This window comes from Apostichopus japonicus, chromosome 10, assembly GCF_037975245.1.
Source record: "Apostichopus japonicus isolate 1M-3 chromosome 10, ASM3797524v1, whole genome shotgun sequence".
Taxonomy (NCBI): Eukaryota; Metazoa; Echinodermata; class Holothuroidea; order Aspidochirotida; family Stichopodidae; genus Apostichopus; species Apostichopus japonicus.
Genome location: NC_092570.1, coordinates 12,859,233 through 13,003,411, shown reverse-complemented (window position 1 = coordinate 13,003,411; position 144,179 = coordinate 12,859,233). Strand labels below are relative to the sequence as shown.

The 144,179-nt window shown below is 38.0% G+C and overlaps 3 protein-coding genes across 5 annotated transcripts; 2 read left to right on the top strand and 1 right to left on the bottom strand.

The window, feature by feature from the left end:
• Window positions 1-2,693: 2,693 nt before the first annotated feature.
• On the top strand, window positions 2,694-4,025 carry LOC139975446 (uncharacterized). The gene has a single exon (XM_071983438.1). It carries the CDS (start codon window positions 2,694-2,696, stop codon window positions 4,023-4,025), a length of 1,332 nt encoding a protein of 443 aa, XP_071839539.1.
• A 39,796-nt stretch (window positions 4,026-43,821) lies between these two features.
• On the top strand, window positions 43,822-117,271 carry LOC139974706 (ATP-binding cassette sub-family C member 5-like). 3 transcript variants are annotated; one of them, XM_071982039.1, is made up of 26 exons: window positions 43,822-44,322; window positions 62,226-62,706; window positions 74,539-74,697; window positions 76,215-76,362; window positions 78,295-78,528; window positions 81,263-81,439; window positions 85,622-85,769; window positions 86,614-86,762; window positions 86,992-87,099; window positions 94,162-94,357; window positions 95,072-95,205; window positions 97,405-97,674; window positions 98,817-99,020; window positions 100,262-100,458; window positions 101,065-101,159; window positions 102,734-102,924; window positions 103,676-103,819; window positions 104,739-104,868; window positions 105,861-106,143; window positions 107,363-107,549; window positions 108,040-108,129; window positions 109,289-109,478; window positions 110,953-111,112; window positions 112,991-113,069; window positions 114,100-114,408; window positions 114,801-117,271. In XM_071982039.1, the coding sequence occupies exons 2-26, from the start codon at window positions 62,273-62,275 to the stop codon at window positions 114,903-114,905; spliced, it is 4,521 nt and encodes a 1,506-aa protein (XP_071838140.1). In that variant the 5' UTR covers window positions 43,822-44,322; window positions 62,226-62,272; the 3' UTR covers window positions 114,906-117,271. The 3 variants fall into 3 exon arrangements, with proteins under 3 accessions (XP_071838140.1, XP_071838141.1, XP_071838142.1); XM_071982040.1 differs by having other exon boundaries at window positions 43,823-44,322; window positions 114,100-114,378; XM_071982041.1 differs by lacking the exons at window positions 43,822-44,322; window positions 62,226-62,706; window positions 74,539-74,697; window positions 76,215-76,362 and adding an exon at window positions 77,616-77,730.
• Window positions 117,272-123,787: 6,516 nt separating this feature from the next.
• Window positions 123,788-135,632, bottom strand: LOC139974812 (LHFPL tetraspan subfamily member 6 protein-like). The gene is made up of 4 exons (XM_071982250.1): window positions 134,115-135,632; window positions 131,026-131,525; window positions 130,124-130,222; window positions 123,788-126,879 (listed from the first exon to the last, which is right to left on the bottom strand). The coding sequence occupies exons 1-4, from the start codon at window positions 134,186-134,188 to the stop codon at window positions 126,764-126,766; spliced, it is 789 nt and encodes a 262-aa protein (XP_071838351.1). The 5' UTR covers window positions 134,189-135,632; the 3' UTR covers window positions 123,788-126,763.
• Window positions 135,633-144,179: the final 8,547 nt, after the last annotated feature.

Below are 144,179 nucleotides of genomic sequence, written 5' to 3'. Positions count from 1 at the left end.
ATAAAACATGACAAATGTGTCAATGAAATATTGTGTTGCCTGTCATTCAGAGGCGCTCCGTTACAAGTAAGTGTTACAAGAACCTGTTTTGGTTAAGTTACAAGAACTTATAAACATGATCACTTTACATATAGCCTTGGATAACACTTACACGTCATCGAATTAATTCTTAAATGAATTTTCCAGTGATTAAGCATATGTTGAAGGTGAGTATCTCTTGCAAAGCAAAGTAGCTATAGAAACAATGTAGCACTTTTTTAAAATCCTTTTTGATCATAACTAATTGTCAGTTTTTTCTTTCTTTCAAGTTTATATATGTCATGCTTCGACTGACTTGATACTAGCAGTGAGACAGTGTAATTATCCTGTTTCAGTAACATTAAAGTTAAGAATTGATCATAGTCAGCAGCAGCCTACGAATGACTTGAAGCATGAAACGTGAGGAAGTACAGTAAAGTGTTAGACTATATACATTAGCGTTAGCAAATTGTCACAATGGCCATTAAAAGCCCCATTGACTTACACACTAAATCTCAAAAGTAATGTGGTCTCTAAGTCAAGATAGAGGTTCTCACTTGCTAAACGCTACCCATCACCGGATAGCTGACAAGTTGGCCTTCATGGCACCATCAATTTTCCGTACCATGACAGAGCAGATTTCTTGCTATCAGATCCCTGAAGTTTTCGCCACTTGTAAACAAACCTCTTCACTCAGTAGTAAACAATTTTCTTACGCTGCTCCTGGGATGCCTAATGGGGTCAAAAATTGCCTCAATTGACCCAATTTTTTCACCACATGTTCTTCTATTCATGTTCTTCAACATGCAAGCCACAAAAAAACTAGATCATGATTGATAAAAGGTCAATAAGATGTTCCCCAGCTGCTTTTTGGCACTTTTCTTGAAGGAGAACAATCGTGCGGATGGATATAGACTCCAGTAGGAGTATGCCACTTAACGCAACAAATTGAAAGACAAGAAGCAAGGCTCTTTGAACTTAAGAACACACTAGAACAAAGTACGAAGATCTAGAGAGAACAGAGTAACAGAAAAAATTATTACGTACGTACGTAATAACACTACGCACGTACGTAATATGTATTACGTACGTACGTGATAATTTACGTTCTGTACCGAAGATAGTAAGACGTGGCGGTACACGGTATGTACATACTGTAATATATTTGTTTACATGCAAGATGCGTAAACCACAGAAGTCAAGCTTATAGTTAACTAAAAAATGCCGGAGACAGACAAGGTACGTTCGTTGGACTAACACCACAGATATGCATGTGCTTAGGCTTGCCACAATTTTGTGCTGGAAATCATTCCCGGATCACTAGTCCTAGGCCCAATTAATGCTAGGTTAATATTAGGACAAGCGTAGGTTAGACTAGACCTAGGCCTCACGTTAAGCTTGTGTTCATTGAATCTCACGTGGATAGGTCATGTGCTAGGCCAGTAATAATTTGGCCTGTGTAGTGTCTATGGCCGCTGTCATGATCCAGGGAGTTGTTATGGCAACTCCCTGGTCGATCACTTAAGCTCTCCAGCCTATGCACAGATATAAATGGTAATACTAATAGCTGGGCGAACGATACTATACCAGGGAGTTTTAATAACAACTCCCTGATTAAACTCGCATTGTATAGGTTAGGGTAGGACAGGCCTACCCTTCACTACAGATAACTGTCTGAGTTTTATTTTTAGCCTTGAAATTGATTTTAAAAGTATAAAAGTGGAATTGCATGTTGATAATCATATTGTGTAGCCCTCCTGTATCAACAGCTAGCCCAGTTATGATAATAACTACCACGTCAAATTCAATTCTATTAGCGTCAGTTGCTAATTAGCATTATTGCATCTAAAATCACTTTATGGTATCAGCTATTAGTATAATATTAGCCTACTTTACACACAAACCTAACCTAACAGGTTACTAAAGGGCAAAGGAGCCTAGGGTTAAGAACCACATAAAATGCCCTGTGGAAAACAAACCCAAACAGCAATGAGACTGACCAACCCAGAGAATTATTCCATGAGAACATTTTTTTAAATCCTAATCACTTCACCACTCACCATTGTAATATCCAAGATATACAATGTGCTACCCCTTTGAGTAACTGCAGCTAGGCTCATTTATAATCTGTGGTCTCGTTGCTGTGGCCTTTTGACCTCTCTCCCTCCAGTAGTCGATACTCTTATCTTTATACATAAACAATGTATGATTCACCCTGTTTGTTCCCACTGTATTAAATTCATGTACATATTGTTATTAAGAAGTAGAACTGATTTAGAAATAGAAGCGACAAGTCGAATACAATATATTCTATACTGTCAGTGTATTCTTTGGAGTAGAGAACTTTACAATGGCGACGAGGATGGGATGGATACATTGGGATACATTGTGATCCATTCCTCATTCAGATTATAAAAATCTGCAAAAAAAAAAAATCTGACAACAGTTCTCTGTAGTGAAACCGGATTATAAAAATCTTCAAGTTCTCACTATCTTAAAAGTCCCCAAAGTTTGTATTTTCTGACTGTGAAAATGGCGAATCTTCAGTTTCCGGAATTTGGTTTCGGTAATGGATCTGATCAAGCAGATGTTGGGAGTCGTTGGGAAAAGTGGATTGCTAGACTGGAAAACTTTTCATTGCATTCAACATCAAAGACAATACACGCAAGAGAGCGATGTTGTTACATTTTGCTGGAGAAAGTGTTTTAGATATTTTTCACACTCTCAGTGACACTGGTGAAGCTACTGATTATGTGAAAGCCAAGGAAAGTTTGTCTACTTATTTTCAACCCGCCAAGAATGTTGAGTTTGAAGTATACAAGTTCAGACAGTCCAAACAAGATTCGAGCGAAACTCTGGACATGTTTGCCACTAGACTGAGACAGTTAGCGAAGCACTGTCAATTTTCTGAGCTAGATAAAGAGATCAAATCACAAATTCTGCAAGGTTGTATCTCTTCATCACTACGACGGAACATTCTGAAAGATCACACGATGACATTAACCCAGGTGCTAGACAGTGGCCGCGCTAGTGAAATGTGCGAAAAGGAGGCCAGAGAGATCGAAAGTTCAAGTTATGGACAGGTTCAGTGGGTCAGAGAAAGACAACAAAAACCGAAATGGAAGCCGAATGTGAAGAAACAATCGGAATCACGCTCAAAGAAGAAATGTTACCAGTGTGGACATGATTTTCCTCATCAAGGACTGTGTCCTGTTAAAGGAAAGGTATGTCACAGTTGCGGAAAGATTGGACACTATGCCCGAATGTGTCAATCTACACGGACCAAACCTCAGCAACACAAAATTGACAATCGACGCAAGGGACTTAATAATATTGAGACATCTAAAGAGTCTGAGCAAAGCAAGAGTACTACTTCGCACGACGACGATAACGTAAGTTACACATTTGTTATTAGTCGAATAGGCAGTGCGTCCTCTGGTCCATCCGTAAGTGTTAAAGTGGAACATACGGAAATTACAGCTTTGATCGATTCGGGGGCAAAAGTTAACATTATAGATGAAGAAACATTCATTCGCATGCACCCCAGACCCCAGCTTCAGAAGTCTGACATAAAGTTGTATGGTTATGGCAAGAATTTGCTTATGCTTAAAGGAAAATTTCGTGGTGAAATCCAGACTTCAAGTATGTCAACAACAGCAATGTTTTACGTAGTTCAAGGAAATTGTGGTTGTCTCCTTGGATATGAAACAGCAACCCGGTTAAATGTGCTACATATTAATGTTAACCAGACCGCTTCCCCGACTGTATCGGAATCGATGGAGAAACTGGTCATGGAACATGATAATCTATTCACAGGCATTGGTAAGTTGGCTCATTGCAAAGCCAAATTACATATCGATGAAACCGTAACCCCAGTCACTCAACAACACCGGCGCATACCCTTTCACCTACGAAGAAAAGTTGACAAGAACTCAATGAACTGGAAAGAAGTGATGTCATTGAAAGAGTTAAAGATTGTCCCACCCCATGGGTTTCGCCCATTGTAGTAACACCTAAAGCAAACAGACCTGATGACATCAGAATCTGTGTAGACATGCGCCAGCCGAATAAAGCAATCAAAAGGGAAAGACATCTAATGCCGACAGTCGATGACATCATACATGATATTAATGGTGCAAAGCTCTTTTCGAAACTGGATTTAAACAAAGGCTATCATCAAATCGAACTTCACCCAGATTCTCGGTACATTACAACGTTTACCACACATACAGGCCTTTGGAGGTACAAGCGACTTAGTTTTGGGATAAATTCTGCTGCGGAATTATTTCAAAATATTATTTGTCAAGTGTTGGATGGAATTCCAGGAGTATTGAATGTGAGTGACGACATTCTGGTGTATGGAAAAACACAGAATGATCATGATAAAGCTCTGAAAGAGGTGTTTGAGAGATTGAGCAAAAATAATTTAACGCTCAACCGTGCCAAATGTGAGTTTGAGAAAACCACAATAGATTTCTATGGATACAGATTTAGTGCCGATGGAGTCACTGTCGATCCAAGAAAAGTAAAAGCGATCAATGAGCTGGAACCGCCGTCTAACGCGAGCGAGGTTCGTAGTCTTTTGGGAATGGTCAACTATTGCGCAAGATTCATCCCTAACTTGGCTACTATATCGTTACCATTGAGGAATCTCATCAAGAAAGATGAACAGTGGAACTGGACACCCCGACATCAGCAGGCATTGGATACTATCAAAGAAACTTTGTCTAAGAACACTGTTAATGCTTTTTTTGATGCTAGCAAAGAAACAGAGGTTGTGGTTGATGCAAGCCCAGTAGGATTAGGGGCCATATTAGCACAGGGGTCAAATCCCCAGGCACCTGCTAAAGTGGTTGCGTATGCAAGTAGGTCACTTACGCCCACAGAACAAAAATACTCGCAAACTGAGCGAGAAGCATTGGCGATTGTTTGGGCGTGTGAGCATTTTCATTTGTTTTTGTATGGCAAGGAGTTTGTTTTGGTCACTGATCACAAACCGTTGGAATACATTTTCAACAATCCTGCATCGAAACCGCCAGCGCGCATAGAACGATGGAGTTTGCGACTCCAACCGAATGTCTTTAAGGTAGTTCACAAGGAAGGCAGATCAAATCCGGCTGACTATATGTCACGCCACCCTCTCAATGAGGTGTTGTGTAAGGATGATTGTACTAAAACGGAGCAATATATCAATTTTGTTGCTTTTCATGCTACACCAAAAGCCATGAATATTGATAAAATTAAAGAGGTCACTCAAGCAGACACTCTGTTACAGAAAGTCTCTGATGCAATGCATCATGATAATTGGCATGACGCTAAAAAGCGCTACCCAGAATTGCTGCCATATTTTCATATTCGTGATGAATTGACAATTCATGCTGATCAAAATTTGATATTGAGAGGAACCCGCATTGTAATTCCCAAAGAATTACGGCTCAAGTTCTTCAACTGGCTCATGAAGGACATCAGGGGGTTGTAAAAACCAAACAGTTGTTGAGAGAAAAAGTGTGGTTTCCTTCAATAGATAAGCTAACTGAAGACATGGTGAAGAAATGTCATGCATGTGCAGTAACTGTTCCTAAGAGTTCGTTTGAACCATTGAAAATGTCCGACCTTCCAAGTAATCCTTGGCAAAGTGTAAGTGTTGATTTCTGTGGACCGTTTCCAACAGGGGAGTATTTAATGGTTGTGATTGATGAGTACTCAAGATACCCGGTGGTAGAGATACTCAATTCGAATTCTGCCAATTCAGTGATTCCTAAGTTGGACAAGATATTTTCCACATTTGGAATCCCAGAAAGTGTCAAAACAGATAATGGTCCTCCGTTCTCAGGCGAAATTTTCAAGCAATTTGCTGATTACTTAGACTTTCATCACAGAAAGATCACCCCACTTTGGCCAAAAGCAAACGCTGAAGCAGAACGCTTTATGCAAACTATTCAGAAAACAATTCGTGCTGCTCGAGTTGAAGGCAAAAATTGGCATCAGGAGTTGTACACTTTTCTTAGAAATTATCGAGCAACTCCCCATTCTACAACATCTAAACCCCCGTATGAGTTGTTGTTTGGAAGACCAATTCGTGTAAAACTTCCTCAGCTCACAAGTTCTCAAAATGATGTGAAAATAAGGGAAAGAGATAGACTTAAGAAAGATAATATGAAGTCGTCTGCAGATTGTAAGGACAAGGCCAAACCACATTCGTTTAAATTAGGTGATATTGTCCTAGTATAACAACCTAAGCAAAACAAGTTTTCTACTCCGTTTGATCCGACCCCATACAAGGTTGTTAATGTCAAGGGCTCAATGATAACTGCATGTCGTGATGGACCCAATGGTCACAAAATTACAAGAAATTCATCATTTTTTAAGATGTGTCATTCAAAAGACCTCAGCGATGTTGGTGATTTTAACATCACAACACCCCCCCCCCCAGACCTCAGGTGATGATTAATAACCCTGAAAGACGAGTCTATCCCAGACGGAACAGGGTCTCACCTGACTGGTATAAACCACCTTAAAGTGTTTTTGGAAGTGCAAAGATAGATGTGAGTTTTGTCAAAATGATTCAGCATTCTCACTCATTTCCACCCGTAATAGTTTTGGTATATCATTTAGCGTACATGTAGTAATAATTTTATCATCTTGCAAATGCATTCACAATCACATGATTTACTTTTCGTGTAGTTTGTTAAACGAAGCTTAAGCTAATTACAATATATCTTACCATAGCTTACTGTGTGATGTTTTTCACTTTCACAATCTATGTTTTAATAGAGTGTTTTTATCTAAAGTGAAGGAGGAATGTAATATCCAAGATATACAATGTGCTACCCCTTTAAGTAACTGCAGCTAGGCTCATTTATAATCTGTGGTCTCGTTGCTGTGGCCTTTTGACCTCTCTCCCTCCAGTAGTCGATACTCTTATCTTTATACATAAACAATGTATGATTCACCCTGTTTGTTCCCACTGTATTAAATTCATGTACATATTGTTATTAAGAAGTAGAACTGATTTAGAAATAGAAGCGACAAGTCGAATACAATATATTCTATACTGTCGGTGTATTCTTTGGAGTAGAGAACTTTACAACCATTCACAGATCAAGGGTGTTAGTCCAAGGAGCTACAGTTTTTGATATAATGATTCCAAGCCAGCGCAGCATAATCACGATGAGGCCTAACCATTGAACTGTTTATACAAATTCAGCACGATCTCTTTACTAAGAAAACCAAAGTTTTGTCAATCAAGTGAATATAATACGGCTAGATACAATTCAACCAGAAGTAAATTTGAGCAAAGTACAATTTCACTGAAGTAAAATAGACAAGTATTTCACTTGAATAAAGTACTGGATAACCGATATGGTAGGGTGAATTTGGTTTCTCTGTACATTCTCTGTACATTCTCTGTACATTTGCTTTGTGAGGACCGTGTTGTATATTAAACTTTATGTCTCTTTCTTCCAACTGTTTTAAGAAACCCACTTTTAAACATTTCTGAAGAGATGAATTGTAATGACTGATAAATTGTTTATTTTGCTGACACTGATGTCACAAGCAATTCTGGGGTAAATATCCAAACTGGGAAAAGTTACATATGAATCAAATTTTTGTAGCAATGACTTGGCATACTTGAAATTGAATACTTCACTGACCAAGCTGAATTTTATAATTATAACATTGCTAGATTGCCACATGTATGCAGTTTCCTTTGAAAATACAAATTGCATCTAATACTCTAAAAGGAAGTTAAAGAGGATATGTTTTTGGCAGTATATACCCCCGAATGCAAGTTTCTCATTTCGAAGCAATATGGTTAAATTTGCTCTCAGTTATTTAACTGCCTACTTTCAGGGAGACAGGGCTACAATGAAGGAGGTTAATGCCAGTGAGATGAGGAGAAGGAAGCTATTAGCAAAACTGAAGAGAAAATTTAAAAGGAGCAATAAAGAAGAAACTGACACTGATGAAGAGACTTCAGATGACGAAATACTTGCTCCAGAAAAAAAAAAAGCAAAGCAATGTTTGGGAACAAATTGGGTGCTAATTGGCTGCAATAGGACTAGGGTGGCTCCATGAAGGACAGCAAGTACGTAAGCAGACAGGAGGGGGCACCCGGAAAATATCAGTTGCACAAAATGTTGACCGCAGGGTCATTATCGAGCATTTCCCTGATGGAGACTAGCGGTGGTGTCTCAGATTGACAATGAAGACGTGTCTGTTTATTGGTTCTGCGATAATCAGTCCATTTATTGCGGAGGGTGTCTTCTTAGGGTAGAGAAACCAGGATACTACACTTGCGTACTAAAGTCCTTCTTACAACAAAAATCCTCCGGGGGGGGGGGGGTCAAATACTCTCCGGGCTGTCAAACTCTCTGGAAATTCAAGCTAATGGTTACCAAAATGGCCTTAGAGACTGCAGTCTCCAACATATTCAGCCTTCATATATTTCCTGCGACATTGAAAAAACAAAAAACCATAGCTCCTTCGGTGAAGTTTTTTTCCTTTTAAGGAGGTGATTGTAGCAGTTAAGAGAAGCAAGATAAAGCAAGGAAAACGTCACGAAAAGCTGCTTCTTAACGAAGCCACTATATATATATAGATTGAATTTGTAACATGTTTGCAAGAAGTATATCAACTTTAGGGTAGAAAACGAGACCGTGAGTTCGAAGCAAAAACAAGTCCATAAATTATCTCAGTTTTCTGAAAATTGCAGGAATTGCACGGAAATTTCACCAATTGTATTTTTCATAGCTAGTTTACCCTCACGCATAGGCGTGACAGCCCCCCCCCCCCAACCAATTTTTTGGGTGAAAATTCGGGCAATATGCTTAGAATTTTTCGGGCACCTACTGGAAGAATAATAATTTGCAATGTGTTTATCAATATTTTGGTGAAAATTCGGGCAATATGCTGAGAATTTTTTCGGGCACCTACTGAAAGAATAATAATTTGCATTTCTTTTTCCAATTTTTTTGGGTGAAAATTTAGGCAATATGCTGAGAATTTTGCGTGCACCTACCAGTGGCGGAGCGTCCATACAGTCAAAGGGGCGGATGCACCCCTGACGGACTCAAATGGACTGCTGGCGCCCTTTCAGCTTTTTACCACTTTTTACTTATTCGCGATTATTGACTTTTTTATTGCGTTCTCAAACACCTATTGACATTTGTCACATTTTGTTGGTGCAATTTTCTGACAAATGGCGATGACACCTATTTATTCTTCGTTTATCTGCAAATTAGCAAGGCCCGGAAAGGGTCATTTCCGGCGATCGAGGGAGTAACTTTACTCAAAAAATTTCTGCACGCTCCGCGCCAACCTGTGGTGGCGCTCCGCTTAGATAGTGTCAAAAGTGCCCCTACAGACCATTCTCTCCCCCCCCCCCTGACCAATACCCCATAGCTCCGCCACTGGCACCTTGTGAAAGATGAAGAATTTGCAATGTGTTTTTCAATGGTTAAACTGATATTATTATTATTATCATTATTGTTATAACGACTTCCCCAATAATTCTAACCAATATGGAAGGGTAATAACACGGAAAATGATTTCATGTTATTGGCAGGTGATGTAATAACTGATGGATGCCTATATGATATGCACATTAACATGTGGAACGCGCGCGGAGCGCGCGAAAGAATTTTGGTTATATTTTTCGGGCAAGTCGTTACAGCCCCCCCCCCCCCCCCCAAATCAAATGAGACTCCTACGCCTATGCCCACACGGCCAGGGTTAATTCCCAGAATAGAGGACATTGCCTCAAAAGTTTATGCACATGACCACTGCCTCTCCCCCAGCGGTTTAAAGCACAGAGGCATGACACATAATATGTACCCTGTAAGCTCATGTAAGCTCAACTTCAACAGTACATGACAGAGGTCATACAAATCTATGCAAAGTGACTACATAAGGGTTTAAACTGCTGCAGTTATTCTCACGGTCGGACTAATGTAAAAAAATACGTGTAGACATTGTTGCTAATGCAGCCAAAGCCTGGCAAAGTGATATTTTTGCTTTACCAGATATCGCGTCTGTTTAATGACTGTCAGGAGGAAATATGCCACTTTCCAAGAACTATAGACTAAAAATAATAAAGCGAATAATGCATGACCTATCCAATTTTTGTTAAAGATATGCACATTGCAAACACTATAAAGCCTACTGGATGGTGTCAAGCCTTGAGGAAATGGTACTTGAGTAGCAGTATCAACGGAAAAGACTAGTCTGGTTGGAAGCTGTGCGGGAAATACAAATGAACGTAAAGAGAAATTGTTTTCCAACCGCAAACTAGACTTGTCTCTGAACCATTCATTTATTGTGCAATAGCTTTGGTATATGGGTGATGTTGTTATGTCAGCTGAGCATGTTAAAATGTGTTTCTTTTCATGAATATGCTTTTCTTCTCCATTCTTTTTTCAAACTTTGTCATTGAGAAAACAAAATGTTGTTACTATTATAAGTTGAATTCAAATTCTGTCAGTTAAGGGTACGTGGTGTGAGGGGAAGGAGAGAGCACCCCCCTCCAACCCCAGTGATCGTCAGTCGAGAAGAACATTTCTTCGGGCCAGTAGACCCCTCCATGAAGGTTCATGCATTGAGTTTAGAGACCCTCCTGGGGCTCACTTTAACTGAGTGGTTTTTGGGAGAGACCCATGGAACCTTCAAGACAAGGAGGAAGAACCAATTACGTATTAACAATTACGTTTTAATCTAAAAGTTCTTGCAACCATATGCATTCAATGAGTTAATTACGAGTTAATTATTGCCAGCCTCGGTTTAAATTTTTTCAAACACCTGACAAAAACTAAAAGGTAGTTATTTAAACAACCAAGTTAGCAAAACAATTATTCTGTGGTTACTTTCCAGTATTGTAGAAGGAAAAATCCATTTCAGCGAATGATTCAAAAATGCTTGGCTGGTTATATTCAACACAGTATGAAAACGACACATATTTAGCAATGCAGATTATGTCATTGGGTTTGCAAATAGCTTTGATAATTCTGATGGACTTATGTAACAAGTGACAAGTCTCCACTTTAACGATGAGGCTGTTTCTTGTGAACCCTGTATGGATAACTACAAACAGGTATGTCTATAATGGTGACATCATTCGAGCTGTACGGTTGATGTATAATATATATATATATATATATATATATATATATATATATATATATATATATATATATATATATATATATCTTTTATGTGTAGTAAAATTATTTTTTACCGTAAACTTATATCAGTTTCATGCACTCTCATTGGTCATCTACCGTAATTAACAATGGCAGTATGAGAAACCGCGATTACCAAACAGGGGTGGGGGGAACCATTCCATCTCTCCACTTTGACTACGCCAATGAGAGCATACTTTGTTACTTTAGTATTGTTGTCATTGTTTGGAAATTATTTCTTTTTGGTGTTACTTTGTTATTGCTTGGCTTATAGAATGAGTCTAAGTTAATGAAGGCGTTGTAAAGATGTGATACCGAGGTTCTTACATATGTATACATGGAACGAATTAGTATTAAAGTATCAAAGGGACAGGGATCTCTCTAAAATATAACTTTCATTACATTAGGTCTTTAATTGTAGAATGGGGATTGTAATCAAGAATAATTAGCTTTCCCCCAAATAAAATTTGCGTACCTTAAGCTATGAAAATTCACCTATAACTGGTTTATTTTGTAGCCAGCGAAAGCCCGTGTCATGGTACCATATATGCTGTGGATACATATTGATAGTTTTGATATGTTTTAATTTGGTTATCACCGCAAGTATTCCCCAAACAACTTGTTTTTCTTCAAATTTCGATGGCATCGGCCAGCTGTAACATCAGTTTTATTACCATGAAAATTTCTGTTCTGACCTGTTTATCCTTTTTAGTCGGCCTTTGTTTTCGGTTTTCAAATGATCCATTTCTGCAGCTGTAGTAGGCCTTATTTCTAAAATTCGTTTTATTTTACTTTTTAGGCCTATAGTGTTATTAAATGTTGAAAGATTTGCGAATAAACAACACATGTCAAGTAAAACAACGGTCTTTTTCAGTGTCCAGCTGCTAACAATTCTCTATAAATAGCAGCACGGAGAGTAATGTACAAATAATAGCTTCCTGTGGATTCTGCGGAACGTCCTGGTCATGCTCTACCATCAAGTCACAGCATAACTGAAAGACCGTAGAATGAATGCATGGCTGCCCGTCTTTGAAAACACATTGCCATGCAGACCTCAACCTCAAGAGCATCCACGGAAACTAGTTTGTCCTCAGTATTGTACAGCTCCGGAGATGTGTACATGATAATTGGCTTCCCAGATGGTTCTACCATATTCCGGTGGCGTTGCAACCGATGACAGTCCCATGAGTACACAACATGGTTTCCCTCTGAAAGAGTAAAAACAAATTTTCTAAATACATATCACAAACGTTAATATATTAGACAAATTGGTTCAATTCATAGGTTATGCCGTTGCAAAGATGAAGTCCCGCGCAATAATTTATGTTGCCAATTTTGTTACCATTAGAGTAATATGCGTTTGTTATGCAAATTAAATTGCTTACTTTTCGAACAATGAAAAGGACTGGGGTTTTGGGGGGGCGGGGAGGAGGGGGTGGGCACAACTGTTGGAATTTACTGTGTACATCTACAATACTAAACTGTGCAACTTGAATGTGGAGTGATATGGTAACATTGAAGCACGTTATTGATCTTCATATTTATTAGGCTATCTCAACATGAAGCCTGGTTAGTATGGAAAAAACGTACCTGTATTAATGCCATGATGCAGAACTGGATTAAACTCTTATCCAGGAAATCCCCACTGAACTGATCATTTTCTTTAGATCTGAAAAGGTGTTGATCCAAAATTGCACACTTTCTTTTCTTAAAATGTTACACCAAGCTTCAATGCGTTCTTTGCAATGCGCTTCCCGGTCACAAAGCTTTTTTGATCCTCTAAACTGCCCTGGTGATGCCTTCTCAAGAAAGTTTGTAGGTCTTTTACTGTCCCATTTTCAGTTTCTCTGTCCGCACGTACGAGACGGGGCATCCTGCTTCATTCAACACAGCTTTCATAAAGTATCCCGCCATCAAGTGAGGATCATTGCTTGTATGGTACGCTTCCAGCCATATCATCTTGCTCGTAAATCCATCTATGCATCCGTTAAAACAAATACCATAAGGTTTTAGTTTGTCATACCAGTCATACCATACTATATGCCAGTTAAAATTTGGCCCAACACCACGGTATCGTCTCCTCTGAAGCCTTCGTCGACGTCGCTGGTTTACTGCGTCAGGATCAAGAATTCAATGTAAGAGGCGTACATCATTTCGTGAAACCCTTAGCCCATTAGACACGCAATGCGAAAGAATCTAACGATATCCATACAACTGCGAAGACGTTCACATATTGTCCAATATAAAAATGGCCACATCCACAATATCTGAATGTTTCCAGCGATACAAGAAAGGCTCCTCAGAATGCGTCGGAGATGTCTTTCACTAACTATTATCTGATCCTTCGCTGCGAAGTAATAAAGAATTTCCTTGTGGCTAAACCCTAATTTAAAGTACATACGAACAAGTTCATCCCTCTCCATCTTTGAAATGAAGATGTATCCCGCAGTATATAGCGTAGACTCGCTTACGTTAGACAAGTGTTAACATAGGCTATATCACTTAATAATAACACGTACGTATACTGTAACTGTACATTGTAACTGACCCAAACGGACACGAAAAAAAGCTCAATATTAAAATCATTAGAGATTTGGCTGAACTATAGACTCTCACTGCAAATCCAATATTGATAGCTGAATTTTATGATTCAGTATGACATGTTGTTAACCTTTGCTCATATCTCCTTTTCGTTTTCATGTACTTACCAAAAGATATTTCTCGTTTCTTTTCTTTTCTTCGCAAATCCTATACATTTATTAAACTGACACTTCCCGTTGGGTAGGCTATATCATGGGCGTATCCAGGATTTTCTAACCCGGGGGGCGCGAATTACTATCTAAGGGGAGCGCCACCATCGGTTGGCGCGCAGCGCACAAGAAAATTTCTGGTTTTGATACCCCCAGGCCCCAGATCACCAGAAATGGCACTTCCCGGGCTTGAAATGACCAACCAGAATTTTGCCTGAGAACCAAGAATTTTCCCAATAGTTTTTATTTCATCCATAACCTTTTTGAAAATTGTCACCAATCACACATCATGTTCGACCTCATCGCATCTCCTGTGGATCATTGCTTTTTGTAGGTGATTCTACGTCGCGGCTAAAAATACCCGTAAGCCCCACTTTTCAAGGTTTCAATCCCATTACTTGTTCAGATTTTGAAAGTTCATATTTCTCGTGAATAAATTCACCCCAAACCATACCCATAATGTTGCACAAAATTTCATCTATAGACAACCAATACAGAAAAACCTCCTTCAACCCGAACAGACCGGTCAAAATTGCACGAGTAGAGGGAAGTATGATGAAGAATGTTGGTCAGGGAATTTTCGAAAATTCAGACACAGTTAATTTATTGGTGTACATATTGTATACTGGCTACTATAAAACTTCGTTGAAGGAAATGAAAAAATACCAGATATTTCCGAAACCAAACACTACACACATCTACAGTTTGGAGGCTGTTCATCCCGGAACGCCATTTTCATGCTCACTGATAGGCCTATGATGTGATATCTGCTGTTTGCTTTAAAAATTCGAATAATTGAAATGAGACTGAAAAAAAGTAACTATGATCTGTTTATTGTGCAATGCTCCACCAGTGGCGTAACGATGACCCTTGGGGCTCCTGGCCCAAAGGGGCCCCCTATTAGGAGGTCCAAGCAAGGGCGTCCGCAGAAAAGTCTACAAGGGGGGAGGGTTCAGTAGGTCATAAATATGTAACACACTACTAGATACTATCTAAGCGGAGCGCCACCATCGGTTGGCGCGGAGCGTACGACGATTATTTTTGCCAAAAAATACTCCCAGATCGTCGGAAAAGACACTTCCCGTTCAAGTTGCATTTACACAACGGTTATTTTGAGATCTCATGTCTTAGGATTTTGACTTTCAATAATTTCAGTAATGCATTATGGGTCCGTATGCAATGAACATAACTAGAGAACTGTTGGTTGAGGGAAATTGAAATGTCAAATGCTTAAATTTTTTTTAAATTTTTGATTTTCCAGGGGGGAATGGGCAAGTGCCCCCTCCCCTACTGTATGGAGTATAATGGAGACTACTGTACAAATACAGTAATCAAAATTTAGCATAGGCCTAATTTCGGCTGAAACTTTGTCTCCCTCTAAGCCTAATTTCATGTGCTTTTATACTTACCAGATACACCGAAGGCATCTTTATTCTTACCTTTTATTATTGCATTTATATGAAAGCCCTGCCTTCTTTTCAATGAACGCAGTTTCAAGTCTGTTGGGTGTTGGGTTATTGTTTAAGAATTTTTCATAAAATCATATGTCCCGTTTGGCTGGAATTGGGTTTTAAATTATAAACTTCGTTTTCGATTATAATAATAAATAACACAACTAGCTCGATACAGACATTAATACCCAAAGAGCCCCTGATCATGATGTCCGTATTCCTTATCACGTGAAAATATGTATATTGTCTTGTTCAGTCTTTGCATGAGTTTTTCTTTCCCAGTAAACGGGCCCTCCCTATCCAAAGAGGTTACCCTTTTTCTGTGCATCAGTTTAGCGGGGGCCTATGGCAAGCCGTTTTACTTCTATTCGATATTTGATGATATCAACAATTATTTGGTGATATCAGCAAATAATTGTTGATATCAACAATTAATTGCTGATATCATCAAATAATTGCTGATATCAACAATTATTTGCTGATATCACCAAATAATTGTTGATATCAGCAATTCATTTGCTGATATCACCAATTCATTTGCTGATATCACCAATTCATTTGCTGATATCACCAAATAATTGCTGATATCAGCAAATATTTGTTGATAGCAGCAATTATTTGATGATATCAACAAATGAATTGGTGATATCAGCAAATGAATTGCTGATATCAGCAAGTGAATTGCTGATATCAACAATTATTTGCTGATATCACCAAATAATTGTTGATATCATTAATTATTTGCTGATATCAACAATTCCAACATATCACTAATTCATTTGCTGATATCAACAAATCAATTGGTGATATCAGTAATTGATTTAATGCTATCAGCAAATGAACTGTACATATCACTAATGCATGCTTTTGTTGATATCACCAATTCATTTGATGATATCAACAAATCATTTGCTGATATCAGTAATTCAACCGTGACAGCCCGTCTTACAAGCATGCGCACACGATGTCAGTACATGCAAATGACAGTGGCGAGACAACAGGGTACGGGTAGCGTTACTTTCACCTTGGCGATGGCGGTAAATGATGAAGCACAGATCGTTCTTGACAGAATTTCTCGGATTTTGGGCGAAGTAGAGAGGCTCTTAACTGACAATGACAATACTTCTGAAGCGAAAGAACGTCTTCTCCAAGCAAAGAGAAATTTAGAACGGATTAACGCGAGCATCGATGAGCACGGGTTCAATTTAATAGCAGCTGTGCTAGATCAGCTCCTTTCCATCGCAGACGCACAGGCACAGCCAGACGGAACGTTGCAGCCACCATCGGGGAGCCAGTCTAATGGACACATTTACCAGCCTGTTTCTGTCGCCGACCAGGGTACACTTTTTACATTTTGGTCTTTCATTTTGAACTACTTAACCACCCCGGTATTATTTTTCATAGGTTTTTAGGCCTGGCCTACTCGGTGCTTGCCCAACGTTTGTCCTCCCTGTAACAAGTGCATGAGTAGCTCCGGTACCACTCCCAGTGGCAGTAGTAGTTCTGTGTAACTAAGTCCCCTTTCCCCTCCCGTTGATCGCTATAACCAAGGCTGAAATTAACCGCGCACCAGGCGCCTTTTGGTGCCCGCTTCCTGCCAAACAGCGCCCTTAAGACCCAAAAAGAATGCTACCAGGCGCCACTGTTTTTTACCGTAAGTGGCTCGTGGTTCCACTGAAAGACCAGGGAACCAGGAGTATCTTTTGGACTGAAAGTAGCTGATGGTTCAGCCGACCTTAATTTTATCCTTGGCTGCAACTCTCCAACATCTGCATTTCGCACCTCAGCCGTTTGTAATGTTTAATGTACGGTATATCATTACTCTTTCCAATTCCTTTTTGTAGACGTTGGTTCGATACGCTTGAATTACTGATATCAGCAAATGAATTGTTGATATCAGCAAATGAATTATTGATATCAGCAATTCCAACATATCGCCAATTCAATTGCTTATATCAGCAAATCATTTAATGATATCAACAAATCATTTAATGATATCAGCAATTCGGTACCTCATATTACCAATTAATTAGTGATATGTTGTAATTGTTGATATCAGCAAATGATTTGCTGATATCAACAATTCAATTGCTGATATCACAAATTCATTTACTGATATCAGCAAATATTTGTTGATATCAAAAATTATTTATTGATATCAGCAATTATTTGATGATATCAACAAATGAATTGGTGATATCAGCAAATGATATGTTGATATCAGCAAATTAATTGCTGATATCAACAATTATTTGGTGATATCAGCAAATAATTGTTGATATCAGCAATTATTTCATGATATCTTCAAATGATTTGATGATATCATCAAATATCGAATAAAAAGTAAAACGGCTTGCCATAGGGCCCCCTTTTGGTCGGGCCATAGTAGTTACGCTACTTTGCCCCACATTCTTTTCATTTCGAAAGACGCACAGTTTTAAGTTCATTACACACCGAAGGCTTCGATTCTCTATCTGCCTTCAGTTTAGGGAAGATCTGAGATTTTCATCCCTAGATATCGCTAGATATTGCTAGATATCCATAAAGTACAGTGCCCGTGGGATTTCTTGGATTTTTCTGGGCCCAATATTGGGAAATTGCAAAGTCGGAAGTGGTCACACTCCATGTAGGTCAGTGCACGACCTCTAGACGTCTCTAATAAACCCGATCAATTGTTATCGATGAAGTGGTGTGTTGCCGGATTTTGTCAAGGTCTTGGTACTACGGGCGAAGGTCATTAATTAAGTTTCGTAACTCATCGGGAAGCGATTAGAGGGGTGGGGCGTAGGGTGGTGGGCGCGCGTTTTCATGCAGATGGGAACAGTCTCAAGAAGTGATGGTTGCGTCATGTTCCCGACGACTCGGTCGAGTTCGAGACTAGCCACAGTTGGTTTCATAGCAAAATTGTACAATTTAAGGCGTTCATACACACACACGCGTTATGATAGACCATATATAGTATGAATATATTGTGTATGTATGTATAGTATGTATATATTGTGTATGTATGTATAGTATGTATATATTGTGTATGTATGTATGTATAGTATGTATTTATTGTGCATGTATATATATATATATATATATATATATATATATATATATCTACATTAGTGAGAGAGGAAAAGTGGAAACGTCAATAAAGGAGTTGTCGGTGTAAGGGGTGGGTGAGGCGCACACCCCCTTCGGAATCCTCGATTCGTCACTGGCTACCCTTTGTATATAATAGTGATCAGTGCTGTCATTATATCTGTTCCTCTTCTCTTCCCGGTGTCTTGGCGTTTATCTTCTACTCCCTCCTTTTCTCCTTTTTCTCTCTTTCTTCTTTTTCTTTTCCCTTCCTTCCTCCTCTTTTTTCCCCCTCTTTTCCCTTTTTTCTTCTCTTTTTTTTCTCTCCTCTTTTTCTTACCCGGGGGGCGCGCGCCCCCAACACCCCCCTTATATACGCGCCTGTATATGTACTATTGTTTAAAAGCATGGTGCGGTTACGTAACCGTAAAACTAGAAAACTTCTACAACCAAAATGAATGACATGGATGATGATATTAATACCTCGAATTGTAACTATTATACTGACCAAAGTTTTACTATAATTTCCAAATTTGTTCTAGCAATATCTCTATTCTTCATATACATGTCAGAACTATCATGAAAAATGTTGATCCTTTTATATGATTTTTAGAATCTATTGACAATTATAAATTTACTTCTTAGCAGTAACTGAAACTTGTTTAAATAATTATTGCCCCATTGACTTACTTAAAATAGATGGTTATCAACTTAAAAATATTAATAGAGATAATAGAAGAGGTGGCGGTGTTGCAATTTATGCTAAAGAAAACCTCGTTATTAAATTAAGACATCATTTAATCCATCACTTTAACGACAGTGCGAAAAATGTTTATTGAAATTGAACAATTAAAAAGACTTTCATTGGAGTAATTTATCGACCACCTGAGAATCAATTAAATACTTTCATTGACCACTTAAATGACTACCTCTTCAGCATGCATTTACAAAACAAAAATATATTCCTTACAAGTGAATTTAGCATTGACTTACTAAATGTTAATGAAATATTTGACATACAGAATTTTCTAAATGTACTATCACTGTAGTCACTCTATCCATTTGATTGACAAACCTACTAGGATTACTAGCTCCCCGTCATCCCTGATTGATATCTTTTTTGGTTCCTCGCTTTAGCAAAAGGAACCTATGTAGTCAGGTTGGCGTGTGTGTGTGTGCGTGTGTCTGTGTGTGCATCTGTGACACTTTCTTGGGTACGCTCTATCTCAATAAGGGAAAGTTGGATTGAGGCCAAACTTGGACTATAGATCCGCCATATGGAGAAGGTGTGCCCTATTGTTTTTGGTGCCCACAAAGGTCACCAAAGGTCAGTTATGGTCCAAAAACCGAACATATTAAAACTGCAATAACTCCCAGTGCCAATGTGCGACAAGGTTGATATTTTGGGAAAAGTTGTGAACTGGTTAGGGGAATAACTTAACGGTCATGTGATACAAGGTCACCAAAGGTCATTTAATGATAAAAAACTGGTATTTTTGCGATAACTTGAGAACAAATTGTCTGTTAGGGTTGGGAGTTGCTTCAATGTTATCCAATTGTCGACCCGCATCTGGGTGACCCTTGACCTCAATTTGACCTCTGGTGACCTTTTCGTGTTTTGGGGGATTTTTACAGTTTTGATGCTATTTTCAGATGTCAAAGGTACCTTCTGATCATAAATGTCAATGGGTTGACCCCGTATGACCTTTATGTGCGAAGTTATATGGGGTCAAAGTTTTTCGGTCGGAGTTAGGATGGTTGTACAGACTTGTCGTTTTGTTTTTTGGAATCAGGAGATTAAACTTCATCTGAAACCAAGGTCGAAGGTCACATTAGAAAAAAATGTGCTTATTTTGGGAGGAAACGAGCAAAAAAAGGAAATGTTTGGTCTTGATGCTAGATTTGGATATCAAAGGTACCTTCCGATGAAAAATGTCAATTGGTTGACACCCGTGTGACCTTCGTGTGCGAAGTTATATGAGGTCAAAGTTAATTTTCAGACATTTAATGCAACAACTCCCAGTTCCAATGTGTGACATGGTTGATATTTTTGGACAAGTTGCAAATGGTATAGGTAAATATTTTCAAACTTAACGGCCATGTGATCCGAGGTCACCAAAGGTCAATTAATGTTAAAAACTAGTATTTGGGGGGCAGAAAATGAGCAAAGCAAAAATGTTTCAATTTGTATAGTTTGATGCTCTAATTTAGGTCTCATCAATCAAAAATGTCAATAAGTTGACCCAAGGTGACCTTTGTATGTTAAGTTATATGAGGTCAAAGTTAATTTTCAGACATTTAGTGCAATAACTCCCAGTGCCAAGGTGTTACACGGTTGATATTGTGAGACTAGTATTAGTAACTAGTATTACTAGACTAGTAACTAGTATTTTTGCGATAACTTGAGAACAAATTGTCTGTTAGGGTTGGGAGTTGCTTCAATGTAATCCAATTGTCGACCCGCATCTGGGTGACCCTTGACCTCAATTTGACCTCTGGTGACCTTTCGTGTTTTGTGGATTTTTACAGTTTCGATGCTATTTTCAGATGTTAAAGGTACCTTTTGATCATAAATGGCAATGGGTTGACCCCCATGTGACCTTCGTGTGCGAAGTTATATGAGGTCAAAGTTAATTTTCAGACATTTAATGCAACAACTCCCAGTTCCAATGTGTGACATGGTTGATATTTTTGGACAAGTTGCAAATGGTATAGGTAAATATTTTCAAACTTAACGGCCATGTGATCCGAGGTCACCAAAGGTCAATTAATGTTAAAAACTAGTATTTGGGGGGCAGAAAATGAGCAAAGCAAAAATGTTTCAATTTGTATAGTTTGATGCTCTAATTTAGGTCTCATCAATCAAAAATGTCAATAAGTTGACCCAAGGTGACCTTTGTATGTTAAGTTATATGAGGTCAAAGTTAATTTTCAGACATTTAGTGCAATAACTCCCAGTGCCAAGGTGTTACACGGTTGATATTGTGAGACTAGTATTAGTAACTAGTATTACTAGACTAGTAACTAGTATTTTTGCGATAACTTGAGAACAAATTGTCTGTTAGGGTTGGGAGTTGCTTCAATGTAATCCAATTGTCGACCCGCATCTGGGTGACCCTTGACCTCAATTTGACCTCTGGTGACCTTTTCGTATTTTGTGGATTTTTACAGTTTCGATGCTATTTTCAGATGTTAAAGGTACCTTCTGATGAAAAATGTCAATTGGTTGACACCCGTGTGACCTTCGTGTGCGAAGTTATATGAGGTCAAAGTTAATTTTCAGACATTTAATGCAACAACTCCCAGTTCCAATGTGTGACATGGTTGATATTTTTGGACAAGTTGCAAATGGTATAGGTAAATATTTTCAAACTTAACGGCCATGTGATCCGAGGTCACCAAAGGTCAATTAATGTTAAAAACTAGTATTTGGGGGGCAGAAAATGAGCAAAGCAAAAATGTTTCAATTTGTATAGTTTGATGCTCTAATTTAGGTCTCATCAATCAAAAATGTCAATAAGTTGACCCAAGGTGACCTTTGTATGTTAAGTTATATGAGGTCAAAGTTAATTTTCAGACATTTAGTGCAATAACTCCAAGTGCCAAGGTGATAAACGGTTGATATTGTGAGACTAGTATTAGTAACTAGTATTACTAGACTAGTAACTAGTATTTTTGCGATAACTTGAGAACAAATTGTCTGTTAGGGTTGGGAGTTGCCTCAATGTAATCCAATTGTCGACCCGCATCTGGGTGACCCTTGACCTCAATTTGCGGGTTTAAAGTGGTGTCTTTGTCACTGACATTTTTTATCATTACCCCATCTTTTGCATTTCAAACAATAAAATGGAAAATAGACCTACTACAAATATCTTTAAGCATAATACTTCACCAAAATATAGGCGAATCCTTAAAAATGAACTTAACAGTGTTAACTGGACTATTGTCAATAACGATCATAATCCTGAGACAGCTTTTACTAAATTCTCCGAAATACTTATTCAAAAGTTTAACAACTGTTGTCCCTATACCAAAGTAAAACAGAACATAAAGTAAGAAAAGTCCCCTTGGATGTCCACTGCAATATTGAAATCAATTAGAACTGTACTGTATTCGATCTCCAACACCAACCCATAAAATACTCTACACAAATTGTAAAAAAAAAAAACATGCTCAGCACTATTATAACTCATGCTACGAAAATTACTACCATAATCTTATTAATGAGCATATAAAAACAACTCCAGCCAAATGTGGAAAGCTATCAATAAAATCCTCCACAAAGTCAGAAAAACAACACTTAACCTCTGATGAAAATATAATTGTTAATGGTTCAATAAATATTTTCTACTGTTGCCAAAAATTTAGCAGATAAATAGACCAATGGTCACCACAACCCACTAAGTATTGTAAATAGTAATATTTCGAATTCTTTTGTTATGTTACCTACCAATGTAGATGAGGTACGCCTTGTTATATTAAATTTATAAAACGGTAAAAGTCAAGGTAATGATAACATAACAAATTATGTTCATAAATATACGATGGAAGCTGTAATACAACCGTTAACACATGTAATCAATCTTTCATTTTCAAATGGTGGCAAATTTACAATGTTCTACCCCAACTTAACCATAGTTTACCGCAGTAAGACTAGGGTAAATTTTTTTGCTGGGAGCATATACAAATTGTTTCTTATCTTATATAGGGTGATATATTATTGTATTCATGTGCTTTTTAACTGTTCGAACAAATTTTATCCTGCCAATCCTGGACTTGCCGTCCTACTGCTTTACCTCAAGTCTTTTCATAACGTTTATTTTTTTTATGTAATATGAACAAGGATTAAAGAGACCAAAAAGAATGTGTTGTCATTCTTAAAAAAAAACGAAGTTCACTGACCAAAAGTCCCACAAAGCTGACCTCATCGTGGTGCCAGAGTGTCAGCCACTGTCTTTTCAGAGGGGCAACTAGAGCGCTTTTTGTGGCAATTTTGAAGCCATAATGCTCCCTCATGTGTCATATTTAATTGCCTGTTGTATAATTTGCATGTTTCCACAAAACTAGTTATGCTTGAAAATATACCCAGTAAAAAGGCCCCTGTCTCGATACCATCAAGGCTCCATCGGCTGATTACTAGCAACCCCGTGTACAATTTCAATAGGGAGAATTTGAAGGGGCACTGGCAGGGCTTGCACTCTTTGCATTGGCAGGGCTTGTTCTTGGAAGAGCACCAGCATTGGTCCACCTTCATGAGAGTCTCTAAATAAAATTGTTGCTGTTGATGAATTGAAACCAGTGTTGAGTGCCTGATTTCAGTGAGTAGTGCTAAAAGTAGCGATAGTTACGATATGGCATTGCTTGCATGTATTGTTATGTGTGGATGTACCAAAACGATGTATTGGCAGTGAGTATTTCATGATCTCCAGGCGTCCTTATGACCCTATCCACAGAGAAAAGTCACGTCACGGCCATGAATAGTTCATCCTATCATTCGATGTAAGCAATTCAATTCCATCATCTTCCGCCGCCGCCGCCGCAATAACGGAAAATAGCGGTCACGGCACTCCGAGAGGGTCCTTAATTGTGTAGCGCAAGAGCCATTTTGTATGTGTTTTGACCTGTATGTCATATCAGGCAATCAGACGCAATAATGAAACTAACAGATAGAACTGGCTTATAGGATTCGACATAAACGTAATCATGATAATTAAAAATAAAATGATAAAAGCCTGGATACTCCGATTTTGTGATAACAAGTTACTCTTTCGGTAAAACAAAAATCCCGGCAAACTTTGAGACAAAAGCATAGTCCATCAGACTAAAGGTAAACGCTGATTTACGTTAACATTTAAGGCTAAGGCTGAGGAGCATATATCATGATCTACTTAGTCTTAAAAGAGCATTCCGGACATTTAGCATACTGGATATTTCGAAAAAAATATCTACAGAACATTAATAGCACTCAGATATTTCGTTTATTTTTACTGTATCATCATCATCATCATCATCATCATCATCATCATCATCATCATCATCATCATCATCATCATCATCATCATCATCATCATCATCATCATCATCATCATCATCATCATCATCATCATCATCATCGTTGTGATTTTGTTTGACTAAAGTAAGAGATGAAATTTCCAGTTACATTATCTTTCATTTAACTAGATAGGCATTTGGCATTAATGGTACCGTGGTTAACCCAGCACCAAAAACAGGCCTTTTTCGATAAGTAAAGCAATATTCCGGTGGATGATATGTTCATTACTTAGTACAATGGCTGGAACTTTTCTGCATGTTTATGTTAAAACCACATTCTAACAGTATTTTGTATCGTGTAGATAAACATTTTTCAAATCTGATGAAACTAAATGTAATACATCTGGCAAACAGCAAAGTTTGTGATGTCATCATGACAATTGAGTCTTTGCTGTTATTTTCATGATTTAAAACTAATTTTTCATAATTAAGGAACCTTACAAAGTTGACAAAACTCTATTCTATCAAACGTTGACAAATCAACAAAAACATTTCAATCTCATTTTAAGGACAAATCAACAGCAATGTTATAATGCAGGCTTTAGCAAAAAAAACTTTTGAAGAATATCTAACATGACGACCTTTTGCACCACCAGTATTTCCTGGTACAAGGACGGTTATGCGTCATAATAACACCCTCTTAACCAATCTAATCTTTCCGTACACCCACTCTTGAAACAAACATCGGAAATGTGAATTCGTGACCCTTGAAGTAATGTTTTCATATATCTGACATTAATTACAACCTTAAAACGGGAAGTTCCCTATATGCATATCCTTCCTCGTTAAAATTGCCATACTTGATTTCCGCTAAATGCGTGTGCCAAATGTTCTTTTTTTACTTATGTAATCTGATTTAAATATTAATATTTTACATTAATCTGGGAAATTTGATTGAACATTAAAAATGTTGCTGAGACAAAACACTTTCAAAAGTAGGAAGAAAAACAATCAGGAACAAACAGGAAACTTGTAAATGGAGTCTAGTTTGATATTTAGGATACAAACATAAAATTTTACAAAACATATCAAAATATGGTATTTAAAATACAATCTCTACTTATTAGCACAGCCTTATTAAACAAAAATATCTTTTGTGGTTTCTAATTTACAAGCCTTTCTCAACATTTTTTTTTTATTTTGTGTTTATTTGCTCTCATTTCTTTACTTTTCTTTATAAACATTTACAAAATAACCTCTGCACAAATTGTATTAAGTATAAATTGTTATAATTTACATAGTCGCGTATACTTCATTACACTCGCGTTACATAATAATCGTTTATTTAGAGACGCACACCTCAATTCTTTAATGTAGTTTAACAGATTTACATAACATGGCAGTAATTGCCTGCTTTCTAATATCCTGCTGACAGTATGCGATAAGAAATTTGAGACACCCCTACGGTAAATATTAATGTTATTTTAAAGTTGCAGAATAAATCGTTACACTGAAAAACGCAATAAATAATTAGCGCTATTTTTTCTGTTATGACAAACGTTACAAAGCGCTTGAGTTTGCGCGAAGCGTACAAGAAAATAATGGCCAAATATGCCTCCCAGATCGCTGGAAATGGCACTTCCCATGCCTTGCAAGTTGCATCTAAGCATTTTCTAATTTTAAATTACTAGCGATATCACAAAAACGTACAAGCAAATATGCTCAAGGTGGGAGGGCGGTCACCCCCTTCGCGCCCCACCTTGGCTACGCGCCTGAGGCTAGGGGCGACTTTTAGGTACCACCTGCGATTATTCTTTGTGTGTGCACCGGATGTGCACATAATAGTAAACATAACAGTCGTATTACATGAAGCAAGTCTGTAATCTCTTTACTTCGTGCACCCTATCCCTTATCCACCGAACCCCAATTTTCACCATCCAATTTCCCCTCACCCAAAGGAAGGTTATATCGGTAGTAACAGCTTCCAAAACAGAAACGTTAGACTAAACTTGTCTTTGTGGGAACCTCCGTGAATTCATTATCCCAGTCTGCCTGTTATGTCTAATCAAGTTATGTGCATGATAAAATTACACACATGATCACGTACCTGTACTGCAATAGAAACATGGTGATGATTGATGGGTAGTTTTTAACTTCTCGTCTTGCTCAAATTAATCACATGCTTCATATTAAACGATTATTTTTGAGACCTAATCGATTGTGTTGGAAACTTTATTTCAAATAGACAATAAGTATCAATTTGCTTTCTTGCATGTTTTTGTTATGACCATGCGAACGCGAATATTAAAACAGCATATCTATTCAATAAGCATTTTACTACACTACTTGCTGCCACATTCAAGGCGTTTCCTCACTCTGAAGTTTTCATTAAGCATCTCTCAGTGGTGATATGAGGAATTGAGGGCCGAAAATTACTTGAACTTTGAAAGACTTTGGCAATTAATGCTGCTGAGCATTCATGTCATGTCATGTGTTTGACCTCCATGTTTGACTATACAGTATGTATTAAACTGTCACATCGAATATTTTACTTACAGCTATATACAAGCATGAAGGTATGTCAAAACGAAAGCATTTCTTTCTTTGATAAACATAACTTATTGTCCTTTATTTTTCCATTCTTCTTCTATTTTTTTTGTGTTTTCTTTTTCTTTTTATTAACTCTTTATCAAAATGTATCACCTGGAGCTGGCAGCTGTCGTGCTGTAACATTAATAGTCAAAATAAAACATGTATTTATACGTCCTTGAGAACTGCAAACGTTTTGGGATGGAAACTTCCCTTAAAAGTCATAGCTTACTTTTCGTTTCATTGTGGACAGCTCTGTCAAATCGCTCCATATCTTTTTTAGCAAGTGTTGGCTGAAATCCTAAATATTACCGACCATGGCGGGGTAATGGTGGGTCTCTACTACAAACAAATGTCAACGTAACCAACTTCTTCACCAGACAACTCTCATTGAATGCCAGAAATGTACACAGCCGCCGGTACAAAAGTCAGTCCTAAACAAATGTGACTGCAACATTTATCCTAATTTGAAGTAACATTTTTACTCAAGTCAATTTAAAACCACCGTTTCGAGGCAGCCTTTGAAAGTGTCAGAATATTAGTCATATTGCTGCGCTGATCTTGGAGCTGTCCACCTATGCCTACATAATAAGAATAACAATAACCAATAAAGTCACCTGTTTTCAAATTCTTTGAGAACTGCCCTGACCTGAATCGTTATCACCATTTATCGAATTCTTGGATGTAGTTGATATTGTCACAGGAAAGGTTCGTTTGTGTCCGAGTAAGAGAGAAACACCGGGGTTGTCTTGGAAAACTGTCCCTGTTCCTTCTTGGATGCAGTTGACTTTGTCAAAGGGAAGTTACGTTTGTGTCCGAGTAAGAGAGATACACCGGGGTTGTCTCGGAGATATGTTCCGGTTCCTTCTTGGATGCAGTTGATATTGTCAAAGGGAAGTTACGTTTGTGTCCGAGTAAGAGAGATACACCGGGTTGTCTTGGAGGTCTGTTCCCGAAGGCAACTTGTCATCGTCGTCGGCGTTTCTATCCTTAGACGGTGATCCCAGGGAGACGACCTGCTGCAACTTGATGAACAAATAGACTACTGCGATAATTAGTATGCAGACTATTACTGAAAGGATGGTCATGAGTGTTATTGAAACAACTCCAATCCTGGTTGAGGTCTGAGGGTCATATGACGAAGAAGCGATGACATGTGTCTGTGTATCATAAGTAGCACATATTACTGTGTGCATGCCGTTACTATCAACGAATGGTTCCTGGATTTCCAAAGTGGTCTTTCCTGGTTGCTGTGTTATCTGTATTGTCGGGTTTCCTTCTACCGGGTGGTAGCTGAAATCCAGTACATTACCACTGGTCGCCATTACGGTCCAGTACATCAAACGTGGTGGGTCACTAGTACATACAAACGACAGTTTACCATCGTCCTCACTTGCGAAAGTTGGGGGTGTCAAGGAGACGGTCAATGCCTTTGTAATATTCAGTGTTAAGTTGATTTCTTTGCAACCTTGTATAGGTTCATCTTGATTATCCGGACTACTCTTCCTTTCAGTCCCAAACTGTAATGGACGTAAATCGCAAGTGACATCTAACTGGTTCATTCCGAAAGGAACATGAAAAACAGGATTTGATGGACCCTTTAAGTCAACTTTACATGGGGCTTCTGTAACATCATTATAGCTCGAATAGTCGTATTCCTCTGTGGGTTTTGTACTCCCTGTTTCAACAACGTAATGTCCATCACAAAACATTGCTACTTGCTCCCCTGCATAGACACGAGAACCAACACTCGACGCAATCAGGTAATAATCTTTGCTTTCTTCTTGCATAACCACTTCAGTGATAACATCGATAGTGTACGATCGTTGCCGACCGGATGAGTTGGTAACTGAAAACCGAGCGCGACAAGTATAATTCCCCAGAAAGGATTTGACATCCCCATTCTTTGAGAATGTGTTTGTCCACGTAGTTCCATTATTCGTTACGTTTCCAAGTACTTTTCCATCCTTCAAAATCTTCACGTCTTTTTGTGTTCCTTTAACATTTTTGACGGTACAAATAAAAGATGTAAGTTCTGGAGATTTCTCGTAGAGCGTGTACCGCTGCACTCCCGATTTCGCGACATACGTCCCTTTAACAGTTACATCTATGGCCTTCTCCAGTCTCGCGTTCACAGAAATGTGAAGAAAACTGTAAAACAATATAACAGTGACATGATTCAGAAAAATAGATGATTCCATAGTTGAACTTCTGACGATAAAAATCAACTTTCTTTAACTGTATTTAAGATAGACGTGAGGTTGGGTTGAATCTGTATAACTTTCTACCGACTATCGTTCGCCACACACGAGTTAGTAATGGCAAAACAACTATTAAAAAACAACTGTTAAAAGATCCTTGTGTCAGTTCCTTTTTCCCCCTCATTGTTATTATTAAAGGGATTGTGTGGTAGCATAGTTGATTGTTTGTAGAAAAAAACTCTTTATGTTTCTTTATCACGGTAAGTGAACATCATGGTATGCTAAGTATATATGAATGTTAGACATATTTGAACAGAAAGGTTAACTTGGAAACGATTCCGGATTTCCGTTTGAGTGACAACCTTGACTGTTTCTGTTATTATTATGTATGTATTATTTTCAGTGTAAACTTAAATTGTGACCTGTTCTTACGCTGTAATGCTAGTTATGCCGCGTGCAGAACACCGAATGCTCAAATGCATGAAACGCAAAGTATAGACACGGGAATCTCATTTTCTAATATATACGCTATGGAAATAAATAGCATGATAGACCAATGACTATTGAATTAATAAACGTGTTTAACACTGGATGACAGAGCAGGTTTGTGAGTACACATTTAAGAGAACGAATGCAATTTACAGAGTATCATCGAGCCTGTATGAGTACAAAGCCACGAGTTTGATACGAGTACACAGCAATCTTCGTACGAGTACAGTGTTAGATGTACGACTATGAGAACGCGTGTTTGAGAATCAGCCTTTGAGTACAAAAAGCAACCGGAAATAGGATTATGAGTACGAGTACAAAGCCATTATAATTGCCTTGTACGAGATCGTGAGTACATAAAAGTAAGCGTTTATATGTTCTTACTATATATTTTCACATACATTCTTTAGTTTATGTCGAAGAATGCAGGCTACGTAATTATCGACTTTCAAGTTAAACAGGACGTTATAATTATCGCGTACCTTTTAATTGATAGCATGATTTCTCTATTGAAGTAATACTTACATCATTGTGCTTCTAAAATAACAACATCGCCTTCTTGGTTGTAATAGATCGGTGTAAACTGCAAAGTTCTCCACGCGATCGTTTGCAGAATTTGTTTATTATATTTCAGGGCTGAGGTCGAGTCCAGTAGATTCGGCTCCAGAAACTGAAGAACGGCGAGTCCAGATAATCAGAGTACAACTTTTTTTTCAAATCCAATGCAGGCAAAGTACAAGACATGTCTCAGTCCAGGGCAACCTGTGTCCGTCATGTCTAAGTCCAAGTCTAGACTACGACCTAATACGCTACCACCAATCAACTCATGCACAATCGTCTTGCTCTTTCTTCTAGTAGTTTAAACAATAAACAATAAATTCCACACCTACACTAAGATGCAATGCATCAAAGTGCTCAAAGTATCTGCTATAGAATTGTATAGTATAGTCTAATATAGTATCACTATAGTATATTATATTATAGTATAGTATAGTACAGTACAGTACAGTACAGTATAGTATAGTATAGTATGGAATAATATGGTATTGTATGGTATGGTATGGTATGGTATGGTATGGTATGGTATGGTATGGTATGGTATGGTATGGTATGGTATGGTATGGTATGGTATGGTATGGTATGGTATGGTATGGTATGGTATGGTATGGTATGGTATGGTATGGTATGGTATGGTATGGTATGGTATGGTATGGTATGGTATGGTATGGTATGGTATGGTATGGTATGGTATGGTATGGTATGGTATGGTATGGTATGGTATGGTATGGTATGGTATGGTATGGTATGGTATGGTATGGTATGGTATGGTATGGTATGGTATAGTACAGTACAGTACAGTATAGTATACTATACTATAGTATACTATACTATACTATAATATACTATAGTATTGCTTTAGTATTGTAAATGACTTGCTTCCTTTTCTTCTTTTCTTTCTTTTTTTTTTCTTTGATAATCATATTTATGTAATCGAGAATAAGCACCATCGTAAAACATGTCATTTATCAATTCCATTTTTTTTTAAAACAGTAATTTGCATTTGGATGAAGGATTGGATTCCTAGTGCAGTTTAGGAAATAATAGATAACATGTGTTGTTCAACCACATGTGTTGGATAGGCTATAATTATGTCTTGTCAAATGCATATGGCATACACGTGGTTTGCCACCGCACAGACCCCTTTAAAGTTGTTTTTTTTTTCAGTTTAAATGTATGTTAATTAATTTATCGCTTTCTCGTCAAATTTTGTATGTATATCTTGAGTATTGTTGTTTCTATACCTCGTAGCAATATTATGTTTCTCGACTGTATTTCCTGGTTTCAAAATGTCGCCTACTTACTTCTCAAAATAAACGATATATACATCATTACATTAATATTGATAACAATTAATGATACTTAGAATGGAGAAGAGCGTCGTTGTTAAATTAATAAATCCCCAGAAACGGAAACAGACACCTAACCTGGAACTTCAACTATTGTTCAACAGTACAATTATCTCACCACTATATATATATATATATATATATATATATATATATATATATATATATATATATATATATATAGATAGATAGATATATATATATATATAGATATATATATAGATATATATATATAAATATATATATTTATATAATATATATATATATATATATATATATATATATATATATATATATATATATATATATAAATATATATATATTTATATACATAGAGATGAATTTATCAGAAATTCAACTTCACCACAGGTTTTGTGCTTTTGGGACTAAGGCGATGGTAGGGATTGAACCTCGGACCTTTTTTCGTGTCACAGACCTAAGTCCGTACCACGTGGTTCTACAAGCAGGACTAGCAGTTTTCGATACAGGTTGCCGAAGCCGACAGTGGATTGACGACCTTCCTTACTGGTGTCCATACCCCAGTTGGTTGGGGTGTCCATATAAAGCGGGAGGCCTGGGTTCGAATCCCGGTGGGAGCTGGAAGTTTTTAACTGTTGTTGATAATTCTTCTGAAAGATGTTGTGGACAAATAAAATTCACTGCTACCAGTCCATTATGTATTTCTCTATTCCACCATCATTGTTTCGGGGATGGACCCATTGAATTTGTAACGCTCATCAAATGAAGTGGCTAGACTCCTTAAGCTAACACAGCGAATAATAGGTCATTTCATCGGATCCGACACAATAAAGCTCAACTGGAAAACACTACAACCTCAAATAGAGTGTATTCAACATTACAAATGTGTCAACTTTGTCATATTGTGTTGACTGTCATCCAGAGGCGCTCCGTTGTATGTGTTATAAGGACCTGTTTCGGTTGAGTTACAAGAACTCATAAACATAATCATTTTACATATAGCCTTGGATAACACTAACACGTCATCATCGATTAAATTCTTAAATGAATTTTCCCGTAATTAAGCATATGTTGAAGGTGAGTATCTCTTGCAAAGCAAAGTAGCTATAGAAACAATGTTGCACTTAAATTGTTCTTTTTTTCAAATACTTTTTGATCATAACTAATTGTCAGTTTTTTTCTTCTTTTAAGTTTATATATGTCATGCTTCGACTGACTTGATACTGGCAGTGAGGCAGTGTAAATATCCTGTTTCCGTAACATTAATGGTAAGAATTGATCATAGTCAGCAGCAGCCTACGAGTGACTTGAAGCATGATACGTGAGGAAGTACAGTAAAGTGTTAGACTATATACATTAGCGTTAGCAAATTGTCACAACGGCCATTAAAAGCCCAATTGACTTACACACTAAGTCACAAAAGTAAAGTGGTCTCTAAGTCTAGATAGCGGCTCTCACTTGCTAAACGCTACCCATCACCGGATAGCTGAAAAGTTGGCCTTTCATGGCACTATCAATTTTCCTTACCTGTGTGCAGACGTGTCTTTTTAGTGGTTCTGCGATAGTAAGTACATTTATTGTGGAGGATGTCTTCTTAGGGTAGAGAAACCAGGATACAACACTTGCGTACTAAAGTCCTTCTTACAACAAGTAGATGGTGAACCGCAAGAAATCACTAAGGTGTCAAATACTGTCCAGGCTGTCAAACTCTCTTTAAATGCTACCCAAGTCAAGCTAATGGCTACCAAAAACGGCCTTAGAGACACCAGTCCCCAACAAAATGCAGCATTTGGATATTTCCTGCGACTTTGAAAAAAACAGTAAGCCATGGCTCATTCGGTGAAGTTTTTAGGGGTTCCTTTCAAGGAGGTGACTGTAGCAGTTAATAGTCCATCGGGCAGACTTCAAAAAGTGCTTAAAACGACTTTCGTTGCACATATTTAGTACCAAGGTTAGTTGGTTGGAAGTTGTAGAGGGATGTCCTAGGAACATTTTTCGCGATGTTGGATGGTTGGAGTGGTGTTATTTTTCGAGAATCAAGATAAAACGAGGAAAACGTCCCGAAGAACTGCTTCTTCATGAAGCCACTGTAAACCAGCAGATTGCACACAACAATGTTGTCACATTCATGGGCACGTATATGGATCCATCTTATGTCTTCATTGTAACAGAATTTGTCGCAGGGGAAAACATCTAGGACATGATATATTTGCGTGATGACCAGGTAGATTTGCCACACAAAAAAAGTCCATGTCGCTGTGAGGGTTATGAAGGAGTAGCCTATGGTACCTGCACGAACACGACCCTCAAATTATACATCAGGATATAAAGCCAGCAAATATCATTCTTGACAGATACCTCAACGCAATGCTTTGTGAACTAGGCATTGCTAAAGCGAGATCTTTTTGTGTGGCTTCTACGACTACATGAGTGTTATGGCGGGCCATCAGTCTCAAATCATGGGAGATCGACTTATACCGATTTAAATCGACATATACCAGTTTCATTCTACATATCATCGATTTAAATCGATGATAAGTAAGATAAATCGATGATATGTCGAAGTAAACTGGTATATGTCGATTTACATCGATGATATGTAGAATGAAACTGGTATATATCAATTTAAATCGACATATACCAGTTTCATTTGACTTATACCAGTTTAATTCGACTTATATCAGTTTAAATCGACATATACCGATTTAAATCGATGATATGTAAAATAAATCGATGATATGTCCATTTAAATCGACATCTACCAGTTTAAATCGATGATAGGCCTATGTCGAATTAAATCGGTAGCAGTCAATTTCCGTGGACTTATACCAGTTTGATTTACTTCGACATATCATCGATTTATTTTACTTATCATCGATTTAAATCTATGATAAGTAAAATAAATCGATGATATGTAGAATGAAACTGGTATATGTCGATTTAAATCGATGATATGTAGAATGAAACTGGTATATGTCGATTTAAATCGGTAGAAGTCAATTTCAGCTGCTGGAAACTGGTATAAGTCGAAGGAAACTGGTATATGTCGATTTAAATCGGTATAAGTTGATCTCCCATGATTTGAGACTGATGGCCCGTGTATGCTGCTGGAACCCCAGAGTAAATGTCACATGAAACTCTGCTTGACAACAAAAAAGAGTACATTAGCTTAAGCTGTCTGCTCTCTGGGGCTCACTTTAACTGAGTAGTTTATGGGAGAAACCCATGGAACTTTCAAGACCAGCGGGAAGAACCAATTACGTACATACGAGATTGCATGAGGAAACACGAAATGTCACACGTTCTGAATGTATGCAAATTTCATTTTCTACTTTTGTGCATAAAGTATGATCCAGAAGATCGGCCAATTGCATGTATCGTATTAAGACAATTTCAGTGCCCATCTTGCTGTTACACTATGCTGGTATGAGTGAACTTTCCTAATGAATACAAGCATGTCAGTAACCCATGGTCAGAGTAGAAAACCTGTTACACTACTAGTAGGTCCAGCAACTTTTGAGTTCTTGTTTGTAAGCCTTTGCCTCTTTCAGTTGAGGAATGTAACCAGAAACCACTATTCAAAGTATTCACCCAAACGTGTTGCCATGGTATTGTTCTAACCATGTTTACCAAAATAGTTAAAAAGAATTAAGTTTCATTCTCTGGTGATTTGTTTTTAATCTAAAAGTTCTTGCAACCATATACATCAATGACTAAATTACGAGTTAATTATTGGCAGCCTCGGGTTTAAATCTTTTCAAACACCTGACAAAAACTGAAAAGTGTTATTTAAACAACCTTAGCAAAACAATTATTCTGGGGTTACTTTCAAGTGTTGTGGAAGGAAAAATCCATTTCAGCGAATGATTCAAAAATGCTTGGCTGGTTATAGATGACAGTCCCATGTATACACAACATCGTTTCGTTCCCTCTGAAAGAGTAAAAACAAATTTCCTAAATACATAATCACAAATTGGTTCAATTCATAGGTTATGCCGTTGCAAAGATGAAGTCCCGCTCAATAATTTATGTTGCCATTTTTTTTACCATTAGAATAATATGCGTTTGTTATGCACATTTTATTGCTAACTTTTCGAAAAATGAACGGAACGGGTTTTTTTGGGAGGGGGATGAGGGGGTGGGCACAACTGTTGGAATTTACTATGTACATCTACAATACTAAACTGTGCAACTTGAATGTGGAGTGATATGGTAGCATTGAAGCACGTTATTGATCTTCATATTTATTAGGCTATCTCAACATGAGGCCTGATTAGTATGGAAAAAACGTACGTGTATTAATACCATGAAGCAGAACTGGATAATTAAACTCTTGTCCAGGAAATCCCCTCTGAACTGATCATTTTCTTTAGATCTGAAAAGGTGTTCATTCAAAATTGCATACTTTCTTTTCTTAAGATGTTCTACCAAGCTTCAATGCGTTGGTTTGCAATGCGCTTTCCGGTCACAAAGCTTCTTTGATCCGCTAAAATGTCCTGCAGGGTAATGCCTTCTCATGAAAGTGTGCAGGTCTTTTACGGTCCCATTTTCAGTTCATTAGACACGCAATGCGAATGCATCTAACGATATCCATGTATCTGCGAAGACGTTCGCAATTTGCCCAATATAAAAGTGGCCACATCCACAATTAATGTCTGAATGTTTCCAGCGATACAAGAAAAGGCTCCTCAGATTGCGTCGGAGATATCTTTCACTAACTATTATCCGATCCTTTGCTGCCAAGTACCGTAATAAAGACTTTCCTTCTGGCTAAACCCTAAATTAAAGTACATACGAACAAGTTTATCCCTTTCCATCTTTGAAATGAAGATGTATCCCGCAGTATATAACGTAGACTCATTTACGTTAGACAAGTGTTAACATAGGCTATATCACTAATTAATAACACGTACGTATACGTAGGCCTACGTTCGTTATAAATAATAAATACGTATGTAATAATACTACGTAAGTACGTAGTAATTATTACGTACGTACGTAATTACACTACGTATTTACGTACTAGTCATTATCACGTACGTAATACGTATCACGTACGTACGTGATGTTATTACAAACGTACGTAGTATTATCACGTACGTACGTGATAATTATTACGTACGTACGTAGTATTATTACGTAATAACGTAATACTTTTATTTTTAACCATGACCTCTCTAGAGCTTCGTAACAAAGAGAGGCACAATAAAAGGAAATTCCATAGCGTATATACATCCTCAACGACGTCCAACGATCGCAGTCAATTAGCCTAAATGATCTGGAACAATATTCAAGACGAAATAACGTAAGGATATTTGGCCTACCAGAACCTCAGGGAGGAGACACCAATGAAGTCGTGGAGAAACTAGCCGTGGATAATCGTGAAATTACCATCCCTGTCTGACTCGAGCATTGAGTAATTGACCGATCACACAGAGTAGGACGGCAGAGATCAGAGGTCAACAGCGGAATCTTGGTTAAGTTTCTTTCTTTTCGGACTAAAACTTGGGGTGATGAAAGCGAGACGAAAACTCAATTCCACCGGCATCGTAATAAAAGAAGACCTCACTCAAGAAACCATGGCTCTATTAAAGAAAACCCAGGAGCACAAGAAGGTAAAAGACTGCTGGACTCTGGATGGTAGCCATTGTAACTGACCCAAACGGACACGAAAGAAAGCTCAATATTAAAATCATTAGAGATCTGGCTGAACTATAGACTCTCACTGCAAATCCAATATTGATAGCTGAATTTTATGATTCAATATGACATGTTGTTAACCTTTGCTCATATCTCCTTTTCGTTTTCATGTACTTATCCCCCCAAAAAATTGTTTCTTTTCTTCGCAAATCCTCTACATTTTATTAAACTGACACTTCCCGTTGGGTATATGTACTATTGTTTAAAAGCATGGTGCGGTAACGTAACCGCAAAAATAGAAAACTTCTACAACCAAAATGACTGACATGGATGATGATATTAATACCTCTAACCTGTAATTATTATACTGACCAAAGTTTTACTACAAATCTCAATTCTTCATCTAAATATCAGAAGTATCATGAAAAATTTGGATCTTTTTATATGTTTTTACAATCTACTGACAATTATAAATTTACTTTATTAGCAGAAACTGAAACTTGGTTAATAAATTATTGCCCCATTGACTTACTGCAAATAGGATGGTTATCAACTTATAAATATTAATTATTATTATTATAATTTATCGACCTCGTGAGAATCAATTAAATATATACTTTTATTGACCATTTAAAGGACTATCTCTTCAAAATGCATTTACAAAACAAAAATATATTCCTTACGGGTGATTTTAACATTGACTTACTAATTGTAAATGAAATATTTGACATACAGGATTTTCTAAATGTACTATGATCACTCTATTCACTCTTTCCATTTGATTGACAAACCTACTAGAATTACTAGCTCCCCGTCATTCCTGATTGATTTTTTTTTGTACTTATACTAGTAACCCAATTTAAAGTGGTGTCTTTGTCACTGGCGTTTTTTATCATTACCCCATCTTTTGCATTTCAAACAATAAAATGGAAAATAGACCTACTACAAATATCTTTAAGCATAATACTTCACCAAACAATAGGCGAATCCTTAAAAAAAAATAAAGTAAAACAGAAACTAAAGTCTGAAAAGTCCCGTTGGATGTCCACTGCAATATTGAACTCAATTAGACATGAACTTTAACTGTTCTATATTCGATCTCCAACACCAACCCATAAACTACTCTACACATATTATTTGAAAAAACATGCTTAGCACTATTATAACTCATGCTAAGAAAAATTACTACCGTAGTCTTTGAGCATAAAACAACTCCAGCCAAATGTGGAAAGCTATCAATAAAATCCTCCACAAAGACAGAAAAACTCAGTGTAATAAGTTATTTGTCAATGAACACGACTTAACCTCTGATGAAAATAGAGTTGCTAATGGATTCAATAATTACTCTTCTACTGTTGCCAAAACTTTTGCAGATAAATTAACCAATGGTCACCACAATCCACTAAGTATTGTAAATAGTAATATTTCGAATTCTTTTGTTATGTTCCCTACCAATGTAGATGAGGTACGCCTATATATATATATTAAGTTTAAAAACGGTAAAAGTCCAGGTTATGATAACATCACAAATGATGTTCTTAAATATACGATGAAAGCTATAGTACAACCATTGACACATGTAATCAATCTTTCATTTTCAAATGGTGTATAAATGGTGGCAAATTTACCATGTTTTACCCCACTTTAACCATAGTTTACCGCCGTAAGACTAGGGTACACTTTTGGCTGTAAGCTATAGATTGTTTCTTATATCTTATATAAGGTGATATATTATTGTATTCGTGTACATTTTAAATGTTCGTCCAAATTTTCCTGCCATTCCTGGACTAGCCGTTTTACTGCTTTGTACCTCAAGTCTTTTCATAGAGTTTGAAAAGCTAATGTTTTGTTTTCTTGTTACTATTTTCTTACAGTTTTACGTCTCATATTTTATGCAATATGAACAAGAAATAAAGTGACCAAAAAAATGTGTTGTCATTCTTAAAAAAGATAGTCCTCTGACAAAAAGTCCCATAAAGCTGACCTCATCGTGGTGTCAAAGCGGCAACCACTCTCTTTTCAGTGGGTGAACTAGATGTTTGTCTGACCATTTTTAAGTCAAAATGCACTCTCATGTGTCATATTTAATTGCCTGTTGTATAATCTGTATGTTTCCACAAAACTAGTTATGGTTGAAAATATACCAAGTAAACAGGCCCCTCTCTCGATACATCAAGACTTCATAGACGGATTATACTAGCAAACCCATGCACAATTTCAGGAGAGTAATTTGAAGGGGCACTGACAAGGTTTGCATTCTTTGCATATGCAGGGATTGTACTCGGGAGAGCACCAGCGTTGGCACCATCTTCACGAGAGTCTCTAAATAAAACATTATTGCTGTTGATAAATTGAAACCAGTGTTGAGTGCCTGATTTCAGCGAGTAATACCACAAGTAGCGATTGTTACGATATGGCATTGCTTGCATGTATTGTTATGTGTGGATTTACCAAAACAATGTATGGCAGTGAGTATTTCATGATAGTCAGGTGGCTTAGCAACAATTTTCAGGCTTAACGTTACCGGCCGGACAAAAGTACCAAATTTGGCATGGAGTTTCTTTTCGACCTATCTATCGATTTTATCCGTGGAACCCACTTTATCAGTTCCGATTTTTCAAGATGGCGGCCAAAATCCAAGATGGCCGCCAGAAAAAAAAGGAAATGTCACATATCTGGCTGTAAAAATCGGAGATGAACAAATGAGAGGTCAATTCAGGTGTTTCCGGGGTCACTGAAATAGATGATGACCATGGCATGTTGCTTGAGTAACCCACTTCCAAGATGGCGGCCAAAATCCAAGATGGCCGCCAGAAAAAAAGGAAATGTCATGTATCTGGCTGTAAAAATCGGAGATGAACAAATAAGGGGTCAATTAAGGTGTTTCCGAGCTCACTGAAACAGATGATGGTCATGGTATGTTGCTTGGGCCACCCACTTCCAAGATGGCTGCCAGAATCTAAGATAGCCCCCTGGAAAAAAAAAGAAATTTCATACATATTCATTCCCCAGACCAACGTGTAAATGAAACCGGGCTAGCACCCTGACTATATGTTATAGCTGGTATTCTAATTGTGTCACTTTGGCTCAGGAAGCCACTTAGGACTTATTGGGGAACTTTGAGGTGTGATCGACCGTGGATAGACACTGTCGCAAAGCCCGTTATTATATGGGAGTAACGAGTGTCATGTAAGACTGACTACATTGAGTCAACTATATAATAGGGTAACTTGAGGGAAAACCGACCAGATGTGAATACCGACTCATTGAGGAATTTTGTACGATTGTGCACCCTTCATAAACACAACGTCAATTGTGCGAACAACACACGCTAAGCAGGTCACTAGGCATCTGAGGTATTTAAGTCGTTCTTTTCGAACCTGTACCCCAGGGCTACTGTTAGCGAGGATCTCCAGGAAGACTTGTTGTCTGGTATAGACAAGGCCCCCCCCCCCACTCATAGTAAAACGATAGCTTGGGTTCGAATCTCTCCGTTGGTGAGCTCTGGACAGCGGTAGCAGCGATGAAGAAGGGAAAGTCCCCGGTCCCGATGGCCACCCTGCTGAGTTCTATAGGACCTTCTGGGAGGTTCTCGGTGGGGACTTTAGAGACGTGTTCGCTACCGCTTTCCAGTTGAATTACATGAGCCAAACATAGAGGGCTGGAAATATTGTTCTCCTCCCAAAGTCAGGAGACCCTTTGGACCCTAATAGGCGTACAATAACGCTGTTAAATCTGGACTACAAAATCCTGGCAAAAGCTTTAGGAAATCGCTTAGCGGATGTGATGCCGGATATTGTAGGTCCTCTTCAGACTTGCGCTGTGCGAGTCCTTCGGATTGAAATCAGTGTTTATTCGTTGGGTCTCGTTACTATATAAGGACGTAACGAGCATGGTCACGGATTTACTTCTGGTCCCTTCCCGGTTCGAAGGGGAGTCCGTCAGGATTGTCCCCTCTCCCCGTTGTTGTATGTTCTCTTCAGCGAAAGCTCAGTATCTCGCTGAACAGATGCTTGGGGTTTCGACCTTTCAATGTACCGGGTGGGGCAAGAGTTAAATGCGTGCAAAATGCCGATGACGTCACTTGTATTGTGTCGGACCTCGAAGGTTTTGGCCACCTTCCAAGAGGCTACTGGTGCCAGACTTAACAAGTCCAAGACCAAAGGGCTGCATTCAGGAGGTTGGCGTGGCCAATCCCTCCCGTTCGATGCTACTTGGTCACATGTCATATGATCAGGGTAATCGGCATCTGGCTAGGTTATGGTGCCCCGGAGGCCACCACTTGGGCCGAGAAGTCTGATCAGGTGGAGGCAAGGCTCGACACATTCAATCGGAGGTGACTCTCCCTCCCTGGGAAGGTTACAGTTGTCAATCGTTTTATTGTTCCTCTCCTTTGGTATCCTGGTACGGTGATCGCTGCACCAGATTATGCCTTGGTGCGATTGGAGAGGATCATTTTTTATTTCATTTGGGGAAAGTGCAAACCAAACCTTCTCAAAACGACCGTTCTGTAAAAGACCCCCTTGAGCGGGTGGGCATGGTTTGGTCCACCTACCATCTTAACTGCGCTTTCTCCTTTTGAAAGGTTTTTTCGTTGCGTTTGAGAATAACTCGTTTGCCTTTTTTGTTACGTTCTGGGGTGGTTTTCTTTTTCGCCACTACTGGCCCGGATCCTTTTCCAATAACCAGCCAAAGGCGACACGCCCTTCGGGGGTGTAGACTCAGATTGGTGACTCACTTTGCCATCAAAGAGGAGGGTGGGCCAGATGTTCTGCTGAACGTGGCCCCTCGGCTTGCCAAACCGCCATCTCTCCAGATGTGTGGTGTTCTGTGTGTTGTAATTCACTAGAAAGCCGTCCCCGGGACTTGGCGAGGAGGATTGCACATGGGGTCCTCATCACTAACCATTTTCGCCTAGTCAGGTGGCGATTAGGTTATGGGATTTGTCCCTGTGTGGGCTGTAAAGCCATCAGGACTATGCAACACCTTTTGTTTGAGTGTCCCTTTGTCCGGTTGGTGTGGGAATGATGTTTCACGCCTTAATTATTGGTGTTATTGGTTGTAATTGTTGTTGTTTTGGTTATTACGGTAATACGTTTTGAGGGTGCAGGCTGACCAACCTCCATAGCATTGTTGATTTGGCCTTTGCTGGTAAATTATCTCCTTAAGGGAATAAGAAATAAGGTATTTATAGATAGGGCCAAAAACGTTTGTCAGTCGGCAAAGTCACCTTAAAGGGTGTGAAGACTCGCGCAAAAAGAAACGTCTAATGCCGGTAATCTGACCTAGTTTCGAATAAGGTGTATCAGAAGTGTTAGACACCACCATCGATCCCAGAAAATACGCACACAGCTTGCTACCTCCGGTAATTAGATACGAATGTGGAGTCAGTGCATACAGCTGCGGTCAATAACCATAGCACAGTGTACAAACGATACAGCGATGCATGGACATCTCAGCTCCAGCTTAATTAAAGCAGCATTTTGCGTCCTTTTCTATGATTTTTCTCAACCTCACTGACTCCACTATCCCATAACGACATACATAACTAGCTTATTTATTTAAGTCTTACTTCATATGGTGCCATAAAAGTCGAAAAATGTGCAACTTTTTCTCCAAGATATTTACCATTAGAACCCTATAAACCTCGCCCATAATATGAATATTTAAACACTACGAACGTCATTGACCAATGCAACACCATGCTTGATTTATGTACAGTCTATATTGCAGTTGTACCAGGGAGTTCCATTACATCCGATCCCTGGTTGTACCAACTCAAAGTCTTGAATCTACTTCTAGCAACAACTCATAACTAAACCTGCATCTCTGATTGGTTGAATTCAAACTAGTGGGTTCGGAGGAAATGTATGCCATTAATTTTAACTGTGTAACTTGTCGAGGACACTGTTCTCATTATCTGCAAATATCCTTAATTACACGTCAATTAACATTGTTGGCAGCGAAAAACTTGGCTAATATCTTAGTTTGCTGTTTTGTGATTGATATATGTAAAAAAAATCGATGGACATGTCAAAAAAAGTAGAAAACGGCGACCAAACGCAAAATGCTGTTTTAAGATAACAAGGTATCATGTTTCATTACCGGTAGGCCTACTGTTTGCATTTTGTAGCGACAAACAGAAAACTTCACTTGCAAGCAACGGAAAGTTAACCTTTTCAGAGCGCGGCACGCGGTTTGGGGCGAGTCTTCAATGACTTTAAAGCATTTTAAAGAGATCCCGGACACTTTCAACTGTGGCATAGAAAACAGCATGACTGCCACAACGGCTCTGAGCAATACAACTCAGCGCGCTCTTAAACGTTAAAATGCAGGGTTACCGGTCTCTGCCAGAGTTGTATTTTTATATACGACATGAAGAGATCTCTAGTCTCTGTCAGAGCCGTATATATACCCGGCTCTTGGCTCTGTTCTGTTATAGCGCCACACATACCTTTCTTCACACTTGACTAACATTGTCTGCTAGCTTCTACCAGGTTCTAGTACGCAGTTCCATCGTTCTATGTATACGTACTTCCAACAAGTCCACTGACCGCTGGCTATTTCACCCGTACATCAACGTAAACCGCCTGTCTTTCAGGATATCTCCTGCAAGGTCACGGTGTCTGCTGAAAACAGTGCTATCGTAACCGTACCTAAACACTTATGCAATCGTGACTTGCTGTTTCAAGAATCTTAACACAGCTTTGCAGGCTGGCTTTCCTTGAATCTGAATTAACCCCATCAACCTTTGGGATAGTTTCGAGAATGTGTGTAGCGTGTAGGATTTCTTTTACATACATGAGGATGGACAGAAACTGAGTTTTCACTGCTGGGTTGCAGTAGTTTTGACGAAGTAAGGACTAAACTGTAGTTCATACTTGAAGTTGAAGCTGGCTAGTGGTTGTAGCAGACGGAATGAGAAAGTTGTACCTTTTAGCCTCGATAAACATTGTGCTGGGACTGTCTAACTCTAACATAGTAAGGCGAAAGTGTTTTGTCGTGTATCAGTACCACAGCTATAACATTGCAGCAGGCTGGGAAATAACAGAATTGATATCGTAAGTTCTGTCTTTAGGCTAGTTAAGAAATTCATTTGTGATGTTAGTTATACCTAGTCTAGGCCCTAACTTGAGTCAGTAGGCTTAGGCCTAATGTTAGACCTAGGCCCTAAGCCGAGATTCGTATTGCAGGCCGACAGTGTTTCGGACATGAGATTGGTCTTAGCCTAGCCTTAAACTTAAAGGTCTGCTGTATATGGTCAATTCCATGATAAGGTCAACATCATACCAAAAAATTTTAAATCGTTGTACATTAAAATTGTATAAGTTTCCAATAAATAGAATACTTGTAGTTACTAAAAATATTTTTTTCACCCCCAAAACCTCATTTGTTTGATTATGGGGTCGGTAATAACAAATGGTTCCTGTAGAAACTAAATTATGAAAAAAACAGTGAAATTTCATTTTGTGCAGATTTGTACATAGTAATCATAGGTATCATCAGTTTTTTGGACTAATTATATTTGCTATAGCATAGTGCTCACTTATTAGCTTCAATTTTTTTTCTACATCAAGGCATTAGACAATAGTGGTGAATTGAAAACACCCTCGATTTACTGTCACGCGAGTCACAAAATTTACTGTTTTTATTTTTTTTCTCCTTGCCTGCACAATATTTTTTCTCCAAATAATGAATATCAAGCCTTCACATAGATACCAAAAGGATTACTGAATTTTCCCTTCCAGAAGATATTCAAATTTTGCAGAAAATCACCCTTTATGAATGTCACGCGAGTCACGTCACGCGAGTCACGTCAAATCAAGATAGTGTTTCTACCTATTTACTGTGTGTTGGACTAATTATATTTGCTATAGCATAGTGCTCACTTAATAGCTTCAATTTTATTTTGATATCAAGGCATTAGACAACAGTGGTAAATAGAAAACAGTAAACACCCTCGATTTACTGTCACGCGAGTCACAAAATTTACTGTTTTTGTTTTTTTTCTCCTTGCCTGCACAATAGTATTACTCCAAAATAATGAATATCAAGTCTTCACATAGATACCAAAAGGATTACTGAATTTTCCTTTTCAGAAGATATTCAAATTTTGCAGAAAATCACCCTTTACGAATGTCACGCGAGTCACGTCACGCGAGTCACGTCAAATCAAGATAGTGTTTCTACCTATTTACTGTGTGAAAATTACAGGGATGTTATCTAGTTTGATGAATGAATCACTGATTAAAGATATCATTCCCCTTTAATTAGGCAACTTGAATAATATGGGCACACATAATGCAACTAATCATAATTTCATTTGAAATATCAGAATTTAAAATCATGAATATTTATTCGCAATATAATGCCTATTTTATCACCACATTTGGAAAGTTAGCACATGTCATTGACTTTTTAGTATTATACTAAAACATAATCTATATTTGTATCTGGCAATGCCATGTGCTACATGACAACCTTAAGGTCTAAACTGCTCAATCATTCCCAAAATCCTATGTGCAAATGTATCTTCTCAAATATTACACTTTTGGTTTATTCAAATATGACAAATGAGAATGGTAATTTGAATCACATTTTGATAGATCTGTTTCTTCTATAACTTTCAAATGAGTGACTTCAACAGACTAAATATTGTTATAAATATTAATTGACAAAATATATTGCCTGAACAACTGTACTACCCGTACAGTATATTACCTACTGTCTGCAGTCATGAAGGTAACTCGGGACATTAATATCATCTGGACATTCCCAAGGGAAGTACCTTTTGGACACTTTCTAGACCAATGAATGTTATATTTCACTATGCAAGATCTGTACCTTCAATTCACTACTGCATTTGGTCTAGAACTATCCGAAAAGTGAACTTGTCACGCGAGTCACGTTTTCTTGTCACGCGAGTCACAATACATCTTCATCGTTATTTTCATGCGTTACAACTTTTTTTCAAAGTTGCATAGCAATTGAGGTAGAGGTATTTTTCAACTTCGGTATGATTATAAAAAGTGATTGGAAAAATTTTAATAAGACATAAGAAATCGAACATTTGTGTGTGCATTCTGATTTTTGCTAATAGTAACTGTCACGCGAGTCACGTTTAGTTTTTCGCCAATTTCACCCCCAATACTTGAGGTATAAATATTTTTTCTCTACTGTTGTAAGCATTAAGGCGTACATTCACTGCTACATTAATGCTTTTCTCCCAGGTAATTTCTTTATTTGTTAAATGATATCAAATAGAGAGGAATTTGAGTAAAAATGTCACGCGAGTCACCATGGAATTGACCATATACCCCTAGCATGGTGACTTCGAAGTTCGGACACTTAAGACTTAAAACACCCCAAAACTAAATCTTCTGGTCTAAATCACCAGAAAATATACTTCATATGGTGGGAGAATTGTGTTATAGTACGATACACGGCCAAACTTTCTTTCCTGCAAACTGTTTTCACGTTGTTTTCCAAGAAGATTCTTTGTGATTGTGGAACTGGTATTTCTTTGCTAGAGTATTGCGAAGTTCGGACACGCAACCCACAGTGTGGCGCTGGTGATAAAATTGGTGGCGCAGTTGCTCTTTCAGTAATTATAACAGACTTCATAGATCTTTGTCATTTTATTGACAAATATGTAAGTAATTTCTTGCACACGGGTCACTTTGGAGAGAAAATAACTGTAGCTTCGTACTGTTTGGTGAAATTTGGCTCTTCCTGTAGGTTTTCATGGTGAAATAGTGTATTTCTTAGGGTGTCCGAACTTCGCAGTATGCCGAACTTCGCAATACTGACTTTACCAGAATGGTATAGCACGCTATCTTGAAAAAGTTTCTTGGGATTACGTAATCCACCTGCCTTTGTCGTAAAATGACCTTCTTTTACCAATTAGTCTGCAATGCCTGCCATATAGTTTTTCTTGTATGAGGGTCTTTGTGTTAACATTGTATGATTAACTGAACTGTCGACATGAACATATTTCCACACAGTGTTTACACAAAGAGCCTAATGGTGTTAAGAGGCTTTGAGGCTAATTGTACATGCTGAGGTCGATCAATCACAAAACTTTCCTAGTTATAGTGTGCTATAATTGGAGCCAATAAAGCAGATCTTTAAGTTATAGGGCCTAAGGTATACCCTGCTGGCCACCGTCTGAAAGCAAGGAGGTTCAGATACTGTGAGTGTGAACTAGTTTAGTTAGTCCTTGCCATTATTTTGAGGTTGACGCAATGTTAATCATTGTGTGGAATTAATCATGAAACTGATTACGTCCACTGAGGATCCATTGTCAGGTGGCTGTCCATTCACAGTTGGGGATCAAACATGTTCTGATAATTTAATTTTGATTGCATGTATGGAGAATATAACACAATAATGTCCACTGAGCCTTCATCCTGGTGTGGAAGGTTAGTCACAATACAAAGTTTGTCTAATGAATGAAATAGCGCCTCTAGAGACAAGAAGCATATAAACCAGTGCTTTGAATTGAGAAAGATAAGGACTAGTTCTAGTACATAAGGTTGATGTACGCATTTGTTAGTGTTCGCACAGGGTGTCTGGGTACCCACCTGGCGCGGTTCTACCCAGTTCCTTATTTAGTACCGGAATCCTACGCAATGTGTGATTTTTTTTTTTTTTTTTTGCAAGAGAAGGTTAGGCAAGATTTTCCCATTGACTTAGTGTGGTGTTAGGCTAACATGGGGTTGTATTAAGAGCAATAAACAGGCATGAGACTCTTCCGCGGAAACGCGGATTTCCGATTATTTTTTTTTTCATTTTCGCGTTTTTTCTCGTAATTCGCGTTTTTTATTATTTTTTTTATTTTATTTTTTTTATTTTATTTTTTTTATTTATTTATTTATTTATTTATTTTTTTTTTGCCAAACATGCTGGACTCTGAAGGGAAGGAACACCGAATTTGACCAGTGGTGGAATCAAGTAGCACAAAGCAAGCAAAAAAGCCTTTTTTTGGTTCAAAAAAGCTAATGGAGAAATTATACAAGCAGAAATTCCACACTTTTTTGGCGAGTTACTTGATGTGATAGATTCCATCTAGAGTCCACCATTTTGCATTTAAGCCCTCCTTACCTGACAAAAAAATTCTAAAGGGGAGGGGGTCACCCCCTCCTCTTAAACCCCACCCCCAGGACGGCGATCGATAAATTTCAGATTTTTTTTCCCTGGCTCAGTCTCATCCCTGAATTATAATGAAAGTATTACATACAGTACATTTCTGCAAGCATATAAATTGCATTCAGACTTGTAAAGAAAAAAAAAAACATTTACCTAAAAGTGGATCAAAGAAAACTTGATGAGCACTAACAAACATTTGAATGATATTATTTGTTTTTCACATGTCTACAAGACAAAGAAAACCAGTGAACCAAAAACAAAAGAAGATTGATAAACCAAGAAACTTGTTAGTAATAGCCACATTAAGACACAACTAAAACAACCAAAGAAGAAGCACCCCAATAGAATGGCGCAATGAGCAGTTACTCCAGAAGCCAAAGAATAATAATAATAATAATAATAATAATAATAATCAGCAGTTAACTCAAATTTGGAATCTTTTCAATTAAGAAAGTCATTTCAGATGGGAAAACCTTAGATTGCTCTTGGATGAAAAAACCCACCTATGACTATGACCCGGCCGGGTATCGAGCCTGGAATCTCTCGATTGCTAAGCATCATTGTTTCAAATGCCACTGCCTTTATCAACTCGGCCACAGCCCCGGTTATCAAAAACAATCACGCCATTAAAAACAAAGCCTCTCTAAATAAAGGAATGCTGAACATCGTATATGATTTGATCCCTGATTTTTAAACAATGCCATTGCTTCCCTGCTCACCCTTAATCAGACTCATCCTTAATCAGACTGTAAAAGAGAGACCATGGAGAGAGATAGCTTTGAATTTTTTGCAAAGAGACAGTTTACACCCAACATGTAACTTACTTCCCACATATTTGATTCCTGGTTGAAGGCAACAGCAATCTATGTGAACAGGATATCTCAAGAAGGGTAACCTTGAGGGATCTCTTTAATACTTGGCATGTGGATGCCCCATATTGAGTACAGCAACCCCATTGTTTTTGGTGAAGGTCAGAGGTCATTTGGGGTCACCAGAGGTCAAACTGTAAACCTTGTGAACACAAAATCTCAAGAAAGGAAACAGTTGTAAATCTGCTATTTTTATTGGTAGAGGTCAAAAGTCTGTAAACCTTGTAACCACAATACCGCAAGAAAGGTAGCATTAGAAAGTATTATATTTAGCATGTGGATGCCTTATACCAAGTAGTTGAAGCCTAAATCAGCAAGGAATCACTAACACCTTTGGCTGTGGTTAAATGACAGAGGTTCTGTACAGTATATCCATCAGGACTATAGTTTCTTCACTGTAATTGAATAATTAAGAGGGAATGTTGCAGGAAGAAAATTTAGCTTTAGTGAGCTGCCATTTTCACAGGTCACTGAACATGTGTTCTTGTCTTTGTTGTAGCTTCACAGTGGGGTAGTACTTCCTTTGATTTACCTAAATGTTTGGAACCTTAGGAATTTTTAGCACCTGTTGCATTATTCCATGGGGTGAACAAACTTTTGACCCAAATAAACATGGAACCATTTGTCTGTTGATCAAATTGTTCCACACTGAAGTACCATAGGAATTATGGCAGGGATTCACATAGACTAACCTGTTGAAAGCATTAACCTTTCAACCAGTGCCAGTGTTCATCTAGGAAACTTTTTTTTCCTTTTGACATCGTTACCAAATGTGATCAAAGTTAAGGCCTGGTAGGCTAGGCCTAATATTTTATCAGGGTTGAGGTCCCGCCATTTTCTAGAACAGTGTTGAAGAGGCTGAAGAAACTGAAAAATTGACAACGATGACCGATATCGTTTTCACTTAGTTTGGTAAGTGATGTTCATACCTACTGTGCATAATTAGTCCACTATGTACAGCATTATATGAAAGTAGTCCATGTTGACATAACATTGACATGACATGACCTATAAAGAAGCAGATTACAAATATTACAGAGTGTGAAGAATTGGTAAAAAACATTGGCTATGACCAGGATTGTAAATGCAACAATTATGACTTGAAATGGATGTCATATAAGTATTATGAACAGACGTATTCACTATACAGTACAGTAGCTCAGCATACACCATGTTGCATTCTTAAATGCAACTTGAGAGTTTTGTTCATATCAACAGACTAACAACATCAACAGTTGATGGGCTGTATAAAATGAACCCAATTGTGGTCCACAGTCAAATGCTTCCTGATACAGTTTGCACTAGTTTTCTACATGGTAAAAGTATACATACATACAGTTTTGGGTAAAGCCTCATGATGCATCCAATCTGGACTTTCCAAAGAGATTGTTTTCATACTGTTTATTTTGTAGTGAATATTGCTTCAATCATGGTGGACTGATGAACTTTATTACCAGATTTGTTCAGCCTGTTCAAAGAGTTTGAGGTGTTGCAAAATACAGAGAATAATGTATTGCCTTTGTTGTTCCAAAACATTAATGGAACACATGCATGCTGGGAGGTGTTGACATATTCTGTCTTGAAAATGTCATATTGACTTACATGTCCAGTTACTAGAACTCTTACCCCATACTCTCACAAAAAGTGTAGAGTTAGAGAATTGTTTGTTCCTGTCTAGGTAATGAAATGCATAAAGAGGCATGAACTTTTGAAAGAGGATAATGTGGTAGATATCCTCCTGTACAATATAGTTAAGTATTTGCAGTATGATAAGCATTATTTACATAGTGTCTGGTACAGTTTGCATAAGGGCTGATAGTCGTAATCGATTAATCGCCAGTAGTCGCGATTACACTTGGAAGTTTGATTAAACGCGTTCAAAACCTAAGTTGGGATTAAATACTAGACTACAAACTAGGACTACACATACTGTAAACTGCTTTTGAATATTAGCCGTAGAACCTATCAAAAACAACACTAAAGCAGTTTGTCAGCAAATACTGCAAAAGTACAGGTTCTCACAAGGCTTACACTAGCACTGTGCAATGTTTAAAATCGGCAAGCACCTGCTCCGGTCAGATTCATACTGTAAGTTTTACATGTCAGTAATACACTTGTTCTGCAGTGCAACATTCAGTCCTAGCAATGTCTGATCATTGCGCATAATCACAAATTCGTAAGTTATAAATCTCTTACAATTGCCAAAGTATTTGCCATTTCTTCAAATATGTTTACTTAATTGTTTAATTAATTACTTCATTACTGGCCTGGATCACATTTATCGGGTTTTTTGATCGAGTGTGTCGATTGCGTTGTAGTTTGATTTCAATGTGCCTGCCTTAGCGCTAGGCTAGAGCTAAAGCCTATAATGTTGAACGTCCTTCTACAGAAAACTCTTGCATACCAATTATCACACCGCTACAAGGTGTTACATCTCTTCATTGTTTGCACATTTGCTGTTATTATTGCTAGTAGTTGTAGTAGCCTCGAAGATTCATTCGCAAGTTTTTGATTTACTCAGAACGATTTTAAGAAATGTTATAGATTGAAAGTTGTTCCCAGTATTGTTTGGTAGATGTTTTAACGCGATTTAGACACCACACGTTAAGACACGAAAGAACAAATAAACCAAGTGCACCATGGAAAAAATTTGTTTTGACTGTATTTTTGCAATGTAAAAAATATAGTGATGACCTAATAACTGTAACCGAGTAATCACGAGAAGAGCTATGCGATTAATTGACTACAAAAGGAAGAGTCGACTATCAGCACCAGTTTGCATTACAGTTCTGAACTAGTAGAGTAGATAATTGTTGTATACATGTATGCAACATACTGCATGTACTAAGTATAGTACATACAGTACTTACAGTACTCACTAGTTTGATGCCTGCCAAATTGGCTCATCAACTTTTGTGTGGCTTCTTAATACTCCAGGAATTCTGAATTGGAGGGCAGTAACATTTTAAGGGAGGGCACCAAATATGTATGCAGAGGCACTTTATGATTGCACAGATTTTGGGATTGGGCACAGTAGTTGGCACATGGGGAAGGTGGGGGGGGAGTGGCCCCTCTCCTGTGTGTGTCTCAGCCTGGCTACAGCCTGGGTAAAATGCTACTGTGCGGTACAGTCATCAGGGATGTTACCATGGTTTGGAAGGGATGGGATAGAGGGAGTGGGGAGTATAGCACCCCTGAGATGACTTCCTGTCAGGCTCAGAGTGAAGGGTGTCAGGAATGATTTGTATTTTCCCTAAACTGGAATTGTGTTCAATGAGTTTTTATGTATAGAGACAGGACTGACTATGTACAGTGCAATATGAGTATTGGATGAAATGACAGATAACGGTGCCTAGATCCTTGTTGATGATCATAGTTAGCACCGACTTGTTAGTAGTATTCAGTACATGCTAAAGTACTATGAGATGATGTTTGGCACAAGTCACTTCATATACCACCTCCCCCCCCCCTCCCCGGTTTCCCATACATAAGACAAACCTGATCAGACATAAGGGGAGGGCTCACAAAGTTTGCCAGTGTTGCTGCCACAAGTTTTTATGAAAAGCTTTGTCATCAGTGGGTTATAATATTTGCAGAGCCATCAGCTTGCAGCTGCATGAGCAATTATACGTTTTGTTAAGGCTAGGGAAGGATGAGTGTGAAGCACTTAACAAGAGTTGCCGATTTCCTGCATAGTGTATATAATAATGTACAGCAGTACTTTAGAAGAGTGTAGAGACAATGGGACCTATGTGTGCAGTACGGTAACAGTGATATAGTATGGAAGCACAGTACAGTAAATAACTTACTTACATGCCAGTGGGGAACAATTCGTCAGCGCATTCTGTTTTGTTCTTGATCAAGTTCTCATTTATGTCCCATTCTTTTGTCGGTGATTATTGAACAGTTCGTCTGGTACTATAAAGTGATGTATAGTTTATCATTGTAACAGACCATTAGAATTTTGTTAAGACCATTTACAGTCCTAACAAAATTCCTTAACATTCAGCTTTCACTGTAGTTGCTGTTACAGTACAGTGGTTTTGAATATTGTGTAACATGTATCTATGGGAATTGAATGAAAGGGAAAATGGGTCACAGAGATGCATGGCAAACACTAATAAATTTACTGACATTGGTTATAAACCTGATCCATTCAAAAGTGTTGACTTCACTTTTTGTGAGAGCTATGTATAACTTCATGTGCTACTGAATATGAAAAAGTGAACTTTAAGCAAACAGGTGTTATGTCATATTATAATATGCACTTTGATCAAACATGTTGTTGTTAGTGTGCAAGCTGTGATATCACGCCTGTTTCTGTGTTTGCTTCAAATTCACGTGGTACTCTGCATTACCAAGTGACAATTTTCTATATATCAATGCTTCAAAATGCCATACATGTACATTTGGTGCAATAGGTTTCATATTGCAGATTTCACCCGGATGTTCCTAATTTGTTGGTTCCTTGCTTTTTGCAAAGCAAGGAACCTATGCATTCAACTTGGCGTGTGTGTGTGTATGTGTATGTGTGTGTGTGTGTGTGTGTGTATGTGACGCTTGGCTTGTGTACACGATATCTCAATAAGGAAATGATGTATCATGATGAAACTTGTTGGGTGGATAGCCCTTAGTGAGAGGAAGATCCCTATTTTTTTTTGGTGCCCGCAAAGGTCACCAAAGGTCAGTTAGATGCCAAAAACCAATATATTAAAAACAGCAATAACTCCCATTGACAGGGTCCGACATGGTTGATATTTTGGGAGTAGTTGTGAATAGGGTAAGGGATCGTTTCCAAACATAACAGTAATGTGATCGAAGGTCAACAAAGGTCAATTAATGATAAAAAACTAGTAATTTTGCGATAACTTGAGAACGAAATGTCCGTTAGGGTTGGGAGTTGCTTCAATGTTATCCAATTGTCGACCCGCATCTGGGTGACCCTTGACCTCAATTTGACCTCTGGTGACCTTTACGTGTTTTTGGGGATTTTTACAGTTTTGATGCTATTTTCAGATGTCAAAGGTACCTTCTGATCATAAATATCAATAGGTTGACCCCGTGTGACCTTTATGTGCGAAGTTATATGGGGTCAAAGTTTTTCGGTCGGAGTTAGGATGGTTGTACAGACTTGTCGTTTTGTTTTTTGGAATCAGGAGATTAAACTACATCTGAAACCAAGGTCAAAAGGTCAAAGGTCACATTAGAAAAAATATGCTTATTTTGGGAGGAAACGAGCAAAAAAGAAAATGTTTGGTTTTGATGCTAGATTTGGATATCAAAGGTACCTTCCGATCAAAAATGTCAATTGGTTGACACCTGTGTGACCTTCGTGTGCGAAGTTATACAAGGTCAAAGTTAATTTTCAGGCATTTAATGCAACAACTCCCAGTTCCAAGGTGTGACATGGTTGATATTTTGAGACAAGTTGCAAATGGTATAGGGGAATATTTTCAAACTTAACGGTCATGTGATCCGAGGTCACCAAAGGTCAGTTAATGTTAAAAAACTAGTATTTTGGGGGTAGAAAATGGGCAAAGAAAAAAATGTTAGAATTTGTATAGTTTGATGCTCTATTTAGGTCTCATCAATCAAAAATGTCAATAGGTTGACCCATGGTGACCTTTGTATGTTAAGTTATATGAGGTCAAAGTTAATTTTCAGACATTTAGTGTAATAACTCCCAGTGCCAAGGTGTTACACAGTTGATATTTTGAGACAAGTTGCAAATGGTATAGGGGAATATTTTCAAACTTAACGGTCATGTGATCCGAGGTCACCAAAGGTCAATTAATGACAAAAAACTAGTATTTTTGCGATAACTTGAGAACAAATTGTCCGTTAGGGTTGGGAGTTGCTTCAATGTAATCCAATTGTCGACCCGCATCTGGGTGACCCTTGACCTCAATTTGACCTCTGGTGACCTCTGGTGACCTTTTTGTGTTTTGTGGATTTTTACAGTTTCGATGCTATTTTCAGATGTTAAAGGTACCTTCTGATCATAAATGTCAATGGGTTGACCCCCGTGTGACCTTTGTGTGCGAAGTTATACGAGGTCAAAGTTAATTTTCAGACATTTAATGCAATAACTCCCAGTTCCAAGGTGTGACACGGTTGATATTTTTGGAGTAGTTGCAAATGGTATAGGGTAATATTTTCAAACTTAACGGTCATGTGATCCAAGGTCACCAAAGGTCAATTAATGATAAAAAACTAGTATTTTTGCGATAACTTGAGAACGAATCGTAAGTTAGGGTTGGGAGTTGCTTCTACGTAATCCAATTGTCCACCCGCATCTGGGTGACCCTTGACCTCAATTTGACCTCTGGTGACCTTTTCGTGTTTTGGGGATTTTTACAGTTTCGATGCTATTTTCAGATGTTAAAGGTACCTTCTGATCATAAATGTCAATAGGTTGACCCCTGGATGAGCTTTGTGTGTGAAGTTATAGGAGGTCAAAGTTAATTTTCAGACATTTCATGCAATAACTCCCAGTGCCAAGGTGTGACAAGTTTGATTTTTTTGGACAAGTTGCGAATGGTATAGGTGAATATTTTCAAACTTAGCGGTCATGTGATCCAAGGTCACCAAAGGTCAGCTAATGTTAAAAAACTAGTATTTTGGGGGAGAAAATGGGCAAAGAAAACATGTTTGAATTTTTACAGTTTTGATGCTCCGTTTAGGTCTCACCGATCAAAAATGTCAATTGGTTGACCTACGGGTGACCTTTGTGTGTGAAGTTATGTATACAAGTTCAAATTTAATTTTTAGACATTTAATGCAATTAAATCCCAATGCCAAGGTGTGACACGGTTGATAATTTGGGACAAGTTGTGAATGGGGTGGTGGAACATTTTCAAACTTAAAGGTCATGTCATCTGTGGTCACCAATGTTATCATATCTGTTGACCCACTTGTAGGTGACCTTATACTTCTTACATTTTCGACGCCATATTTAGATCTCAAAAGTGCCTTTTGATCAAAAATCCAAGCAAGGAACCACAGTGCCCTTGGGCTCTTGTTCCTCTTTCATTGTTCAAGGCTAAATTTAGTTAAAATGAACATAAAGTTTCTAGTGGTCCTGTAGGTCATAAAATACTTAAAGCCAGATTTCCTGACATCATCGAACAGTTTTGTACAAATTGGAATCACTATTTCCTTGTGAGCAGGATTCGTTCAGGATGTATACATTGTTTTTATGAAGTTCAACATCTACTGTATATGGTTTTGTAGTTCCAAATCTTGTGATGTTATCATGATTTGGTGTGGGTCAGTCAAATAAATGGGTCAATATACAGTAGGTTTACAGTTAAAGTTCTACTGTACGTACAAGCATACACCTTAATAAGAAAATAACAGCAATAATGAAAGTATTTCATGGATATCTTATAACTGCCTCACAATTTCAGCAAATAAAGAGCTGGTTAGGCTAAATTTCCCCATTGGCTTAGTGTGGTGTTAGGCTACCATGTGGAAGAAATTGAAAGATTTTCACACATTTTATTATTTTTTCATTTGTTAATTTCATACTGTAGAAGGAAAGACTGACAAGCAAATTGATGAGATGTTACTAATGGATTATAGACAGGATAACTAAAAAATAATAATCTCAAGGAGCTCTTTACTATACTTAAACGTTAAATTCCAATTTCGATCAAATTGCGGGAATCGCGCAATCACGCGGCTAATGCGAACCCTGGGCCTGCATTAGATAGTAGTAGTAAAAACTAAATTGGATATGATACATGGTCTAATCCAATAGAGGTGGAGAGCAAACATAAGCAGCGGCGGATGTGCCATGTTTGTACATGTAGTAATGTTAATTAACTAAACAAGTTAATGAAAGAAACAAAAGCAAAAAGAAATTATTGAGGGGAGGTTTTATACTTTATGTTACACCTACTTGAACATAAAAGCATTTTCAGTGGAGGATATAATCATTTAGTATAGCATCCAATATGTAATTTCTTTGAAAGTCCCGATACACGAGGGTAAACAATTTTTTTGGGTACCCGGTTCCCAATTTTTGGACCCGTGTAAACACTAATACAGTATATATGTGTATCATCAGACAACAGAACCAGTTGTCTGATGATGGCTCAACATGTGATACTTGAGTACAATGTAAAGTACAGTATATACTGTACTTGATAGTATATTATAAGTTGGCAACCTTAATATTGAATTTCAGCATACAGTAGAATATATACAGTACTGTTCTGTACTGTATGTACTATGCAGATTCTAATGGTATTGATTCTAAATAGTTACTGCACATGCCTCGTGTAACATTGAGTATTTACTTAAAAACAGGCAGTTTATGCAGCTGGCTAGTATCAAGATCAGAAAACCACTGCATAAAACCAGCGAAAGTAACTAATTAATCAATGTTTTGCAAAACTGATCAGCAAAATTGTGGCACAAGTTGTACTATATCTATGCAAAGTATATTTTAAGTGCATGGTTTCAAAGCTTTCCATATACTGTAACCATTGCTTTTGTGGTGTTTCTTTCTGTCTTGAATAAAGCCGTTTGCCTCTTCAAAGGAATTTGAAGCAGGAATGTGTGTTTTTTTAGCTCATCTATACCAGCATGCTGGTGTGAGCTATTGTTACAGTGCAGCGTCTATCACTCTATCACTCTATCACTCTATCCGTCAACAATTGGTAAAACCGCTCCCACTCGCACAGTGTTTGATGGAATTTCATGAAACTTGGACACAAGGACCATTGGGTATAGGGCCATCAGAGATGGTCCAAAATTTGGGGTCGAAGGTCACCTGTGGGCCGTAATGGGCCATTTTGTGGAAATACGCAAAATGCTTCTTCTCCTACAGATTCCATGGCACAATGTTGAGGGTTTGTCACGATAGTACTATGGTAGTTTTACCTTCAGGGTGTTCATGAATTTGAGATCAAAGATCAACTAGGGGTCTTTTGTGGCCCGGGCCGCAGCCTTATATTTTCAAATTGCTCCTGTTCGTACAGTGTATGGCCAATTATAATGAACTTAGTCACAATGTTCCTCGGGATGAGAGTTACGAGGGGTGTTTGGAAAATTGAGGTCAAAGGTCATTTAGGGGGTCATCGGGGGTCATTCTTTGTAATATTTTCAAATATCTCAATCTCCTCAAGATTTTGATGGATCATATTCAAAGTTGAACTGATGATTGTTGGATTGTGTATGAATAAGGTGATGCCTAAAAATTTTTGGTCAAAAGTTAATTAATTACAATTAATCCCCATTGTTTAAAAAAATCTGAGCCTTCACTTTTTGCCAAAGCTCCTTTAATTTGTCTCCCAGTTTCTGCAGTGTTTGTTTACATTTGTGGTTAAGCTCAGCAGAGGCTGTTAGTGGAATTAAAGCAGGACTGGGAGTTGTTATTAACTGTTGAACTGTAAGCATGAGAGCCCTATAGCCAATCAGCACTTGCCGATTCTTAGAAGTCTTTGAGCCTGAGGTATGTAGGCAGCTTGTGAAGTTATGTCTTGTAGGGAGTGCTTGTTATGTCTGCTAAGGTAGAGGGGGAGAAAGTTTAATAGGGTAGGTCAGTGGTATTGTTTGAGAGAGTGGGTAAAATAAGATTTTCACACATTTTATTATTTTTTCATTTGTTAATTTCATACTGTAGAAGGAAAGACTGACAAGCAAATTGATGAGATGTTACTAATGGATTATAGACAGGATAACTAAAAAATAATAATCTCAAGGAGCTCTTTACTATACTTAAACGTTAAATTCCAATTTCGATCAAATTGCGGGAATCGCGCAATCACGCGGCTAATGCGAACCCTGGGCCTGCATTAGATAGTAGTAGTAAAAACTAAATTGGATATGATACATGGTCTAATCCAATAGAGGTGGAGAGCAAACATAAGCAGCGGCGGATGTGCCATGTTTGTACATGTAGTAATGTTAATTAACTAAACAAGTTAATGAAAGAAACAAAAGCAAAAAGAAATTATTGAGGGGAGGTTTTATACTTTATGTTACACCTACTTGAACATAAAAGCATTTTCAGTGGAGGATATAATCATTTAGTATAGCATCCAATATGTAATTTCTTTGAAAGTCCCGATACACGAGGGTAAACAATTTTTTTGGGTACCCGGTTCCCAATTTTTGGACCCGTGTAAACACTAATACAGTATATATGTGTATCATCAGACAACAGAACCAGTTGTCTGATGATGGCTCAACATGTGATACTTGAGTACAATGTAAAGTACAGTATATACTGTACTTGATAGTATATTATAAGTTGGCAACCTTAATATTGAATTTCAGCATACAGTAGAATATATACAGTACTGTTCTGTACTGTATGTACTATGCAGATTCTAATGGTATTGATTCTAAATAGTTACTGCACATGCCTCGTGTAACATTGAGTATTTACTTAAAAACAGGCAGTTTATGCAGCTGGCTAGTATCAAGATCAGAAAACCACTGCATAAAACCAGCGAAAGTAACTAATTAATCAATGTTTTGCAAAACTGATCAGCAAAATTGTGGCACAAGTTGTACTATATCTATGCAAAGTATATTTTAAGTGCATGGTTTCAAAGCTTTCCATATACTGTAACCATTGCTTTTGTGGTGTTTCTTTCTGTCTTGAATAAAGCCGTTTGCCTCTTCAAAGGAATTTGAAGCAGGAATGTGTGTTTTTTTAGCTCATCTATACCAGCATGCTGGTGTGAGCTATTGTTACAGTGCAGCGTCTATCACTCTATCACTCTATCACTCTATCCGTCAACAATTGGTAAAACCGCTCCCACTCGCACAGTGTTTGATGGAATTTCATGAAACTTGGACACAAGGACCATTGGGTATAGGGCCATCAGAGATGGTCCAAAATTTGGGGTCGAAGGTCACCTGTGGGCCGTAATGGGCCATTTTGTGGAAATACGCAAAATGCTTCTTCTCCTACAGATTCCATGGCACAATGTTGAGGGTTTGTCACGATAGTACTATGGTAGTTTTACCTTCAGGGTGTTCATGAATTTGAGATCAAAGATCAACTAGGGGTCTTTTGTGGCCCGGGCCGCAGCCTTATATTTTCAAATTGCTCCTGTTCGTACAGTGTATGGCCAATTATAATGAACTTAGTCACAATGTTCCTCGGGATGAGAGTTACGAGGGGTGTTTGGAAAATTGAGGTCAAAGGTCATTTAGGGGGTCATCGGGGGTCATTCTTTGTAATATTTTCAAATATCTCAATCTCCTCAAGATTTTGATGGATCATATTCAAAGTTGAACTGATGATTGTTGGATTGTGTATGAATAAGGTGATGCCTAAAAATTTTTGGTCAAAAGTTAATTAATTACAATTAATCCCCATTGTTTAAAAAAATCTGAGCCTTCACTTTTTGCCAAAGCTCCTTTAATTTGTCTCCCAGTTTCTGCAGTGTTTGTTTACATTTGTGGTTAAGCTCAGCAGAGGCTGTTAGTGGAATTAAAGCAGGACTGGGAGTTGTTATTAACTGTTGAACTGTAAGCATGAGAGCCCTATAGCCAATCAGCACTTGCCGATTCTTAGAAGTCTTTGAGCCTGAGGTATGTAGGCAGCTTGTGAAGTTATGTCTTGTAGGGAGTGCTTGTTATGTCTGCTAAGGTAGAGGGGGAGAAAGTTTAATAGGGTAGGTCAGTGGTATTGTTTGAGAGAGTGGGTAAAATAGGATTTAAAGGGGAAAATAGGAATTATAGCCAGTGGTGTGGCCAGGATTCTGCTAACGGAGGGGGGGGGGTATCCCTCATGGGCCCAAAATTGGTTTTGTGGGCCCTACATTTTTCAGCTCGAAAAGGTATGAGCTTCTGCACCATTGGTGCTCTAGTTTAATAAATATTTTCTTTATTATAACTATATATATATTGTATTCATTCTGTTCTTTGGAGTACTTAAAGTACACTACAACAGTTAATTTAAATATACTGAAGAAGGCTGGTTGTATGCAGATAACGTGGTTTACAGTATAATGTACCTTAGAAGTAGATGTACAGTAGTCTAGTAGTACTGTAGGTGGGAAACATGATCAAAGTTAATTAATGATAGAATAATGTCTTTTGTAAACAAAGGTTGTTTTGTACCAGTGAAGATGACATTTTTTTTATTGTTCATAGTACATACTATAAACTGTAAAACTGTAGGTTAAATCAGAAAAAATGCAAGTTTATGGGAGGTGAAAATCACTCCCAACTTTCCTCTCACTTCTGATGTCCTATTTGCTTATTTTAATGCAAAATTTTGCCAATTTGTCATATATATAGTGAAGCTTATCATATCTACTGCATACATGTCTTTTGTTCAAGTTAATGATGAATGCACCTGTAGGACATCAGTTAATACTGTACATTCTCTGGGTAAATTTACTAAAGCATTTTCATGCAAGTGTTGCAACTGTGTAACAAACTTGTTTACATTTTGCCAACGGTGTACATTACGTAATACCCACAATGAATTGCGTCAGTGACTTAATTGCAGCACAATCAATTGTTTCAATTTCCGATCATACAAGTTTTCGACTGACATGTCCATCCGATGCACCGTATGATATTGTAGGTGACGGCTTGAACTAGCAGGACATTAACCAGTTTAACAACTATCATCAACTTATGATTATGAGATAATTAATGTAGAAGAGGGTCAAGTTTAGCATGTATAACTCCCCAACCAATCTGCTAGTTCTTTAGAACTGCAAAATCTTCCTGTTTTACCCAGGAATTTCTGACACATGTATCTTAAATCACATTCAATCTTCCCAATGTTTGGACCACCCATAATTAATTCAATCCCTCTTCTCAACATCTCAGCATAAACAGGTGAGGTTGACGGCGATGAAATGTCATGTCCCGTGAAACACTTCATTATTCTACATTACTAGGTCCATTTACTATGAATGTGAATCATCCATGATATTGATTTCTGTTTCTCTCTCTATATCCATCAGCTGGCGCTCCGATTGATGCTATTAAGTGCCACAGTACTGGCCTCATCATGGCCAGCCCTACAGGAGCTACCGATGACAACAGCATCGAAGTCTCTTTCAAACCAGACCGCTCGTCATCACTAACAACAAATGAAGCAAATCACAAAGACGAAGAAACGGTCGCACTCCAAGATGAAATTAGAGACGATAGATGCACTGAAGACGGAGACTCTCGTCAGACTGAGGAAGACACACGGGAGGTCAAAGGTCAAGAGAACGTGGGCAGTAATGGCGATTTACAAAATCAGGTCACCAAAGAGCACGGTAACATTAATGGTGATGCCAAGGTTGCTTCAGACGGGCATTGTGAAGAAGAAACAGAGATACCGGTATTGCAAGACGAGAAAGAATTGTTTGATTACTCTGATTATGAGAGGAGCGGACCAAGCAGATACCTGAAAAGTCTGTCGATGCTGATTCCATTCCGACCGAAGCCCAAAGAGTAAGTACTGTAGAATCCATAAATTATTAAAAGATGCATGATTGTATTCCCTTAACATACTGTATCACTTCTGAGTGAACATTACTATCTAGGATTTTTTCCTCACTGTTTTCCTCTTTAAGTTTATGGCTTAAATTTGGCACAAGTTAATGGATCTGATTCCTGTTGGTCTTATTACAATTCTGTACACTGCAAAAGGGCATTGCAACAAAGCTTATGGTACACACATGCAGACCGTTTAAGAACTGCAGTTACAGAGTCATGTGATATTTTCCTTACACCAGCTGCGTACGTAGCAGCGTACTCATCAAGCAGTATCAAACAGACGACTGACGTTCCTTTACGACTGTCAAATAACAAAGGTGACATGTAGTTACTATTTCAGTGTGCTTTTTGGCAAGGAACTCGTTCCAAATATTGTCTGAAGAGAGCATGCCAGAGCGTCCATGAAATAACTACAGTAGTACAAGAATTATGAAGTTGACAGTGGAGTAGCTCAGCCTTGTCATGACGATTTACTTCGCTCCTCGCTTACCTGTCTCCTCACAACCTCATTCTACCGTGCCTATAAAGTCCTGGTAAAATAATAACACTGTGCGCCCTCTATGACCGAACCCCCCCCTCGGTCACTCCTCACTACTCATTCTACCATTAAAAGTGTCTTCACGTGAATTTCTTGTGGATATATTTCCCTTGGATTTCGTCTTGGTTTTCTTTAGCGATCTTTGGAAGTTTCTTTCCTCGGATTCTTAGGAGTATTGCAGTCCTTTCCAGCCCGATAAGTATCCTTTTTTGTTGAAAGGGAGGGTTTTGGGGACTGTTTTTATTCCTAGTGCGTTTCCGCCCTTAGGTTTTTTGCGGGGGTAGCAGTTCCGCGAACTGCCTAGGTTTCCCGCCATTTTCCCTTCCCCGCGCTATAGGCGGGTCGTTGTATTTTTATGTTCATAGCATGTCTACATTGTATTTCTATTCACGATTTCTTCTTCTATATTTCGCTCTCTGATGTTCTTTTTCAGCTTGTGTTGATTTTGTTAGGCCACTTCGTAGCGTTTTTCGTATTTTGCCGTTGCTAGGTTACGCTACGTACCTCTACTCACCGTTATGTACCTCCCGTTATCTCCCGTTCTCATGTCAGTTTGCTTTTTTCCGTAAGCTTAAGAGTTAGTCTTTCCTTAATTCGAGCGTTTTAGTTTGTCTCGTAACCAGCTAAAGCTTTTTAACTACTCGATGTTTCGGCCAGGCAGAACCTGGTTCGAACACGATTTGTGTCCTAAGTGTAGAACCTACACCAGACGGGACCCACGCCTGGTCTGCATAAATTTTTCGCCAGCCCAGTGGCACTAGATAGACCAGTGGCTTACGAGTCTAAGAAGCAAGCTTTAGGGCAGGCTGGACTTGATTCCTTAGGCCATCGGTGCCCCAGAAAAAGATATAGGAGAGACAAGAGAGAGAGAGAGAGAGAGAGAGGAGGAGGGAGAAGTGGTGAGAGAGGTGGAGGAAAGTGGCCAGGAGAGGGCCGAAGGAGAGGTGGAGAGAGAGAGAAAGAGTACCCCTAACGGTCCCGGCGACGTCCGGTTGATTACGGCCAGAGGGAAGGGCAGGAGCAAGGCTCCTGCCAAGAAAAGACCTCTTGAGAAGAGGCACGGCTCGGCCGGGCTAGAGGCAACGTCTCAGTCCGGGTCGCAGCAAAGAGTACCCCTAACGGTCCCGGCGACCTCCGGTTGATTACGGCCAGAGGGAAGGGCAGGAGCAAGGCTCCCGCCAAGAAAAGACCTCTTGAGAAGAGGCACGGCTCGGCCGGGCTAGAGGCAACGTCTCAGTCCGGGTCGCAGCAAGAGAGACCCATGGAGCGCGGGCTACAGGCCACGGAGAGCTCGGGTCCGAGAGAGAGAGTACGACCGAGGGGTCGCTGAAACGGAGCCGGTCCCATAGCAGGCTCCGGGAGCCCGGGTCCGGCGAGAAAAAAAAAAAAAAAAAAAAATTTTAAAAAAAAGAAGAAAAAAAAAAAAAAAAATCCCACCGGAAAGGACAGAATGTCCGGGTCGAGGAGTACCGGCGTGGTGGTACCCGGCGTGGTACGCACACAGAGACGGGCTCCGGGAGCCTGGGTCCGGCGAGGCCGCGGGTCCGGCGAGACCCCGGGTCCGGCGAGACTCGAAGGGAAGGCAGAACCGAGGTTTCACTCCAGATCCGAGACCGCCCCCGGAGCCGGGAACCAGAGCTATACAATCGACTGCTGGGTCCTCAGAGATTGGCTCCGGAGGGCCCGGGCCCGACGAGAACGGGGGCGCAGGGGCAGAAGCCCGGTCCGCACATCTCCAAACGGGATCCAAAACTGGTCCCGACGTCGGGAGCCTACGAGAGTAACAACATTTACAACTGCGACATTTACAATAACATTTACAACTACAACAACATTTACAACGAGATTAACAATTGCTAGGCCCCCAGAACGGGGTAGCAGGTGCAGAAGCCCGGCCCGCAGACCCCCTAACCGGAGCCGCGGCCGGTCCTGAGGCCGGGAACCGATGAGATTACCAATGCCGGGCCCCCAGAACGGGGTAGCAGGGCAAGCGCCCAATCCGAAAAGAGAACCAGCCCCGAGCCAGGTTCCCACGACCTGGTTTGCAGAGCGTCGGGCAACCTGTCCGGCCTAGACGACGAGGTCGACCCCTAGATTTCGGGGTTACAGAGGACGGTTACTCCCGCTTCCCAGAACAGGGGGAGTGTCCCCCCCCCCCCCGGAACTAGCAGCTTGAGCGGCGACGACAGGTTCGAATCATTTGCGGGAAAACACCGCTACCACTACACATCCCAAATGTGTGTTTATTTATCGAGTACCTGCAGACACTCAGGGGTCATATTCTCCTCGCTAATTATACTCCTCTCTAATCATAATTCATCGCCATTTGCCTAGGTTAAAATCTTACTTGTGTTTAAAAACACTGTCGTTTAAAACACTGGTGAACCCACTTCCAGAACATGTTAAAATGCGTAAGACTGAGGGGTTTCAAATCGGTTCTCATGACGTACAGTATTCCGTTTACTTTAAAACCTTGGCAAACTGCTAGGAAGAGAAACTTTCTCGAGACTTGGCAAAGTGCCAGGAAACATATCGCTCATAGATCCTTGGCAAACTGCCAGAAAAAAAAGGTACAACGTGGCACATTTGTTAAGAGAGGAGGGGGGGCCAAGCAGCCACCTGGCTTGACACGTGTAAGCTCAACTTTTACCGCAACGAGCTATCGACTACGTGAGCGATCCTATGGAATAAGCCTTTCTTCCTATTTCTTTGGTGAATTACCAAGACAAACGCGTTAGTAAGTTGAAAAAGGGGTAGGATACAACCCCAGCAAGTTACAAGCGCTAACACGCTCCGAACATACAGCATACGCTTCATGAGCAATGTTCGATGTTCCGACATCTTAAGCAGAGTTGCATTTCGTAGCACCTGATGGCCTAGTCTTGACTAGCCTAGGCGCTAGGTGGTTTCAATAGGAAGCTGGAAACCTTTACTGCACTACGAAATGGACACATCTCGACAGGAAGAGATTTGAGAAGTAACGGGTACGTTATCATAACATTCAATACGTGTTTATTACGTTAAATGTGGTGTTGATAAAACGTTGACATAAGATGTCTATGAGATATTACGTTATATTAATGTTATATTAATGTCTTAACGGAAATTGTTTTGAAATAATAGCCCCTAAAGGGTTTCGGTAACATATTTCTTACACCTCTAATAACGCTATCATAGCAAAAGACTAAACATTTAGTAACGCCTTTGTGTTTGCTGAGTAACTCCCTGGACTCCGTTAAACAGCCAGGATTTATGAGGTGAAATTTCTACAAACCCACCCTACACATCCCCTGTTGGGAGTTTGTTCCTGGTGAGTAGGGCTGTAGCTTAGTTAGCTCAGTGGTTAAACCCGGTGCCTTCCAATCAAAAGGTCCCCGGTTCAAGTCACCCCAAGATTAATGTATGTTGTCCAGTTACAGAGCTGTTGACAATTCATAGTCATGGACATTAAATATGAATGTACGAGACTGACTTTGGTCAGCTTGCGGCTTTGATAAGCCAATGAGGCTTCTTCACAAGTTCCTACTTGCAGGATGATCTAAATTACATACACAAATACATACATATACTGTAGTTGTAAAAGCCACATAGCAGCTGTAGCATTGATTAAGACTCTGATGAAGCAAACTATCCATTCAGTTCTCAATTTTTGGAGAGAACTGTGGTCAAGCGGTGTAGGCAGTGTACTGGTGATCTAAGGCTTGCAGGTTTTAGTCCTGGCCAGATCATTCTGTTGTTTCCTTGGGCAAGGCACTTTATCTCCATTGCGTCTTTCCATCCAGGAGGGATTTCTCTCTGTTTAACAGGTTATTTTTGAGAAGGGTAATATTGCTAGCGCCTCTGGCTTCGTTATCGATAGATAGGCCGGCGCAGTTCAACCCTCAATATTATTATTAATATTATTTTTCATGTAAAGAACCTCCATGAAACCTCCCTACAGGGTACAGCTTAGGTCTACATCATCAAGGCAGTACTTTTCTTCAGAGGTTTTCTGATTGCAACTGGTTGATAACTAAAGGGGTCATTAGCGGTACTGTGGTACTGCAAGCAGTACTGCGAGTGCTGCTGTATTGCAGGCGCTAACAAGGTCATCATACAGGCCACTGTCCTTGACTTCTTTAGCAGCATATACAGAGAAACCACTTTCCTGCACCACAGTGGCGTCAGCAGGGCAAAGGATCGGCCCCAACACCCTATTTGCAAAGATAACCAGGTTTCATGTACTTCCGCCTCGCTCTCAGGACTGTGGGGTTGGGGCTCTCTGGAGCCCTCCCAAGCCCAAGTACAGGGCACTTTGATCACCATCCTCTCAGACAACACGATGGTGGTGGCATACTGTACAGTAGCTACATCAATAGACAGGGTGGCACCAGGGCAGAGGGACTGTGCCGTCTGGCATGGGAGACCCTCACCACAGCTGCAGAATCTGGCACGGCCCTATGGGTCTCCCATATAGCCAGAAAGGAGAGTGTGAGGGCCGATGCTCTGCCCAGGGGACAACTCGACCCCGACGAGTGAACCCTTCGCAAGGAATATGCGGTAGGTTTTTCCACATGTTCGGCATACCTCTGATAGACCTGCTTACGACAAAGGGCAACAATGGGCTGCCCATCTTTTGTAACAGGCGGTCCCACCTGCAGCCTTCCACATAGCGCCAGGTCCCTGCCTTGAGATGGACCAGAGGTTTAAATTCTTCCCCCCCTTTGGCATGATCAGCCAGATACTGAGGAAGATTCGCAGCTCCAAGGGTAAATTCATCCTAGTGGCTCCCTCCGGACCCCGGGTCCCAGGCCGCAGGTCCCACACGCAGGCCCCAGACGGGGACGTCTGGTTTTCCAGACGGCTCCACGCTGGGCATTAGCCCAGACATTGACCAGCTCACCAAAGGCATGGCTAATCGCCGTCCACGAGTCAGACAGTTAGCCCCCTCTGCGGGGCTCTCAGCAGTGCTGCATGCCCTGGCAGGGCCGCTGTACGAATCAACGGGGAACGCTTCCCTGGCTGCTCTTACAAAGAAAACACTCTTCGTCATTGCGGTAGCGTCAGCGTCAGCGTGAAGGAGTTACCTCCAAGCCCTAACAACCAAACAGAACCACATCAGATTCGAGGGCCATGGGGCGAGGACGGTTCCAGACCCGTCCCTTATTGCCAAGAACCGGGCCTTGACTTTCTTGCCCGGGGACATTTTCTTTCCGGAAATCAAAACCCTTTCATCAGTGGCTGAGGACAAGCGATGGTGCCCAGTCAGGGCACTGAAGTGGTACTTAAACAGGACAGAGAAGTTGAGACAAACAACCTCCCTTTTCATCCTGCCACGACCACCTTAAACAGCAGCCGCCAAGGATACCCTATCCCGATGGCTAGTAGAGATGATCCACCCGTTCACGATGGGGGGATACCCGGCCAAGAGATCACAACATCAGTGGGGCCTCGGCTTCCACAGCTCTCTCTGCCGGTATCCCGATACAGGACATCCTCAAGGTGGCAGCGTGGAAAACACCAACTACGTTCGTCGCCTGTTACTTACCTGACACTCTACACGCCGAGGCAGCTTTTGGTAGCTCGGCGATGCGAGGTCCGGTTGGTACTTGGTCCCACCCCTCGGGCCTCCCACCACTGGGCAGTGCCACTCGGTGCTAAGGTTGTGAGGAGACAGGTAAGCGAGGAGCGAAGTAAATATTCCAAAACTTACTGGTTTGGATATTTACGAGTGACGAGCTTACCTGTCTCCATTCCCGCCTCCCTCCCCCGAGGGGGTGGGACACAGCCGGACGGGGGAGCAGTCGTTAGACTAGGCTCACGACTCCAAGCACAACACCAGATAGACAGAGCCAACAACTACTAAGAGTCACCGGCCAGGTCTATCGGTGAGGGTAACTTTGCACCCTGTGTTTTTCATATGCGTACTCACCTAAGTTGTCTTAGGGTTAGCAAGTGTTGGGCCTTTACAGGATGAGGCTCCTTGTTAGGAAAAAGGGGTAGTTTCACCTGCAGGGCTCAGGAGAGTGTCCCCCCCCCTTACCCGCTGCGGCGGGGAGGATTACACTCTCCCTGCTAGGAAGGCATCAGTGCCTTTTGTTAAGGGCTCACCTTTGAGAAGTTTAGTCGACGGGAGTCCTTGGGGGTGGCCAGAGGATTCTGGCCACCCCTATTCCGGTGACCGTGAGGCCACTTTTAAGGAGTGGTCTCATGAGTAGTGAGGAGTGACCGAGGGGGGGGTTCGGTCATAGAGGGCGCACAGTGTTATTATTTTACCAGGACTTTATAGGCACGGTAGAATGAGGTTGTGAGGAGACAGGTAAGCTCGTCACTCGTAAATATCCAAACCAGTAAGTTTTGGAATTTATATGCAGGGAAACTTGTTAAAGCAGCATTTTGCGTCCTCGACTATGATATTTCTCAACCTCACTGACTCCACTATGCCATAAGGACATACATAACTAGCTTATCTATTTATATTTTACTTCAAATGGTGGCATAAAAGTCGAAAAAAATTGCAACTTTCAACTTTGTTGTTCTCCAAGATATTTTCCGTTGGGAACCCAATAAACCTCGCCCATAATATGAATATTTAAACACTACGAACGTCATTGACAGATACGTAATATAACACCACGCTTGATTTGTGTACAGTCTATATGGCAGTTGTACCAGGGAGTTGCATAACAACTCCCAACGCAAAGTCTTGAATCTATTTTTAGCAACGGCTCATAACTAAACCTGCATCTCTGATTGGTTGAATTCAAACTAGTGGGTTTGGGAACTGAATGCGATTTAATTTTGGATGTGGAGTACTCGCCAATTAACGTTTTTGGCAGGGAAAAACTTGGCTAATATCTTAATTTGCTGTTTTGTGATTTGATGTATGTAAAAACTCGATGGACATGTCAAAACAGTAGAAAACGGCGACCAAACGCAAAATGCTCATGAATAAACATACTATTCACTGATTGGTGGAATTCAAACTAGTGGATTTGGAGATATGAAAACTTTGTCGAGGACACTTTTACTCGTTATCGATATAAATCGTTAATTACTCGCTAATTAACGCTCTTGGCAGGGTGAAACTTGGATGGTATCTTAGTTTGCTGATTTATGATTGATCCATGTAAAAAAATCGATGCACATGTTAAAAAGGTGGAAAAAAGCGAGCCAACGCAAAATGCTGCTTTAAGGGTTTCTCATTTTGGTTGTCCAAACAGCAAATTTTGTCATCCAAAATAGTGTAGCAAAATAACAGTGACGAGTATGTCACTGTACTCTACACTGTACTGTAGGAGAGATGTGTATGTTTGTAAATAGAATTCCACAGCTTTTCTGGTGATACCACTATATCAGTGACGAGTATGTCACTGTACTCTACACTGTACTGTAGGAGAGATGTGTATGTTTGTAAATAGAATTCCACAGCTTTTCTGGTGATACCACTATATCATTTCCCTTACAGTATTTTGGGGTCATTCAGTTACAATGCAAATTGGATTTGAGGTTACACTGTAACCAATCATCCACTGACAACCGCCACAACTGATTTTGGTCTTCTGAGCAGAAATTTGGTCGGTCTGGGACGACCAGACTTGTGATTAAAATTTGCCCTGCTAACACATTTTGTAGTGAGTTACCACACAAACATGATTGATATCAGGCTGCATTTTGCAACCGTTGATGTCATGTACAGTGATGTACAGTATCGCCATTGCTGCTGGTAGACAATCAGCCACAAACCAGACATCACATGGAGGTGAAAGGGACACATTGGTATACCAATTATGAATATTTACATTGAGCCAGTGCTAAAGAAACCAGCATTGTTTTCTCCAATAGGATTCCCTCTGAAAATGATGAATATATCGCCACTGAAGTGAAGAAATTAATTTATTAAAGCTTGGATAATGTGCCAAGTTGACAAACAAAGCCGAAGGTCAAGAAATGTTTACACAAAAAGAGAATCAGGAAGGTCTTTCAGGAAATTCTCACCTACAGTATTAACATTGAACTTTCTATGCACCCATAGCTGACCAAGATTTAAACCACAGTAAACATGATTCATCTAAGTTCTGACTCCAGACCAAATACTGGCTGTAAGATACTTCAGTACTAAGGTTCTAACACTTTTAAAGAAACTTAGAAATAGATAAACACACAATCTTAGCAATAGTGAATTATTTGTAGTAGTCCCTGAAAACTGCATTCTGTTCACTACCCTTTTAGTTCTTGCAAATTCTCAAAACCCTCCTCTTTGCTTAGTACTTTACTTAGTAGTGGTGTTTCATTGCATTCTTTGTAAAGCGCTTTGAGATATTTGATATGTAAAGCGCTATATAAATGATTATTATTATTATTATTATTATTATCAAAACATGTGGTTACTATGGTAACTAAGATCAAAGACCTACATCAAAGGTAAAAGATCAATGTAGTCAAACAGTGACTTTCCACTATAATTCCAAGGGGAAGCATTGAATTGATTTGCAGTATCACATGTACCTATATGTTCAATAAATATCAAAGCATGTGGTTGCAACATGGTAATAAATGGAATATTCAGAGTTCAAAGGTCAAATTAAGCAAGAAGGGACTTGTTGCTATAGATCATTCCAAGGGTTAAATCAAATGTTTTGTGCAGTGATGAACCCTCAAGATTGCTGACTTCTCTACTTCTTAAACACAAACACAAACAGGTGCAGATACCAATGTTGCATGCCACCCACAGCTGGCATGCACAGTTTGCAGAACAAGATTTCTTGCAGGGCATTGGTACAAGCACTAAATTATGAAGCTGTTTCCACATGTATTCATTTCATATGGGTGATCACTTGGCCGTATTGTAAGATGATTTCTTCAAATTTAGTAGGAAGGTTCCCCAGTTACAATGATGTCCCTGGTCAAGCGTAGAAATCCAAACAGTGTTTTGTTCAGTGAGGCGTTCTTGCAAAGGGGTGTGAATTTTAAAAAAAAATTGTATATTGCCCATTTATAATTATTCATTAAATGGATTTTAAGATGAGATGTGTGCATTGCTGTGGATTGCCCTCTTCTTCTAGTTTTTAACTGGTTAATAGTGTACTGTATGTTCAAAATTGTACACATTGTTGTGTACATTGCAGTAATGTATGTGCAGGGGTGTGAGTTATCACTGTAAAATGGATGGTCAGATCAAGATCAACAGGATGGTGTTGGTGTACTGTACATAGAGTTTGTGTATATTGGGTGTTTGTTTGTATTTAAAGTGACAAGTTTGTATATATATTGGATGCAATTGTTTGTATTTTAAGTTGCAAATTTATGTATATTGGGTGCTTATTTGTATTTATAGTTACAAGTTTGTGTATATTGGCAGCTCGTTTGTATTTAAAGTTACAAATTAATTACCAAAGATTTCATAGTTTTCATTCAGTCAGAAATTCTGACTCAGAATTGCAAAGTACAAGGAAAATAATCAACTTGGGGCACAGAAAAGGAAAAGAAAAAGAAAAAAAAAGAAGGAAATTAAACAAAAATCTTTGAAGAGCCTGTATATAATACTGGACATTAATATTTAGTTTCTATGACTAAGCATCCAAACCTGAGTTTTGCTTTCTTTGACAAAGATTCAAACTTGTACATATTGTAAACTATACGTAAAAAAATACCATACAGTACACTAAACGTTTAATTTCGCAGTCCCATCTGGTAAAATGCATGCACAAAATAAATTCTGTTCAATAAGTTTACCAATTGCTGAAAACGAAAATTCATTTAATACGGTAATTAAGAAATTAAATGGAGTGTGAATTAGTTGTGTAGGTAGAAAGTGGCACACTGTGATTGTAAGTACTATCAAACTTGCTGGGTGACTGTAAAGTGCATTGTAGTACTGTTTATTTATATAAGTATATACCTCTATAAAATAATGTTTATGGTTGAATAACTAGGGCTATACACGTGCAGTGTTAAATTGTACAATAGATGAATGCTGCACTGTACTGTATGTATACTGTACATATATACCAGACCAGTTGGTTGTAACAACTTGTAATGTTCAGTACTTTCTCACTTTCGGTTACAGTACTGTACATGTATATGTTAATTTCTTGTTATTTTCAGATTGAGCTGCACTATCTATGCTGTAGATTACTAGATTGTTAGTATTACGTTGACTGTGCAATGTTTCATTTTAACAGACCATAGTGTACGTAGTTGTCGAATTCGACATTCTAAAGTAAACTACAGGTTGTTTCATCTTTGAGATTTCTTTCCTCTCCCCTTTAAGTGTCATCTCCTCCCATTCCCTTCCCCCCCCCCTTTCACCCTCTACCTCTTTGTTCACATAGAGGCATGGATTTACTTCGCTCCTCGCTTACCTGTCTCCCCACAACCTTAGCACCTCATTCTACCATGTCTAGTATGCCCTGTGCACCCTCAGCGACCGGCTCCTCCGGTCGTTGCCCTTCCTTCTCATTCTACCATCCAAAGTGTTTACACATGCGTTTTCGTAGTGGATACAAATCTTACGGAAATTTACAAGCCACTGATTGCACAATTTTTAGCCACTCAATTGCTAAAAATTATGCCAGTGCCTTAAAAATGTACTTTCTAAAATCAAATTCCCTCTCACCCTCTCGCATTTTCCTCTCAAGTTTCATAATAAATTAGCCACATGTGTATTATCGGATGTCAGACTGAGTTTGTCGAGATTGTGATGAAGTTTTGTGCAAAATATGTGCCTGCTATCGCGCTAGGCTAGAGCCTAGCCTAGAACGTTGAACGTCCTACAGAAAACTCTTACCTGTCCTTCATTGTGCATAATTTATGGGGTGGACATGCACTGTGGTTTATGTAGTATATACTTCCATACATACTGTACAGTATACTTTAGCTCTTAGTCCCAACTATATGTATTTATTGCACTTAACAACTTTTATGCACACTGCTGTCCCCAGTTTATTTCTTTACAATCTCTTCAAACATTTAAAGGGAATCAAGTGATGAGTTAAATACATAGTTAAGAAGTACATGGCGAGACGTACAGTATACTGCACTCCAATTACTTGAACTTCTGAAATTTTTCATCTCTGAGAAATGTATGTCAAGGTGGACCTCCCCTTCCCATCCCCACCTTTTCCCCCCTTCCTCATTTTGTAAAGATTATATTTAAAGTGTAGAAACTGCAAGCCAATTTAGCCTACTTACAGTGGGGAGTTCAGAGTACAATTTTAAGTATCAAGATCTGTTCTAGCGTGCACTTTAATTATTCTTTCCATCATCAGCAAAACAGGTTATGCACCAATGGCTCACACAGGACTACTAGCCTACATTACAATGTCCTGGATGACCCCATTCTTCAGACGGGCCTACAAAAGAGGATTAAATCAGGAGGACTTGAGGAAGATGGCCCCCACAGAAAAAGGATATAATAATGGCAAAAGGTAAGGATAACGTCTGATAAGAGCCACTACGTAACAACGTGATAAAACTGTAGACCAATGAAAGTTAAAAGGAATACCCACTCGTCCACTCTCACCTAAATATATTACAGGGAGTACAATTTATGTACAATTTTAGTAAGTGGGCCTGACTTTTCAATCTTAGGATTTACTTCGCTCCACTCTTACCTGTCTCCCACTCCACAATTGCACTTTCCTATCTACCAAACGACACATTTGGAAATATTTTAGCACTGCGCCCTCGCTCCCCTGGGCAACGCCCACTAACTCCTCCTTCCGTATAGATCTAGCCCCTGGAAGTTACTACACATGTTTTCCGCAAAATTTTCGCTTGTGAGACAGGTTAGTATCGTCGCTCGTAAATCCCAAAACCAGTAAGTTTTGGGGGATCTTCCTGACTGACAATTGTCATTGAGCCTCTGAAGAAGATCCTGCTAGGATCGAAAAGCCAGGCCCACTTACTTGTATGTACATTCTCTTACACAGGCTCTATAGTGGATAAGCAGTTTGCAAAGAGTTTTGTTTTATTAAGTGAATAATTTAAACAGTATCCCATAGCAAAAATGCTATTTAAAATGGGCAGATTGCTATTCAAGTTCAAATTATATCAGTTTGTACATGTACTGTATGGGGACGGCAGCATTTTGTATAAGACACAGAGCTCACATCGGGCCTGTCAAAATTGCTACACGAAATTTTAGCACGTAAATGATTGCCTTAACTACAGTTTATGCTGTATCTAATTTAGATGATAATAGGTTGACATTTGAACAATGCACGTGTGGCAGCAATCTATCGTGGGTTTGTCTACTATTGGTAAAGGGACGATATCTTTGACAGTCAGAGTTGTATAAAGATACTCTTGCCTGGATATTTTGCCAGTAATAACAATAGTAAAATAGATTGTTGAATGCACTTTTGCTGTTTGTGAGCCAGGACCATGCTAACCCACTGTCTCATGTTAAGTTTGGGTTACTTGTTTTTAATTAGTTTGTACGGTCAGCTTTAATAGTTTACTTTGATTCAGTGTGGATATCCAAGGATCATGATGCCAGTAGAACAGTTGAATGGATTAACACTGGTCAGTTGGTTAATTATAGCACACCTTTGCAGTCAATGTTGTATTGTCGCTGCTGTTGCTCTTGCAATGGATGCCCCGCGTGGCCCTGTATTCCAGAGAGGGAGGGGTGTGCTGGGTCTCTAAACACTCAAATATTGATAGCATCAACCTTACTCCTCCCACATACCCCCCCCCCCCGGCCCCTGCCTCTGTGGTAGTGTAGCTGAAAGAAACTACATTGTTTTGAAACCATTCAGAGAACAGAACTACAATTGACTTCCCATATCACTTGTAAATGATCACCAATGTCTGGGAATTGTAGATGAATACGTTACATGGTTGGAATTAGCAAAGTTACACCTCTGCTTTTGTTTCAAGTGTTTTGTGGGGTCCTCTGATTACCTGTACTTGTAACGACCGTGTGTTTATTGTTTTCTAGATTCCATAGACTTTGGGAAGAAGAGGTTGAGAAGAGAGGACGAGACGGGGCATCTCTCGGAAAGACTGCTATTCGATTTGTGGCCACACGACAAACACTATCAGTATTGTTCTTAATGCTCTTCATCATGTGTGCTTTTATTAACTCAGTGAGCAGATCTTTTCACAAATTTAACTTTTTTTTATGAAATGAAAGCAGTGAAACAACTGCTGTTATTGTAGGGTAATAGCCCATTAACACTTCTTTTTGGGGGAAATTTACCAAATATTTGGGGGAAAATTTTATCAAATATTTGGGGAGTCTTTTCAAAAGTGGCAGAAATGCCTAGTCCAGTTCACAGATCTCTATAGGACATCCCTTCAAAAGCAAAATGGAAATGACCAAGATACTGTACAGCTTGAATTGCCTCATTAGGCTGAGAATATAGGCCAATGTTATCATTGAACATGACAGAGTAGGGGCCAATGTAATCATCAACATTTCCTGAAAGAAGCGTCTGTTTCTTGAACATATTTTAAAGATGGATATTTTGAAAACCAAAATAGACATACATTTTGTACTTGTCAATGTACGATTTACACATCTGCTTAATACCCAGTGAATGTGCATTTCAATAATGTAGACACTTTGTAGCAAAAACTTATCTAGAAGGTTCTAACAAATTGCTACCTTATGGACACAATCCCTGGGACATGGAACTACACAAAAAGCCCTCTTCAGGTGCTCTTGGGCTATGACTACAGAATATCCCTGAAATCCAGGGAAATGAAAATGGCTTGTTTCCTGACTATGGGAGTTGTACAATCCATATTTATTGTTGTTTTTAGATGCACAGTAGAAGTTGTGATAATACTACAGTTTTATGAAACACTTTGTTGCTACAAAATGATTGCCATCCATGGGGAAAAAATTAATTATTGTTGCTGTAATATAAATTACTAAATAATGAGAATATTAAAGGATGACTTTAAACAGAAATTTAGTATTGAAATGATATGTCATCTAGTCCAAGAAGAGAGAATAACTAAAAATATTTTAAAATATGAGTGCTACAGTATGTACAGATATCTCTATATGTATTTCAGTTTCTAAGATATAAGATAGAATATTTTAAATTTCTGGGAATGCTCCTTTAAGGCTGAACTGATGAGGTTTTTGGACTCCTCAGTATACCCTTAAATCTAAATATTAATCCATTGTTTTAAAAATCATTATAATTCAACCAAAATAAGTTTTTTATTAACTGTCATATTTACAACAGAACAACCCTTATTGTGAACACCATATGTCCTTGAAATATTTGTAATGTAGAGTATGTCAGGTGAGGCCATCAGTCTTAATGTATTCCCATTGAGATTTGTGTTGTATCCCAGGGACTGACTCTAACGGTCTGCTGATCCCATTCACTCTGAACTGCTGAGCCACAGCTGTTTGAAGGGTGCATTTCTCAGAATTTGCAAGTGACATAGAAATTTGACCTGGACCGATATAGTGCAGCATTTTTTTAAAGAGATCTGTAAGATATCAATGAATTATCCTTTAAGCAGATATTAATATCATGTTTCTTCAATGTGGAGACTCTCACTTAACCTCTGTTTCATAAGTGTCATAACTTCTTACACATTTGACATCTCTACAGCCAGTTTAAATCTGGTAATATTTTCAGTTAGTCTACAAAATAACAGCACTTTTCACACAATGTGCAATAAACTTTTAATGGCACCTGTGTGTTTACTGTTTAGTAGGACTTTTAAGGACCCTTTCAATCGTCATAAAACTCAGTCTTTATCAAAATTGCTTGTACCCGTAGATCATCCCAACCACATATTTCAACACAAGTTTTAATATGTTATATGGTATTATATCTTTGCATAGAATTTTTTCCTGGTACAATTTTAAGAGTTTGGAAAGTGTAAAGCTTTAGTTTCTTATGTAAATAAATGTTGCTGGTATGTCTAACACCAGCATGTATAGAATATGTATGTAACCTACAGAAGTGTGCATATGTGAGAAATCATAACTGAAAGTTAAAACTCACACATGACATTACCTTCATCTACGTACTTCCCTTTCGATCCAGGCGATACTCATCCAGAAGCTGTTACAGTGGGTCGAATCTCCTGTAGTCGAGGTCTGGTACGGTCTCTTGCTAGTGGGGATGATCTGGGTCTTGAACATGGGTCGGATTGCTGGCGATTCCCTCTTTTGGAATTTCAGTAATGTCACAGCCACGAGATTACGATCGGGGACGTTAGCTGCTTGCTTTAATCGTTTGGCCCGATTGCGTAGTCTGCAACAGCACAGCGTTGGAGAGGTAAAGCTCTAACCCATTATTTCTCCCACCAGTTGTTTGATCATTTGAGAGCTGTCCAGGTTGTGTTACAGTTGTAATCTCAGCATGACCGGTACCTCAATTTGATGAATTTTACCTGAATTTGATGAATTTACCTGAATTTGATGACTAGTACCTGAATTTGATGAATTGACTGCCCTCTTCCTCTCTTACCTGTCTCCTCTCTACTATTGCACCTTTCCATCTTCCTAGCCTAGTAGACTGGTAACATTTTAACAATGGACCCTCCCCCCACCCTCCCCCCACCCCCCCCCCCCTGGGTCATCGCCCATCACCTCCTCTTTCTGAATCTACCCAATCCCATAGCTTATAAGAATGACTGATACCTTAGGTTGTTGATTCTATGGATTCAACCTTTGTCTGTGGAGGTTGAGAATAGTGTGACACTGAATAGATCATACTTGGCATGTTTAGACTTGTCAACACTGCTTTCATTAATCATACTTGGTTCGTATCCACATTTGTTCCCTTCAACCAATCATACAGTGATGTCGCCCCAAAAACACAACAAGAAAATTATTCGATGGCCCAAATGACTTAGGCAAAAATGTAGGCAGATACACAACTATTTTGTCGTTAGACTATTTTTTACTCACTTTTACCCCCTCCCCCCCCCAAAAAAATTCTGCTGATTTGATGTTGCTATAAGTTGCTGAAGGTGAAGAAAAACACAAGGCTTTAGAGGGAGAGAATTGTTCCTCTTGACCCCCACCAGGGCCCTTATGGCAGGGACTGGATATCATGCAGTCATGGCTTTGCCCTCTATTTGCATTACCCATATTCTGTGCCCCTCCCCCCCCCTCAATGTTGCTGTCATTTTTCTTCTCCCCCCCCCTCCCACTTCTAAATGTCTGGCAATGTCACTGCAACTTACTACTCACTCTGAACTCCCTGGGAAATTTAATTGCCTAATTACTCTCTTTAATCATATTAGGGAATAAGTGGGAGATTGAGCACTTGCAGTAGAATACAAATTTCAAGCAGTTATCAAGCATGCTTAAAAGGCACTAAGGCTGGCCTTTATGCAACATGTTTTATTTTCAAGCATATGCCACTATAGAGAAGCTAATTTGCAAAGACAACCACCTGTATTTTTTGGCTCTGTTAGTTCTTGTTCTGTAGTAGTCACTTAACATATTGTCAAAGAACTAGCGAGATGCTGTTAAAAAATGAAAACTTTCAAGAGTGTGGAATATTCAGACACCTGCACTTCTTGAAGATTGCATATCTCTCCTATTATGTTACGATATTGACATGGGTAGCTTAGCTGGCCTATTACCCTTACTTTAGTATGTAATGTTCCATATGATATGATAACCTGTCTGCCTTCTGAGCCATAGGTTGAGTTTACCAGACAACAATAAAAAAAAATTATTCAGTACTTACTGTACCTACCATTAGGTTTAACACCATGACATTACAAATACCATTAGAAGCTGTGCAGACTCAGTTACCATGACAACCAATAATTGAAAATGGCCTGAACTTCTTTTGGCCCCATGCTGGTTGTTGGGTTTTTTGTGACACCCGAGTAGCAAAAACTCTTCTCAGGGAAATGAGACTCTATTCAAGTCTCCCTGTAGAGAATTGACTCTGGCATACTTCCTGGTGACCTTTGACATGCTGCTGTTAGGCTTGTTATTCTGTTTTCTTTCTTTTCTTTTCTTCTTTTTTTTTTGTGTTCTGTTATCTGACAAAAAAAATTTAGGGCACAAAAAAATTACATGCCTTTTGGGATTTTTCATGCTTTAAAAAGTGGCCCTGAACTTTGATCTTATCAGTGATCGTGCTCAATGGTTTGAAGCAAGTTTAACTGTTCAAACATATCTGGATTTTTGTCATAAAAAGTAACCCAAGGGTCAGTTACTTTTCTTCCACAATTGAATACCTCCCAATCTACTACAGATCAAATTTCCAAATGTCTAGTCTGGCTAGATTTGTAAAATTTGAACAGAACAGATGGTGGTGGAACATGAGCCAGAGCTCTGATGAGAGGGTCATGCTGAATGCATTTCCAAAGTTGATATAGACTATCAGGTTAAACTAGGTATTTCAGAGCTTTAGGAATGTGTCTTAGAATGGATAATACAGTATAATACAGCATATACAGCATACATAATATATAATACACCATATTACTATAAACACCACTGCTGTAAAATAACATGGAAACTTGTCTTTTCTATTGCACTAACTAGCCACATCTGCCTTTAAGGAAACCAAAAATGGCTTCTTCCACTTACCTGTCTTAACAACACAACTGCACTGTTATTCTGCTGTGTCTATATCTTGTGGTAGTCACTCTAGACAATGTTTGAGCAAGCTTGTACTAGTGAGCATGCCAAGACCCCAGAAAGTGCGACATTTATCTGTTATTTAGAATATATGTACATAGCATTTGACCATGGAATCACCATGCTGAATATCTTTTTGACATATACCGGGATGAGCCTGGTTTTAAACAAAAATCATGGACCTTTGCAAAAATTGCGGTATAGGCTCCAGTTTTTTGCATATGGTACAGTGTGTTAAGATAATAGTTTTTGTCCACGAGGTAGAAAAGAAATCACTGATATTCCGCGAATTCGTGGACAAATCCCATGCCTGTATATAAGAACTAAGTCTATAGACCAACTCTTTCAACAATTTGTAATGCCTCTGATTGGTGGAATCTTGTCTTTACTTCTCCCCTCAGATTGTCAATGTCTGCGCTAACGACAGCCAAAGACTCTACGATGTCTGTATCATCGGTAATTTTGTGATCTCATCTCTGGTCATGTTCATGGCCGGTTGTGTAGCTGCCCTCATCATCATTGGACCTGGTGCACTCTTGGGCACTCTATCAACATTCTTGGTCCTACTTCCAATGCAGGTCAGTCAAAGAACATTCTTAAATGATTCACAATTCCCTCACTCCCCCCCCCCCCTCCCCCCTTCCACTCCCCCAGCTACTTGGATACTAACTATCCATACCAGAACATGACAACTATGTTTCAAACCTCGGCAGCAAATTCAAAGAAACCCTGAAATACATTCTGCTGTAACATTTGCCTAGTTGCACACTAAGTAATTTAATCACATTTGTATTGAATGAAAGCAGACTTCATTGAGCTTGTTAAGTACCAATAATGCAATAAAGCAAACAGCATATTCCTATGCTTCCATCAGGCATGATACAATAACACATTGCCAGTACCCAACCAGCTGCTTTCAGTTTGATCTCTGTTATTAACCAACACAATAAATTTGCCAGTGAGTGTCTAACTCTCTCATTTGAACAGTAGACTATAATAAAACTGGGAGAGAAGAAGCCCTGGATCAGAAGAAACCAATTAACTCTTTAAAGCATGTTTTTCCCAGACTTTTTATACACAGATGGCTAGATTGTAGAGTTAATTTATCTTTTACCCCTTAAACAGATCAAAGTTTGACAAGATGTCTAATACCCAAAGAAATTACTATTAACATACCAATAAACCATAGGTAACAATTGTCAGTGGGTTCCACTGCATGGCTACCATTTGAACAGGTCAAGGTTGTTGCAAAAAAAGTTTACCCACTTTGCTGGTTATGAAAGTCTTGACCCATAAAATGGCATTTAGGTGCTGTGTTTCATAAGGTTATATACAAAAGAAATCGTGACTTGGTTCACCACAGCTGCTACACCCAAAGGGATAGAATCCCATTGATGGTCTGCCAAGTTTAGTTTGTTTGTGAATTATAGCATATAAAATAATCTCAACAAAGTGAAGGGGTATTTATGATATCATTACTTTTACTCATTGTTTGCAAAAACCTGTTGCGTATTGCACAAAGCAAAATGGCCGCCGATCAAATGCTGACCATTGTAGATTTGGTAACCATGTGAATGTTAATGAGTAAATGTGTTATGGATATGATTTGACCCTCAAAACCTTTAACTAATTACACACAAAATGTATCCATGAAAGCTGACATATGTTCTGTTGTCTTCATTATATGAATGAAACTTGGCTCGTCAACCTCATTGACTGCATTTTTGTGAAATTTTATTATATAATAGAGCAAAAATTATTATAATAATCAACTGGATAATTTGCTTTAAACTGCGCTTGAGTAGTGTTGCCCAAAGTTTGGATGGAAGTGTGATTGTCAATGTTCAGTAAAATTTGGCACAGTATAAAGGACAAATTAAGCAATAACTTGACAAACTGAAATGATAACAAATTCCACCAAAAAGTTTGATTGAGTGGAAGTGGAATACAGATTTGACTCATTTTTAAGATTCAATCCAAGGGATGATAAACAACCATAATCTACAGAGACTACCAGAAAAATAAAGTCAGTTTTTTTTTTGGTTTTTAAATTCAGGCAGCACAGTCTGCTTCTATCCTGTAAATTGTTGTTGGGTAGTCAAATTACTTCACAAATCGGTTAAATTCCAATGCTTTTGGTTCCATACTGATTAGATCTCTCATGTAAAATATGACAGATTTAAATGGATATTGATTATCATGATATCAAATGTTATGAATAATGCAGCAAAGCTACAATGTCATGCAAAATTGTAAATCAAACTGATTCCTGGAAAAAGAAATTTGCAAGAGTAAAATATTATTTTTATTCTGCTTCAAATATTGTGTAAATTGGGTGACGTTTATGACCAGAATTATGCTATGATTTCATTGTTTTGTGCAACAATGTCAGTAAATAAGTTGGTGGTTCTTCTTTTCAGTTATATCACAACAAAGTGCCCAAAGTTTTAAGTTCATCCATTTAACTGAAAATCTGGCAAGCTGTATGAATAGTGTTAATTGTCTTTCTTTTCATGTTGTTTTCGTCTTTGAAGCTGGGTATGATTAAAGTTGTATATTAAAACTATGTGTCTAAATTTTAAGTTCACACATTGAATGACGACAGTGATAATATAGTGTTAGATGGCACGCCCTGTTTAGGCCATGTGACCATTTCTCGAGGTCAAAACCGACAGAGAGACCAACCAAACACACAGCACAGCTACACTGTTTGTGGTAAGGATTTTTAGTGATTCATTTGTCTGTGTCATCCTTAAATTTAATTGCCCTCACCAAGATTTGTACAAATTTATTGGGTGCAATATATATAAAAGATAAACTTACATCACCACAAAATGTGCCAAGTCACTGTTTTCTGTTTGTTTGTGTTTTTTGTTTGTTTGTTCGTTGGTTGTTTTATATCAGGATAAAAGGTACCTGTGGGTAGAGAATAAACAGTTTGATATATATATGTACAGGAAAGGTGATGCCAGAGATCGGAGAATGGCTATATGTAGCATACTTGATCCTTTCATGTTGAAGTCCAAGAACAACATTCCTAATACTAACCTATCCAGGTTGAAGCTGTTATGGATCAGTGGCTGTTTCTCTGTGGTTTGGATGAGAATTTATAACATTAGGCAGCGACACATAATGTTAGGATATTTTAGTCTCAATAATTTACTGTGTATTGCCTACTCTAATCTGGCTGACGTCTATGCAGAATATTATCAACATTTGGAAAAGTCGGAATATATTTTAACTTCTCTTTTCTAGGTTTTATTTTATTCTTAGCTCATTCTATCGTTTACCAGATAAAAACCTATGATACCTAAAAAGAAAGACCCTAGTTTAGAATTTGAATTGAAATCATAACGTGTATAGGACCAAGGAATTTTCTGCTGTAGAGTACCAAAAAAAGGGCACAGTTAGGTAGTCTCAAAAAGAAGTTTCCTGAACCCTGCCTTAGTCACGGAACCATAACTGTACAGATTGTTTGAGTAACTGGAAGATAAATCAAATAAGTGAATGTCTATTGGTTGATACACTCCATTAAAGGGTGTGAAGACTCGCGCAAAAAGAAACGTCTAATGCCGGTATTCTGACCTAGTTTTGAATGAGGTGTAACAGAAGTGTAAAACACCACCATCGATCCCAGAAAATACACACACAGCTTGCTACCGTCGGTAATTAGACACTAGCATACAGTCAGTACATACAGCTGCGGTCAATACCCACAGCACAGTGTGCAAATGAAATAGCGATGGACATCTCAGGTCCAGCTAAAGATAACAAGGTATCACGTTTCATTACTGTCTGCATTTTGTAGCGACACAAACAAAACGTCACTTGCAAGCAACGGAAAGTTAACTTTTTCAGATGGCCGCACGCAGTTTGGGGCGAGTCTTCAATGCCTTTAAGGACAACCTGGCTGTAAATGTCCATAGGAAATGTTTATTGTTTTTGAAGATCTATATGGGTTCTTTTGTTCATGCAAAAGCACTTTCTGTAAGTTATTGCCTTACAATTAATGTTAACAGTGATAATTGGGTAGTTGATAGCATCAAGTCATGAAAATTCATTGGCTTCCAGCCTGCTTGATGAATTGCATTGACCAGTAACTCTTCATCAATGGTAAATTATGCAGTATATACTTAAGATACTTAAAGAACACACACTTATGTTGAGTGGAATATGTACTTCAAAACCTGGTGCGAAAGTAGTAACGAGTACCATCGGCAGGCATACCAACCAGCCTACCTAATACTTGACCTGCATATGCCAAATGTTGAGAAAACAATTTCAGGATGTCCTTGAGATCAGCATTTAGCAGGTTTACCAAGCAACAAATTTGCAGCCAGTTCCTAGTCATTCAAATTCCTTATGCTGACATTGCTTAGTGTTAAAGTAAATGTAGAACGAGTCCTTCGGAACAGCCAGTTCTCCTCTGAGGTGTTCAGGGCCAGGACAGGCCCTGGGGACAGTCATATAACCCGGCCCTATCCTTGCACTCTTATATTTGGAGAATAAAGAATACATCTCTTCAGGCCCTCTCCACATTTTCCAGGCCCCACATTTATTTAGTGGCCCTGGGGACTATCCCCTTAATCTCTTCTGACCTGGTTCCTCTCCTCTCCTGCATCACCTCCAGTGCCCCCATCCCCCCCCTCCCTTGCCCATATAGACACTATTAGAAGGTAATTTGTCCTAAGAGAATTGTACAAGTAGTAATTTACAGTTTTTCTACTGTTGTCCATAGTTTTTTTTTGGTCATTTTACAGATGGTGATAGGTAAAGCTACCTCAGTGCTGAGACAGAAAAGCATAAAAATAATCGATGAGCGAGTACAGAAAATGAATGAAATCCTTACTTTCATTAAATTCATTAAAGTGTATGCTTGGGAGAAACCATTCTCCAAGAAAATTGAAGGTACATTGTTGTTTTGGTTGTTATAAATGTAATGTTTTGTTATGCATGGGTGTACATGTCTGTATGTCATTTGATGGTTACATCCATACTTGGAATGCATCCATACTCATACCCCTATGTGATGGTTACAACCATACTTGGAATGCATCTATACTCATACCCCTATTTGATGGTTACATCCATACTTGGAATGCATCCATACTCATACCCCTATGTGATGGTTACAACCATACTTGGAATGCATCTATACTCATACCCCTATTTGATGGTTACAACCATACTTGGAATCCATCCATACTCACACCCGTATGTGATGGTTACAGCCATAATTGAAATGCATCCATACTCATACCCCTATGTGATGGTTACAACTATACTTGGAATGCATCCATACTCATACCCCTATGTGATGGTTACAACCATACTTGGAATGCATCTATACTCATACCCCTATTTGATTTATACTAGTGTTATTATATGCTGTTTTTTACTTTATCATGAGTAGATACTATTAATGGCAGCTATGAAGTTGGAATCCAAGACCAAGCAGTTTTTATATTATGCTCTTTTGATTGAACTATAACAAGGGATTAAAAACAAATATGTAGGGAATAGTACTTGAAAAAAGTAGAAAAAAATATAATGGAGGGAGGTGACTTTTTTTCTCTCCTTCTAACCTTGAATAGTTGTACCAGTGACCGTTACTATGAAATACAGTAGTAGGATGTCAAGGACCACCCTAAGCTATTATAATCATCTATTTTACACTGCAGGCTGGTGGGCTTCAGGAAAGCAAAGGAAGACATTTTCCTTGAAGATTATTATATCTGTTCTTTGATTCCAGATATCAGAGTGAGGGAGAGAGTCTTCTTGAAGAAGGCTGGGATCATGCAGAGTTTCAGTATTTCCATGATGCCCATCGCCCCAAACGTTGCAACCGTCCTGTCCATATTGCTGCACATTGCCTTTGGGAACGGGCTAACGATATCAGAGGTTAGTCAAGTTTCTCTGCCTCACTTCAAAAAACTCTGTCCATCGATCGCTTATAATGGCTTAAGGTTAAACACTCTAGATACTTGTAAAGGATATCCCAAGTTCAGTTCTCATTTCAACTGCTTTGTTTGCATCGGTTTGAGTGAACCGAGAATTCATTGTCATATAGAACGTTTGTCTTTTCTTGCCTTTGACTATTTCTACCGAGCTCTTTTTTTTTCATGAATAGGCTTTCACATTGGTAGCCGTACTAAACACACTGAGAATCGTAGTTGGACCAACTCCGTGGGCGATCCGGTCCATCGCAGAAACAGTCATAGCTCTGAGGAGATTACGGGTATGTATGCATAAACATGAGGTCATTGCCGCATCTTGTTAGTTAATTAACTAGTATATCTTATGAATATTTAATGTTACCACACTCACTGTTGTTGACAATCTCATTGCTGCAATGGGTTCCACCCCCATAAGCAGTCGCTGTTTATCTTTTGAGCAGTAAAAGATAAGAAAACAGCTTTCAGTGTCAATGTTTACAGGTATAAAACAAATATCTGTGGTGCGTGATTAAACTGAATAATTGTTGACGGTTCGTTCCTGTCAGGGTTCCAGTCAAAGTCAAGATGATTTGGGTCGGTATGACTCTGCGTAACCGTGTTAAAAGGGAGGTTCTAGTTAGTTTAGTATTGCGGTTTTGGTTTTACCCTTGCACTGTTAATGAACCCGTAGTCATCGTTTGTGGTCTTTGGATGACACTAGGCCTTCAAGGTTGAGGTTTCTATGGTGGTTTAGTTCAAGAAGCTTAACAAACTTTCCCTGTCAACAACAAGAATATGTATTAGATTCTTCTGATAGAGATATTACAGAAGGAGGCTGAAATAAACTGGAGAAACTGGATGTATGGATGCCCTGTATGTCCATAGTTGTTGGTCTTGGACAACACCACAGCCTCCAAGGTTGTCTCTATGTGTTGTCTAGTTACAGAAGAGAAACCACCCCCCTCCCCCCCCCCCTGTGGTCAACAAGAATATGACTGATGTTACTACTGATAGAGATATTGCAGAAGGAGTTGACAAATCAATGCAAACTCTCAGTTGAAACTTGAAAAGTATTTACTTGCTATTGCAATTTGTAATCTTTCCAAAAAATAAGTATTTCCTTCATTTTACACCAAAAATTAGACCCCTCTAGTGTGCTGCCTAATGTTAGATATATACTATAAAGCTTTGGGAAAAATGATACATGCACACCCTGAATGCTGTTATCAAGAATAAACTATGAACAAGGATTTTTGCTTGAGAATTACTGTAATGTGTCATCCTCGAGCAAGGGGTCTCTGGTTAAGTACTGTGATTGGTATGTGTGTATGTGATTGTGTATGTCTGTGTGTGTGTGTATGTATGTGATTTGTATCGACTGAGGACGACAACATGACTGGAAGATAGGCAAATAAGCCAATTTGAAAAAAAGAGGTCAAGTAGTCGACTTGACCTGGATATGGACCACTAACATGAGGAATCCAGGTCCTGAGCTTTTCCGGTCAGTAAACGAAAAAAAGAGTTAAAAGGATGGACTTGGTGTGAAAACTGTTCCTTTGCCCGTAGAGAGAATTATAAAGTCTCTTCAGTGCTCTGCTGTATAGTTTTCAATACTTTCTTCCATTTCAACCTTATTTTAATATTTCATTTGGTACATTCATTATGTTCACCTAAATCTCTCAATGCGAATAATCGGCAAACCACACCGAATTTTTAAGGTTTTTCCGATAAATTTGGGCAGTTTATTTCGTTTATTGTAAACATCCGAGACAGCTTCGTCCTTTGCAGGGGGAAAAGATTTAACGATGTTTTGACTATAGACCGAGTTGTGTTGAGGCTATAGGATTGTTCCGCAGTGATTGGGGCTGAAAGATTATCTGCGTAGTTAATATTTATGCCAGCTCTTATTCCATCAAATGCAATGTTACCCCGTCTCACTTGTTTTCAGGGGATTGCATTATTAGATTCTCAAATTTCACATGTGAACTCTTTTTCACTTATTATAACAATCCAAGACTCCTAATGTTTTCCTGATGTAGAGGAACTGCATGTGGATAGGAATCCTGTTTTTGTGATCGTAAACTTGTTCACCTTTTGAAGTATAATAATACAATCCAGCTCTAGTTTGGAGTGCCTTCGATGTAGGCTATAAAGTTACATTTAGTTTTTGCTGCAGCTGTTTGGTGGTACCTTACTCAACTGTTATGTGAAAGATAAGGAAACTGAAAACCATCTGGTTTTTTATCTCCCTCAGAATAGAGCTCTCTAGCCACGCCCAAACCTAGAAGAAAGGCACTGAGTAATATCAGTCCTATCTAGTTCTGTGAAACTTAACAACCTGCAGCCTATGACTGTAGCTCGTTACAGTACCATGAGTTGATCACTGGTGGCTTTATTCAACTTTGTTCATAATTGTTACAAAGTTACAAGCCAAACTAACTAAACAAACTAAGCATGTTAACTTTTGGTAAAGTGATTTGTAAAGTATGTTCTTTCCGTTCAGCGAAACAGCACAAGTTTGAACCTTGAAAAAGCTGCGATCACCCTTGACGCCATTATGCAAGATCATCAGGCGTGTATCCCGGTACTTTAATGCTTCAATTAATACTTTATGTTCATACTGTAATTCATTCAACCGGACATATCACACAGTTGAGTACCAACATTGACAGCTCCAACTCTGTTGAAACCCTGGAGAACCCCCATTGTACTGCATGTGATGAAATTAGGTGTAAGCCTCGCAAGCTATATATCCTTCTAGTTTGTTGTTTTAATGTCATAATATAAATTCAATACCTTGAAAGCCTGTTACAGTGTATACTAACACCATTGTCAGCAATCCAGGCAGTCTAGCTAGACTCATGAAGTTATATACCCACATCTTGTGCGCTTGCCACCACAAGATTTGAGCATGGAACATTGCACAAACTACTGAAGTAAATCCAATTGCACAAACTACTGAAGTAAATCCAATAGGAAAACTTGTGAAATACGAGTGACTGCTAATTACTTGAAAAACTAACTGCTATCGTCAAATTGAATATATTGAAATTTTGTTTTTGGCATTGTTGTTTCACTTTGAAGTTAGCTAGTTTACATGTTCCATATCATAAAACAAAGGGACTTGATGATAAATGTTAGTGGGGATGTTTACTCTGAATTTAATCAACTGAATAAATATACACAATTGATAACAAAATCAGTTTGTACACTAGTCTATGGTGATAAGCAGTTGGATTGCCTTTATGTCAATAATGTCGACAGTTGCACTCTGTGTCTAAACAACTACTGCAAGAAAAATGAACGTTTTTGCCTCAGGTATCATATAGTTTGTGTTTGGTTTATTTCATAGGCGAGAATTAGCCCAGATATAGATAGAGAAGTGTTAGCCACCGGTCAGACTCATTTCACAGTTTGTGTCTAAATGCTAAAAACTGTGGAGTGCTAGCTCAGTAGTTAATGCCGGTGCCTTCCAATCATAAGGTGCCCGGTTTGAGTCACTCCAAAATTAATGTATGTCGTCCAGTTACAGAGTTGTTGACAATTGACAATTCATAATCATGAATGTTAAATATGAATGTGAGAGACTGACTTCGGTCAGCGTGCGGCTTTGATAAGCCAATGAGGCTTCTTCACGAGTTCCTGCTTCCAGGAGGATCTAAAATACATACAAATACATACTAAAGCAAAGTATAAATTGTCCTTACTGCCAAGTAGTCTTTAAGTAATCCAAGACTACTTGCACCGTGATACCTAGTTGTAAGGCACACATTGATCTCAATGAACCTTGTGACGTTTAAACAATTACAAAGAAAACACTATCCATTGATCCCCATTTACACAACAACTGCAACAAACAATAGACTTAAACACTTAAAAGCGTAATTAGGGTATGCAATTAGTGTATTTGTAATTTAAAAGCATAATATGAAAAGGAAAAGGTAAGGGAAAAAAACATGATACATATTAAAGTATTCATAACAAGGACACCCAACTATATCAAAGTTTTGTCCCAATCCATGTTCGGACAAGTATTACGGAGAGGGGGGCTCACTCCTTTATCTTGACCGCTCGATCGTTCGGTACGGGACACATCATGGTAGGGAGGGGGCATCTATAACCAGGGCATTTTTCATTCCCACCCAAACCCAAACAAACCCGTATAGAAATTATTAGATAATTTCTAAAGATGATGTCTCCGACATCCTAGATGGCCGAAGGCTGTCAAGTGAGTGTCACAGATCACGGGTAAATTGGACTTCTTCTAGAACCAGGGGAAAGTACCCTAAGATAATGCAACTCATTTGAAAATGCACCCTTTCATACCACTGCCATTACAGTTTACCTGCCTTTTAATAGGCTCTCGCGGGAGATTGCAGGTAATTTGAGCTGTGCAAGTGACTTTTCCACCCTCATTTCCTTTGCTAGGCTTGGCAAATTGATTATGTAACCACAGGCTAACTTTCCAGACTAATAACCTTGAAAGGTGAAGAAGGGGGCAGTGGCGAAAAATGAACGGCAGTCTTACTAAAGGGCGGATTTTCAAACATCCCTGCCCAGCCCAAGGAGATAAATGAAGCAACTGATTAGCTTACTTATTATCAGAAAACATCGATATCACTCAACAACCACTAAGGTACCATGTGGAAACAACTTAGGGAGGTAGTCCCAGAGAATTAACTCGTACACAAAGAGGTGAACATGAGGGTCACCTGTTTATGGAAGATCTCAAATCTCTCGGGGCAGCTTATGAGGTAAAACGTGGTTTACTCTTCTTGGCACACATGGTGTACAAAGCCACGTTATTTCTGGAATAAACATAGTCATGCATAGCTTCCTTCAAGGAAGTAACATGCCATTGACTTCCCTGAGCACCAAGCATTTGTAGGGGCAAACCTATCACAGGGGAGGGGTGCTTACAAGGGGTGCTACAATTGACAACTGATTGATCTTATATATGCTGGTATATTAATAAAGCTGATTATACAGACACAGAAGTACAGACAGGTCACACAAAGGTGACAGTTGATTGTGCTCGTTGCCAGTAGTACAACAGGTTTGCTATGTCTAGTTCAAGAGTGAGCTCTTGCTGATGTTTATAACCTTATATGTAGGGCAGTTTAAACATTTGAAGGTTAAAGTTTCTGTCTAAATGCTATAAGCAAGTGATTCTGATTGTTGCCAGGAGTGTGGAATCTGTATTTTACATGAACTATAGTATCAGTAAAAATGTTAAGCCATTTTATAGATATGTATATATGTACTACATATGTGCTATATGTACTATATATATACTATACATATATGTACTATGTATGTTTGTTCTATATATATATATATATATATATATATAGAGTAGGTTGGCGTCTATCTTGGCGCAGAGTGCTCTATGTCCATTGGACAGAGCGGAATATATGTTGATACTAGATGAGACTAGTGGAACACTAGTAGTTGTAACTCGGAGTTTCACGCGTTATAGCGATCTTCAGACAAGTTGTCGGAGTTTCACGCGTTATAGCGATCTTCAGACAAGTTGTCTGAAGATCGCTATAACGCGTGAAACTCCGAGTTACAACTACTAGTGTTCCACTAGTCTCATCTAATATCAACATATATATATATATATATATATATATTTACTATAGGTATATATACACATGGGTTGTCACCCACATGTTACAGCTGTTGTCTTGATTCTACAGCTTGGTGCTGTGAATATGTTTTCCAGGTATATATAATATAGTAAGATCTGCTGATATTTCAAGGCCTGTTAGACAGATGCAGGTCATATTCAGTTCACAGTCTTCATGGTACAGGAAACTGAATGTGCTCTTTGCAAGTAGTATAGAATTTGGATTGTCTTCCGGGAATGAACTAATTACCAAGCATTTGGTATTTATAGTCATGTCACAGACACAGGTGATGCACAGTTCAAACTTTAATGTCTCTGCTATAACCGGTGATTGCAATCAAATGAAAGAGGCTAGTATGACCCGATGCCACTCTTTATAGATATATGAAAGTGCAGACGTAGGTCATGGTTAGTTCACAGTGGCAGGTTTATGTGTAGAGTAAGTACTAAAAGAGAGTGGGTAAACTCCTGCTGTAAGTGATGTAGATTTGTGGCTTCTCCAATTGATAAGCAAAGACCAGCCTGGTTTTGGGGGGGGGGGGAGTTGTGTGTATAGACACAGAACCCTGAGAATTACAGAGACAGGGTCAAAAGTACAACTGATAGGAAGGTATGAAACTAAAAATCAGGACATTTGTTTGAGCCTCACAGACAGGACCCAGTTTCTACAGAATAGTGTAATAATTGTTTTTGCAAAGAGAAAGATGAACATTTACAAATCTCTAACCAGAACGACTACTTAAAACTGATTTGAATTCAAATATAAGTAAAAAATTTGAAAACTTAAAAGGATGCATTCTAAATTGGCTTCATCGCATGATATTGTTATGAACAATAGAACATGGCGGTATTTGTGGTAATTTAAAAGTTTAATTTGATGTAGACAGGGAACAAAAATGCATATTTACTTCTCAGGGAGGGAGTTGGGGAGGGGGGGGGGAGGGGAGGGAGATGGCATTGAGATTGACATGGCATTGAGTCAGCATACCCGTACAGGATTGAGATGAAGTATTGATCACATCTCGATCTTAATAAAGGCTTATTTGTCTCTTGAACTAAATACACTTACATGGTTCTTCTACATATTGTTTGTTTTATTTATCTTTGTGTTACATCTAGGTTTACCCTCTCCCCTCATCTATCTTTCCTTTCCAGCTATTTATCACAACCATGTGCTTACAAACATAGAAGCTATTTATAGTACGATTTGTTTTTACTTTAGATCTACAGGTGATAGGTAAAGTGATAGAGATAAAGCACAGACATTGAACATATTCAAGAGAAAGTTAAAAAAACTCTATTTTTTCCGGTCGGCTTTCGACTTTTCGTAAAGCGCATAGAGATGCATTTGCATATTGTTGCGTTCTATAAATGAATATATTATCATTATTATTAGAAAGTCCTGCCGTGTTTGTGAATCTTCTTTCAGGCACCAATGAGTGTTGCCTCTATTCCTCCATTCAACTCCCAAGTAACTGCGTCAATGAGGTGGTGTCATGTGATCAATAGATATTGTAATAGAAACTGGAGAGATGGACTAGTCAGAAACTGATCCGTCTGCTCAGTAGCAACAATTGTCAAAACCTTGTCAACATGTACACCCTCACTATACATTATGTCAGATTCATGAAGAAAACTGCTCATGTTACATCATCGAAACCACAATGCATTTTTGCATTCTGGTTAGTTTTACCCTTGTATTTTCTTTCCCCCGATGCTTTTATCTCTACAGGTGATTCTGGTCCTGGATACTGTGGAACCCCTGGATAGGATGCCAGACGACGGTCGGCACGCAGTGATCATTGAAGATGCAACATTCGCTTGGAGTAAAGTAGCCAGCAACACAGAGGAAGATAAAACTGCTGCGAAAGAGGCAGAAAGAGAAGTAGGAGAAGATGGCAAGATTGATGACAAGCCTGCTGGAACCAGTAAATATACATGAACTTAATAATAGTTATTTTTCCTGTCTTACCTGTCTGCTGAGGGGTTGGGTTGTTGCATTCTCACCTAAATATCTTGCCTAGAAATTTCTGAAAAGTCATCAGCTTATCGTTAAGCCCCGTCCTGAACGTTAAAGGGTCAAAAGGTTATCATGAATTTAACATGTTGGCAGCTTTAAGACATGAAAGACCCAGCATTTACAATTCACACATTGTGCAATAAACTTAAGAAGGGAAGTGAATACTAGGTAAGTGAAGTGCATACAGAAGGTAAGTGAATACTAGGTGAGTCATGTGAATAATAGGTAGGTGAATCCTAGGTAAGTAAAGTGAATACAGAAGATAAGTGAATACAATCATGACAATTACTTTTTGTAGAGAAAAAACATGTTTTTGATGGTAACAATCCCACAATTGTATGCTTGGAAACTCACTGCTAAACTTTTTGCAGAATACTGAAGTTTCTCAAAATACTCTAAGCAAACTGCAAAAGAGCGAAGATATTATTGGCTTAGAAATGGAATTTGAACCAGTGACTTCAGGGTTACCATTGTCCTCAGGGTTACAAGTCCAGAGGTCACTGTTTCAAATCACTGTTCTAAGCCAAAAATGTCTTTGCACGTGTCCATATGAAGATAACACTTTTTGCCACCATGAGCTAAATTCCAATTATTTTTCTTGTCATTAACCATTGTGCAACAGAAGACGGTGTTAAAGATGGTACAGAGAAAAGCCCAAGCACAGTATCGATCACACAGCTAGCCAGTCAAGGTAGCCAAATTGAACTCGACGAGATGGTCCCTGCTCTCTTTAACCTCAACTTCAAGTTATACAAGGTAAGTGTTAAACTACATTCCTACTAGTTCACAGGTGACTGGTGAACTCAATATTGTGTGTGTATGTGTCAATGTAGCCATACCATACTTGATGAGGTTGTCCCTCTTGCATACCATCAACTTCAAATAATTTAAACTCAGGTTACATCTGCATACCTAGTTCACAGGAGACGGATGAACTCAGTATAGTGTGTTTAGCATCAGATTATATTAACTTAGGTTACATCTACATACCTAGTTCACATGAGACTGATGAACTCAGTATTGTGTGTGTAACATCAGATTATATTAACTCAGGTTACATCTGCATACCTAGTTCATTAAATTAACTTCTAGTAGATTATATTAACTAACATGAGATTATATTTACTTAGGTTACATCTACATACCTAGTTCACAGGAGACTGATGAACTGAACTCAGTATTGTGTGTGTAACATCAGATTATATTAACTTAGGTTACATATGCATACCTAGTTCACAGGAAACTGATGAACTCAGTATTGTGTGTGTAACATGAGATTATATTAACTTAGGTTACATCTATTTACCTAGTGCAAAGCTCAGTATAGATGTGAGAGCTAAGTGGAAACCGCAGTGTTGTGACACTGCAACTTATAACCTGTACCGAGATCAAATCCCTTCTACCCAGTCCTTCACCCCCCCCCCTCCTCCCAATCAAAACAAAGAGAATGTTTTGCAATTGTTTCAGCTTAGCTCTTTAAGTTTTACAGAAAATCAACCCAGACATCTTGACAAATTTTAGGCTGTGAGCCTATGAATAAATTTTCATGTTTAGACAGACATTTTGCAACTGGCAAATATAAAGCAGGTTTTTGCATTTGGTCAACATTTCCATCAAACCTACGTGTGTTTATTCAAAATAGGAATGCAATTAATGAAACTCAGACATCTTCATAGGGTCTTGACCAATTTGAAGATTGATTAACAGGTTATTAAAGGAATTACAATGTTTCATCAGCCAAATACATTTACATATTAGTGTTAACTTGTATGGGAATAACAACACATGAAACTGAAATTGTTTACTTCGACCTCATAATTTTGAATTGAAACCAGACTAGTCTGCAAGATGTTTTCTATCATACTTGCCCAGCTTTTGCTTTTCAGGTTTCAGCTTGAATTACATACCTTCTGCTGGTTTTGATTCAATTAAATTAGTTTCTTATATCCTACTAATGAGTAATCTGTTGTATCAAATATGCAGCGAACTATTTGCAAAACTATTTTCTGTTAGACAAGTAAGATTTCCATCCATCCATCTTCAAAAACTGAGGAACAGCAATGTTGTCACCAATCTAACACTGTTGAAGCTGTAAGAATAAATGCTGCTGTTGTCATTACAATGTGTGTGATAGTCAAGTGTGGGTTTCTAGTTGTTACGAAAGAGTTGAAATCAGCTCTTGTTCTTTTCCCGTTTTCTTTTTTTGATGGTAGATCTTAAAACTAAAGTCATGCCAAACATAGATTTATATCTGATTTTGTCTATGATATTGTTTTCATCGATTGTAGTTTTCAAGACTCAATCACGAATAAACACACCATGCCAGAAAATGATGACATGAATTAAAGAAGTGAAAGTTATTGCAATTGTTCTTACAAACAAACAAAAATGTCCTGTAATTATCAAGGAAAAGCCTTTAGGTTTGCTCTCCATTTATGTAAGTAAGTACTTCTTAAAGATCTATTTTTGAATTGGAGGACTATGGAGTCATACACTTAAGGCTAAAATTAACTGTCAGTTGTTGACTTGTTCTTTCCCCTATGGTATTCTTCAAAATATCAACATGTTCAGAGCTATAAAGTTATGCAAGAATTCCCCCTTTCGTTTAATAGACATTGTAATGTATCAGCAGCATCTAGGGACTAGTGGAAATATCCATTAAATTAACTCCACAAACTGTTGTTGACCAAAAGTTGAAAAGAACATTTCTATTACAGTGAGCCTTCTCCCCAATGAGGTTACCATAACAACACACAATATAAACATGTTTGTTTTGGGGTTTTTGTTTTCGATTCTCTTCTACTTAACAAAGGTTAAAACTTCTATGTATATTTATGAGTTATCTCAAAAGTTAGTTGAACTTCTATGTTATATTTATGAGTTATCTCAAAAGTTTGTCTCTATTTTGTCGGTGGTGCCGTGTTGTAGAGAGTGTGTCTTTCCTTTCTCTTTCAGGGCCAACTGACAGGGGTCTGCGGCATGGTTGGGAGTGGTAAGAGTTCTTTGTTGTCAGCCATTCTCGGACAGATGCACAAGTTGAGAGGAGTCTGTAAGGTAAATGGCAACTTTGCGTATGCCTCACAAGAAGCTTGGATATTCAACGCCACCCTGAAAGACAACATCCTCTTTGGTAAAGACTTCGACGAGGAGAAATATACGTCGGTCATTGAGGCGTGTTGTCTCACACAAGATTTCGAAATACTGCCCTCCGGAGATAAAACGGAGGTATCTACTCGCTGATTTTTGTTTTAGGAACAGTGATCATTTCCATAGAAACTAGAATTTAGGTTAAAAAATGTCAGAGTTAAATGTTTCCTCTAACTGCTTCTTCTTTCCAATGATATTCTCCTCATGAACTCGACCACAAAGATTTCAATTATAATGGTAGAAAACTTGACCTGTTTCTCACTTTCTTATCCAGCATTTGTAGCTTCAAAGGTATGTAATAATGTTGCTGATATTTAACTGGCCGTATATTCTTTGAAATCGATCATGATTGGTCCGTTGGTTGATTGTTATGAATATTCAAAGGATACAAGCACCTGGAGTTATTAAATCAATTAACAATAGTTTTCACAAATGCATGATTCCAACTGAACTAGTAAACCCAACACAAAGTTGACCTATTATTGCCAAGTGTCACAGATTTGACACATACTTTCATAATGTACTTTCATAATTCTACTTAATATGTCTCTGACATTTCAAAGTGAAACAAAAACAAAGAATAGTTGAACAAAATCCTTTCCTTATTTATTTAAGTAGGTGTTTGGAGGTGTTATTTGCAAATTTATTATGATATTGTGTTTTAGTATAATTTATACTTGTTATGACATAGAATTTACGATAATTCTCACGCACAGTAGAAATTATGAAATCACTTTTTGTCCACAAAATGGTTAAATTCCTGAGTTTTACTGTATTTGCACTATTAACTAATTGTGCTTCCATTTCACTTTGTCCTTTTTTTTGTGGAGTGGGGGGGGGGGGTTAGAACAATGCAGTTGGTGGAAGTTAAGTTCAGTTATGAATAAAAAGCAATTTGCTTAATACGAGCAAACATTTACAATACATAGCTTGACCTGAGAGGAGGTCAAGGAAAGAAAATCTCTTTTGTATTTCTAATTAAGCAAAACAAAACAGTTTGATATTGATAGAGTAAGCAGGTCACAAAAATGTAAAGATTTTAGGGTGCAACAGAAATTAGAACAAGTTAGATAGAAATTAACAAATTGTCACTAATTAAGTTTTATTTCAAGGTACCTTATCATTATTTCATAACCTTTTAGATTTTTTTTTTTATATATCAAACAGTCGGCAACAATTTTTGGATATTTTTATTTTGATATTTCCTATTTTTTGAACAGATTGGTGAAAGAGGTATCAATCTTAGCGGTGGCCAGAAGCAAAGGGTCAGTTTGGCTCGAGCTCTGTATGCTGACCATGATATTTACCTGTTGGATGACCCACTGAGTGCTGTGGACGCCCATGTCGGCCAACATATCTTTGAACAATGTTTGAAAACTGCACTAAAAGATAAAACAGTGCTGTTTGTTACCCATCAACTTCAGGTGAGAAAGGGAGAAAAAAAATTGGAAAATTGTGAGATAAGTATCAAACTGAAAAGAAAGATAAAACAAAAAATGTATGAATCTTCTGAATTCTTTACCCTACTGTTAAAGTGTTGAAATGGAAGGAATAATTTCACTATCTTTCTCATTGTTTAGATTCTATTACAAAAGTTTAGGTTTAGGTATTGACTAGTCCCGATCACAGTGCAATGTGTAAATACTACCGGTAGTGGGAAGACAACCGGTTATTACATTCGTTTCGGTATCATTCCCAGGAATCCCGGACATAATAAAAATATCTACGTGTTACTATTAGAAATAAAGAAAAGGAAACACGGTTATTTCTGGTTTCTGTGTTCTTAGTTTGAATAATGTCTGATCAATGTAAGTACTGGCCTAGACCTTTATATTAACGAATCAACTTTTCACGTAGTAATTTGGACCTAGGCTACACCAAATATCTAGCGTTACTTGGGCTCAGCATGTTGCAGGACCTCAAACTTATTCTAAATTTTCGTTATTTATTCTTCCTTCAAACGATGATTGTGAAGGCTCCCATGTACAAAATCTTACCCTTATGTATTTCACCTCATTTTGATATAATAATTATAACAATTTCATAAATTTTGAGCCAAAACCGCAGGGAGTATATCCAGTTTAAATCCATCTTCGCCTGGAACTGTATATTATTATAGCCTAGGGTGAACTTGAAGGGTTGCCCTATTCCAATATCATGGAATAGTGGGGAACCCCAATTTCTGTTTGTGTACGGATTACAAGTTTAATACGTGTTAATCTAATATCGTACGTCGAGTATGAATGAAGGATGGTGTGTGTTGCTTTTCTTTTTGAAAGTGTAATATAGCGTGTTATTTTTTTATAACCGTGCGTGTAAGAGTATGTACATAGCCTAGGCTATGCATATTGAATGTATGACATTGACAGTCTCGTAACTAATAATAATTTCAGTTCTTATATAGCGCAACTTTCAATAAAGTCTCGCCGCGCTGACAACTTAGCATTGGTAACTTGTCACAACTTGTGTTATACTCCAGACTAAGAACACAGTGTATCCATAGTTGATGCCAAAGCTTCAGAAAAGATATATAAAACCTAAAGCTTGTTTGCATTCAGAGCCATAAAAACTTAGCGAGTGTCTTTGACCGAGCTGTGTAGATTGCTTTCGACATGTCCTAACTGTGAATTAAGATCTCGTGTTCATTCCTTTTGATACTCCTCAGTATTTAAAAGATTGTGATTCCATCATTGTGATTACCAAGGGTAAGATCTCTGAGGAAGGCTGCCACGAAGAGCTGATGAAGGCCAATGGCGTGTACACGAAGCTGATACAGACACACCACAGCAAACCAGACGTACAGAGAGATGAAGAAGAGACGGGAGAAGATATAGAGGGGGGAGGAGGAATGTCCCCTCAGAGGTAACATGTCCAATCTGCAAGTGGTTTTTTTTTTTTTTTTTTGATTTGAGGCTATATTGAAGTAATACTTAAGTGGTTTGTAGGCTGAAACACAAAGAAGGTATAATTAATGTAAAATTCAACTAGTACACTAGTCCAGCTAAAAAAAACAAATGGGATTTTGTTGTCAGAGAGCAATACACAAATTATCAAATCAATTTAAGAAAGCTGCTCCAATTATGTCAGGGAAGTTTATTGCTTTCTCAGCTTTTTGCATCTTAGTAGTTTCACGTAGCTGTTAGATAATGGTTTAGTTTTGGCAAAGATTCTGGTCATTCGAGAATTGTGACAGACCCCAACTGCCATCTAAGCAATTGTTGATTGTCAATCACCAGAAATGTTTTTGTAATATTTCCTAAAACATATTTTTCATCTCAAGATAGAAAGACCATGCTTACTAGGTACTTACAACACACATTTACATAGAATATGAGATAATATAGGGATTGGAAAATATATAATGTAACGAAAGACTCAATACATTTCTGTATTGCACTTGTTAACTTGTGTTCTAGAACTGAATTTGATGTAAATTAATGACAATATTTTATATGTGTTTTTGGTTAGGTCCCTCTCTAGGGGTATGAGTACCAGGAGCACTGCCTCAGTCTCCACAGTCGCATCCATTCATTCAGAAAAAGAAGAAGACAGAAACTTAAATGGTTTGTACTTTCAATCTATTTGAATGGTTTGTACTTTCAATCTGTTGAGCAGTTTTTACTTTCATTCTATTGAGTTGTTTGTACTTTCAATCTATTTGAGTGGTTTTTACTTCAATCTGTTTGAGTTGTTTGTACTTTCAATCTGTTTGAGTGGTTTGTACTTGCAATCTGTTTGAGTGGTTTGTTCTGTTTGAGTGGTTTGTGCTTGCAATCTAATTGAGTGGTTTGTACTTTAAATCTGTTTGAGTGGTTCGTACTTTCAATCTGTTTGAGTGGTTTGTACTTTCAATCCATTTGAGTGGTTTTTACTTTCAATCCGTTTGAGTGGTTTGTACTTTCAATCCGTTTAAGTGGCTTGTACTTTTAATCTGTTTGAGTGGTTTGTACTTTTAATCTGTTTGAGTGGTTTGTACTTTCAATCTGTTTGAGTGGTTTGTACTTTCAAATCTGTATGAGTGGTTTGTACTTTCAATCTGTTTGAATGGTTTTTACTTTCATTCTATTGAGTTGTTTGTACTTGCAATCTATTTGAGTGGTTTGTACTTCAATCTGTTTGAGTTGTTTGTACTTTCAATCTGTTGGAGTGGTTTGTACTTCAATCTATTTGAGCGGTTCGTACTTTTAATCTGTTTGAGTGGTTTGTACTTTCAATCTATTTGAGCGTTTTGTACTTTCAATCTATTTGAGTGGTTTGTACTTTCAATCTGTTTGAGTGGTTTGTACTTGCAATCTAGTTGAGTGGTTTGTACTTTCAATCTGTTTGAGTGGTTCGTACTTTCAATCAGTTTGAGTGGTTTGTACTTTCAATCCATTTGAGTGGTTTTTACTTTCAATCCGTTTGAGTGGTTTGTACTTTCAATCCGTTTAAGTGGCTTGTACTTTTAATCTGTTTGAGTGGTTTGTATTTTCAATCTGTTTGAGTGGTTTGTACGTTCAAATCTGTATGAGTGGTTTGTACTTTCAATCTGTTTGAATGGTTTGTACTTTCAATCTGTCTGAGTGGTTTGTACTTTCAATCTGTTTGAGTGGTTTGTACTTTCAATCTGTTTGAGTGGTTGTACTTTCAATCTGTTTGAGTGGTTTGTACTTTCAATCCATTTGAGTGGTTTTTACTTTCAATCCATTTGAGTTGTTTGTACTTTCAATCCGTTTAAGTGGCTTGTACTTTGAATCTGTTTGAGTGGTTTGTACTTTCAATCTGTTTGAGTGGTTTGTACGTTCAAATCTGTATGAGTGGTTTGTACTTTCAATCTGTTTGAGTGGTTTGTACTTTCAATCTGTTTGAGTGGTTTGTACTTTCAATTTGTTTGAGTGGTTTGTACTTTCAATCTGTTTGAGTGGTTGTACTTTCAATCTGTTTGAGTGGTTTGTACTTTCAATCTATTTGAGTGGTTTGTACTTTCAAATCTGTATGAGTGGTTTGTATTTTCAATCTATTTGAGTGGTTTGTACTTTCAATCTATAGGTAGTAAAATCTGATATTTTCAAAACCTTAAACAGGTTTCATACACTAATTGGGGGTTTATTTAACAAGGTGTTTTTATAATTCATTATTCCCTCTCCTCTCTTATCAGGAGGTCGTTTAACGGAGGAGGAAGGCAAAGAAGAGGGCGGTGTCTCCTGGAGGACCTACCATGGTTTCATCAAGGCCATGGGCGGTTATTTTATCGCTATTCCAGCCCTGCTTAGCTATGTACTCACCATGGCAATTGTCACCTTCAACAACTGGTGGCTCAGCTATTGGTTGAACCAGGGGAATGGCAATGTAAGTTTTAAGGGAGGCATATCACCTAGGAATCCAGTCAGTTACTCAAGTAATGTTGTTTAGAGGTGTTTTAGCTACATTTGAATAATTCTGTTTTAGATACCTGCAGATATTAATCTTTGGTCTGAGATGACTTAAGTTTGCTGAATGGTTTTATCATTGAATGCTAGACCTATTACACAACTCTCAATATGGGGTATTAGATTCAAATTATTGTGGTTAGTAGCAGTTTTATGTGCATTTTATTTATAGCTTTAGCTTATTTATGAACACTTGATGGCAGAAGCACTGTCAGCAATCAATCTCTATGTAGTAAATCAGTGTGCTGCTTCTTGGTATAATCAATCATATGTAGCTACTATTAGCATTAAAATTGGCTGTATTGGAATATGTTATATACATATACTGCATACATGCCATTGTCTTCTGCCTAATATGGTGTCATATGTACAAGATGTACTTACACATTTGTTACCACCGATTCACATGAATGCAAGGATAATACATGAATTGTATATTAGTGGGTGAGTATATAGCAGTTGCTTAGTCATAAATTAGGCCCAGGATGAGGACCATCATCATGTAGGAGATGTCACATTCCTTCACAATATTAGAAAACTTTTCTTAGTGGGATCGGGGGGGGGGGGGGAAGCACCCAGACACTCCAAGATTGGCACGTATCTCTGACATATGTTATGTCATAGCTTTATCCAATGATATATTTGCCTAATTTCTTTGACTTTGACAACAGCAAACCATAAACGAGTCCGGCAATCGGATTCCACAAGGCAGCATAGCGGATAATCCCGATTTAAGTTTCTACATGTTCATCTATGGAATATCCCTAGTGGTCATCATAATCTTCTCAGCATTCAAGAGTGTCATTTTCATGACGGTTAGTTGCCACATTCTTCTTTCTTTTGTCCTTCTAGGTCTGTTGTCTATTGTATGTATGTGTGTATGTATGTATGTGTGTATGTATGTATGTATTATAGATTTTCCAGAATAAGTATAGTATTGTTTGTATTGTTTTTCTCATATCTTACCTTTATAATATCTCTGAAACTGATCGTGAATGAATTTCGTTGACATCTCTTGCAGGCTTGTCTTGTTGTCTTTCTTGTTTGTTTGTTTACTTGCTTGCATTCGTTTTGTTTTCTTTGCCTGGAATTACAATCTAAAAGAGTGGCGCTGTCAGAACTGTTCTGCATAGCAAAACTGTGCTGGCAAATATAAATCACTGGGCTCCTCTGGAAAGCAGTGCTTCTGCACTGAGCAGGACTACCCTCATAAAAGATGACGATAATGAAAAAAAATTAAAAAACTGTTTATTAGATGATGCAGAGTAGATAAAATGCAAGCAGACTTATAAATTGTTGACAAACAGCAATAACTACTAGAAATGGATTAAAATTTGAACTTCTTGTTCAGAAAGCCTTGAAATTGCCAAAACATGAGCTATAAAATGTGTTGACAACTGGATATTTTCACATCTGGCTCTTTCGTCTAGTGGTCGTCTGATTGGGAGTGACCAGTGATTATTGTCTAGTAGGCATCAGTGAGGGGTATTGATGGTATCTACACTGTAGAAATGTCTCTGTGGAAGAAGGAATCCATTTCTCATTTGTTTTTGCATCTTTTATTCTTGTTGGTCTTTCTTCTTTTGTAAAATCAAATAATATAGAAACATCTGTTATGAAACTGCTGATCTAGCAATGCCAGGCCCAAGAATGAAAGTGAACTCTACCATACAATGATGACACACATTGGACCTTACAGACACAGACTGTATTTTGATTTCTGTATCTTCACAGGTTATGTTGAAAGCTTCCAGTAACCTGCACGACACCCTCCTGTATAAAATATTCCGCAGTCCTATGAGTTTCTTCGACAAGACACCGACAGGGAGGATCTTGAACAGATTCTCCAAAGATATGGACGAGTGTAAGTGTCATTATTTATCTGGGTTCGCACACCGGTAGATTTATGTGGCTGTGACACTTCCCACGAGACTCCCCGATTGTTCTCAAGCCTTTCATCTCCCCTTTCTCCCGCCCAAATTTACTGGTGATTAACACTGTGTGATGGTTTTGTATTTAAATGGTTACATATTGAGTTTAGGGCATACCAGCAACTTACATTTATTAATTTGTAATATTTCTACCACAGTATTCTCCAAACTATCCATCCTTCCCATAGGCAGGTTGGTTGGTGCGATGGTAACTATCCATCTGTGAAAGAAACAAATCGACCCCCCTCCCCACCCATCCATCCTTCCCATAGGCAGGTTGGTTGGTGTGATGGTAACTATCCATCTGTGAAAGAAACAAATGGCACCCCCTCCCCCCCACCCCCCGTATGGTGGTGCAATAATTACTATCCATACAGGAAGCAACATACCCTTCCTCCTTTTAGGTAGATGCAATGTTCAATATCTATCTGGGAACCAAGAAAACCCTTCGTCTGGTTGCAATGTTTTTAACCACAGAGGCTATTTGACATACCTTGAAGTTAAGAAAGATAAAGCAGTATTGTAGTAAAGCTTTAATTGAAATAAAAATAAAATAAAACTGTTAGCAAACTGCTTATCCACTAGAGAGCCTGTGTAGGAGAATGTGTAAAAGTAAGTTGGCCTGACGTTTCGATCCTAGCAGGATCTTCTTCAAAGGCTAAATGACAAGTAACAGTAACAGAAGGGACAAAAACACGCACAGAATAGAGACAGGTTAATGAGCATGGTGAACACAGAGCTTTAAAGAAAGCTTCAATTGTAAGATGTCACAGCTGTGTCCACATGTTGATATACAATCGTAACTGTGTACCATTAGTCACTGCAGTGTCCACATGTTGATATACGTCGTAACTGTTCACCATCAGTAGACGGACGCTCGTAATGAAGTCATTAATTCCCTTCCTTTAATTGATTTCTTCATCAGTGGACGTCCTTCTGCCCATCAACTTTGAGCTGGCGTTGCAGGTGTTTCTAATGGTGGCCTTTGCCGTCCTCACCATCATCATAGTCTTTCCATGGTTCCTCATAGCACTGTTGCCGGTCGGCATAATCTTCGCAGCCATTCTGAAATTTTACCGTAAAGGGGTGCACGACCTGAAGAGACTGGAGAATATTGCGAGGTCACCCTGGTTCTCTCATATATCGTCAACGACTCTCGGTCTAACCACGATTCACGCTTACGAGAAGACGGATGAATTTGTGACAAAGTGAGTCACCTGTCGATATCTACATGGGATAGAAATTAGGGTTTTAGCATGCAGCTGTGGTGGTATGTACTTTGACAAAACTTTGACAGAAAGACAGAAATTTCAAAACTCTAACTGCTATGTGTCAGGTGAGAATATCAACTGCAAGTACAGTACGGAATCGGCCGATACACAAATGCTGTATCTGTGACTGGTAGTTAGTTAGAAGCCACTTTATTGGACTGCTTCAAATTGGCTGCGGCTACAGAACACTTTCTTTTCGAGTGAAAGGTTTCTTTCCTATATTCTGTTCCATCGTTTCTTGTCTTGTATGACAAACCCTAGCTGAGGTTCTTGCACTCTGCCTACCATTTCTTGATTTTTGAAGAGTGTATCCTCTCTCATCATTATTATCAGCAGCTATTTGCATTTGGTCAACAAATTTTTCTAATCCACTCAAGTAATGGGTCAAAGTAATGTTTGTCAGTAATCAGGTCTTTCCACCAAGTCAATGTCAATAAGCATGTGACAAATGAATTTGATTCCCATTCCTCGACATTTGGTTTGCTTAGACAATTTTGAGATTTTATTCACTACCACCAAATGGGGCCAAAAAACTGAAAAGTTCAAAATGTTTTGTAATTTCAAAAGGACCTTGACTTGTCAACTACCTTATTGTGGGATATGTTTATGTGTTCAAAATTAGATGGTACAAAGAAAAAAAACAGCAAAAAATAGTTTTTTTTACTACGTTTAGGGTTCTATTTATTATCGTTTATTATCGTTAAGTATTGGGTGTTTTAGGCTTTTACAATAATTGTCTTACTGTACTATAGTTACTGTACTATATTTAAACATTAACTATGATTTAATCTTTTGTGTTTTCTTTATTGATAACTATTTTACTATTTACATATTTCTGAATTTGTTTTGGACTATATGCATTTAGGACTCTTTTTTTATCTTTTTTTGTTGTATTATCGTTTAGTACGTGTGTTTTTTACATTGTTTTGGCTTTCACATTTTATGCCTTATTGGTTCTATATATTTAATATTTAGGTTTTGTTAGTATTTGTTTTTATGTTTTACATTTGTAAAGCGCTTTGAGCAGCTTTGCTGATTATGCGGATATAAATATTACCTATGATTATTATTAATCAGTTTCTTCAACCACATCCCCACTTTTTATTCAGTTTTAATATTTAGAAGATTCTCTCTCTTTTGTTGTTGCTGTTGCCAGATTCATAGAGCTATTGGATGCCAATGCTTATCCGTTGATGTTGTTTAGAATATCAGGCCGTTGGGCCGGCATGAGGTTGGAACTGCTGGTTGTTCTCATATCAACCTTAACCAACCTTATGGCAGTCATCACCCACGGAACCCTCTCCCCAGCCTTGGTAGGATTAGCCATCTCATATACTACTCAGGTTAGTAAGCAGTCGCTTATTGTGGTTATTCACATCAGGGACGTTGTGTACGCAAATCCGGATTCAACCAACTTTATTGTAGTGAACTTGATATGATGACCTAATTTGAATCAACTTGTTTCGGTCAGCTCGGTTTTAATTAAACTTGATATCAGTAAATGTCAATTTAGTTCACCAGCATAACTCAAGTGTTTTTTTTTTTTTTTAATTAACTGGTTTATGGCCTTCACTTTAATATATTTGGTTTAGTCAGCATATTTTTGAAACAGAATCTCGGAAAATGTTTGATTTAGAATTCACCTCATTTTTAAATGAACTTGTTGTTTTATGTACCTGTGTGGGCTGTCTGCTTTAATACTGATGTACATCACTATTTATATATATTTTTTTTTGATTTATCATTTTCTCTGCTGCTCAAAGTTTCAGTATCCGTTGCATAGTTCCACAAATAATTGAATTATGACCATATTCATCGTTACCCTTCTCACAGCTGAATGGTATGTTTCAACTCATGATGGCGATGTTTGCAGAGGCGGAAGCGAGGTTTACATCAGCCGAGAGAATTCTCAGTTATATAAAGGTACTTTTTATTATTATTATTAGTTACCCAATTTATATAGCGCTCTTTAGCCTCTTTTCATGCTTAAGCATGTTCAAGAGCGCTTTACAATGACAACAAAATGACAAAACCCTTAAAATATGAATATGAAGAGTAAAATTAGCGCAGCTTAAATATTAATATAAAAATATATATATATATATATATATATATATATACAAAGGAATAATTTTAAAAATAATATAGATTTACAGTAAAATTCCTAAAAAATATAAAAAATGTGAGTTTTAAGTAAATTTAAGTAACAAAATATCAAAACCCCTTAAAATGTGAATACGAAAAATAAAATGGACGCAGCTTGAAAATTAATATAAAAATATATATATCTCTATAAGGAAAATTTTTTAAAAACAATATAGATTTACAGTGAAATTCCTAAAAAGAAGAAGTGAGTTTTAAGTAACTTCTTAAAAGTGGCTAATGATGTTTGATGTTTCCATCAGAAATAAACTTATCATTCAGTTAATACCTCATCAAAAGATCTCAAACCAACCATGCGTCTGTTCCGTTATTCGTTGCTATATGCAGACAAACATTATGTTTCCATCCACATTGGTATCTCATATTAACTTATGTGATTCCGGAAACAGGACAACATATTCGACCTGTGTTTATCGTCAGGGTTAACACACTCACTGCTAATATAGTCAATAACTCTCTACATATGTCACAGTGAAGCGTGTCAAACCCAGGGTAATTCGAAAGAAATGTTATTATTAATGTAGGGGTTTTAGAATGCTTTGAATACAACACAAATACAATGTAATCATGAAGTGACTTATGTTATTGGGGCAGCATTTGTGATATCACAAAACTGACGAGATTTACAGTTAGTTTGCTTCACTCACACACACACAAACACACATCCTATACATTGGTTTACATATATAAGTACTGATTGTTGCTATAAATTTGGAAAGAAGAAGGCTAAATTGTGATCACAAGTTTCTTACTGATCCTATCCAGTCTAATATCTTCTCCTTAGGAAATTCTACTAATTTCTCAAGTTTAACGAGAACATCAGTTTGCCACAATTTGTTTACGTTCAAAGCATTAATTAGCTTGTAACGATTAACGATTCATCACAAGAGGATTAAACGTACATTCTCTTCTTGAATAGGATTTGATCCCGGAGGCGCCTCAGGAGATTAAGGAGACAGAGCCTGAGCAATCCTGGCCAAAAGATGGCGCCATTAAATTCTCCGATTATAGCATGAGGTACAGGGAAAATCTTCCCTTGGTTCTGAAAGGGATCAACTTCTCTGTGAAGGCAGGAGAAAAGATTGGAATTGTGGGCAGGACAGGTTCAGGTAAGAGAAATCAAGTTGAAATGTCTAAGAAATGCTGGACAGAAATGGAGATGTTTGTCCTTGTCTATAACTCATTCTCCAATCTGTGGCAGGTTATAAATTCCATTTCTAGAATCACTCAAGCATTTGGTCAGTTTCCGGCTTTTACAGATATCTGCAGGTCCTTTAAGACAGGTATCCTCAAGATATATAGTACAATGAATTCACCAGCCCGGAACCAAAGTTGCCCCTACAAATACTAGGTCACCCACGACTCTAATAGTAAAATACGGCTGGCTAACGTCGCCCAACGGACATCGCATCCAACTGCCAGCACTAACTGCTGTGGGCGGGCACTCAGCACCCTTGCACTAAGTAGTACAAAATACGAATATCACGCCCTGACCTGCTTCCCCAGCCTATTCATACTGACCCATTACCTGCATTTTATGCAAAGTAATCTAAACAAAGACTTACACAAATCCAAGAAAAGAGGAAATCAGTGAATCAAACAAAGCATACTAGAATGTTGAATGTTGCTAATTATGCGAACTTTGTGAGCAAACCAGAAAACAAATGAATATTCATGGAGTAAATTAATTCAGCTGCACGATAGTTGTTAGACTTGTGTCAAGCATACTCGTGATAATGGACAATCCTCTTCATTTTTGGTGTGCACAAGTTCATGAATATTGACCTGTGTATGGGCTTACCACACTATGAATACATTTAGGCATCAGAACCACTTCAACATTTTCATTTCCTGATTCACAACTTGCCCTCTAAAATACTGCGGGCTAACATCTCCCAACAGACATCGCATCCAACTGCTACGACTATTACTGCTGTGGGGCACTCAGCACCCCTTGCGCCAAGTAGTACAAAATACGAATATCACGCCCTGACCTGCTTACCCAGCCTATTCATACTGACCCATTACCTGCATTTTATGCAAAGTAATCTAAACAAAGACTTACACAAATCCAAGAAAAGAGGAAATCAGTGAATCAAACAAAGCATACTAGAATGTCGAATGTTGCTAATTATGCGAACTTTGTGAGCAAAACAGAAAACATATGAATATTCATAGGGTTAATTTATACAGCCGCACGATAGTTGTTAGACTTGTGTCAAGCATACTCGTGACAATAGATAATCCCCTTCATTTTGGTGTGCACGAGTTCATGAATATTGACATGTATATGGGCTTACCACCTTATGAATACGTTTAGGCATCGGAACCACTCAACATTTTCGTTTCCTGGTTCACATTTGCCCTGTAAATCATCATCATCCTAAGTATGACTTAGAGAGGGTTCAGAGGTTGCAATTGACATTTCATTCTTTGTTCTTTTATGAAGCTATTTAAATTGAAAGTGCTTTTTGTAATGACATCTAGCCTGGAAGTAATAGAGAAAGTATTTAAAAAAACTTGGCAACCCTGTGCCAGGATGGTCCTTCAATTTGTAACTAGGCTTTACCCTTGATTTCACAGGCAAGTCATCTTTGGGTGTGTCCTTGTTTCGTCTGGTGGAGAAATCCAGCGGTGAAATTAACATCGACGGTGTCAACACTAGTAAAGTTGGCCTTCACGCTCTCCGCTCCAAGCTGTCCATCATTCCACAAGATCCTGTATTGTTCATTGGGACTGTAAGGTAAGTTTCAAAATAAAATAAAACTGTTAGCAAACTTTTTATCCACTAGAGAGCCTGTTTAAGAGAATGTATAAAAGTAAGTTGGCCTGACGTTTCGATCCTAGCAGGATCGTCTTCAAAGGCTAAATGACAAGGTAAGTTTCCACTGAAGATTGAGAAAAGGGAGAGAATGGAAAGCTTTCCTTGATTTTCCAGGAATTCAAGTTTATTACAAGAACTGAAAAATAGTTTGTGGCTTCAAATCTTTGGGAGTGTAAAGGTGCAAGTGTCAACCAATACTTACAGAACGAAATGATTGGAAACTTAGTCTTCTGCAAAGAATTCAATTTTACAAAAATTGAAAATAGAAACAATTTGTAGCTTCAAAAGATATGAGAGCATATGTTCTTGCAGAATGTAGTTAAAATGCTTTCTAAGACCTTTCTGAGAGAAAAAAAGGGAGGGGAGGGGAAGGTGATGCTGGACCAGGAAAAAGCACCATGGTTTCTGCTGGTACAGTATGATTTGGGAATGAGGATAGAATTTGGTCAAAAGTGAGAAATGCTCATTTTTTCTCTTCGGTGACCACAACTTAGGGCAGGTGGGGGTAGAGGTGGAGGAAGGGTGGTGGAGGTAGAGGTGTTAACTAGAAATAGCCTGGCCCACCCTACCTCCTATTTCTCAGTGTGGTTTAGGAAGCTTTGATTGAAAGTGTGATTGTAGTGTTCTGACAATGAGGACAATTTCTGAGGCGGTTCTTCAATCACCTTCAGACTTGTTCAATCTTATCCTGTACATTGACCAAACTTTTTGTGTTCCCAAAGAAAGTTGTTTTCTGTTGGTTATTGTCGAGGTAACCGCTAGTACTTTTTTTTATTTTTTTTAACAGTTGTTATTGCTGCAAAGATTGTGATGTTTTTGTTCTGTTAAATCACAGTCACACAGTTTTTTATATCAAACATGTTTCCGATTTCAAGATTAAATGTACTGTCACATCTATGACAGATGTTTACTACCAAAGATATTTCCATAGAGGAACTACATTCAGGGCTACATGTGTCATTTACATAAAGTAAATTTACATATTCCTTCAATGTTCGTGTTATGTCTTTGGAGGTTTTTTGTAGTTGTACAACAGTTATCGAAAAAAAAAATTGTTTGAGATATATGCCAAGAGCATTTAGGTTGTTCAGGGTTTTGTATTTAACAAGACACGTTGCAGTACAAAAATCGATTCATACCTTAAGGGGGAAGAACAAATGGCCAGGCAAATAGTCAAATGGTGAATTCATCATTGTATATAACATAATAGCAGGTAGATCACAAAACTGCAAAAGAAAAGAAAACATTCTGAGTAACTAATGGAAATTAGCCTGGTGAAAGTTTATCGTTGGTCATCTCAGAACAGGGCAGATTGTCTTTTAGCTATCAGTGGGGTTGGAGGGAGGAGTGGATATGCTCACTCGGTCCAATAAAGAATGCTTGTACATATTTTGAACTGTTCAGTTTTCAAGTGTTGTTTATATTGTGTTCATGTGTTTCGAAAATGCTTGAATATTTAGATACAACCCTTGCTGGGTTGCAACCCTGTATGTAGCTAAGTGTGGAGAGTGTTGCAGCAAATACAGAGACGTTCACGGTGGCAGGCTACTACTGCCATGGGTGGTGAACACCATACATTAAAACAATCTCTAAACTATTCATAGAATAAAACCTAGTTACACATCACAGTATGTGTTCAAACACTATATGCAGTTTTCATTCTTTGACTAACTTCACCTAGCTTTCGGTAGCTGGAATGCAGGGATATCATTAACAACTTGTAGTAGTTGTTAGCTAATTACAAACCTACAATATGGTCTGACTGCCTGGCTATTCTTTTGTCTTATATCTACTAAGGTATAATTTAGATCCATTTGAGAACCACAATGATGAAGAACTCTGGAGTGCCCTGGAGAGAGCTCACATGAAAGACAAGGTAATGTTAAAGATGCTCTTTAAATTGTTAATATATCTTGTCTCTCATATCAGTGAGTGAAGATATGGAATTGGAGGGTGCTCACATGAAAGAAATGTATTAATGTTGACAATCTCCATATCTCATATCAAGTTGTGGTGGGGGGGGGGGGTGTGATATGCATTGGAAAGAGCTCACATGAAAAACAAGGTAATGTTAAATGATGGATGGGATTGGAGGGTGCTCACATGAAATAAAATGTATTGATGTTGACAATCTCCATATCTCATATCAGGTTGTAGTGAGGGGGGGGGTGGTATGCATTGGAGTGAGCTCACATGAAAGACATATTGGTGGTGGGGGGGTAAATGGACTTGACATTGAAAAAGAGCTAATTTTCAAACTTCAAGTTGTGATATATCGTGCCTGTCATACAAGAAAAGGGTTGTTCATTAACTGCACAAATACTCCTATTTCAGGGCAACTTCTGTTGAAATGTTATCATGAATCATAACAAATATAGGTCCTTTCAAATGAATTGTCAGTCAGTCCGAAGGCAGTTTGAACTTCACAATATCACAGCGGATATAAACTTGTCGCCCAAAAATTAACCTCAAACAGCCATTTAAGCTTATCTTTACAACGAATAAGGGGGGACAGTGATGTGCCATTTAAAGGCATTGAAGACTCGCTCCAAACCGGGTGCGGCCATCTGAAAAAGTTAACTTTCCGTTGCTTGCAAGTGACGTTTTGTTCGTATCACTGCAGAATGCAGACGGTACAGTAATGAAACGTGATACCTTGTTATCCTTAGCTGGACCTGAGATGTCTGTAGCTGTATGTACTGACTGTACACTAGTGTCTAATTACCGATGGTAGCAAGCTGTGTGTGTGTATTTTCTGGGATCGATGGTGGTGTCTAACACTTCTGTTACACCTCATTCGAAACTAGGTCAGATTACCGACATGAGACGTTTCTTTTTGCTGTTATGAGCTGTTTGTATCTCTGTTTGCTGCTAAATGTTTCTCACCTCCCTGATTACTACCACAGGTGAGTTCTCTTCCCGAGAAGTTGCAGTCGTTGGTATCAGAGGGCGGGGATAACTTCTCAGTCGGCGAGAGGCAGCTGATTTGTATCGCCAGAGCACTGCTGAGACACAGTAAGATCCTGATCCTGGACGAAGCCACCGCTGCTATCGATACCGAGACGGACTCGTTGATCCAAGGGACCATCAGACAAGCGTTTGGTCAATGTACTCTACTGACCATTGCTCACCGCCTCAATACCATCCTCGACGCAGACAAGATCCTGGTCATGAGTGACGGCAATGTAAGACATTTTAACTCGTTCTTGACGGATGTAAGTTATGATCATTTTACCCTTTGTTGTTTACAATTTTCACTTTGGTGGGTAAAAAATGTTCAAGAAAAGCTTCTTTTTCATTCATTTGGAAAATTGAAAATTCTCTCAAAGACTTGAAGTTGAAATTTGAAAGTTTTTCTTACGTTCACAGTCTCCAATCTATGTTGTTGTACATGGTGGTGATTACCTGCTTGATAAACTTATCATATCAAATCATATCAATACCCCATCTGGTTAAAGTTCTCATAATTTACCTTTTCACTGCCAGCCATTTATGTTTTTATTTTTCATCTGGCAGGTAGCAGAGTTTGACACCCCATCTGGTTAAAGTTCTCATAATTTACCTTTTCTCTGCCTACCGTTTATGTTTTTATTTTTTTCATCTACAGGTAGCAGAGTTTGACACCCCATCTGCCTTATTGTCCAAGAAGGATTCAGTTTTTGCGGGGATGGTCGCAGCTGCAGAACAGCAGCATAAAAATAGTTTGGACTGAAACCCTGTAAGAAGAATAGATGAATTTACAGCAAGGAGGCAAAGATGAACTAACAGCAAGGATGAAAGATGAATAATACGACAACAACAACGAGCATCGAGACGCTCGAGAAATTGCAATTAGAATCACAGGGGCAGCAGTATCTCGTGTAAACTTGCAGCAAGATTACTGTCCACTGATGCAGAAAAACAGAACCAATGAGCAAAGAAAGCCAGGTTACAAAAATAAAACTTGCAAATGTATTATGAAATGAAGTTAGCACACTCAATGAGACCTGCAGATAGGAGCAGTGAAAGGGATAGTATGGCTACTGCAGAGTCCTGGGAAAGTGGGGGGATGTGGTTGGGGGAGGGCTGTGGTTTTATCACTATGGCTGGGAATTGCTGATAGGAATTTGCTGGCAAAGTATAATACTAAGTAAAGACTTCCAACCTATTTACCTCAAAAAACCTCCACTTGGGGCATGTGAAGGGTGGGGAGGGGGGAGGTGTAGCCTTGTAATAGCCCTGTGCCTCCCCTTACTTCTCATTCTCAGTTTTTGTAAGCTGTGATTACAGTGCTCATGATAAATCAATGCAAATTGTTTGGTTCTATCATTGGATCATATTTGCTTAGATCATCTTTAATGTCTCCAGGGGTTTAGTTTGAAAAACTGCCAAGATTGTATTAAGTGTAATATCTGGATGATTCTACAGCTCAAACTTTTTTTTCAGAGGCTTTGACAAAGGCTGAGAAAAAGCCATTATTTATAGAAGCATGCTTTGAGAGAGGCAATAAAAAAAATAATCATAATAATAATCTTCCACAAAATAATAATCATAGTTTGTGCGGTGATCAAGTTTTTTGATATTACAATGTTTTGGGATCAGCGCTGTTCCCTCTTAAAGTATAGTTTGCAGTTCCAACCAAAATATCTGTGCGGAGAATTTCTGATTTACATGTAATATTTGAAAGTAATGCAAAAGGTGCACAAATGGGAAATTGACTATAACACAGGCATGAGCTTTTTCCACGAATTCGCGGAATATCCGTGATTTCTTTTCTACCTCGGGACAAAAACTATTATCCTTACACACTGTAACATATGCAAACTGGAGCCTATACCGCAATTTTTGCAAAGTTCCAGGATTTTTTTTTGCCCCAGGCTCATCCCTGATAACAAGATAATGTAAAGCATGGCAGGCAAGGGACCAAAGTGTGTCTCATATGATGTTAGTTTCTATATGGTTAACAATGCTACTTCACAATCTATCAGAATGATAGATGTTTTAAGACTTGACCTACTTGATATTGGACATATTGATATTAATTTACCTCATTACCTTAAGTTACCTTAAGTTATTTTCTTCCCAAAGATTGCAAAAGTGTTCTATTTGAATCCATAAATTGGACCAACGTACCAAGTTTCCATGGAAAACTGTATTAGCATAGTCCTAACGCAAAGTAATTGATAGCAGGTTGTTGATTTCAAAAGATGCAGTATGTATATGGTAAATGTCAGTGCAAGCAATAAATGTCTTGTGAGCAAATAAATATTGATTTGATTTTTTTTTTTTTTTTTTTTTTTTTTTTAAATATGAAATGTGGCAGCTGTTTTAAAAAGAGTACTTCTAATAACTTTTTTCTAAGTGCATTCAATTTTGATATTTTCTTCTGTATTTCAAAATGTTTTAGATCTTCACTTCTCACTTATCGTCCTGTTTTGTACAGGGGACCTTAACAGAATTTTGTAGATGAATGACCTCTGGGAGGGAGTTGATGGACTGTTTTGTTCTTTAGTTTATTTTTTATTATACTATCACATCTTTTTTTTTTATATAGAGGAAGTCATACAACATAGTTGAGAGGCTAGTTTTTAATTGTATGGGCAAACTGTACTTTACTGTCACCCAATACCATTTTTTTTTATAGCAGATAGACAAATTTATTCCAGTTGATTCACAAACACTTTTTAATTCTCTGAAAGCAGTTTTTGATAGTAATGACCTTAATTCAATTTTCCAATAATTGATTCACTGACATAGGTTTTGTTTTTCTAATATATAACAATAAAATTAACCAAAGACACAAATCAAGAGTTATCTTACAAGAGTTATCAAATATATATATATATATATATATATAGATATAGATATATATACTCAACTAGCAATGGTAGAGCGCCCCAACTAGCAATGGTAGAGCGCCCCAACTAGCAATGGTAGAGCGCCCCAACTAGCAATGGTAGAGCGCCTCAGCTGGCAATGGTAGAGCACCTCAACTAGCAATGGTAGAGCACCTCAACTAGCAATGGTAAAGCACCTCAACTATCAATGGTAGAGCACCTCAACTAGCAATGGTAGAGCACCTCAACTGGCAATGGTAAAGCACCTCAACTATCAATGGTACCTCAACTAGAATTAGTTTTGTTATATTATTTGACAGAGATAACCTCACAAAGGAGGAGTGGGCTGTGTTAGATATTATCATTCAAGGCTGGGAAACCAAACAAAGTTAGAAACATTAGGAATATTAGGAACGCGGTTTAATTAAATATGTATGCCCATTGAAGGTAGAGATCACAAATGTAGAGCGGGTTTTAAAGCAGCATTTTGCGTCCTTTTCTATGATTTTTCTCAACCTCACTGATTCCACTTTGCCATAACGACATACATAACTAGCTAATCTATTTATATTTTACTTCAAATGGTGGCATAAAAGTCGAAAAATTTGCAACTTTCAACTTTGTTGTTCTCCAAGATATTTTCCGTTGGGAACCCAATAAACCTCGCCCATAATATGAATATTTAAACACTACGAACGTCATTGACAGATACGTAATATAACACCACGCTTGATTTGTGTACAGTCTGTATGGCAGTTGTACCAGGGAGTTGCATAACAACTCCCTGGTACAACCAACGCGAAGTCTTGAATCTATTTTTAGCAACGGCTCATAACTAAACCTGCATCTCTGATTGGTTGAATTCAAACTAGTGGGTTTGGCGGAATTGTATGCGATTAATTTTAACTGTGAAATTTGTCGAGGACACTCTTCTCATTTATCGACATAAATCGTTAATTACTCGCTAATTAACGCTCTTGGCAGGGTGAAACTTGGATGGTATCTTAGATTGCTGTTTTATGATTGATACATGTAAACAAATCGATGCACATGTTAAAAAAGTGGAAAAAAGCGACCCAACGCAAAATGCTGCTTTAAAGCATAGGACAGTGAGTTTTGTTTTTTAATTTTGCAGATGTTATATGCCATACACGTTCCTTGTAAGTGGTGTCTACACAGAGCTGGTATTGGCATGAATTTATATTGTTACGTGTTCTTGTACGGAAGGCCTTGTTGAACAAATGTACCAAAGATAATATACTAATATGATGTGTTTAGTTACACATTAATGGTATAATGATGTATGTAGTTATACATTAATGGTATAATGATGTGTCTAGTTATACATTAATGGTATAATGATGTGTGTAGTTATACATTAATGGTATAATGATCTGTCTAATTATACATTAATGGTATAATGATGTGTCTAATTATACATTAATGGTATAATGATGTGTCTAATTATACATTAATGGTATAATGATGTGTGTAGTTATACATTAATGTTATAATTACAAAAGTTTTCACTATACCAAGGAAATTTTCTATAAAGTTAATGTTTCTTATTTGTTTTACTGTGCTCAGATCATTTGTTATTATTCTTGTAAGTATTATCTAACCTTAGTTCTAATAAAGAATGGTGTTTACGCCAGAAATCATGTTAATCTCTTTATTTAGTTGATCTATTGTTCGTGATAATACAGCCGTCTGTCCGTCCACAATGGTCGGAAGGCTACTACTCGCAGGGGTCCTCTGCTGAATTCTTTACCAGAGTTGTGGAGGTTGTAAGATATGTTAAGGGGAAACAACCACACCACTCCACAACACTTCTTGTTCTAGTGCCATAGATATAGGTTGTGTAGGGTTTATAAGGAAGTGGCATATAGGATGTGAACCAAACCTTTAAACTCCCCTCCCTCCCACACCTCAGTTGGACAGGATATAACTGTCTAATGCATAGCCTGTTGTGCTACACTATATGTAGATGCTAAATTTTATATTCAATCCACACACAGCAGTATACTGGACTATTTCAAACACAATATTACAACTAGCAATTATTGATTCAACCTTTTCTAGAGTTTAATGCCCTCCTTACGCAATTGCTTGAGCTACAAGAAAATTAGTAAACCTGCTTTGTGGCAGAAAGACCTATTTTAGTTGAAAACTTGATCCAAAGTAAATTACAGTTTTTGATATATGTCAACCTCTGAGAATTTTTTTTTTTATATTTGCTAGGAGATTTAAGGAAGCTTAAGCAAAGTGGGATCATTGGAAAGGTTACATAGTTAAAGATACAGGTTACACATACGTGTTAGCGGGGACATTGCAAGTATTGTCCTCACAAGTAAATCAGAGTAATGACTATATACAGCCAGTTGTAAATTTACTTTCCCAGATGTTCAATAAATTATATATACCACATTTATACATAATATCATAATTATTATGATTGGTTGGTATTTAAGCATACACAGCATGGAGAGGGGAACTTGACGGCAGGGAGTCCATTATGAAAATCCTCACACTGTGCTATTAAAGCCAGGGCATTAGTGGTTCGTTCTTTAGAGTCTTCCGTATGCTCCCTTGTATAGGCTAAATAACCCCAGGCACTACTATTAAAGAATATCATTTAGAAAATGAGTGGTCTCAAAGAAAGATCATACCTCGAGGTAAGAAGTAAATTCATTTTGAACTTTGAAAATGAGTGAACCATTGACCTTCAGTTCAAACATATTATATTAGAATCAAATATTGATGTCATTTCTTTATAGATTGGTAAGTGTAGCATCATGAAAAGTTGGTACTGTACCATCAAATCTGGCCTTATGTGACCTTTCTACTACTCTCCCAACCACATTCTCCCCTCTGACCACTCTCCTATCCCCCCCCCCTCCAACCACCACTATCCTCCTTAAAAAGTGTCCAATGTTTATGTCATTACATGGTTCATCAAAATAAAAGATTATGGACGATCAACAGAAGTGCATAAAATCATTCAAAGCCCTTACTGAACATGTAACCCCAAAAAGTGTAGCCGTTCCACAACTAACGAGGAAACACTGGCAAAACTTGCACGCATGAGTCTACATGACATATGCATAAACTTTCGAAATGTAAGTTAATGATTCAGTGTTTATGCTTTTAGTTTGACCCCATCTGGCCTCCTGCGATTATACATATACTCTAGTATTTTACCTAATTGACCAGCTCTAGTTTTAACCGACCACATACTGAAGGCACTCCAAATACGAGGGCTAATTGCTGGTTGCCAAGGGAACACTGCCTCAGGTCTGTGGATTTAATACCACTAATTGCGTTACACTCTAATTAGTATCACATGATCCAATATGCTCTAAGCATTAAGTCTAGCTGCCCATAGAGAAACACTCAGTGTGTTATGAATTACACAAGAAGTGACCAGGCTAGCAGTAGGCCTACAGAAGCCTTTTGGTACATACATTGTGCCCAGTTACTCATATCTACCTTAATTTCTTTCAACATGAACTCAACATCTATAAATATGTTAAGGAAGAAATTTGAAAACATGGCATTTAAAAGCAGTTGCATTTGGAAGTTCACCAAACTTACAGCTACCAATTATTATGTATAATTAGATTGCAATTCAATCGATCAATTTAAGACCTTCTCTTTGATTTGAGTTTGATTTAGTTCTCAAATTCATTCCTCAAGTCATATTTTTATTTCATATAATTGGTATTTAGTCACATGCAAAAGCAAATTAATTATTTTTTTACTTTTACCTAGTAAGCTAATAAAATTACAGTTATCACAGTTTAGTATTGAGTAGCATCATAAACTTTAAATACAAAAAGAGGCCCAAAACAGCTGCTAACATCTGAGTAAAACCTCTAAATAATTTATCAAATTTTCAAAACTTGTTTTGAACCAAACCATATTGGTTTCACTTTCACATAGTTAAGGTCCATGTTACACACAAAAAAAAGGTTAATCCTACCAGTAATTAATTGTATAAATTGAATAAAGCTTGTTTGTGAAGATTTTTTTTTTTTTTAGAATTCAAACTTTTGCCATGTAAGGGTACTTTGACCTAATCATTTCCTATGATATAGATTGTGTACTGAACTTCATTCATGAAACGCTGGCAGCCCTACATCTAGTAGGCAAACAGTTGACCATGCTTATATTTATATCAATGTACAAGAAGGAAAACATTACAGTACACTCCTGTACCTGAAAGCTCTCACCCTGGGGTCCTTCCCCCGGCAATCCCCTATCCCCATTCTGCATGCACTCACACACAGCCCTCTATCATCGATAATTTTTTTTTTCCTCATTTTGCAATGCAAGCATTACAAACATACAAATATGTATTTTAAGTTTCACTAATGGGGGGGACTTGAACGGAATTAAATATTGATAACTAATATATGCCATAAGGTCAAACCATTTTCTCAATTTTACTTTTGCCTAATGTCATTTTCAAAGTTTTTTGTTTTTTTTTTCTCCTTACCTTTAAGTTTGTTTGTTTTGTGTTTATTATTGCAAAGTAAAACTTATCACTATTTTTTCTCTAAAAGATGTCAGAAATGGGATGGAAACAGTATCCTTTTTTTTCTTCTTCGAGTTACTTAAAATTCAGTCCTGTATTTACATCTTCAATGGCATCAATTCCTGCGGCAGGGATATGCCAGGCTCAGAGTCGGTACTAGTGCCTAGAATCTCAATATGTAATTTGAGTTATACCAGGCCAGTTTAATACAAAGAATTCTAATACAACATAAAAATATATATATAACTGACAGACTCCAGAGCTGGAGGACTTTTTGTGAAGAATACTTTGGCGAGTTCAATAACCTCCAACTTGTTCTGTAGTATTTGAAATCTGTCTACAACTTAAACAGAATCTGACAGCTTGAATTACATTTGTACAATATACTCAGCATCAGAGAGAGGCGGAGAGGGAGAGGTAGAGAGAGAGAGGTGGAGAGAGACCTTAAAGAGATATAAATAACAAGCATTTGCAGAAAATTGATGAGTTGGACACAAATGGTGAAAAAAATTTGAAGAGGCTGTCCACAGTTTGATTTTGATCAGCTTGTTGGGGTAGATGTAAACAATAATAGGAAACCTTGAACAAGTTTTAAAGCTATTTACACAAGTAATGACGTCAAAGAAATGATGAACTCATCACCAGGGGCATAGGAGCTGTGGGGGCACGTGCCCCCTCTCCACTTTTTTTCCAAAATAGCAAATGTGCCCTATTGGCAAATAAAATGTGCCCCTTTGATGAAGAACTGTCTTTTGGATATCTTAAGCCTTTGTTAATTTTAATATTTGATTTTAATTATTCACGTGCACCATAATAGTATTGATAGCATACTCACACATATTTAAGTGATATGGCCGCTGTGTATCGGTTTATAGCATAACGAGTGGTGGTTGTGGAATGAGAAAGTGCCCCTCCGATGTTTCCCCCCCCCCCACTTTTGGAAGCTTCCTACCCCCTGCTCATCAGTACTGTAACTTGAGTGGCAATAGATGGATTTGATATAAATGCGATATCAACTCTGAACAATTTCCATGGTACCTCTCTGCTTTAACTTGTAAAATTTACAAAAATGAACTTACAAAAAGGAGAGTTGTGGAAATTTCATGTGCAGTGATTTTATTTGCAGTGTAAAGTATTTGAAGAAACTCTTACTTAGTAGTATATTCAGAGATATTTACATTGAAGGTCATGCATATATAATGCTGATAGGCTCATTATATTGCTATTTAGCTTGTTTTGTTTCTGTTTTGATTGCCTGTTTGTTTGTTTTTTTGCTTGTTTAATAGCTTGCAAGCTTGTTGACTGATTGATTGATTGATTGCATTGTATTGCATTTTACATGCAATCCTCCTATATGATTTTGAAAGCTAGAAAGTTGTCATCATGAATCTTAAAATATGTTTGACTTAAACTACCCCTTTAAAGAGATGGACACATCTTGAGTGTGGGATGAAAGTAATTTAGCTGAGTAAACTTGAAGGGTACTCAGGTATGTAGTAGGTTGATATTTGCTACTTATCAACACTCAGTAGACCTTCATAGGATGAAGAAGCAGGGAGCGTTCATCTTCCTAGATGCAGCATCAACTGCTGCTGCTGCTGCTGCTGTGTTTAATCCTCCTCACCCTGTGTATCAAGCAATAAGGATGAATACATCATCTACAGTCAATATAACATGTCTCGCCATACTAACAGTGACTATAGAAAAATAAAATAGAATAATCAAACAAGAGCCAGCTGGTAATTTTTTGAAGTGTCTCTGTATAAAATTAAGTATTCAACCCATGCAAATGTAGGTATTACTTATATGGATGTAACTGTGGAATGGGTCATGTCACTGTTGTTGACAGTGCACTTTACTTTACAATGATATAACTGTGGAATGGGTCATGTTTAAAAAAATAGAGCTTTCTAGGTAGCATATGACGATGGTATTACTTTAAGCATTTCTTGGTATCTTCAAACAAAGGACTATGAATTATCTCTTAAAGTCCATGTTGGAAGCTCATCTGCTAAAAGCAAAGTCAACGTGCCTTTCACTGTTACAACCAGCTGACATATTTACTACTGCATCAACCATCTATCTCCTTTGAAGAAAAATAAATAATATTAATTTAAACTTTGGTCAAATTGATAACTATCATCTACTATATGCATTATATGATTCGCCCACGCTCCATCCCCCCTTCCTCCCTCCAACCCAAACCCTGAAATATCTATACTACTGACATGAAAATCTGGTTTTCTGTGTTATATCAGATAAGCCAGAATTAGTTCTTCAAAAGACACTGGCAATACACTTTAATAAATGATACAAAATGACATTTTTATCCATTTTAATGACAGGAGACTTTCTTTATTTTCATAACAAATACATTACTGTATGCACGTAAATACATTCATAATTACAGCCAAAATGGACATAAAATGGTACATATGGAAGAACTCTAATCTGGACAAATATTTTATGGTGGGAGACAAACTAGCTACCATTCTCCTTTGTTTTCTCAAAAATATACAAATGTTACAAATTTACTGTCTATTTATTAAATAGAGGTTCACAATACTTTGACTGATATTTTGTAAAATAGATCTACACTTCCCAAGGTTTAAAAAATACTTGAATTGTTTCATATCAGTGAGTGTTAATATTAATTATTTGATGAATTGAGATAAATATTATAGTTGGATGGCAGTTCTAATGGAAGACAATAAAATGGCAGTCTATGTAAATCAACAAGACATCTTTGTTAGTTTAGCAACGCTACAAGAGATAACATAATTAAAGGAACTTTGAAGGGGTTTTGCTTTCAAATGCCCATGCAAAGAACTTGACGATTGTGTTTGGACTTTATACTGACACAGAGTAGAAGGTACATATATGTGTTTGTTTATGACCTGCATCTTGTTCAAATTCTTACAGATTAAGAAAGAGACATTAGACAACAGTGCCTGACCTGATCCTGATGGCCTCATAGTAATTAATTAATAACTAATTGACAGATGAAATGTCCTGTTGCCATGAATGAAACAAAACCATTTTGCAAGGTTGTGATGTAACTGAGGAAAATAATTTATGGTTATTGTTTTGTGCAAATGTTCAAATGAACAGAAACTGAGTGATACATAAATATTGAGAACAAAGCAATTGTTACACTTATGAACATATCAATAATTTCTTTACATTTTTTCTTCCAAATATGAAAAGATGTGGTATGCAGAGATGGTTTTACTCACAAATTGTCAAATTTGGAGAAATTGTTTAGCTTTAAGTAACCACACTAATGTTTAGACTTCATGATACTTCAAAACAGAGTTAAATTGGTTTTATGATATTAAATATGGCAAGGTGCATAAAGTGAGACATCTATCTCTAATAGACGTTTCCAAAGAAGCTTGAAATAAATGCATCACAGATTTACTTGAGCACGAAATTTATTTATACGTCATGGAGGTGTGGCAAACGACATGTACCTATAAATGACATAACTTATTAAATCTTTGTCTATTATATATCAGCAGTTAATGATCTGTAAATGTCAAAAAGAGAGAATGATGCATTTTGGGAGTTCCAATTGGTAATTCCATTGCTGGAACACAACATGTGCATTTGTAGCTCTGTATATTATATGGCAAGGAGAGAGCCTGTTGCAAGATCAGGAATTGAGATAAATGAAGGCTTAATTAATTATCATTAAATTATGTTGGGCATCCCACTCCTATTGATCATCTTGTGAAAGCCACAATATTGATAAGTTTACTGTTCAATTGATCTGCTCACCGCCCACCGCCACCCCACCCACCCATCCAACCACACACGCATGCACGAACACATTTTCTACACTCCCACAACCGATATATGAGGAAATATACTTAATTATTAATTATTAATTATAAAAATAATTAAGATGTCTATAATGCCTACATGAGATTTTCAGTTTACATGCTTACATTAAGTGTAATGTGAGTTACTAGTAACATGGAATTTGCAAGCCTTCAAAGTCATCAGTATTGCCCCCAAATTAGGCATGATAACAGTTATGAAATATGGGAGGTTCTGACTCTCCAATCATCCCCAGCCATATCATCCCCAGACGTAGCAGAAGTTCACTTTGATATTCAAATGTCTAAGAGAGGATTAGATGCTCTGAGGGTGGCAGTAAGCTTTTTGTTGAAGTTTGAACATGGGTGACCATTATTTGAGCATATCTGGGGCTAGTACTGATGATCTTTAATTTGTCAATTATGTAAAGATTTGTAGAGATCCCTTGTGGGCATCAACCATGCCATGCATTCATAAGGATTTTACAATATAGATTTTAATCCAAACTGTTTCAATATCCAGAAAAAACAGTCTTCCTATGTGAAAGATAAACACATTTGCCAACTTTGAACTAGCAATCCATTTAAATTGTTGTTCAGAGTTACATAACATTGTTTACATACTGTGGAATATTTTTGAGAAAATTGCCAAGTTTCCACCATTTGAGATAACATGAAGAATTTGAATCTGACTTGTATGTTAACGCAATACTGAATTCTGACTTCCTGTTCAATCTGAAGCTGAACCATAGATATGACTAAGTTGGAATTACTGTTTCCAAATACAATGTACTAACATATGTTAACTACTAGAGACTTGCTTACTTAATGTTACATCAACAACACATTTAAAGTTGTCTGGGCCACCAAACTGCATAAAATTACATCTCGGGACCTGGGATCAGATGTGGGCCCATAGACCTACCAAACAATATGTACAGGACAAAATGTAGTACCTCTATATATCAGATAATCTCCATAATAAATATATCAAAAAATAATGCAGGGATATCAAAATACAGATGTTTTATAAAGTCTTTTGTGCAGTGCTTAAAAATGAAATTTGCAGTATGTGTTTTATGCACACAAACATTTAGGACTCTGGCAACACACTGCATTAAATATTTCAAAAGAATAAATAGTACGGTATCTGAGTGAACGTGAAAATATACAGATTAAAACAAAAAGGAATAAAAAATGAACTGTAAAATAAATTCAGTTTGGTGGTATATATAATAATAATATGAAAGTATAAAATTCCTTCTGAATAACATTTGTTTTTTTTTTTATATAAATAATTTTGGTTCTTGTAAGCATCTCTTCGATGAACCTCAGCCTGAAATGGAGCTGCTTGTCGATATATGTAATACAATATTTGGCGGCACGGTGAGCTACGTCAGTCGTCATAGGACACTGTTTTTGTTCCCGCATGCCATGATAAGAGCGTTGCGATCATCAGAGTGCCACAACCACCAGCTGTGAGGTAGAAAGTCCATCCAATGGTACATGAACCTGTGAAGGGTAACAAAGGGTTACAAAACTGCTTATCTAGTACTACATACAGATAGTGTAGGTAAATGAGTAATAATGGTCAGAATCCTGCACTATTCCCTCAGTCCGTTTACCCACTTATATTTCTTTTCCTTTCTAATCCCCCTCCCCCCCTATTATCTCTTCCCTCTCCTCACCCTCCATCCCTAATGGAAGACTGTCAGGATGGGGGGAGGAGGGGTTGGAATAGTATCATTGGGATCTTGAAGTTGACTAAACCTACTTCATCATCATTGGCACTATGCCAGGGACTGACGCAACACTCTTGATCATTTTCAAACCATTAGTAATAAAGCTCATTATTAAAGACATAAATTATCATGACTGTACCACCCCACCCCCACCCTCGACCCATTGCAATTGCCTGAAGTATGCACTATAAACAAACATGTCATATTCACACCTCTAAGCAGCTTTAATACTATATGATATCATATCTCTGTCTCCCTCATACTGTTAATAAAGCTGTGGCATCCTTGTAAACAGATTATAAGCTTCTATGGTGATAGCGCCACAAAGAGTTTGAACTTTACTTGACATAGCCTCATTTTCCAAAATTTGAAAAACAAGGCCAGGGCCCCAGGGGAGTAACTCTATACATATTTCACATGTAAATGGATCATCATGAATAGTTAGAAACATCTCTGAAGGAGAAACCACTAATGCCCAGATGCCACCTATGCTTTATAAGCCACATACTGCCTCCTAAATGTCACAGATGCCATTGCAAATTTAGCCTAGGTCTGCACCTGTCAATGTGTAACAGGCACCTGCATGTCTCCTGTATCACATTTGTGTACACAGAAATTTGATCGAAAACGATGGCTGTAATTGTGCACAACATGCCAGTTACTTGGACTTCAAAAACTGATAAAACACTGAAAATGCTAACGCTAGCAACCAACGTATTTGTTCTTTTTGTCTGTGTACTTGGCATATCTATGTCTATCAACATTGAATGATAATGTTATGCAGAATTTTAGTTTTATGTTTTATTTCTTGAAAGGAAACTTTAAGTGCTAGTACTAAATGTTTCTATCCAGGCTATTCTGGTTTTTGAAGGTAACATTTGCTAAATCTCTGCAACATTGCTCCTTTAACGCTTAAATGATGATGTCTGGCTTCTCAGTGCAGGCCTAACTGTTAATTTTGCGGAAAAACATGTGTTGTAACTTCCGGGGTGGTAGATACGGAAGGAGGTAGTGGGCTTGGCCCAGGGAGCGAGGGCCCAGTGCTAAAACGTTTCCAAATGTGTATAATTTAGATAGGCAGGAAAGTGTAAATGTGGAGTGGGAGACAGGTAAGAGAGGAACAAAGTAAATCCATTGGTTTTATGAATGCTGATGGCTCAACCAAACCATATGTTCTTTTAACTTTCATATGAAACTGGGTAGGCCTAGAGTGCCATTTAACTTAACTTGCTCTTGAGAGTTTGCAATGCACTGTAAACATATTTCAGGCCAAAAAAAAATTACATTTCTCCCATTGAGTTTTGTATTGCATAATATCACAAACTGACCTACTGTAATGGTCTGTGGGATAGACTCTGGGTCATTTCAGGTGATGACTCTTGAATGTTTAAAGGATCATTTCTAATATGTTTTAAAGTCTTAATACGTGTTTGCTGATGAATTTCAGAAAAAAACTTCCGAAGCAGATTCAATGTTTCTTATTCTAAATGCACTCTGACCAGGAAGGTCTAATGGAGAAAGCTGTCGCAATCGAAAGTAAGAAATTTTTTTTTCTGTTGCCCTTATGGCACGAACGATTTACTGTAAAATCACTGCGACGGCCCATGTCAACATATTGTATATTCATCGATCAGCTGTTCATAAATAGTCTACACATGCGGCCCGGTCAAGATTTTAACGCAGTCCTATTCGTATCGTCCACTTTTTACAATTCCATGGAGGAAATGTGAGAAAACACTGCTCATTCATTGCAATGGAAGGAAATAACACAATTTGGCAAGCTACATCGGTAAGACCGAGAGAAAAATACCTTTCAAGAAAAGGACCTAAGACAGGCTAGCCATGAAAGTGGAAATAGGCCTTGGCCAAACGGTAAACAAAACAGAGAGATTTGATAAAAATTGCATACAAAGGTGTCATTTTTTACTGAGTTTTAGTGCAGTAAGCTGAAAAGGTCAAAGTTTAAATTTGACAAACAAGTACTGCGACTTTAATCATTTTCCTTATTTTATTATTTTTTTTCCTGCTTCGTTTCATGGAAGGACTCCCCCAAAAACTTACATGGTTTTCTCTTGTACAAAATCACTGCTTAAGCCACTTTCTACCAAGCAACCCAGCAATAACAAGCATCGCTCTTCTCTAGGGAGGTGAAATGCATGCCAAATTCAATTGATTTTTAGATGAAATTTCAAGCCTCCTAAGCCACAGCAGCCTTGTAGTCAAAACACAAGTTAATCGCTGCTTTTAAGAAGGGGATCGAGGCAGGGAAGGAAACCACTCTGTTTAGACAGATGATTGACATCTTCAAGAGTAATCTAAATTTTGCTGTAAAATGGGGCCACTGGGGCTGCATGATTATAAGAATAGGCTTATACAAGCATGGTCTGTGTCTTCTTAAGAGGCTAGCATTCTCAGATCACGGGGTGGATCGGATTTCTAAACTTTGGTGACATCCAATCATCTACCCACTGATCTTTCCTTTGCCCACAAGTGCACTGAAAATAACTGCACAGTATTTGCATACTATAGCCAAGTTCCAGTGGAGGCCATAGTATATATGGTTAAAGGGTGTGAAGATTCGCGCAAAAAGAAACATCTAATGCCTGTAATCTGACCAAGTTTCGAATGAGGTGTAACAGAAGTGTTAGACACCAATATCCATCCAAGAAAATACACACACAGCTTGCTACCATCGGTAATTAGACACTAGTGTACATTCAGTACATACAGCTCTGGTCAATACCCACAACACAGTATACCATCAATACAGCGATGGACATCTCAGGTCCAGCTAAAGATAAGGTATCACGTTTCATTACTGTCTGCATTTTGTAGCAAACGTCACTTGCAAGCAACAGAAAGTTAACTTTTTCAGATGGCCGCACGCGGTTTGGGGCGAGTCTTCAATGCCTTTAATATTTAGGATATACAGTACATAACAATAAGTAAATTTAAAGCCACAATTTAAAAGCAGAATGATTATATTCCATGAAATTATAAAATTTGACTTTTACCGGGATTGTACGGTTGTGAATCTGGTCCACAGGCTTCCCTGACATGTTCATGACTCCAGCCCTGAGGATATAATGCCATTCCTGTACCAATTAAGATAGCTGGAGGAAAGAAGAGAGAGAGAGGAAAGCATCTTACAATCATGATGTCACATTTTACCAGTTACACAAGTTTGCAAAGTTTACAATTTAACAACAGAATTCCAAAAGCTTCATGCATGATCAAAATTCCAGAGCTGATGATTTTAAGATATTTTATACTGCATTGACCATAAGTCATCAAATTTGGTAAAATGCCCTCAGGAATGATAATCCATTAGTTTGGCTGACAAAACACTAAGCATCTCGAATCATTCATTAAGTATAACCCTGCATGTCATCTTGACATTTAGAGACTGCCAAACTATCAAAGCAAAGTACACATTTACGAGCTTCACATGTCACAAACCTTTGAGGTGTAATAAACCTGCCAATGTTGTTGATAATGAACTCTTTTGACATTTTCATCAGTCTTAATGATAATAAATGGTTTAAGCAGGAGTATAATCAGCTTATCACTGCATACAGCCAACAGTTACTGTAAGATGGGAGTAAATCAACCACATTATCACCAACAAGAGTTCTATGACGAATCTTAGCCAACACTTGTAACTAATTTTATCTGATTTAAAAAGGATCGAACATTTGTGAGAAATATTATCTCTTACTTTCCTTTTTTAAGTTATATATTTATTTCAAAGTCCACTTGACACAATGAATCAGCTGTTTCTGTTAGGTCACCAGTTACTATCAGTTACATTACATCATCGTAACTTGAAATGAGATTGCAGTTGTTCAACTTTTAGCAAATATAACATTTATATACAACATTTTCAAACCAATAGATGTACAAACATAAAACATACCTGCAATAAACTGCAGAACACCACATACACGGCCCACCCTCCTGGTAACGAAGTCCCTGACACAGCAAGCCAATAGGCCGCAAAAACTGACAAACAATGAAGTTACACAACCCAATCCGATAACGACGGTGCATATTTTCCAGGTCATGGTGGGAATGTCTGAGAAGGTGGTGTAGTGTCCGCACTTTAAGACTACTTCATTGTTCATGAAGTAGTTACATCTACGGAAAACGCCAAAGTGTACGGGATGGGAGGTATTACCCAGCGTCCCCTCTAACCAGTACGGCAGAAAGAATCCGACACAAGAGGCGGCGGTGCCCAGGATGGACACGACCGCCCAGATGACACCGATCGCTGTCAGTCCACACGACATCCTAAAGTCAACGTTCTGCTGGCTGTATACTGAAAGGTTGCATGAACGACTGTGGTATAGATGACCCGAACGAGCCGATGCTAACGTCTGCGTGGATCTCTTGATGTACGTCCCCGGCTCTAGTGCTCTGTGTGATGAAAGTAAGAGAGAACAGGGTAATAGATATGATGAGGTCATCGACTGATCGACAGCTAGCAGAATTAAAGGCTCAAAAAGTAGTGGTATAAAATAGTGCTGTGTGTGTTTGACGATTTGGATTGTGGTCTGCGGATAATTGCTGTTCGCATATAAAGCCATTCATTCACCACCGTAGGGCTGGTTACCGGTTATTGTGTCCTGAATGAAAGGAATTTCATATTAGCAGTGTGCGCACAGAGCAACAGAGTGACTGAGAATAGTGCGAGGTAGACAATTTACAGGAACAACTTGTAACTATGGTTCTATTATAAAAACTATGGAAATGCATTCTGTACTATTTGTCTCTTACTGTGATTACTGGAGCTTGAAACCAATTATGGATCAAGGAGATGCGGGGGGAACTAATGAAAGAAACTATTCAAACTAACCCCACTGATATAATTCAAGCAATGTAGTCTCTCTCTCACAGCAAGATATTCAGTTGAATACCTTGTTTGTTTGTTTTTTAGTATTTTTTCTAATATTTTTTTTTCTCCAATTTCTGGACATGTGATTTTCATCATGTCAATTGAAGTTTGATGTATTTCATTTCTAAAGTGACTTAGTGTACAGTATATACAGTTTAGCTGGATATCCTTCACTCAGTGTTGAAGCTACTGTGCTGTATAGTGTATGCTTGTTGGCGTCATCTAGTGCTGATTTGTACCATTAACCAGCACCTATCAGAAATTGATACCTTTCCATCCAGCACTTGTTAATTTTCACAACCAGTGCTTAAGATACACCAGTTAGGGAGACTTCTACTACGCATCTTAACAAGATGACCCACGTAAGCAACAGTAGGGATCTCATGACATCAAAATATGGCAACCGGCACTCAACTATTGTCCTGGCTATACATCCCCTGGCCCCAAGGGCGTAGGAACCGGGGAGCTGGGGGGCGCCAGCCCCCCAGTGAAAAATATGGAGGGGCGGAAGTATCATTCCGCCCCCCGCTTCGCAAGTCAGAAAACCCCTTTTTCATTACCCAAATGAGAAAAAAATCTCATTTGGAGCACCAAATTGCATCAAAGGCCAGGTGAAAATGCAAAATTATTCACAAAATGGAGTGGGTGTTGAAGTGTGCTATATTCCACCAAATTGCATGAGGCCACCTGGAAATGCAAAAAATTTCCAAAGGGGAGGGGGTGTCCCCCTCCCCTTTGGAAATTTTTTTAGGACCCTCCCCCAGGCCGGCTATCAGTCTTCAGCCCCCCCACTCAAAAGTACCTTCCTACGCCACTGCCTGACCCTAAGGATGCACTGGGTTGTAACCGTTAAGCTAATCCTAATAAAAAATATAAGCTCCTAAATAAGTTTAAACTGTTTTAACTAAAAACACAGATATAGGTATGGCTTACCAGGTGGGACTGTGACAAAAGTATATGCTAACTGCAGCTTTAATGCAATAATTTAAACAAAGTTTTAATTTAAATCTATTTACACGATCAGAAACATTGCATATTGTAAATAAAGTCATATTACTGCTTTGAACTCCACTAAAACAGTCAAAACAAACATACCTTTCCTCAATTAGTAAACTTTTTTGTTTCATTACATTACACACGTCATGAATCGTTGCTTTTTAAAATATGACAGGGGCTGTGAACCAATTTTGTTTGGGGAATTTGTCAAAGCTGAATGTTCACAATCATTGAATATTTATTAGCCAATCACAAATGAAGTGATCATTTAAATGATCTGATCCACCATCACTTTGAACAAAATATGATACTGTCGACCTGTTTACATACATGTGTATACTTGAAATAATCTAAAAATACTAGGAAAAATTAATTAGTAGTGCTATAAATATGGATGGGGGGTAAAGGAGAGGCTAGACAATTGCATCTGGGTCTTGTTTATTATGAAGAATGTACACAAAATTTCAAAATTTCTTTTCTTTGCCAGGATGATTCTGTCAAATCTACCAACTTCTAAAGTGTAGACAGACACTGAGTCCATGACCAGATTGAATGGTTGCCTGGGGGGATCAGGTTGCATTGACCATGAAATTGGTTTCCTGGGAGCTGCATCTGATACTAATCATTCAAATTCAAACCACACAAATTATATTGCTCATTGCAAAGGTTTCCAAGAGAGTTAACAGTACTATATACTAAAACCTTCTTTCCATCAATGTACGTAATATGATAGTCTAAAATTTCTCTGCAATACATACAAAACAATATTCCAATTCATGAAACTACTGTAAGATACAAAAAAAAGACAAAAGATTAAAATGTTACTTGGTGTGATTGGTAATTGATACCCAGGTTATGTTTACCCTTGAGTTTTTACTGTTCAATCCAATTTTCTTTTCCCAGTTGGGTGAACAAAGTTGTTACTGTATCTGCATGCCACCTTAATTCTCACTTTTACATACAGTAATCTTCCATGTACCTTCATGTATGTGCAGTAGGCCTGCCTACACTATATTTGCCTCGTGTTGGGTACGTTGCTAAACAATCACATGAAACTTTTACCACATCTGGTGCAATTTTTTAAACCGATTAGGAAATGAAGAATCACTCCTTACCTGACTGACATTGGATAGTGAGGAACCCTGGTAGGGCTGCGCGGAGGCACTTGGCTGTAACGTGTGCCATTCATATTGATACTGTTTTAAATGTTTTAATTATCCAAAAGTCTATCAAAATTCTCCAAATGACTTTTGTCTCTGGCATTCACAAAGATAATACTCAGCAGCAATGCTAATTAGTTTTCATAGATGCAGTGAGTCACATCCTACCACATACAGTTGTATGTTTGTTTGACCTTTGTGCTAGACATGTATACATTTCATCAAGTTCAATAGCTCAGTAAATAAAACACAGATGATAAAATGCTATACCGGTAGTCAAAGAATGCCAAGTGGAAATGTATCTGTTGTTGCAGTATCAATAATTAACTCCTTGTCATGTCTAGAGTTTCACACTTGTAGTTTGGTATTGATAACAGATATTACCACAAATATCAGATAATATGTGATACTCCACATTCTGTATAAACCGTTACAATGTCTTTGTTCCTTCAAATGCACTTTTTTTCTTCCAAGCAATGAATGCCTTTACTTACAGACTGGACCTACAGTATATACTGTAATATACAATTGCTTTAGCCTATCCTTACATAAATCTTGGGGTTTAAAAATTAGATAACTTTCATAGGAATTTATCATTGGATTCACTTATATTCACAGAAATCTTCATTATTGATCCAAATTTTCAGAGTTCTTTGTCAAATGTCCTGTCAGTCTTGTGTGCCTCTACAAAATACCATAGGGCAGCATTTAAGGATTCCACTGATAATGAATCAAGTTGTTAAAGCATTAAACAAAAGGCAAAACTGAAATATCCAGCGGAAAATATAAAAACAAACTTATTACACTTGAGTCAGTACCATATAATCCATTCATGCAGACATTTCCAGATCAAAGTTACAGTTGCAATCATGAAGCATATAAAGCATTGCATACTATGAACATGAAGTCAATCATCCAATCACAATTCATCCAATCACAATTTTATTGACCGCACATGCAATCCAGAATGCACACACACACAGTAGCTATATATCCTGTACTGATGCTCTAGTTTACTGCTGACAACTGTCTCATCAAACTAATTGTCACACAATTTTAGCATTACAGAGGATTAGAGGTTTGAGAAAACAGTGGCCCAGATATCAGAAATTTATTCTGGGTACCATAGTCCATTGCCAAGTCAGAATAACATTAAATCCAGTTTCAGTTATTGTAGGCAAAAGGTATAGATATTCCACTGGTTCATGACAAAAACAAGTCATTATATTTTGATTCTGCAATATGGCAGTTATTACGTCTATGGGTGGGCACAATGTGGAAGAGATTTGTCACAGCCGAATTCACTCTACAAATATATATATGCTGGTATATAACTCTCTAACAAGCCTAACATGTTATGATCCTCATGATTGTAACCACAGGAGATCACTACAGGCCTTAATAATTCCTGTTTGATGATTGGCTGGTACACACCGCAGAGGCATCCTAGGAATGCCTTAAGATGTTCCTCCATCTCAATGTCAGAAAAGAAACGAACCAATACCCGGGTACTTGCCAATATTCTTTGGGCATCAGGAGGCTGTTCTTTGTTCACAATGTTATCTACTGACCAAATCACTTTTAATGGAGGAAGCGTGACAAGGGTTTGAAATAAAAAAAATTAACAGCCAGTTTGCTACAGGCCAAGGGTCAGACATTTAATTGTTGATATAAAAGGGCAAGCACTGCACTGATGAAGTGTTAATTTGACAGGAATTTTGCTCTCATATCAACACTTTTTGAAACCAAAACTTTCTGTAAAATAAATTGTGTCAATCAAAAGTTGGATCTGAGATGCTTGCAGATGTTTTCATATGGCGATGCAACTTATATTTAGCTTTAAACCATATTTGTTACTGGTGACGCCAGCACATATATTGTACTGTGCATTAGGGGTTAAAGAGGATGAGTTTTACAGGATATCAGTATTGGCCCATAAGTTTAGCAGTTTTAGAAGTTTTCAAGAGGACTTTCTTTGATGATTTGGTCAATCCCCCAAATAGACAATTAAATATTTCAGTGTGGGTACTCACCTTTGCAGCACTGGCAGTAAACTGCTACAGTAGTTGCATTACTCTACTGGAATTTCTAGCATATTTTGGGGCAATACCAATGACCTTTTGGGCAACTGTTGATCACTTACCGTGTACCGTTTGAGAAGTGTTTTAAACTTGTACTATGAAGAATACACACTGACTTAACAATACAATTTGTACTATTTCAAAAGTGTGCAATACACTTAAAGCAGCATTTTGCGTCCTTTTCTATGGTTTTTCTCAACCTCACTGATGCCATAACGACATACATAACTAGCTTATCTATTAAAATCTTACTTCAAATGGTGGCATAAAAGTCCAAAAATTTACAACTTTCAACTTTGTTTTTCTCAAAGATATTTTCCGTTGGGGATCCAAATAAACCTCGCCCATCATCTGTAATTTGTCTGTCGGAGGACACTTTTTTCATTATCTGTAAATGTCCTTAATTACTCGCCAATTAACTATTTTGGCAGAGAAAAAACTTGGCTAATATCTTAGTTTGCTGTTTTGTGTAAAAAACTTGATGGACTTGTCAAAAACTTGGAAAACGGTGACAAAAGGCAAAATACAGCTTTAAGAGTAAATGTACTTTCCTTCAACTTTGCATGTTTAATTATATAGCCACAAGCACCAGATTGAAAATGGAGTTTTGTTAAGGGGGTGGGGGGGGGTTGGGAGGAGATGGAGAGTGGGGTGGGAGTGAGGGTCTTCCAGATAGTGTCTACAGGATTGATTCATTTAGTGTATACAAACTTGATGATAGCAGAACATTAATTTAGACAACAATGGAATAGAAAGTCCAATTAACCGCTCTACACAATTAGCATATTTACCTAAATTCCATTGCAAATAGTACAGAAAAATTTTGCACAACAGAAAACCACTTGCCCCCCCTTAAAGAGATACTTGAGTTGAGCACTTTTCCTTTACCATGTAAACAAATGTATGGCAGATTTGAAGGACTCCTGTAGTTAATCTTATTGTGTATTTGTGTACAGTTTTCCATTGACAATAGTCCTGTCAAACATCAGTTTATGTACAACTAGGGACAGTGAACTGGATTGGTTCATTCTCATCAACCAGAGTAGATCTGTTAATTGTCATGATAGCCTCTAGAGAAGGCAGAGCAGATACTGATCAGACTGCTTATGCTGTTCAAAGGATTTCTACAAAGAAGTCTTGGTTTGTTTTCCTCAAGTTACAGTATATCTTCACTACAAGTTGCAAAGGAGATGAGGAGGTAAATGCACTAAACTACAGCTGTAACTATACAAGATCAGTCAGCATAGGCCTACTGTACTGTATCAAGTACATAGCAGTCACTACTATATATATAGTTCTCAAGACTTTATTGCCCTAGCTAACACAAGATGGTTTGAGTTATTGGAAACTATATATTCTTTATTTAGTTTAAGTGATGTTAAACGAGCTAATATGAAGAAGGGACTGAAAGAAAAATGTGCCTCTTAGTTGGTTAGTGGTTGTAAATATTCTCTGAAGTCCCTATATGCCCCTCCCCTCCCTTTGATGCATTAGCTCAGTAACATGCATGGTCTCTTCAACTGGTCATGGTGAAACAGGTTTCCCACCTCAAATTTTCAATTTTCGACTGTGAAATTCATGTTTAATTAAAAGTAAGATTAGTGAGCTTTGAAAGAAATATAAAAAAAAAAGGTTCACAAATGTCACAATTTTTTATGCTTTTTATTTCTGTGAATTACCACTGAAAAGAAAAAAATGCTTTCATAATAAATAAGCATGAAAGCTCATTTGTTTAAGTCAATTTAATGCATGTCCATGTGTTTATACATATTGGCAAATTATCCCTGACATTGCATCTCACTGCACGGCTAAATGGGCCCAGACTCAACTTGACTATTGTAACATGGAAAGTCTACAGTGGATTTCAGACAGTGTTCGCACTATAGCTTATAGTTATGTTAGCTTGTCTTATTGCTTCAGTATTGGATAACTCAGGAACTCAGGAAAACTGCAAAGTCTACCCATGCACAAATGTAACCACGGAAATCAATTTCATACCTGTGCCCTAAACACAAGCACTAATCCTAATTTAGAAACACCTTTCAATGTGCACTCATTACTGGCTCAGAGTACCTTAATCAGTAATTGCAGACTAATGACTTGTTACAAATATTAGAAAAGGTCAGAGTGGGACTTGAGTTAAATCATGTTCAGTCGGACATTGTGCAGCTAGCTTTATCCCCGGATGCTAACTTTGAGACCATGGATTTACCGACTTACCATGAAAGTACAATGTCGCCTCTGCTAAGTCTGTTGATAACACAGGTAGGGTACATATATGGCATTGTACTTTAAACAAGAACACCTTACTCCAAAATCAAGAGAATCTGGGATTACATGTCTGCACAGGTGCAGCTCAGCACAGTATTTCATGTCTGTCTTTCTCACTTACAACCTACAAACCCATTACTCTTTGATGCAATTACACCTCCGAGACCACCAACAGATCAGTTTACAAGGACTGCTGTTCTCCTTGTCCTTAAATTGAGGTCATAACCCAAGGGGTTCATATTTCCTTAGCCCAGGGGAAACATTTATTGGTTGGGATATTACCTCATGTTGTTACCATGGTTATCAGCTCCTCACATTCCACAAATGAAAGTGTTATCTGGTTCCCATGCATGCTTCCTGCTAGGCTATAGCTTATTGGCTGGCTAGCTGGCAGTGTCCCATTCCACATTTATAGATACAACTGGATTCTAGGTACAAATGCTTGTACACTGTATGCAATGCATACATGTGAAACATTTGTTGTAAGAAGAAATCCTATTAGAATTGCTACAAAGTTTATCTCAGTTTTATACAGATGGATTTGACGTGGAGTGAAGAACTGCAATACAATGATTTCTAGATGATGCATGGTTTACAATACCTACGTACAGTAGTTATTCTAAATTATTCACATATTTGGGTTTAATTCATCTGTTAGAAATTTAACCATAGAAAAGATGATTTGTTACTCAGCCAAAATAAGGTGTAACAGTAAAACTCTTCGGATAATCAGGGTCTTACTATATATCTGGTATCTTTAATCTAGTCAACATAGTTTCATACAGAAGGTATCACCAAGCCCAACAAATTGTGTCAATGATGTGATGTAACATGTTCGGTACATTTCTGTCACACATACTGATGTCTACTGCAGAGATACTATTTAGCCTAATTAGAGAAGATGTATTTTCCTGGGCAAAAACACACACTTCACTAATACAAAATCAGGTGTGTATCACAAAAGGATGAATAAATAGCCTGCCAATTTGCAAAAGCGGTGCCACTGCACATGCATTTTATTATTAATTAAGAAAAACACTACCACTTTAATTTACACTTAAAGAGCAAATTACATTTGGTCAGAAAATTATCCAAACTCAAGTTGAGTATCATTTAGAACAATACAGTAACAGATCAAAAATTTCTCCTACAATTTTTAGTCCACCTGCCAGTCAGTAAATGCATTTCATTCAGGAGTCACCAACATGTTACTTTTTTTCATCATACACTTTATTGTATGGGTAAAAGCCAATTAAAGTTAGAGAAATGACTCTTTGTTTTCCACAATTTCAAACATAGGTTTACTGGTCAAAATAATTAATTAAGGTGATTTTAGCATTGAGAAAGTGGCTCAAAGAGTGCGTAACTAATGCACATCACTGCCATGGACTTGTAATCAGGATCTTGTAATGTAGATACATCAAAGTTATTCTAACTGAAGGAGACCACTTTACTGTATAGGCCTACGTACTGTATATATTCACCCTGCCATACAAGCGCACATCACACTAATTTGCTACATAAGAAAATATTGAACTATTAAGTCAACTTGAAAAATAATTCTAAAATGGAGATCATCTGTCAAACAACTTAGGTGAAAATGTTGAAATATTATATACCTGTGGATACATCAATTATCCGTAGTCCTAAGGAAACAATTCTATCAGTTACATCACTGTGATCTCATGAAAGCATTAATTAACCTGTCAAGGTAATACAGTACTGTACTTCCATGGTAATACAATCAAATATAATATATATATATATATATATATATATATATATATATAATAATAATAAATAATCAAGATACTATACTGCAAGTTGTGACTAGCTGATACCCAATTGATATGCATCTCTTGGTCTCAAATTAACAGAAAAATCAACTTACCAAGTTCAGACATTAACAACAAATTTATACCAGCTACTGTGAGCCCTTAATGGTGGAGTTAAAGCGAATAGGTTCTTCCATTTATGCCATGATATAAAATTAAATCTACAGATCAACATGAGTAGATAGTGATCTAGTGCAGTGCCATACAGTAACTACTGTACATGTACTGTAACTCCACTGCAACCTAAATATTGCATTGGCAGTACCAGCAGACTGCAAATGTCAAAAGTGAGTAAATTTGTGTTGTCTGGGTATACAGTTGACTAAAAACACAAATATAGGCTACCATGCAGATAAACTATGCTAACACGTAAATCAAGTGTATGCCAAGTATTTTTACAACTTGACCCTTGACTCCATAAATCCCTTGGGTAATTTGAACAAGGGCTTGAAAAACATCCCATGGGAACAAATACCAGCACTTCCCCCAACTGTATTAAACATGACAGTTCACTTCTTATTAAAATATTTATATTGAATGCACTAGAAAGACAGGTTGTGGAAATGATAAAACAGTTACCAGCTTGTGCAATAATAGATTAGTTTCCCCTTGACGGGGGAAACTGGATTTCTTCCCTGAGTTTGGGCATTCAGTTTCACGAGGCCTACTGTACAAACAGTATAGCTTGATGCATTCAAAGAAAACTATTCTACCTGTTTAATATACACTTTAAAAGGGTTTAGTTTCAGTTAGTTTATTTCCCACAGGGTGGGGGAGGAGGGGGATAAACATATCTATGTAATTAACTTTTAGAATGATTACTAATAAAGTGTGTTTTCCATTTGTGTTGTTTATGTATGATATGTTCTGTTCACATTTCATAGCATTTCCATATTGTTAAGTACTATCACTTTGTTCCCAAGGTCCTGTACATATCATATGTGTAAATTGAAACTCTCTAGAACATCATTTGACAATCACAACTCATCCCCATTCTCCCTCCCCTCCACTTCCTCGACCCCTATTTTAAAATGTGCAGTAAAAGGAGAAACAGTGCCAGAATCATGTATAACCAGAAAAAATGCTACAGTATTGTTGGCTCACATATATGTAGAAAAAACACTTAAATAGAGTTGTTTCTGTGTCAAATTCAAGGAAATAAACAATATATTGTCATTCCCACTCAATTGTTTGATCAACCACAATCATAAGCGTAGGAGGCAGGGGGCCCCTGGGCCCCCCCCCATCAAATATTTTTGTGAAAATTTGGGCAATATGCTGAGAATTTTTCGGGCACCTACTGAAAGGAAAATAAATTACAATGTGTTTTTCAATGGGTAAACTTATTATTATCATTATTATTGTTACAACTTCCCGAAAACTTAAAAACCAATATGGAAGGGTTATAAGACGGCAAATGATTGTATGTAATTGGCATGCGATGTAATAACCGATGCATGCCTATATGATATGCACTTTAAGATGTTAAACATGCGTGGAGCTCTTGAAAAATTGTTGTTATAGGCTATTTTTTTATGACCACAATTATGATACGGAAGCAACAGTATAGTATAGAGTAAACTCAGATGCAATCAATTTGCTTCATACAGCTACTATAGCTATACTGCAATTCATTCACAACCGCTCAATGAAAATTTGATTTGTACGGTGCAGTAGCCCAACAGATGCAACATTATAAACCAAGGCTATGCGCACGGCCAATATGGCTCGATCCCCTACTTTAATTGTCAATCTCCTTGGTAACATATGTCTTCCAATTAATTATGAACATATAAATCATAAATGGATATTAAACTAATATTGGAATCAAGAGGCATGAAATGTTTGTCAACATTGTTAAACTTAATTGCTCTCAATGTCTCATCTTCACCACAATAATATTAAGTGAAAGTGTCTAGATCATAGGAATGTTTGTGAAATGACTGTATAGCCAATAGGCTTTTACATTTGACCTTGAAAACTATAACCTCTTCAGTTTGTTACTAAGGTACAGATTTCTGTTCAGACAAATAGCTAGATTCATTTCATGCTTGAAATGAGGTTTCCTCTCTTATCTATTATTTGCTATTTCAGCTTATTATTTCATCTTATTCCCCATGACATAGCCTACTACAAGAAAGGGCGGTCGAACCAGCAATCCAAGTAGGCATAGCCTATAGTGACTTTGAATCTTGGGAAAAATAAATCAATACTAAAGCATCTCAATCACTTGGTAAAATTATGGCAAAAATCTTCATATAGCCATTTGCTAGGAAATACAAATTTTAAAAAGTGATGGTACTTTCAGTTGACTAAAATCAAAATTCCCATGTAGTACGTGGCATTTCCTCTGTTGTAGCACACACCACATAGGCTAAGCAGTAATACAGGAATTGTAATAGAAGGTATGGAAATCATGCCCATTTCTTTGATTGATAATTTTTACCACATGTATATGTTCTTCTACTTGCACAAAAATGTGAGTGCCTTATATTCTAGGCCTGGGCCCTACAGTAGTGGCATATTGAACAAAAATCAACTGGCATTTGGCCAATATATTGCTTAAATCTAAGGACCTGTAATTGTAACTCTTTTTCAAGCTCCGAGTCCTAGCCTAACCCAAATCATTTCAGATTCACTACTTTGGCTAGAGCCTAGGCCTTTAAAATTATGACATCAATTTAGAACCTGTAAAACATTCAATTGACTTTTATCCTCAATCCAGCTTTGAAATGAAAGTTGCAATGCTTTCATACCATAGGTAATCTAACGTATCGTGCGCTGTATTGACTGTATTTGCCAGTTACAGTACTCAGAGTCAGACGTCCTAGGCCTATATCATGCATGCAGTTTTATTGAATAGGCTTCAATGCCTAAAATTACACGTACCCACAAAACCAGCCAGGCGAAGCTGGGACGCTTATACCTTACGCACCGCAGAAATTCTTACAACTTGTACGATACTTACGGTACATTTTCGGTAATAACCCTTCTCTACATTCGTTGGCTACTGCAAATTTGACAGCATGTTTCCTATACCGTCCTGAAATTCCTTCTGTCACCATTTGTTTTCTATCCAAACAAGACCGTGACCCAAACTACACCTCAACGTCCCCGTTCATGCAGACGACACACGATAAACACCTGTGTGTATCACCGGCAAGTGTAATCCCAAAAGAACGCGCGTGCTATTATTATGTAAATATAACAATTGCTTACGGAATGTAGGTGAATTCCACACTTCACCACAAAGGCATTGACGAAGTCGGTCACGCTTCCTTTAACTTAATCCTTTTCCGTTAAATTACAATGTAGGCAGCTACTCTTCATATATGAATGGATTTCCGATAACGTAGGATTGGGGAACTGAAATATTTGTAACTGGCGAATGCAATTTCCATCATATAAGTCCATTTTCCAACGCAAAATTATGAAAAGGCTTTCTAACATGAGCAGCACAGCAGAAATAATGGCAAGGCTCTTCAACTTTCACGCCAAAGAAAGGATTTCACACCTGCGCGTTGTCTTTTGCCGCATTAGTGGCGAATTTTAAAGAGGTACAACAGAGAATAATGACCCCTAGCTGCTGGTTCCGATGGAAAAGGTAGCTGCATGCTCGTTGAGATTTTACTGTAGGCTAAAATTAATTCCCCTATCCGAAAGATTATAGACATTTGTTTACGTCAAGGTTTCGATAAATCGTTTACGAAAATCAATCAGGCTATAACCATGCTTCATCACTTTTTGATATTGCCACATTCAGTAAAATATGAATCTGATTACATGAGATTAACCTCGGACGGGAAAGGGTGTTTGAGGCCTCTATCTTGCCA

What these genes read in the sequence shown, in the direction of transcription:
- LOC139975446 (XM_071983438.1), top strand. Translation starts at nt 2,694, where the DNA reads ATGTTGTTACATTTTGCTGGAGAAAGTGTTTTAGATATTTTTCACACT.
- LOC139974706 (XM_071982039.1), top strand. Translation starts at nt 62,273, where the DNA reads ATGGCCAGCCCTACAGGAGCTACCGATGACAACAGCATCGAAGTCTCT. An exon ending in GGATATAATAATGGCAAAAG is followed by an intron (nt 74,698 to 76,214) that starts GTAAGGATAACG and finishes ATTGTTTTCTAG; the next exon opens with ATTCCATAGACTTTGGGAAG. An exon ending in GGAGGAATGTCCCCTCAGAG is followed by an intron (nt 100,459 to 101,064) that starts GTAACATGTCCA and finishes GTTTTTGGTTAG; the next exon opens with GTCCCTCTCTAGGGGTATGA.
- LOC139974812 (XM_071982250.1), bottom strand. Translation starts at nt 134,188, where the DNA reads ATGAATGGCACACGTTACAGCCAAGTGCCTCCGCGCAGCCCTACCAGG. An exon ending in CACTATCCAATGTCAGTCAG is followed by an intron (nt 131,526 to 134,114) that starts GTAAGGAGTGAT and finishes TTCATCACACAG; the next exon opens with AGCACTAGAGCCGGGGACGT. An exon ending in TTCACAACCGTACAATCCCG is followed by an intron (nt 126,880 to 130,123) that starts GTAAAAGTCAAA and finishes TACCCTTCACAG; the next exon opens with GTTCATGTACCATTGGATGG.